The 123,897-nt window shown below is 62.5% G+C and overlaps 7 protein-coding genes and 1 long non-coding RNA gene across 15 annotated transcripts; 2 read left to right on the forward strand and 6 right to left on the reverse strand.

The window, feature by feature from the left end:
- Window positions 1–2,059: 2,059 nt before the first annotated feature.
- On the reverse strand, window positions 2,060–21,831 carry DHX34 (DExH-box helicase 34). Of its 3 annotated transcripts, XM_089769880.1 has the most exons (17): window positions 21,682–21,831; window positions 20,091–20,901; window positions 19,231–19,542; window positions 15,730–15,990; window positions 13,548–13,650; window positions 12,932–13,149; window positions 9,868–10,042; window positions 9,586–9,779; window positions 8,534–8,635; window positions 8,241–8,468; window positions 7,983–8,150; window positions 7,494–7,608; window positions 7,238–7,344; window positions 5,829–6,086; window positions 4,055–4,231; window positions 3,814–3,943; window positions 2,060–3,118 (listed from the first exon to the last, which is right to left on the reverse strand). In XM_089769880.1, exons 2-17 carry the CDS (start codon window positions 20,781–20,783, stop codon window positions 2,985–2,987), a joined length of 3,375 nt encoding a protein of 1,124 aa, XP_089626006.1. In that variant the 5' UTR covers window positions 20,784–20,901; window positions 21,682–21,831; the 3' UTR covers window positions 2,060–2,984. The 3 variants fall into 3 exon arrangements, with proteins under 3 accessions (XP_089626006.1, XP_089626007.1, XP_089626005.1); XM_089769881.1 differs by lacking the exon at window positions 8,534–8,635; XM_089769879.1 differs by having other exon boundaries at window positions 7,983–8,468.
- Window positions 21,832–23,224: 1,393 nt separating this feature from the next.
- LOC142823774 (C5a anaphylatoxin chemotactic receptor 2-like) lies at window positions 23,225–31,329 on the reverse strand. Of its 2 annotated transcripts, none has more exons than XM_075915116.2 (2): window positions 30,929–31,329; window positions 23,225–24,609 (listed from the first exon to the last, which is right to left on the reverse strand). In XM_075915116.2, exons 1-2 carry the CDS (start codon window positions 31,153–31,155, stop codon window positions 23,571–23,573), a joined length of 1,266 nt encoding a protein of 421 aa, XP_075771231.2. In that variant the 5' UTR covers window positions 31,156–31,329; the 3' UTR covers window positions 23,225–23,570. The 2 variants fall into 2 exon arrangements, with proteins under 2 accessions (XP_075771231.2, XP_075771232.2); XM_075915117.2 differs by lacking the exon at window positions 30,929–31,329 and adding an exon at window positions 26,227–26,864.
- A 121-nt stretch (window positions 31,330–31,450) lies between these two features.
- LOC106732070 (C5a anaphylatoxin chemotactic receptor 1-like) lies at window positions 31,451–36,964 on the reverse strand. Of its 3 annotated transcripts, none has more exons than XM_075915119.2 (2): window positions 36,872–36,964; window positions 31,451–32,688 (listed from the first exon to the last, which is right to left on the reverse strand). In XM_075915119.2, the coding sequence occupies exon 2, from the start codon at window positions 32,666–32,668 to the stop codon at window positions 31,589–31,591; it is 1,080 nt and encodes a 359-aa protein (XP_075771234.2). In that variant the 5' UTR covers window positions 32,669–32,688; window positions 36,872–36,964; the 3' UTR covers window positions 31,451–31,588. The 3 variants fall into 3 exon arrangements, with proteins under 3 accessions (XP_075771234.2, XP_075771233.2, XP_014429443.3); XM_075915118.2 differs by lacking the exon at window positions 36,872–36,964 and adding an exon at window positions 36,271–36,362; XM_014573957.4 differs by lacking the exon at window positions 36,872–36,964 and adding an exon at window positions 32,785–33,533.
- Window positions 36,965–43,882: 6,918 nt separating this feature from the next.
- CCDC9 (coiled-coil domain containing 9) lies at window positions 43,883–51,310 on the reverse strand. 2 transcript variants are annotated; one of them, XM_089769883.1, is made up of 14 exons: window positions 51,185–51,310; window positions 50,839–50,868; window positions 50,330–50,434; window positions 49,882–50,031; window positions 49,469–49,714; window positions 48,050–48,133; window positions 47,732–47,866; window positions 47,171–47,358; window positions 47,048–47,088; window positions 46,656–46,767; window positions 46,096–46,174; window positions 45,626–46,010; window positions 45,061–45,134; window positions 43,883–44,484 (listed from the first exon to the last, which is right to left on the reverse strand). In XM_089769883.1, the coding sequence occupies exons 1-14, from the start codon at window positions 51,293–51,295 to the stop codon at window positions 44,467–44,469; spliced, it is 1,758 nt and encodes a 585-aa protein (XP_089626009.1). In that variant the 5' UTR covers window positions 51,296–51,310; the 3' UTR covers window positions 43,883–44,466. The 2 variants fall into 2 exon arrangements, with proteins under 2 accessions (XP_089626009.1, XP_089626008.1); XM_089769882.1 differs by having other exon boundaries at window positions 47,690–47,866.
- Window positions 51,311–54,902: 3,592 nt separating this feature from the next.
- Window positions 54,903–67,202, reverse strand: LOC142823822 (uncharacterized). Its single transcript, XR_012898932.2, has 3 exons — window positions 66,530–67,202; window positions 58,014–58,126; window positions 54,903–56,714 (listed from the first exon to the last, which is right to left on the reverse strand). It is a non-coding gene; the product is annotated as an uncharacterized LOC142823822 (long non-coding RNA).
- A 2,041-nt stretch (window positions 67,203–69,243) lies between these two features.
- BBC3 (BCL2 binding component 3) lies at window positions 69,244–73,143 on the forward strand. Of its 2 annotated transcripts, XM_075915109.2 has the most exons (4): window positions 69,244–69,408; window positions 69,837–70,131; window positions 71,337–71,488; window positions 72,177–73,143. In XM_075915109.2, exons 2-4 carry the CDS (start codon window positions 69,849–69,851, stop codon window positions 72,294–72,296), a joined length of 555 nt encoding a protein of 184 aa, XP_075771224.1. In that variant the 5' UTR covers window positions 69,244–69,408; window positions 69,837–69,848; the 3' UTR covers window positions 72,297–73,143. The 2 variants fall into 2 exon arrangements, with proteins under 2 accessions (XP_075771224.1, XP_075771225.1); XM_075915110.2 differs by lacking the exon at window positions 69,244–69,408 and having other exon boundaries at window positions 69,492–70,131.
- Window positions 73,144–73,644: 501 nt separating this feature from the next.
- Window positions 73,645–84,289, reverse strand: SAE1 (SUMO1 activating enzyme subunit 1). The gene is made up of 9 exons (XM_075915108.2): window positions 84,131–84,289; window positions 82,783–82,894; window positions 81,098–81,271; window positions 79,978–80,120; window positions 79,365–79,464; window positions 77,385–77,490; window positions 75,397–75,541; window positions 74,485–74,554; window positions 73,645–73,848 (listed from the first exon to the last, which is right to left on the reverse strand). Exons 1-9 carry the CDS (start codon window positions 84,226–84,228, stop codon window positions 73,756–73,758), a joined length of 1,041 nt encoding a protein of 346 aa, XP_075771223.2. The 5' UTR covers window positions 84,229–84,289; the 3' UTR covers window positions 73,645–73,755.
- A 1,699-nt stretch (window positions 84,290–85,988) lies between these two features.
- Window positions 85,989–115,613, forward strand: ZC3H4 (zinc finger CCCH-type containing 4). Its single transcript, XM_075915526.2, has 14 exons — window positions 85,989–86,196; window positions 100,819–101,044; window positions 101,764–101,874; window positions 102,589–102,811; window positions 104,120–104,262; window positions 104,909–105,005; window positions 105,153–105,298; window positions 107,696–107,803; window positions 108,526–108,637; window positions 109,465–109,574; window positions 110,138–110,499; window positions 111,253–111,593; window positions 111,892–112,143; window positions 113,329–115,613. Exons 1-14 carry the CDS (start codon window positions 86,045–86,047, stop codon window positions 114,825–114,827), a joined length of 3,882 nt encoding a protein of 1,293 aa, XP_075771641.2. The 5' UTR covers window positions 85,989–86,044; the 3' UTR covers window positions 114,828–115,613.
- The last annotated feature ends 8,284 nt before the right edge of the window (window positions 115,614–123,897 follow it).

Below are 123,897 nucleotides of genomic sequence, written 5' to 3' on the forward strand. Positions count from 1 at the left end.
GGAGCGGGAGGCGACAATTACCAACCGATCGCCGGATTCCCTTGGCTCTCCCTGCCGGAGACGAGCCCCTGACCCCGGACTGGGAGAAGCTGCTGCTTTTCACGAGGGGCACTTGTGCCCCGCCCGTGTAACCACCATTGTTCACAGTAGGGTCTCCTGTGGGCCGTGCGAGGACAGGCTGCGCCGACCGGCCTCAGCGATTCAGTAACACGTGACGGTCAAACCCGTTTGGCGCTGGGAAGAGGAGCTTGCTGGAAGGCGAGGGGAACCCACGAATGCCAAGGGGCACAACCCTGCCCTAGAGAGAGCCCCGCCCCTGATCCTGTGGGGGATGGGGGCTGCGGGAGCCGGTGCTGAGCGGGGGGGGGGGCGGCTAGGGGATGGGGGCACCACACCCTGAACGCAGCACCCAGCTCCACGGGCCATCAGGACGTGTGGGGCAGTTTCGTGGCGCCCCACGGAGCTGGGTGTTTTGCGTATGGGCATGGACAGCCCTGGCCCCACACACCGGGCTGGGCAGAGGCGCGGTAACGCTGCCTAGAAAGCAGGGACTGCCAGCTCCCCCGCCCCACTCTAACCGCTAGGCCCCACTCCCCTTCCAGAGCCGAGACCGGGTGTGACGTAGTGTGGGTACCTCGCTGGGTGCCAGGCGTGGGCTGTGGGTGACCCCCCCCGCCCCCCCGGCTGCTGTCTGTACCACGGCCCAGCAGAGTAGCTGGTGGGTCAGGCAGGTAACCTGTTCGACCGGTTACCTCCCAGGGAGGGGAACAAAGGGAGGAAGGTGAGGGCAGCCCCTGGCTGGGGGGCAGGGCTGGAAGTGGGGCAGTTTCTGTCTGGTATCATGGAGGAAGCAGCCTAAGCAAGGGGCTGGGATTTAGGGGCCCAGGCTCCCCATCTCAAGGGGGGCTGAGGCATCCTAGGCCTGCCCTGGAACCGGATAACATCTGTGCTGGGCTGTATCCGGGAGAGGCAATAAACTCCCCTGTTCTACTGGCTGGCGGAGTCTGTTCGTGCCACGACGGGGGTGCAGGAGTTGGGGGAACCCCGACGCGCCATCACACCTGGCTCCCAGCCCCCCATCCCACCCTACGCTAACCACTACACCCCACTCCCTCTCAGAGCTGAGACCTGGCTCCCACCCCCACCCTGCTCTAACCACTACACCCCACTCCCTCCCAGAGCTGAGACCTGGCTCCCACTCCCACCCCACTCTAACCACTACACCCCACTCTCCTCCCAGAGCTGAGACCTGGCTCCCACCCTGCCCCGCTCTAACCACTACACCCCACTCCCTCCCAGAGCTGAGACCTGGCTCCCACCCCCACCCCACTCTAACCACTACACCCCACTCCCTCCCAGAGCTGAGACCTGGCTCCCACTCCCACCCCACTCTAACCACTACACCCCACTCTCCTCCCAGAGCTGAGACCTGGCTCCCACCCCCACCCCGCTCTAACCTCTAGACCCCACTCTCCTCCCAGAGCTGAGACCTGGCTCCCACCCCACCCCGCTCTAACCACTACACCCCACTCTCCTCCCAGAGTAGAGACACCAGGCGAGAGCTCGGGGAGGGATCCAGCCTCTCACGAGCCCCCCAGCCCCAGGGAGCCGGCCAGCATCCACTGGCTGCTACATTCTGCAGAGCTGTCCGGGAGCTGACTCCGAGCCAGAGCCTGGGGGGCGCCCGGCCCGACGGGGCCGGATCTCGGTCTACACCCTTATGCTCCGTGACACCTCACAGGCGACCCGCAAGTGACGAGGCTCCGGGCAGCCTGGGTGGTCCCCGTCTCGCCATCCCAGGCGGACCCTGCAGAGACGGAGCGCGACTGCCCCCCTGTGGCCACGCACAGCCCGGGCCCCTCCAGCAGCGGTGAGCACGGCCGGAAAACCAGCCCCGGCTCCCGAGGCGCCTCCGGGCCCTGCCGCAGAGAAAGCGGCTGCTGGTGCCAGCCGCCAGCCCCCAAGATGTGGGGGCCAGAGGGGGCCTGTGCCCCTCCCTCCAGCCGGCTGCGTGTCCCAGGCGGTCCCCGGCCCCACAGACACACGGCGGGCTGTGCTCTTCGGCCCAAGGGCGTTTATTGACACACGCGCCCCCCGGCCGTGGCCCCGCCGCGGGGAGACGCGCCTCCGCTCCAGCGGCCAGGCTCCGTCCAACCGGCGGCCCTGCCCGCCCCAGAACGGACCCGCCCGCCCCACGGGCTGGCCGGGGGGGAGGGACGCTGCAGGACCCAACTTGCCCCCCCCCGGCGCCCCCGCCCGCCAGCCCCATCAGAACCTGCTGCCATGTGCCCGGTAGAGTCGGGATGTGTCCTCGCAGAGCCATGGGGAGAACCCAGCCGGCCTGGCTCCCAGCCCCCCGCTCTAACCACTAGCCCCCACTCCCCTCCCAGAGCCATGGGGAGAACCCAGCCGGCCTGGCTCCCAGCCCCCCACTCCAACCACTAGCCCCCACTCCCCTCCCAGAGCCATGGGGAGAACCCAGCCGGCCTGGCTCCCAGCCCCCCACTCTAACCACTAGCCCCCACTCCCCTCGCAGAGCCATGGGGAGAACCCAGCCGGCCTGGCTCCCAGCCCCCCGCTCTAACCACTAGCCCCCACTCCTCTCCCAGAGCCATGGGGAGAACCCAGCCGGCCTGGCTCCCAGCCCCCCACTCCAACCACTAGCCCCCACTCCCCTCGCAGAGCCATGGGGAGAACCCAGCCGGCCTGGCTCCCAGCCCCCCGCTCTAACCACTAGCCCCCACTCCTCTCCCAGAGCCATGGGGAGAACCCAGCCGGCCTGGCTCCCAGCCCCCCGCTCTAACCACTAGCCCCCACTCCTCTCCCAGAGCCATGGGGAGAACCCAGCCGGCCTGGCTCCCAGCCCCCCACTCCAACCACTAGCCCCCACTCCCCTCCCAGAGCCAGTGAGAGAACACGAGACATCCTGTCTCTGATCACGACGGCTCCCTGCCAGGCCTAGGCCTCGCCACACAGCCGGGCCGTCACCGGTGCTGCTTTCTGTGCCGCAGGATCTCCGTGGGGGTGAAGGTGAAGTCCTGCTGGCAGACGTCGCAGCGGTACGGCCTCTGCAGAGCGGAGCCTTTGGTTGAACCCCCAGCTGCTTCCTCCGGGGGAGCTGCAAAACAGGGGACCCGGGGTCACTGGGGATGCCGACCAGCTACCCCAGCAGCTAAGGTCCCCCCGACCCCTGGAGGGACAGGGCGGGAGGCAAGGCTAAGCCAGCTAACCATTAGCCCCCACTCCCCTCCCGGAGCCGGGGAGAAAACCCAGGTGCCCTGGCTCCCAGCTCTAACCACTAGCCCTCACTCCCCTTCCAGAGCCGGGGAGAAAACCCAGGTGCCCTGGCTCTCAGCTCTCCTGCTCTAACCACTAGCCCCCACTCCCCTCCCAGAGCCGGGGAGGAAACCCAGGTGCCCTGGCTCCCGGCTCTCCTGATCTAACCACTAGCCCCCACTCCCCTCCCAGAGCCCGGGAGCAAACCCAGGTGCCCTGGCTCCCAGCTCTCCTGCTCTAACCACTAGCCCCCACTCCCCTCCCAGAGCCGGGGAGAAAACCCAGGTGCCCTGACTCCCAGCCCCTCTGCTCTAACCACTAGCCCCCACTCCCCTCCCAGAGCCCGGGAGCAAACCCAGGTGCCCTGGCTCCCAGCTCTCCTGCTCTAACCACTAGCCCCCACTCCCCTCCCAGAGCCCGGGAGCAAACCCAGGTGCCCTGGCTCCCAATCCCCTGCTCTAACCACTAGCCCCCACTGCCCTCCCAAAGCCGGGGGTACCCCCGCCCGAGAGTCCAGGGGTCCCTGCAGACACTCACCCTCCTGGGGCTGGGGCCGACAGCTGTTCTCGTGGCTCACGCGCTCCAGGGGGGTGCAGGGCGCGTAGAGGCCGCAGTGAGGGCAGGTCCAGAAGCTGCGCAGGCAGTCGCTGTACAGGTCCGTGTCGCTCTGCGGGGGACACGCCGCCGCCCGTCACCTCGGCCAGGCTCCCAGGGGGGGGGTAGCCCCCCGATCCGGGCTGGGGGGGCATGTAGCCCCCGGCCCGCAGGCCGCACTCACCGCCAGGCAGTTGTAGGTCAGGAACTCGGTCACCCGGTAGCCCCCCTTCTCCTCGTCGGGCACCATCGCCATCCCCTGGAACAGGCCGGGCAGCCCGGGCGCGGCCGCCACCGTCTGCGGCCCCACGTACAGGGTCTGCTTCTCCAGAGCCGTGAGCCGCCGCAGGCTGTGCTGCACCTGCGGGGGGCGCCAAGCGCGTCAGCCCTCCTGCCCCGCTGCCCCCGGCACTGCCGGGCACCCCCCCGCCCCACCAACCCCGCCACCTGCACGGGCACCCCCCCGCCACCCCCCCCGCCCCACCAACCCCCCCCCCGCATGGGCACCCTGCCACCTGCCCCCCCGCATGGGCACCCCCCCGCCCCACCAACCTCCCCCCCCGCATGGGCACCCCCCCGCCCCACCAACCCCCCCCCCCCCCGCATGGGCACCCTGCCACCTCCCCCGCCGCATGGGCACCCCCCCGCCCCACCTGCCCCCCCCCCCGCATGGGCACCCCCCCCCCACCAACCTCCCCCCCCGCATGGGCACCCCCCCACCTGCCCCCCCGCCCCACCAACCTCCCCCCCCCCCCCCCGCATGGGCACCCCCCCACCAGTCCCCCCCGCCCCACCAACCCCCCCCCCCCGCATGGGCACCCCCCCACCAGTCCCCCCCGCCCCACCAACCTCCCCCCCCCCGCATGGGCACCCCCCCACCAGCCCCCCCGCCCCACCAACCCCCCCCCCGCATGGGCACCCCCCCACCTGCCCCCCCGCATGGGCACCCCCCCGCCCCACCAACCCCCCCCCCGCATGGGCACCCCCCCCCCACCAACCTCCCCCCCCGCCCCACCACCCTCCCCCCTGCCCCCCCCCCCACCAACCTCCCCCCCCGCATGGGCACCCCCCCACCAGTCCCCCCCGCCCCCCCCCACCAACCTCCCCCCCCGCATGGGCACTCTGCCACCTGCCCCCCCCGCATGGGCACCCCCCCACCAACCTCCCCCCCCGCATGGGCACTCTGCCACCTGCCCCCCCCGCATGGGCACCCCCCCACCTGCCCCCCCCCCGCATGGGCACCCCGCCACCTGCCCCCCCCGCCCCACCACCTCCCCCCCCCGCATGGGCACCCCCCCACCAGTCCCCCCCCGCCCCACCAACCCCCCCCCCGCATGGGCACCCCCCCGCCCCACCAACCTCCCCCCCCGCATGGGCACCCCCCCGCCCCACCAACCCCCCCCCCCGCATGGGCACCCCCCCACCAACCTCCCCCCCCGCATGGGCACCCCCCCACCTGCCCCCCCCCCGCATGGGCACTCTGCCACCTGCCCCCCCCCGCATGGGCACCCCCCCACCCCCCCCCGCATGGGCACCCCCCCACCAGTCCCCCCGCCCCCCCCCACCAACCTCCCCCCCCCGCATGGGCACCCCCCCCCCCCCCCAACCTCCCCCCCCCCCCGCATGGGCACCCCCCCCACCTCCCCCCCCCGCATGGGCACTCTGCCACCTGCCCCCCCCGCATGGGCACCCCCCCACCAACCTCCCCCCCCCGCATGGGCACCCCCCCACCTGCCCCCCCCCGCATGGGCACCCCCCCACCTGCCCCCCCCGCATAGGCACCCCCCCACATGGGCACCCTTCCACCTACCCTCCCCAGCTCAGGCACCCTGACACCTGCAGCACCCTGCATGGGCACCTCGCCCCCACCTGCACCCCCCGGCACTCCCGGGCAGGGGCGCCCCTCCACCTGGGCTGGGCACTCCCGGGGCGGAGGGGGGGTGCGGGGGGGGGGATACCTCGTGCTGCAGGAACTCCAGCAGGTCCTGCTTGAGCGCAGCCACCTCCCGGGGGTCCGGCCCCCGCCCCGGCTCCTCCGGGCCCCGCTCCAGCTGCCGGTGCAGGAGCCCCTCCCAGGCGGTGCGGAGCCGCAGGGCGGCCGCCAGCAGGCCCAGGGCGGCCTCCCCGTCCGGCACCCGCAGCTCCAGCCACGAGTCGGCCACCAGGCGCGTGCAGTCCCCGCTGGTGTCCAGGGCCCGGGCGCAGAGCAGCAGAGCCTGGCGCGAGGAACGGCTGGTTACGGGGGGCAGCGAGGGGCGGCTGTGGGGGGGAGGGGACAGAGGACCGGGGGGGCAGGCCAAGGGGAGTGCCAAGCAGAGCCACGGGGCAGGCAGAGGAGCAGAGCAGCAGGCCGGTAGGGCAGGCCAGGGCATTGGGGCAGGCAGAGGGGCGGGGGGGATGGGGCAGGCAGACGGGCGGGGCAGGCAGAGGGCTGGGGCGGGGCAGGGGGCAGGCGGGGGGGATGGGGCAGGCAGAGGGGCGGGGCAGGCAGAGGGCTGGGCAGGGGGCAGGCAGGGAGCCGGGGGGGATGGGGCAGGCAGAGGGCCTGCGGGGGGCACACACGTACAGGGCGAGGCGGGGGGCAGGGCAGGGGGCCGGAGGGGGCACACCTGCAGAGCGAGGCAGGGGACGGGGCGGAGGCGGGCCAGGTGGCAGGGGACCAGGGACCGGCGGGGAGGGGAGGCTCACACCTGCAGGGCGGGGCAGGGGGCGGGGGGCACACACCTGCAGGGCGGGGGGGCGGGGCAGGGGGGGCACACACCTGCAGGGCGGGGGGCGTGGCGGGGGCGGGGACGCACACCTGCAGGGCGGGGCAGGGGGCGGGGCAGAGGGCGTGGCGGGGGCGGGGACGCACACCTGCAGGGCGGGGCAGGGGGCGGGGCAGGGGGCGTGGCGGGGGAGCACACACCTGCAGGGCGGGGCAGGGGGCGGGGCAGGGGGCGTGGCGGGGGGCGGGGACGCACACCTGCAGGGCGGGGCAGGGGGCGGGGCAGGGGGCGTGGCGGGGGGCGGGGACGCACACCTGCAGGGCGGGGCAGGGGGCGTGGCGGGGGGCACACACCTGCAGGGCGGGGCAGGGGGCGGGGCAGGGGGCGTGGCGGGGGGGCACACACCTGCAGGGCGGGGCAGGGGCGGGGCAGGGGGCGTGGCGGGGGGGGCACACACCTGCAGGGCGGGGCAGGGGCGGGGCAGGGGGCGTGGCGGGGGGGCACACACCTGCAGGGCGGGGCAGGGGGCGGGGCAGGGGGCGTGGCGGGGGGGGGGACGCACACCTGCAGGGCGGGGCAGGGGGCGGGGCAGGGGGCACACACCTGCAGGGCGGGGCAGGGGCGGGGCAGGGGGCGTGGCGGGGGGCGGGGACGCACACCTGCAGGGCGGGGGCCCTCAGGCAGTTCACCAGGTAGGGCTTGTTGGTCTCCAGCAGGGAGACGAAGGCCAGGAGCTGGTGCCGGCTGCTCAGCCCGTCCGGGGAGCCTGCAGGGCAGAGAGGGGCTCAGCTCCCACCCCACAGCCCCTGCCCCACGCCGGGCGAGGGGGGGCCAGAGCCGGCCTGGGCCTCGGGGCCCCTGGCTCCAGCGCCGGCTTCCCCAGAGCCCTGCGGGGCCCAGGCGCCCCCCCCCTACCTCTGCCCTTCCCGGGCTCGGCTCCCTGCGGGGGGCCCTGCAGCTCCTCGGGGCAGCCGGCGAACACGCAGGTCGGGTGCAGGACGACCCCCTGCTTGTTCTGGGTGTGAAAAACCTGCGGGGAGACCAGAGGCAGCCGCAGGGCCCGGGTCAGCGGGGAGACCCCGGCCCTGCCCCGAGCTCCCCCACCCGCCGGCTCGCACCCCGCCCCCTCCCGGGGGGGACAACCCAGGAACTCCACCCCCAGCCTTCCCTGCCCTAACCACTGCACCCCGCTTCCCTCCCAGGGATGGCTCCCGGCGCCCCCCCCCGCTCTAACCACTAGCCCCTACTACTCTCCCAGACCCAGGAATCATGGCTCCCACCCCCCGCCCGCCTCCCGCTCTAACCACTAGGCCCCACTCCCCTCCCAGAGCCAGGGAGAGAGCCCAGACGTCCTGGCTCCGAGCCCCGTCCCTCCCCGGCCCCAGGGGCTGGAGGGGGGGGCACCTGGTCGGAGTCCTTGCGGCAGCTGTTGTACTGGTCGGGCACGGCCAGCTGGGGGTACAGCCCCCGGCACAGCACCAGCTTGAGCAGGGCGAGCTGGGAGGGGGCCAGGGTCACGTCGCAGGCGGCCTGGAGCTCGGTCACGTCGTGCCGCAGCTTGAACCTCACGTCCTGTGGAGAGAAGGGCAGTGGGTGCACGTCGCCCGTGCCTCCGTGCATGCAACAAAATGTATTCCGCACGCTCGGGGAAATCCCCCGCACCTGGATATCCACGGCCTGCGGCCCGGCCCGGCCGGCGCCCTCGCCCTCCTCGCTGGAGGAGCCGGCGTCGTCCTGCAGCCTCAGCACCTTGCGCTTCCGGCCCTCCAGCGCCTCGTGCCGCCGCCGCAGCTGGTGCAGCTCCCGGCGCTCCCGGTGCCGGCTCTGCCGCGCGGCGCCGTCCCTGCGCCCCGGCCCGGCCTCCAGCAGCCCCTTCTCCCGCAGCAGCTCCTGGGCACGAGGGGCGGGTTAGGGGGGCAGGGCACCCGGAGCCCCCCCACCCGCCACGCACTCACCTGGAACTGCCGCCGCAGGTTGGCTGCCTCGTAGAGCCGGTGTTCCTCCAGCCCCCGGCGCCGGCACCACGCCCGGGAGCTGCCGGCCCGCGCCGACTTCACCTGCGGCCACGCCATGGTGAGTGGGGGGCTGGGGAGGGCCCCACTGCAACGCCCAGCCCCCTCCCACCACGCCCCCAGCCCCCGCCCGGGGGCATCTCCTCCCACCGCCTCTCCCAGCCCCCGCCCTGGGGCATCTCCTCCCACCGCCCCCCCAGCCCCCGCCCGGGGGCATCTCCTCCCACTGCCCCCCCAGCCCCCGCCTGGGGGCATCTCCTCCCACCGCCCCCCCGAACCTCCGCCCTGGGGAATCTCCTCCCACCGCCCCCCCAGCCCCCGCCCGGGGGCATCTCCTCCCACCGCCCCCCCAGCCCCCGCCCGGGGGCATCTCCTCCCACCGCCCCCCCAACCCCCGCCCTGGGGCATCTCCTCTCACCACGCCCCCCCGAACCTCCGCCCTGGGGCATCTCCTCCCACCGCCTCTCCCAGCCCCCGCCCTGGGGCATCTCCTCCCACCGCCCCCCCAGCCCCCGCCCGGGGGCATCTCCTCCCACCGCCTCTCCCAGCCCCCGCCCTGGGGCATCTCCTCCTACTGCCCCCCCGAACCTCCGCCCTGGGGCATCTCCTCCCACCGCCCCCCCGATCCTCCGCCCTGGGGCATCTCCTCCCACCGCCCCCCCGATCCTCCGCCCTGGGGCATCTCCTCCCACCGCCTCTCCCAGCTCCCGCCCTGGGGCATCTCCTCCTACTGCCCCCCCGAATCTCCGCCCTGGGGCATCTCCTCCTACTGCCCCCCTGAACCTCCGCCCTGGGGCATCTCCTCCCACCGCCCCCCTCACCCCCCACCCTAGGGCATCTCCTCCCCCCGCCCAGGGGCATCTCCTCCCACTGCCCACCTCAGCCCCCACCCTGGGGCATCTCCTCCCCCCGCCTCTCCCAGCCCCCGCCCTGGGGCATCTCCTCCCACCGACCCAGCTCCCGCCATGGGGGTTCTGCTCCCCCCAGCCCCCCACCTGCAGCCAGGCGTTGAAGGTGTTGAGCAGCGTCAGCGGGTCGCCGTGGGGGCTCTGCAGGGGCCGGCGGGCCGTGGCGCAGTCCGGGTTGGTGTGGGCGGGGCGCAGGAGCGGGGAGGGCACGCTCAGCACGGCCGCCACCGTCAGCACCGGCCCCGCCAGGCCGAAGAGCGCGCCCAGCACCAGCATCTTCCCTGCGGGGGGGGGGGGGGGACGGAGAGCGTTACCGGGGGGGCCCGCCCCACACGCTCCAGTCCCTCACCCAGCCCCCCCGCACCTCACCGACCACCACGTCCACCGGCAGCTGGGCCAGCAGGCTCCCGATGGGCGTCAGGTTCTCGGCCCCGTCCAGCGCCCCCTGCTCCCGCAGGTAGCGCAGGGCCGTCTCCAGGCTGGCCGGGGGGGGCGGCTCCAGGAAGGGGAAGGTCCGGGGGTCGCCCAGCTCCATGCTCTTCATCTGCCGGGGGTGGAGAACGGCCCATTAGCCCGTTGCCCAGTGGGCGCCCCCACGCGGCAGGACGGACGCCGGACACGGGGGCGCCGTGGCCAGTTCTGGGAGCCACGTTTCAGGAGAGGGGGAGAAACCGGAGAGGGTCCAGAGAAGGGCAACAAGAGCGAGGGAAGGTCTAGAGGACGGGAGGCAGGAGGGGGGGCGGGACGAGTTGGGCTTGGGTAGGTGGGGAAGGAGAAGACGGAGAGGGGACATAGAACCATCGAACACCAGGACTGGAAGGGCCCTTGAGAGGCATCGAGTCCAGCCCCTGCCCCCATGGCAGGACCCAGCACTGTCTAGACCATCCCTGCGAGACATTTATCCAACCTGCTCTTCAATATCTCCAGAGACGGGGATTCCACAACCTCCCTGGGCAATTTCTCCCAGGCTGTGTCTACACTGGCATGAATTTCCAGAAATGCTTAAAACAGAATAGTTTTCGTTATAAGTATTTCCGGAAAAAGAGCGTCTACACTGGCAGGATGCTTTTCCGGAAAAGCCCTTTTTCCGGAAAAGCGTCTGTGGCCAATGTAGACTCGCTTTTCCAGAAAAGAGCCCCGATCGTCATTTCCGCAATCGGGGCTTTTTTCCGGAAAAGACTACTGGGCTGTCTACACTGGCCCTTTTCCAGAACAGTGTTCCGGAATAAGGACTTATGCCCGAGCGGGAGCAGCGTAGCTTTTCCGGAATAGTGGCTGATTTTGTACAGTAGAGAGTCGTTGCTTTTCTGGAAATTCAAGGGCCAGTGTAGACAGCTCGCAGCTTATTCCGGAAAAGCGGCTGATTTTCCGGAATAAGTGGCCCAGTGTAGACACAGCCCCAGTGTTTAACTACCCTGATGACAGGTAGGAACTTTTTCCTAATGTCCAACCTAAACCTCCCTTGCTGCAGTTTAAGCCCATTGCTTCTTGTTCTATCCTCAGAGGCCGAGATGAACAAGTTTTCCCCCTTCTCCTTGTGACACCCTTTTAGATACCTGAAAACGGCTCTCATGTCCCCCCTCAGCCTTCTCCTTTCCAAACTAAACAAACCCAATTCCTTCAGCCTCCCCTCCTAGCTCATGTTCTCTCGACCTTTCATCATTGTCGTTGCTCTTCGCTGGACCCTCTCCAATTTCTCCACATCTTTCTTGAAATGCGGTGCCCAGAACTGGACACAATCCTCCAACTGAGGCCTCACCAGCGCGGAGCAGAGCGGAAGAACGACTTCTCCTGTCTTGCTCACCACACTCCTGTTCATGCCGCCCAGAATCATGTTGGGTTTTTTTTGCAACAGCGCCACACTGCTGACTCCTATTCAGCTCGTGGTCCGCTCTGACCCCTAGATCCCTTTCTGCCGGACTCCTTCCTAGACCGTCACTGCCCAGTCTGTGTGTGTGAAACTGATTGTTCCTTCCTAAGCGGAGCACTTTGCATTTGTCTTTATTAAACGTCATCCTGTTTACCTCCGACCATTTCTCCAATTTGTCCAGGTCATTTTGAATTATGACCCATCCTCCAGATTAGTCGCAACCCCTCCCAGCTTGGGATCATCTGCAAACTTAATAAGCGGTTTTCAAGTATCTAAAAGGGTGTCACAGGGAGGAGGGAGAACCGTTGCTCTCCTCGGCCTCTGAGGACGGGACAAGCAGCAAGGGGCTGAAATTGCAGCCAGGGAGGTTGAGGTTGGACATTAGGAAAAACTTCCTGTCTGTCCGGGTGGTGACACACCGGGATACATTGCCGGGGGGGTTGTGGATTGTCCATCCCTGGGGATAGTTAAGAGCAGGTTGGACAGACGCTGCCAGGGATGGTCTAGACCAGGGCAAGGTAGATGTGACCCAGGGCGCTGGATCCGGCCCACAGGCAGCATCCGGTCAATTTCTATTTCTGTCCTGCTGCCCGGGCCACCGAATTTCCAGGCGGCGGCTCAGGCAGCAGGGTCCTATTTAAACGGCTCCTGGCTCCCAGCTGGGGCTCTGCCTTTCCAGGGGCCTCGGCAGCGTGGCAGTGGCGGGGCCGGAGCCACGAGCCCTTTGCTGTGTTTTTGCTTCAAAGCCTCTGGCCCCAGACAACTTCGGGTGGGTGGGGGGGGGGGAGGGCTAGTCCCCAGTCCCGCCCCTTCCACCCCAGGCCCCGCCCCTTCTGGGAGGAGGTGGAGCTAGTCCATTGGCTCCTACCAAAATTCATTACATGCCCCCCCGCTGCGAAAATTATTGCCCAGCCCTGGTCTAGATGATGGGTGGGGGGGGGGGGCCACGAGGGCGGCGTCAGGACTCGATGCCTCTCGCACTCCCTGCCCGTTCTGTGGGTCGGCGCGCGAGTGAGGACTGCGCGGGAGAGACCCGTGAAGGCCCCTTGAACTCGCCGAAGCTCCCTGCCTGGGACCAGAGGGCAGCGTGGCCCCCCCCCCCCCGCGGAGGGACGCGGCCGGCGTCTGCCCAGCGGGACGAGACGCGTCACCCCAGCGCGCGCCGCCTGGCAAGAGGACGCCGCGGCGAGACGCCAGGCCCCGCAGAAAACCAGCCCGACCAGGCCGGGGTTGCCGGATCCCGAGGAGGGGAACCGGCCGTACCCGGCAGCGGCTTTGGCGTTCGTGGGGGGAGACCCACGGCGCCCCCGGCCGAGGTCAATCCAGCAGGCCACGGACCGTGGACTGGGAAATGCACCCTCAGCGTGTCCGTCTGCCCACGCGCACATCCGCCCGCTGCGTTCCTAGTGCGTCCGCGCGACACGCCCGTCCCCCCTCAAACCCCGGCTGCTTCCCGTGAGCGCGCAGCGCGGGGAACGTGGGGTGCGTCGGGGACAGACCCCGCGCGTCTCGCTGGGGGGGGGCCAGGCCGCCGGCTGATGGCAGCCCCCCGGCCCCGCCTACCTGCAGCACCAGGGCGTCAAGCGCCACCCGCTGGATCTCCGGCACGGGGTAGGGGGCGAAGGCGTCGTAGTCCGACTCGGCGTAGAGCCGGTAGCAGAGCCCGGGGCCCGTCCGGCCCGCACGGCCCTTCCGCTGCTCGGCGCTGGCCCGGCTGACCCAGAACTCCTGCAGGCGCTGCAGCTTGGCTTGGGGGTCGTAGCTCAGCTCCTTCACCTTCCCTGCAGGCGGGCCAGGCAGGCGCTCTGGGCACGGCCTCCACCGGCCACGCCCAGCCCGAGGGGGGGGGTCCCCCACCCCCTCCCCCGCCTCCCGGCCCGAGGGGGGGTCCCCCACCTCCTGGCCCGAGGGGGGGGGTCCCCCACCCCCTCCCCCACTCCCTCCCGGCCCGAGGGGGGGTCTCCCACCCCCTCCCCCGCCTCCTGGCCCAAAGGGGGAGTCCCCCACCCCCTCCCCCACTCCTTTCCCTCCGGCCCGAGGGGGGGTCCCCCACCCCCTCCCCCACTCCTTTCCCTCCGGCCCGAGGGGGGGTCCCCCACCCCCTCCCCCACCTCCCGGCCCAAGGGGGGGCTCCCCCACCCCCTCCCCCGCCTCCCGGCCCAAGGGGCGGGCGCCTCACCCGAGTCCAGCACGAAGCGCACCCCGTCGATGGTGACCGAGGTCTCGGCGATGTTGGTGGAGACGATGCACTTCCGGACTCCGGGGGGGGGCAGGTCAAACACCTGGGGGGGCAGAGGGGGAGGTCACAGCCTGGCACGCTCCAGCACCCCCTCTCCTTCCCCACAGGCCTTCGGCCTGACACGTACGGGCACTCCCCGCCCGAGCCCCCCTCAGCCACCGCCCTGGGCCCCCCAACCCCATCCCTGAGCCCAGCTCCCTGCCCGGGGAGGTGGAGAGAGACAGGGCCCTGGAAACCCTCCATTTCCTCTGCCGGCCGGCGTCTCCCCTCCGCAGGGGCTGGGCTGGGAACACAAGCTCTAACCCGGAGCGGGGAACCTAAGGCTAACCCGGATCCAGCCCCCAAGACTCAGGGCTCCCCTCCCAGCACTGGGGGCCTGCTCTGGCACTCCAGACCCCTTAGGGGGCGGAGTGCCCCAAATCTACTATCCCAGACCCCGCCAGGCGCCGGTGTGCGAGGGGGACGTGCGAAGAATCTCTCCCTTCGCTCAGCGGCCACGTCATGAGGGGTTGTGGGGGGGGGGGGTTGCTGCTGTTTTGCTTCTGCTTATGCGCGATCCCCGACTGATTCTTCTGTGGGTCGGTGGCTCCTGACCCCACCCCGGAGATTCAGGACGGGACGGCCCATTCCAGCTGTGCATGCTCCAGAGATTTGGCTTAAGCCAGCGGTTTATTCCCTCTCTGCTCCCAGCCTGTCCTAAGAACTCAGCAATTGGGGTCCGTATCTGATTCCTTCCCCAATTTTAACTCTCAGCCTTTCTTTCTCTCTTTGCTCTTCCTTCCTTCCTGCTTTGGAACGGGTCCCATATGAGGAGAGGTTAAAGCGACTGGGACGTTTCAGTTTGGAAAAGAGGAGACTGAGGGGGGATAGGATAGAGGTCTATAAAATCATGAGTGGTGTGGAGAGGGCAGATAAAGAAAAGTTATTTATTAGTTCCCTAAATAGAAGAACTAGAGGACACCAAATGAAGTGAATGGGTTTAAAACTAATAAAAGAAAGTTCTTCTTCACACAGCGTGTAGTTAACCTGTGGAACTCCTTGCCAGAGGAGGCGGTGAAGGCTAGGACTATAATAGAGTTTAAAGAGAAGCTAGATAATTTCATGGAGGTTAGGTCCATAAAAGGCTATTAGCCAGGGGATAAAATGGTGTCCCTGGCCTCTGTTTGTCAGAGGCTGGAGAGGGATGGCAGGAGACAAATCGCTTGATCATTGTCTTCGGTCCACCCTCTCTGGGGCACCTGGCACTGGCCACTGTCGGTAGACAGGATACTGGGCTAGATGGACCTTTGGTCTGACCCAGTACGGCCGTTCTTATGTTCTTATGCTTGCTTTGCTTTTTCTTCCTTGCTTCCTTGCCTTCTCTCCAGAAACCTTTCGATTTTAGCTTCTGCAGGATTGGCTCCGACAGTGTTTCTCAACCAGGGGGACGAGTCCCCTTAGGGGTACTCGAGAGAAGTCTGGGGGGGGGGGTACGTCACCACCACTGAAATTCGGAGAAAACTGAATTTGTGTGTTAGGTTTGACAGCGCTTTCTTATTTTTGTACGTTTTACACCTAAAAATGTCACCGCCCGCCCGGCTACGATTAAATTGCTTAAACAAATGTGTTGCCATGGTAGAAAAAAACGTGGGTCTGAAAACCGTAGCGACTGGGGGTACTTCTCATTTTTTTTTTTGAAAAAGGGGTACTGTACTTTCTAAAGGTTGAGAAACACGGGGCTACAACACTTCTGGGGTAACCGTCTAAATGATGAATTGAGCTGGGATCGTGGCTGGCCCTTCGGACCGGGAGGACCTGTTCCGAGGGGGGAGACGGGTTTGGAACCGCTCCCCCGGGTACGGGGAAGGGCTGGTCGGGGCCCAGAACTGGGGTGTCTAAGGGGGTCGCTTGTGGGACTCCCGGCTGGCCAGTGTGGGAACAGACGTGCTCGGTGGGCCTGGTTTGGGGCCTTATCATGGGGCGCCCCCAGTCTTGGGCTGGGAGTATCCCCAACTCTCAGCAATTCGCCCTGATTGGACCCTCTCATGAGCGCTCCCCCGCGGCCCCCTTCTCCCGGCTCTGCCCCATGCTCCAGCCCCACGGCGCCCTGCCCCCACCCGCCAAGTCCTTGGCCCGGCCCCACCTTGTCCTGCTCCGCGATGGAGAGGGTGCTGTGCAGGGGCAGCACCACCCAGCGCTGGGTGCGGGCGGCGTAGGCCTGGGCAGCCTCTAGCACGGCCCCGATCTCGGCCACGCCGCTCAGGAAGACCAGCAGGTCGCCACGCTCCTCGGCCGGGTACTTGTGGTCGATGGCCTGCAGCACCTGCAGGTAGGGCCGAGGGTCCAGCCGCTCCGGCTTCCCGCCGCTGCCCGCCTCCTCCTGCGCAATGGGCTGGTACACCACCTGGGCAGGCAAAGAGACCGTGAGGGCGGAGACAGAGAGCCCCTGTGCCCCTCCCCAGAGGTGGCCGCATCTCAGCAGCACCGGAGGGATCCTGGCACACACAGCCCCCCCACACACACACACGCTCCTCCCCAGAAGTGGCCGCATCTCAGCACCGGGAGAGGGATCCCGACACACACAGCCCCTCCCCCACACGCTCCACCCCAGAGGTGGCTGCGTCTCAGCACCAGGCAAAGGATCCTAGCACTCGCAGCCCTCCCTCCTCGTGCTGCGCCCCAGAGGTGGCTGCATCTCACCAGCAGGAGAGGGATCGCGGCACGCACATCTTATGATGTGAGCTGAGAATATTCTCTGGAGAATATTCTCCGAGAACGAGAATATTCTGAGAATATTCTGCATAAGATTATTTCCCGGGCAATTTTTGAGAATTTTCTAATTTTTCATTTCCTCTTGAAATAACATATTGTATTCCACTTTTAGAACACCCTGAACGTTAAAGAGCTTTCAGTTTGAGAACATTCGAGAACGTTCCAGAATGTCGTGGAGCTTTCTAGAACATTCACGAGTCAGGAAATCTGACTGTTCTAGAACTTTCTGGAAGCATCGCAAACAGTATATAAAGAGGCAATAACACATTTATTCTCTTTTGTGAAAGGTGTCATTGTGTTTTCATCCGTATGAAAAGAAGAACTAAGCCTAAAAGTGAGGTGTGCGATTATTTGTTACAGACGAAGTGTTATAGGAATGTAAGTACTGCAAGGCTGAATACATCAGAAACGCGACAAGGCTGAGAACGCATATTTCCTGCTTACATCAAGGAAAAGGCAGATCACCTCAACCATCAACTTCTATGGAACGCTGTGATAGCGCAAGTGAATTTACCTCCCACCTTCCACATCGAGTTCAGCCAAGGTGTTTCACTCTATAAATCGCTACTTTGATTCTATGAATGAAACTGAAAACAAAGGTTCGGATGAATTTTTTAAATGAGCTATATTCTCATCGGGATCGCCTCTTTCACTGGTTGAAAACGAAGACTGGATTACTTTCATGCAAAAATTAAGACCATCTTACAAGGTACACACTTCCTAACAAACTTTTGGAAGCTCACGTGTGATGCTCTTATAAAAACAAAAATTGCTGAAGCCTCTTCTCTTGCACAGCAGTGCGAGGCTTGGAGCACCAAAGAATTGAAACTGTTATAAATTTTATTATATCAACACCCCAACCAGTGTTTTACAAGACAGCGGCAACCGATGTGGAATGCCGTGCTGCTGAGTATATGGCATTCCGTATGGAAGAAATAATGACAGAAATAGGCACTGAAAAATGTGGTGTCATTGTCACTGATAATACTGCACCAATGGTGAAATCCTTAGCAATGCTTAACGAAAAACACAATCACATTGCTAGGTACACTTGTGCTGCCTGTACTCTAAATTTGTTAATTGGTGATATCAGTAACTTAAAATCTGTTCAAGAAACTGAAGCTACCTGTAAAACGACCGTGAAGGAAATTAACAAATTGCAATTTGCAAGTTTTACGAGCTCATTTTACTGCATTTCAAAAAAAGAAAAATCAAACTTGTGCACTTAAATTGCCAGTTAAAACTCGGTGGGGTTCCATTTTATATTGTTTGAAAAGCTTATTGAAATCAAACAATGTCTTAAAATGCCTGGCTGTCCATGAAGATTTACAGACTAAACTGAGCAAACGTACCAGGAATTCAATCCTGGATGAAGATGTATTTTGGGTACAGGTCCAAAACCTGCATGCACTGATAAGTCCTGTTGTTAAATGGATTACGCTGCTTGATTCTGACCAGCCAAAAATGAGCAACGTTCCTGAATGTTTCAGGGAATCAAGCGATCATTTTGATTGGACTTTCGGGAAGTAGCCTCTTACAAAACAAAAAAAGCAGGACGTGACGAACAGTTTTGAAAAAGGAAGAGATATGGCTCTAAAAGACATTCCTTATGCTGTAAATACTCTAGATCCAAAATTCAATGGTGAGTTCCTTACTAGCAATGAACAAATACAAGGAACTGAATTCACCGACAAATTAGTCACAAAAACGTAAGGAACTGATCACGCAGCAAAAGTCATTGCAGAGCTTGCAGACTATCGTGCTAAAGAAGGGGTTTTTTTAAAAAAAATCATATGTAACAAAATCAGCTGGCTCAGTAGATGCAGTAACATGGTGGAAAGGTATTTGCTATGGATCAAAATTAGGGAAAGCAGCAGTCAACATACTGAATATGCCACCAACAACGGCAGCAACTGAAAGAAGTTTCAGTACTTGCAGACTCGGTATCATTCATAATGCAAAAAGAAACAAGTTAACACAAGAAAGGGCAGGCAAGCTGACATTCATAGCCCATAATATAAAGCTTCTTAAAAACCCAAATGATGCTCCGTTGAAATCCCCAAGAGAAAAAAGGAAACAGAACCAGAGAAATTAGAAAGAAGAAATTGATGATGCTGAAGAGGAAGAAGAAGTCAAAGAAGAGGATATGTATGAGAAAGAAGAAAAGATTGAAATATATGGGTCAGATTCGGAAAGTGCAGATTCTGATCAGACTTGTATTCAATCCAGAAAGTTTAAAATATTTGTATCCTGCAACAGAAGATTTGTAATAAAAGTTCTAGTAATTTAAACCTCTGTCTTTTTTTCTTTACTCTCCCGAATTTTCATTTTAACAATTGGAAACTTTCAAGATTCTTGAAGTTTTATTGAAGATAGACATTATTATAAATATTAAAATTCTTTACAAAACTATTTAACACGTATTTAAAAGAAAATTCTCAAAAATTCTCACATTGGAGAATATTCTCAAGAACATTCTCGAGAATAGTCTCCGAAAGTTTATTCCGGAGAATTTCACATCACTACGCACAGCCCTCCCTTTCCCCCTCCGCAGTGCTCCACCCCAGAAATGGCCGCATTTCAGCACCAGGTGAGGGATCCCAGCATACACAGCGACCACCACCCCGTGCTCCACCCAAGAGGTGGCCACATCTCAGCACCCGGTGAGGGATCCCTGTACATAGTCCCCCCCACCCATGCCCCTCCCCAGAGGTGGCCGCATCTCACCAGCAGGAGAGGGATTGCAGCACACACAGCCCCCTCCCCACATGCTCCACCCGTGCTGAGGAACCCCCCGGGGATGCCCTAGGGCTACAGCCAGCGCTCCCCCCCGGCCTTGGTGCCCGTCCACACCTGGCCCCCGGGCTCTCACCGTGATGGGGAAGAGCCGCCCGGGCACTTGCACCACGGGGGCGCCGCCGAAGTAGCCGGCGAAGAGGGGGATGTTGATGGTGGCCGACATGAGCACCAGCTTGAGGTCGGGGCGGGCGGGCAGCAGGCGGCGGAGCACCCCCAGCAGGAAGTCGCTGTGCAAGTGCCGCTCGTGCACCTCGTCGGCGATCAGCACCTGGTACCCGGGCAGCGCCGGCTCCCGCTGCACCTGCCGCAGCAGCAGCCCCTCCGTCAGGAAGACGATCTTGGTGGCCGGGGAGCGGGTGCTCTCGAAGCGGATCTGGTAGCCCACCTGGGGGGGGAGGCAGGGGTCAGCGGGGAGAGCCTGACAGCCCCCAGCCAGGGGCAAAGGCCAGCAAGGAGAGCTATGACCAGCTCCCCCTCCACCAGTGCCCCCGTCCTCCCGCCCTCCCCCAGCACTGCCTGCTAACTCCCCCTCCACCAGCACTCACATCCTCCTGCCCTCCTCCAGCACTGCCTGCTAACTCCCCCTCCACCAGTGCCCCCGTCCTCCCGCCCTCCCCCAGCACTGCCTGCCAGCTCCCCCTCCACCAGCACCCACATCCTCCCGCCCTCCTCCAGCGCTGCCTGCTAACTCCCCCTCCACCAGCACCCACATCCTCCCGCCCTCCTCCAGTGCTGTCTGCTAACTCCCCCTCCACCAGCACCCACGTCCTCCCGCCCTCCTCCAGCGCTGCCTGCCAGCTCCCCCTCCACCAGTGCCCCCGTCCTCCCGCCCTCCTCCAGCACTGCCTGCTAACTCCCCCTCCACCAGCGCCCCCCTCCTCCCGCCCTCCCCGCGCCGGCTGCTGACTCCTCCTCCGGCTCTGCCCCACTCACCTCCGCCCCGTACTGGTGCAGGCTCTCGAAGCCGACGCGCTTGGCCAGCGAGATGCAGGCGATGCGGCGGGGCTGGGTGCAGGCCACGTGGCTGTACCCGGCCGCCAGCAGGTACTGGGGGACCTGTGTGGACTTGCCGCAGCCTGTGTCCCCGGCCACCACCACCACCTGGTGGTTGGCCACGGCCTGCAGCAGCTGCTGGCGGTACTGGGCGATGGGCAGGGCGGCCCGCTCCCGCTGCAGCTTGGCCAGCTTGGCGAAGCTCTGCTTCTGGGCGAAGTCCAGGTAGTGCCGCAGGCCGGCGCGGAACTCGGCGCGCCGCTCGGCCGTCACCTCCGAATCCCGGCGCCGCTCCCCCTCCTCGGCCCCGCCCAGCACCGACAGGTTGATGCGGTAGCGCGGGTCGTAGGCCGGGGGCAGGCCGGCCCGCCCGGGGGGGGCGGGGGGCTGGGCCGGGGGGTCCCGCTGGGCCCGCCGGCTCTGGAACCGCTGCAGCCGCTCAAAGAAGGCCCAGAACTGGGAGCTCTCCTCGGAGCCCGCCCGGAGGCAGCCCCGCTCCCCGAAATACAGCTCCTCCAGCCTGCGCCGCGCCGCCGGGCAGCCCCAGTCCCAGGCGTCTTCCCGCGGCCCCCGGGACGGGGACGGGCCCCGGCGCCGCCGCTCGGCCCCGGGCTCCTTCCCTGAGGCCGGCATCTCGGCCCCCCGGGGTCACCCCGCAGCACCGCGAGGGAGTCTGGGTCCGGGGCCCCCGCAGGGCGGAGGGAGCTGGGAACTCAGGTCCCTTGCGAGGGGGGAGGAGGCGCCGCGGTGCCTGGGGGGCAGAAAGGGAGGGGTCAGGGTGCAAACTCGTTCTAGGTCCAGGCCAGGGGCTCCCCACCCTCCCTGGACGCCCTAAACCCCCGGGCACCTGAGGGCCCGTTCCCTCCCCCGTCCCCTCCAAGCTCATGTTCCAGCTGAGCCTGCGACCCCCCCACACACACCCCCATGGGCCCCCCAAACGCCCCCCGCTCGGAGCTAACGCCCTCACTTAGCAGGCCCCATGCTGCCTCCTGAGCCCCACTCACAGACGCTCTGCACCCCCGTGCACCCCAAAACCCCCGTATCTCCAGGCCCCCTTCCCCTGGAGCTAATACCCCAACACAGGCCCCCCCACAATGTGCCCCCACGGCCCCCCCTCCCCATGTCCGGAGAGCCCGACCCCCTCAGAGCTAACGCCCCACCGCGACCCCTTGGGAGCCCATCCTCCCAGTCTCCCCCTGGGATCCCAGACCCCCCCCCAGGAGCTCACCCCCCAACACGGCATGTCCTTATAGCCTGCGTGTGAGCCTCCCCATCGCTCCCATAGACCCCCCCGCGCCCCCAAAACCTCGACCCCCCCCGAACCCCCGGACCCTCGACCCTCCTGCACCCTCGACCCCCCCGCACCCCCAAAACCTCGACCCCCCCCCGAACCCCCGGACCCTCGACCCCCCCTGCACCCCCAAAACCTCGACCCCCCTGCACCCTCGACCCCCCCTGCACCACCGGACCCTCGACCCCCCTGCGCCCCCTCGGCCGCCCCCACGTGCCCCCCGCCCCGCTCCGCTCTCACCGCTCGGGCCTCGCAGGCCGCATCCGGGAAGCGCCGCCTCCTGCCCGGCCCGGCCCGTGTCCTTCCCGCAGCGGCCGCCGGGGGCCGCCGGGCCCGAGCCTGCAACGTGGGGGGCGGGGGCTCCGTGCAAGGGGAGGGGGCGGTGCACACTCCCCTGGTGCGGGGGGGGCGGGGGCTCCGTGCAAGGGGGGGCGGTGCTCACTCCCCTGGTGCGGGGGGGGCGGGGGCTCCGTGCAAGGGGGGGCGGTGCTCACTCCCCTGGTGCGGGGGGGGGGGCGGGGGCTCCGTGCAAGGGGAGGGAGCGGTGCTCACTCCCCTGGTGCGTGGGGGGGCGGGGGCTCCGTGCAAAGGGAGGGGGCGGTGCTCACTCCCCTGGTGCGTGGGGGGGCGGGGCCTCCGTGCAAAGGGAGGGGGCGGTGCTACACTCCCCTGGTGCGTGGGGGGGCGGGGGCTCCATGCAAGGGGGGGCAGTGCTCACTCCCCTGGTGCGGGGGGGGCGGGGTGTCCGTGCAAGGGGGGGCGGTGCTCACTCCCCTGGTGCGGGGGGGGCGGGGGCTCCGTGCAAGGGGGGGCGGTGCTCACTCCCCTGGTGCGGGGGGGGCGGGGGCTCCGTGCAAGGGGAGGGGCGGTGCTCACTCCCCTGGTGCGTGGGGGGGCGGGGCCTCCGTGCAAAGGGAGGGGGCGGTGCTACACTCCCCTGGTGCGTGGGGGGGCGGGGGCTCCATGCAAGGGGGGGCAGTGCTCACTCCCCTGGTGCGTGGGGGGCGGGGGGTCCGTGCAAGGGGAGGGGCGGTGCTCACTCCCCTGGTGCGTGGGGGGCGGGGGCTCCGTGCAAAGGGAGGGGGCGGTGCTCACTCCCCTGGTGCGTGGGGGGGCGGGGCCTCCGTGCAAGGGGAGGGGGCGGTGCTCACTCCCCTGGTGCGTGGGGGGGCGGGGGCTCCGTGCAAAGGGAGGGGGCGGTGCGCACTCCCCTGGTGCGTGGGGGGGGGGGCGGGGCCTCCGTGCAAGGGGAGGGGGCGGTGCTCACTCCCCTGGTGCGTGGGGGGGCGGGGCCTCCGTGCAAAGGGAGGGGGCGGTGCTCACTCCCCTGGTGCGTGGGGGGGCGGGGGCTCCATGCAAGGGGGGGCAGTGCTCACTCCCCTGGTGCGTGGGGGGCGGGGGGTCCGTGCAAGGGGAGGGGGCGGTGCTCACTCCCCTGGTGCGTGGGGGGGCGGGGGGTCCGTGCAAGGGGAGGGGCGGTGCTCACTCCCCTGGTGCGTGGGGGGGCGGGGGCTCCGTGCAAAGGGAGGGGGCGGTGCGCACTCCCCTGGTGCGTGGGGGGGCGGGGCCTCCGTGCAAGGGGAGGGGGCGGTGCTCACTCCCCTGGTGCGTGGGGGGGCGGGGCCTCCGTGCAAAGGGAGGGGGCGGTGCTCACTCCCCTGGTGCGTGGGGGGGCGGGGGCTCCATGCAAGGGGGGGCAGTGCTCACTCCCCTGGTGCGTGGGGGGGCGGGGGGTCCGTGCAAGGGGAGGGGGCGGTGCTCACTCCCCTGGTGCGTGGGGGGGGGCGGGGCCTCCGTGCAAGGGGAGGGGGCGGTGCTCACTCCCCTGGTGCGTGGGGGGGCGGGGGCTCCGTGCAAGGGGAGGGGGCGGTGCTCACTCCCCTGGTGCGTGGGGGGGCGGGGGCTCCGTGCAAGGGGGGGCGGTGCTCGCTCCCCTGGTGCGTGGGGAGGCGGGGGCTCCCTAGGAATTCAGCGCTGACCCTTCCCTGGGGGGAAGTCTTGGGCTGGGCGCAGATCTTGGGGAGCTCCCTCCTACCAGCTCCCCCCCCACCACAGCCAGGCTCAGCAGCCCACAAGGCCTCGCGGCCGGGCTGCCGGCTTCCCTGCCCCACCCGGGGGTCCCCGTGGCCCTACAGCACAGTCTCGGTGGCCTGCCCGCTGCTGGTGGACGTGGCCTCGCCCCTGAGGTCTGCCCCCTCCTCCTGGAGGACGTAGGCCAGGCGGCGTCGCCCCACGCCCCGGCCCAGCCCCAGATAGATGATGGGGTGGAGGCCGCTGTTGGCGTAGGCCAGGCTGACCACCAGTGGCTCGGTGGCGGCCGCCAGCCGGTAGAGGCCGTCGCTGGGGGTGCGGGCAGCCAGGATCAGCCCCAGCACGTGGTAGGGCAGCCAGCAGGCGAAGAAGCTCACCAGCACCACCAGCACCACCACCGTGGGCCTGTGCCACCGCACCACGCGGCTGCCCCGCAGCCGGGCCAGCACCAGGCCGTAGCAGGCGGCGATGGCCACCAAGGGGACCAGGAAGCCGGCGGCGAAGCGGAAGGCAGCCACGGAGACCTCGGTGCCCAGCCCGGCCACGCGGGCGTAGTCCACGCCGCAGGTCACTTTGTCGGAGAAGGGCTCGGCGCGCACGGTCCGGAAGACGAGGGTCGGGAGCGTCAGGAGCAGGGCCAGCAGCCAGGCCGCCCCGCACACGGCCCAGGCCCGCCGGGGGGTGCGGTGGCGCGGGCCCCACGCGGGCCGGGTCACCAGGGCGCAGCGGTCCACGCTGATGGCCGTCAGGAGCAGCACGCTGGCGAACATGCTGAGGATGGTGAGGGAGGGGAGCAGCTTGCAGGCGGCGGCGCCCAGATCCCAGCGGTGGCCGCGGGCGGCGGGCACGGCCAGGAAGGGCAGCGCCAGGCAGCACAGCAGGTCCGCCCCCGCCAGGTGGAGGAACCAGACGGCGGTCACCGTGCGCTGCGGCCCGCAGCCCGTCACCCAGAGGACCGCCGCGTTGCCCGGCACGCCCAGCAGGAAGACCAGGGCGTAGAGCGCCAGCGCTGCCCACAGGACGGGGCTCGGCGGGGCGGGCGGGGCGCCGAAGTCGGGCGCGGTGAAGTTGGGGAGCAAGGCCCCCCCGTAATCCTCGTACCACTCGGTGACGCTCATTCCGCCCGGGCGCCGTTGCCTGCAAACACAAGTCGGTGTGAGTGACGGTCCCCTTCCGGCGCGGGAACGGCCACCGAGACCTTGGGGCCCAGCCCGGCCCCGGCCACGCGGGGGGGGGGTGGCTGCAGGCACCCGCCGGGCCGGAATGGCGCTTCGGCGTGACGGGGGCCCCCTGCTTGCCCCCCCCACAGTCCCGTTCCGTGCTGGGGTCCTGTAAAATCTTGCAGTGGTTACCGGGGGAAATATCGTTAAGCCATTAACGGCAGGGGGCCAGGCTGGGGGGCCCCCCCGCTGCGGACAGGGGCTGCTCTGCCCCAGGCTCTGTGGGGGGCCCTGTGGAGCCGGAGTTGCTCCAGCCCCCGCCGGTGAACCCGAATCCAGGCTCCAAGCCATCCACTGGCCCAGTTCATCGGCATCTCGGCGCCTCTGGCAGGGGACCCTGACTGGTTTGGCCGGGGAGCTATCAAGTGCCGGCTCCTGCCCTCTGCCTTGCAGCTGCCCCCGGGAGCCTCCTGCTTGCTGGGCAGGGGTGGGAGGGAGAAGGGGGGCTGATATCGGGGCGTCCTTTCTCCCCCCACTTCTGTACCCCATTCACAGGGAGCTTGGCAAACCTGTGTCACACACACACACACAGTTAAACTGTCTCAGTTAAACGATGCCCAGCCAGAGCCTGCTTCCTGAACCCCTGTCCTGCCTTGAACCCCGCCCGCACCCAGCCTCCTGCCCCAGGCCTGTGCCCCCTGCCCCCAGCCTCCTGCCCCAGGCCTGTGCCCCCTGCCCCCAGCCTCCTGCCCCAGGCCTGTGGCCCGCTGCCCCCAGCCTCCTGCCCCAGGCCTGTGCCCCCTGCCCCCAGCCTCCTGCCCCAGGCCTGTGCTCCCTGCCCCCAGCCTCCTGCCCCAGGCCTGTGGCCCCTGCCCCCAGCCTCCTGCCCCAGGCCTGTGGCCCCTGCCCCCAGCCTCCTGCCCCAGGCCTGTGCCCCCTGCCCCCAGCCTCCTGCCCCAGGCCTGTGCCCCCTGCCCCCAGCCTCCTGCCCCAGGCCTGTGGCCCGCTGCCCCCAGCCTCCTGCCCCAGGCCTGTGGCCCGCTGCCCCCAGCCTCCTGCCCCAGGCCTGTGCCCCCTGCCCCCAGCCTCCTGCCCCAGGCCTGTGGCCCCCTGCCCCCAGCCTCCTGCCCCAGGCCTGTGCCCCCTGCCCCCAGCCTCCTGCCCCAGGCCTGTGGCCCCCTGCACTCCAACCCCCTACCCAGCCTAGTGCGAGGGAGGGAGGACGGGGGAGGCAGGGGGTTGGAATGAGCAGGGGAAGGCCTCGGAGAAGGGCGGGGCAGGGGCAGGGCCTCGGAAACGGGGCAGGAAGGATGTGGGGCCAGGGCATTTGGGGCTGATGTTGCCCTTACATTGAGACAGTGACCTCGTGGTTACCAAGCTTGGCGCCCACTGTGCTAGACACAGCCCGGCCTCCGGCCCCCCGGATCCCTCCCCCAGCCCCCGCTGTGTCCGGTGGGGCCCGGGGCCCCACGGCGCGGGGGGGGCTGCGCGCAGAGGGCAGGGCAGGCTCTGCCCCAATGAGCCAGCAATGCCAAGAGAGAAAAGCCGACTCGGGCTCCCTCCTGGCGGGCCCCGCGCGATGGAAACCACTCACCCCAGCCCGCGCCGGCTGTCTGCAGCAGCACCGCAAGCCGGCGCCTTCCCCGCTGGCTGTCCCCACCCCGCCGGGGGCTGGCCGTCGTGGCCGGGCGGGGGTTGAAAGGGGAACAGCCCGGGGAACGGCAGGGTTAACACCCCCTCCCCCCGGCAGCGCCCCCAGAAACCCCGGGCCCGGCGGGTGCTGACACGGCGGTTTCTTGGTGTCACAGCAGCCAGGCGTGGATTGAGCAACGGGGCCTGCCCGCCGGGAGCCGAACACAAAGCCGCAGGCGATGGGGAAGCCGCAGGGCGGAGCAGGGTGCAGCCTGCAGGGGGGGTGACGGAAAATGCCAGGAATCCCCCGCCCACCCTCCGGCCTGGCGCTGCCTCCCCCCCGCACAGGCAGGGAGGACCGGCGCGCCGGCCGCCTGGCACAGCTGTGACCGACGTGCGCTGGGCCCCACGGGGAACGAGAGCCCAGGGCCACCAGAGACCTGGCAAACTCGTCACATCTGGCAGCGTCCCACTGGCCCAGCGCAGGGGAACCTAAGACCCGGGGGGGGGGACGCAGGTGGCCCCCGGCTTGGGGATCCAGCCCCCGAGGTTCCCGGCTTCCCACTCGTGTGCGGCCCCCAACTGATTTTCCGGGGGCTCAGCGCCCCCCCCCCACGACCCAAAAATGGTCCCCAGCCTTGCTCTAGCCCAGCCGGGCAGAGGCAGAGAACATGTGCCCGGGCACAGCCCCCAAAGCAGGCACCCGCCCCGGCCGTGCTGCAGTTCTGACCCCCACCCCTCCCGGGCTCCGGGACAGCCCCAGAGCTGGGCTGGGCTGCAGGGGTGGCTGTGTCAGCAGCTGCTGGGTTTGCTGAGAGCAGCACCATTCCCCACAGCTGTCCTGTGACAGGCCTCCAAATAGCTCCCAAAAGGGGAACTGCACCCCTGCCTTGGGGAGGGGCGAGGCCCGGACACAGCTGCCGAATTGCCCTGCCCTCCCCCCACCCCGAGGGCTGGCCCCAGCGTCAGGGCACGGCTACACTACAGCGCTATTCCCAATTCACTTCATTCCAAATAGTGAATTCGAAGGAAGCGAATTCGAAATAACGCAGCTAGACACAAAATCTATTTCGAAATAGCGCGTCCACGCGGAGTGGACCCTGAACCGGAGTTAAGTCTGGCCGGAGCCAGTGCGGGCAGGGCATCAGGTTAGGACTTAGCGTGTGGGGCTGCTGCCGGAGGCTAACTGAGCTCTGTGCTTAAAGGGACCCGACCCCCACCCGGATAGACAGGTCATAGGGTTCCCCGCTTGCTTGTCTGCCTCGTTGGGGGACAGCAGAGCAGTCCTGGCTTGGAGAGCCCTGAGCGCCCGCACTCGGGACACCACAGCACTCAGCCACATGGAGCCAGAGCTGCCCCTGGGCACGCCGGTGCGTCTCGTGGGGTCACTGCCATCAGCCCGGCTGCATAGCTGCAGGCTGCCATCCGGGGGGGCTGTCAGGATCCAGGAGGCCCTGTGGGAGAGCGTCCACCCCGAGGAGCCCTCAGAGCCTCCCTGGTCCTCCCCACTGGGGGCTCGTGCCCCATTCCTCCCTCACGTCCTTCCACTTACCCCTCCCTAGCCCCCCTTCCTGATGTCAAATAAAACACACGTGTGTTCAAAAATAGAAACTGGGTTTATTGAACAAAACTGGGGGGGGGATGAGTCTGGGGGGGAGACTGGGAAAAGGAGGTGGGAGGGGGGAAAAAAGAGGGTGGGAGAGGGGAGGGGGAAACCTGGGAGGAGGGAGCTGGAAGGGGGAAGATGGGGGAGGGGAAGCTCAGGGTTGGGGGTCTCACTGGACCAACCTGACTTTCATGCGAACCTGCTCCTGGGTTGGCATGTGGCCTTCGGTGGCCAGGCTGGCAGCTACCCTGCCCTAGACGGCCACGTTCCTCCGTCTAGTGCGGAGATCATGGACGTTGGGGGCATCCCCCCCAAACCTGAATAAGGTCCGTGATCTCCACCCTGGACCAGGAAGGCGCCCGCCTTCTCCAGCCCCTGGCAGACTGCTCCTGGGGAGCGGTGGAGGGCTGGCTGCCAGTGGCTCGCTGGCTTATGTTTTGGGGCCACTGGGTCGGGGGCCCCGGTGGCCACTGCTGGCTCTGGGCTGGCAGGCTTGGAGCTGGCACAGGCCCTGTGGCCGGGGTCTACCCCTTTAACGGCTCCGGGGCTGGGGGAGAGGAGAGTAAGTTTTCCTGGTTGTGCCCAAAGTGGCCACCAGGGCTCCCTGGGAAGGGCTGGTGCCCGCCTATTTCGAATGAAGTGTCTACACGGCGCTTATTTCAAATTAGCTCATTCGAATTAGGTGTGACTCCTCGTAGAATGAGGTTTTCCTCATTCGAAATAAGGGCGCCACTATTTCGAATTTATTTCAAAATAGCGGTTTGTAGGTGTAGGCGCTATTACAGTTCATTCGAAATAACGGCGGTTATTTCGAATGAATTCTGTAGCGTAGACAACCCCTTAGGCTGTGTCTAGACAGACTGGCATGATTTTGCACAAATATTTTTAACGGAAAACTTTTTCCGTTAAAAGTATTTGCGCAAGAGAGCGTCTAGACCGGCATGTGCCTTTGCGCAAAAGATTCGCTTGTGCGCAAGAGCATCCGTGCCAGTGTAGACGCTGTCTTGCGCAAGAAAGCTCTGGTGGCCATTTTAGCCATCGGGCTTTCTTGCGCAAGAAAGTAACGTGGCTGTCTACACTGGCCTCTTGAGCAAGAATACATGCGCAAGAGGGCTTAGCCCTGAGCGGGAGCGTCGGAGTATTTGCACAAGAACCACTGATTTTGTACAAAGTCAGTGCTCTTGCGCAAATACTCGCGGCTAGTGTAGACAGGCGGCAAGATTTTGCACAAAAGCGGCCACTTTTGCGCAAAATCATGCCAGTCTAGACGCACCTTAGAGTGTAGCCAAACCTGCCCCTCCACTGGGCTCTGAACTTGTCTGGGGTGTGAGCAGGGGCTGGTCTTTGGGGCAGCAAGGGGGCCGGGCTAGGCTCGGGGCCTGGAGGTTGGCACGCAATACACAGATGCTCTACACCGGGCGGCCGAGCCAGCCAACCCTGGGCTCAGAGTCATGAGGCTACAGCCTCCAGGAACCACCAGGCTGCGTGTCAGGTGCTGGGAAAAGAACAGGCGGTGGCGGGCCCCACCCTCGGCACACCCCTGTCCCAGGCTGCGCCCCACAGCCGGCCAACGGGGCGCCCGCGTTTCCGTTCGTGAGCCAACCTCCGGACACCGGGGCAAACGCAGCGACAGAGGCACGTTTATTCGTGGGACACGGGGGGCGCCCGGGAGCGGCACCACGCACCGACCACCGCCGTGCGAGAACACGCGTGCCGCCCCTGCACATCCCCGCTTTGTGGACAGCTCCAGAGGTAACCATTTAGGGCCAACCTGGCGGTACCCACAGGTGATGGAGAGGCCTCGCCAATGGGGGGGGACCAAGTCTTGGGATCTCCCCTCCCCAAATGTACTAGCCCAGCCCCCTCCGGCGCTGGCGTGTGAGAGGAACGCGAGGTGACTTTTCTGCTCCTCAGTCGGTGCCCACGTCCGTGAGGCGGGCAGGGGAGTCCAAGCCACGAGGCTTGCAGGGGGCCCTCGGCCCAGAGGCGAGGGAGAAAGGGGGAGACCTTTTCCCACCTCTGTATTGTAAGGCCCCGACGGCCTTGGCTTGCAGCCAGACGGAAAGAGCAGCCCGCAGCAGAGAAGGGAACAGCGCCCCAGCTGGGGACAGAAAACGGGCTTTGACGGCGCTCGGCCGGCCAGAAACAAGAGCTGTCATCGGTTTGCCTCTCGGGTCCCCGCTGCGCTCGGGTTGGTCTGCCCGGCTCGGGAATTGTCCCTGTCTGCCGGCTGTTTCATTGGGACAGGCCTAACTCAATCCAGATGGCGTGGAGAGATTGGGGAGGGGAATCCAGGTTATTCGGGGGGTGGGGCGAGTCACATGTCAGTCTCATGACTGCCTCAGCAGGACAGGTTTAAAACAAACCAAAGGACATTTTGCTTCACGCAGCGCACAGCCAACCTGTGGAACTCCTTGCCGGAGGAGACTGGGCTAGCTGCCTAAACTGACAGGTTACATCTGCACCCCAGGAACGGAGGAAGGGAAATTAAGAGGGTTATACTTGGAGCTCCAGGAACTAGGCCAAGGGTGGGCAAGGTACAGCCCGTGGGCCGAATCCAGCCCACCCAGCCATTTGATCCGGCCAGCCCTGCCCCCGGCCGATCCAGACCCGGGACAGGGGAGCATCCCACTAGGGATGCGTGGCATCTTTTCTGTCCGAGGCCCCACCCCTTCTGGGGGCAGAGCCAGTCCGCGACCATGTATCAAAATCTATGATGTGACCCCCCCCTGCAAAAATCATTGCCCACCCCTGAGCGAGGCCGTAGCGTGCGCATGCGACGGGGGATTGTGCGTGGGTCACCGGGCGCGGCAGGGAAAAGGGCAGGCGAACTCCCCGGATCACACCCCGCGCCCTCGCCATTGGGTCCGGGTGGCTGCCCTGGAGGGCGTGAACCCCAGAGAACAGCGTGCGGCTAACGAGGGGCAGCCGCACGATAGGGGGCTGAGAATTGGGCTGCCAATCGCTGAGCCGTCACATGGCGCTGGAGGCACCCAACAGGACCCTCCCCTGGGGGTTCAAGGGTCAGGGCAGGACTTGCGCTGCCTCAGTTTCCCACCTCTGCCCGGCCAGTCCCAGAGGCCGGTGACGGAGCAGGAGCCACGCGCCGACCAGGGATGGCCGCTCTCTAGGAGCCGTGGCGGGATGAAGCCGTGGGATCACTGCAGTCGGCCTCCGGCGGCACAAACAAGCCGGCAGGCAGCTGGACAGCTGAAGATAAGCTGGAATGGTGGCAGGAGATAAGGCCGGGCTGGGGGGCCCCGCTGGGGGGAAACAGGGTGGCATGTGGGAGCCGCTGGGGTGAGTGAAGATGCCTCACACCCCATGGCAGGGTTGGCTCAGGGAAGATAGAAATAGGTGTGGCAGGTAATGCAGGCAAGAGAAGGCGTTGCCTTCTGAAAACCACCTACGCTGGCATTGGGCGGGGCTTGGGCGGGGGAGGAGTTATGAAGGGGCGTGGTCTATGAGGAAGGGGTGTGGCTATGGGCAGAAGGGGCGGGGCCGGGGACGCAGGGAGGGAGGGGAATCAAGACAGGCGCCTGGAGGCGAGTGAGGCACTGAAGGGGAATCAGGATAATGAAGCCACGAATATGCAGATATGCCAATTTAGAAGCGGGCTCGTGAGCAGCAAAGCTCCTCCCACAGCCTGACGGGGCCCCGCGACCGCGCCACCCCCCCCCCCAAAGTAGCCATAGCAAGCGGCGGGGGGCGGCCCGGCTCACAGGCCGGCGCTCAGTTCCTCCGCGGTGGACTTGGTCTCCAGCGTGGCTCTGGTCTTGGTGCGGCTGTCCCCCGTGGAGTGCAGCGAGTCCTCGCTCAGCACGTTGCGCAGGATGGCCTTGAGCGAGCGCTGGAAGCGGGCCTGGAAGTCCTGCCCCATGATGACGTAGATGATGGGGTTGATGCAGCTGTTGACGTAGGCCAGGCCCACGATCAGGGGGTCGGCCGCGGAGGCCCCTATGAACAGCGGGCTGTGGCGGCCGTGGGTCGCCAGGATGAGCCCCAGCACGTGGTAGGGCAGCCAGCACACGAAGAAACCCACCAGCACCACCAGCACCACCTTCATGGTCTTGCGGGAGCGGTTGAAGCGGCTGCGGTGCAGCCGGGCCAGCACCAGGCCGTAGCAGGCGGCGATCACCACCAAGGGGACCAGGAAGCCGGCGGCGAAGCGGAAGGCAGCCACGGAGACCTCGAGGGCTGGCCCGTGACCGGCCACGAGGGCGTAGTCCATGACACACGTCACCTTGTCGGAGAAGGGCTCGGCGCGCACGGTCCGGAAGACGAAGGTCGGGAGCGTCATGAGCAGGGCCAGGAGCCAGGCCGCCCCGCACACGCCCCAGGCCCGCCCAGGGGTGCGATGGTTCTGGCACCACACGGGCCGGGTCACCAGGGCGCAGCGGTCCACGCTGATGGCCGTCAGGAGCAGCACGCTGGCGAACATGTTGAGGATGGTGAGGGAGGGGAGCAGCTTGCAGGCGAAGGCGCCCAGATTCCAGCGGTGGCCGCGGATGGCGGGCACGGCCAGGAAGGGCAGCGCCAGGCAGCACAGCAGGTCCGCCACCGCCAGGTTGAGAAACCAGACCGTGTTCACCGTGCGCTTCATCTTGCAGCCCGTCACCCAGATGACCGCCGCGTTCCCCGGCACGCCCAGCAGGAAGACGAGGATGTAGAGCACCAGCGACACCCACAGGATGGGGGACACCTTGACAGGCTGCGGCGACGGCGTGCCGAAGTCTATGGGCGCGGTGAAGTTCAAATTCTTATAGTCATAGTCATCTGAGTCGTCGTAGGCGTTCATTCTCCACCAGCCTCGGAGTCCTACAAACAAGCAACACAAGACGCACTCTAGTCAGATTGCACCAGAACCGCAGGGGTGCGTTCAGACACAGCTCCCGACTGACCTGCGGAACTCACCGCCACATGATCTCTCTCCAGTGAGGAGTTTAGCGGGACTTTACAGCAAGGACGTTTGTACCCACGGGACCACTTGGCGTCCTGCTGGGAGGGACACGGGACTAGGATCTATACGAACTGACCGGCGCTGGGTGTGGGGGGAGAACCGCTCCCTGGCTCTTTGAGGCCCTGCTGCAGGCGGGATACTCTGCCAGATGGGCTGTGGCTTCATCCATGCTAGGGAAGAGCAATGTTTCCCCCTCGGCATGCCGCCCCTCCAGGAGAGATTCAAATGCCACCCAGCCAATTGGCAGAGTGCCCACCCCCTGCACCACCAGAGTCTCTTGGTGGTGCACACCTGCACATGCCTTGGCGCACAGAACAAAAATGATCCCGCACATGGATGGAAAACATTAGTGGGAACATTGGCGGGCACCCCAGACCTTGGCTGAGTGGCTGTGAAGTCTGAGGGCTCATCCCCATCCCTACCCCCCAAAATCCTGCTCTGGAGAACATTCCTGGTTTGGGGATGGGACTTGAACCCCACAGCCCATCCTGTGCCTGCCCCCTTGCAGCCGCCAGCATTCGCACTGGGCCGGCTGCCTGCAAGCACCCGTGGGTGGGAGGACTGAGGTCTCCAGTCCACGGGGGGCTAAGGGCCTGGCCCGAGCAGCTTCGTGTTCTGCCCCGGAGCGACCCGGTCGCAGGGCGACTGCACATCGGAGCCCGTTGCCCAATGTGGCTTCCTGCCCATGACAAAACCGCAACGCTGCGCAATCCGGGCCGAGAGGAAAAAACAACCCTTAGTTATAAAGCCTCTTTCCGGGCCAGGGCCCTGCTTAGGCCCTGCGCTGCAGCCCCCCTCGGATGGGTGCCGGCTGCTGCACTGCCTCCGGACCAGGCCCTGAGCCAAAGGGCAGCGATCGGGCACCGCTCCGGTTCACGGCTTCTCCCCCAGCTCGGGGAGCGGGAGCGGCCGGCTCCCTAGGGGCTGCAGGGTTCCTGGGCCCTATTCCCAGCTCCGGGAGGGCAGTGAAGCCTAGTGGTCAGTCAGGCACCAGCGTCTCCCCCCGGCACGTCACTTCGCTCCCCTTGGCTCTCGACCTGACCGCCGCGCGGTTGCTGCGGGGTTTCTAGCCAGTTTGCAGAAGGAAGGAAGTTTTGTAACGCTGGAGCCTTGCTGCCGGGGCTTGGAGCAGGCGGGGTGGGGACGCCATTGGGGGGTGGACAGCTCAGGGGGGGTCCCCAGCAGGCCGGCTGTGCACCGCTCCAACCCGGAGGGGTCAAACACACCCCAAGCCCCCCGCTGCCAAAACCCATCGACTAGAAATATTGGAACAGAGCTAGAGACCAGAACTGGGGGGGATCTCCAGCCGGTCCGCAAAGGGCAGTGGGAGCCGCTCCCCCGCCCCCTCCCCGAGCTGGGGTACGGGCTGGGGGGGGCTTTCCAGTCAGCTTGGACCCCTTCCCACGCGACGGTGCCAGAGTAGGAGGGTCTGCATGGGGGCGAGTCCAGTGCAGCCCCCCCTGTGCTCACACTGGAGGCCAGCGGAGCGGGTCCCTGGGCACCGGCAGGCCAAGACTTCCCTTACTGCCATGAAGAATAATGGGGGCCCATTGGAGGGGAGGAGGCACTGGGGGGAGAGGGAACCAGGGAAGTGGGTGGAGGAGGGGAGAGGGTGAGGGAGGCGACAGGGCACGGGAGAGGAGAGGGGGGAGGGGCCGGGGCGTGGGAGAGGAGAGGGTGGGGGAGGGGCCAGGCGCGGGAGAGGAGAGGGTGGGGGCGGGGCCAGGCGCGGGAGAGGAGAGGGTGGGGGCGCCGGAGAGGAGGGGGGAGGGGCCAGGCGCGGGAGAGGGGAGGGTGCGGGAGGGGCCAGGCGCGGGAGAGGGGAGGGTGCGGGAGGGGCCAGGCGCGGGAGAGGAGAGGGTGCGGGAGGGGCCAGGCGCGGGAGAGGAGAGGGTGCGGGAGGGGCCAGGCGCGGGAGAGGGGAGGGTGCGGGAGGGGCCAGGCGCGGGAGAGGAGAGGGTGCGGGAGGGGCCAGGCGCGGGAGAGGAGAGGGTGCGGGAGGGGCCAGGCGCGGGAGAGGAGAGGGTGCGGGAGGGGCCAGGCGCGGGAGAGGAGAGGGTGCGGGAGGGGCCAGGCGCGGGAGAGGGGAGGGTGCGGGAGGGGCCAGGCGCGGGAGAGGGGAGGGTGCGGGAGGGGCCGGGTGCGGGAGAGGGGAGGGTGCGGGAGGGGCCGGGTGCGGGACCGGGAACAGAGCATCATTTCAGCCCGGAAGGACACGGCCCGGCCGCACCGCAAAGCGCCCGGAGCCCGCCCCGAGCCGGCCACAGTCAATCTCGGCTCCCGCTCCCCGAGCGCAGCCCCCGCCGCAGGCAGCCCGGCCCGGCCCGGGAGCCCCGCGTGGCGAACTGGCGCTTTGTGGGCAGCCGCCCGGAGCGAGCCCCGGGGGCAGCAGGCGGCAGGTCCCCCCCCCCCCCCCCCGAGGGGCAGCGTCTCCCCGGGCGGATGGACCCTCCCGTCAGCGAATGCAGCGGAGCAGCGGGCGGGTCCCGCAGGGGCACCGAGTCCAGGACCCGCCCCGACTCCATCGGCCCGGCCAAGCCGGGACCTAGACACCCCCAGGGATGGAGATTCCACCCCCCCCCTCGGGAACCCAGCCCAGCGCTCCCCCCCCCCTCGGGAACCCAGCCCAGCGCTCCCCCCCCCCCCGGGAACCCAGCCCAGCGCTCCCCCCCTCGGGAACCCAGCCCAGCGCCCCCCCCCCCGGGAACCCAGCCCAGCGCTTCCCCCCCCGCGGGAACCCAGCCCAGCGCTCCCCCCCCCCCCGGGAACCCAGCCCAGCGCTCCCCCCCCCTCGGGAACCCAGCCCAGCGCTCCCCCCCCTCGGGAACCCAGCCCAGCGCTCCCCCCCCCGGGAAATCGCTTTTCCTAATCTCCAACCTAGACCCCCCCCCACTGCAAGGTGAACCCATTGCTCCTCGATCCGTCCCCCCCCCCCCCCCGAACAGCCTCTCTCCAGCCTCTCTGGACCCCCCCGCAGGGAGCTGCAGGCTGCTCCCAAATCCCCCCTCGCTCTTCTCCCCTGCAGACGGGACAGGCCCCGATCCCCCGGCCTCCCCTCGTCGGCCACGCGCTCCAGCCCCCGACTCGTTTCCGTCGCCTCCGCTGGCCCCTGTCCAAGCGCCCCCGCCCCCGCCCCCGCCCTTTCCTCACGTCCAGCCTGAACCTCCCTCGCTGCAGTTTAGACCCAGCCCTGGGCTCCCCCAGCTCCCCGGGTGCCCCCCAAATTCCCTTCCCCTGAGCTCCGGGGGCGCCGCAATGTACAGAGGGGAGCCGCGAACCACCGGACCGTCCCCCCAGCCCCTCCGGCTGGCCACTAGCCTAGCCCGGCCCCCAGCGCCCCTCAGGCCCCGCCGGCCCGCAGAGCACGGCCAGGAGGACACTGGCATGCGGCCCCCGGCCCCACGGCAGGCCCCCGGCACGGGGAAGGGGCGAGCACTCACCCGTGTGGCCAGGCGTGGCTAGCGCGGTGCTGCAGCCCGAGGGTGCTTGCGCCTGCAGGCAGCACTGGCGAGGGTTTTATACGGCCAGAAAGAGGAAGCTCTGCGGCTTTGCACGCACGTTGCCTCAGGAGCAGGGAGAGGGGACTGAGGGGGGCTCCTTTTCACCCAGGGGTGGGGGGCCCCGGGCCCTGCCCCCCAGCCACCAGGGTGACTCCCAGCCGGCAGGGAGAACCGAAGGGTTCTTGGTTCCCCAGGACACAGCGTAGCACAGCGTCGGCACAGGGACCAGGAGCGGCCAGGACGGCCCATCTCGGGGAGAGGGGGGCCCAGAGCCAGGGTCTTGCCCCCCTAGCCAGCAAGATCCACTCACACCCCACAGCCCAGTTCCCCCTGCAGCCAGCCCCGCCTCCGGCCCCTGTCCGGCTCCCCCGGAAAAAGGTGTCACCTGGTTACACCCCCTTCTCGGGTTCAGCGTCAGCCGCTGTGTATGGGGGGGGGGGGAGGCTGCTGCATCAAAATTCCCACCAACACCTCGCTATTGGTGCAGTGCCCAGGGAAACTGAGGCACGCACACATAGGGTTAGTACAGGACAGAACTCACCGGCAACATACAGTGAATGGAGAGTGTCCCATCCCCCGCTTCATCGTGTCCCCATTCCGCCCCGAGACCGGACTGAGCCAGTGTCATGTTACCGGAGTTTAAGGGAGCAGCCAGATCACTGCTACACCCATCGGGGGGGGAGTTGCCCCAAAAATTGATACAAAGGGGGCCATGTAAGGTGTCGAACGAAAGCTTTCCTTCTACTGGTTCTGGATATGCTATCCATAGCCTTGTATGGTAGCTGGGTGTGGAATTATGAATACGGGTTCTGTGTCAATACTGGAAACTTCTCCGTTTGTGGCCGAACAACAGACAAGGAATGCCCAGCCCTTGGATGTGCTACTGAGCAAAGCTCCCGGGAACAATGGAGCTCTGAAGGCCAAAGACACACCTGGCCACTGGCCATGTGACCATCTGCAGCTTGGAAGAAGCAGGGGAGGAAATAAAGAGGCCTTGTGGCCGTCTCCATCTTGATGCTCAGCTCAGCTCTTCATCCCAGATGCAGCAGTGCAGGGATGAGCGGGGAAGAACTGTGAACCCATCCTGACACAGGATGTGCACCAAGGACTTGTAAGCCAGCAGCTGTGACATCTCTGCTAGAGCCTGCACCGAGAACTGGCAGATTCGGTGCATGTAACGTACTATCCTTTAACAACCTCACTCTCAGGCTTTTCTTTCTTGTAATAATAAACCTTTAGATGTTAGATGCTAGAGGATTGGCTCAGCGTGATCTTGTGGGTAAGGTCCAGAGGGTAAATTGACCAGGGATCTGTGGCTGGTTTCTTGGAACCGGACAGAACTCGTTTGGGGTAGGTGGGATTGGGTGCTAGGACCCCCCACCTGTGTATAGGCCCGGGGCCATCTGGGGCACGGATATTGCTGGGGTGTCGGAGGGGTTTTGCTCGGGAGGCTTCAGGCAGGCAGCTGGAGCACTCGGTGGGACTGGTTTGTGGCCTGTTTGGGAAGGTCTCCAGTCTGGGGGCTGTAAGGAGCCCCGAATTTGAGCAATTCGCCCTGAGCGGACGCCCTCAGCTGTGCCCAGACCCGGCCTGGTCCATCACAGGCCCCTGTCCAGCACCCCTGGAAAAGGTGTCACCTGGTTACACCCCCTTCCCAGGTTCAGTGTCAGCCACTGTGTATGTGGGGGGGGGGGGGGGGACTGCTGCATCGAAATTCCCACCACCTGGCTATTGGGGCAGTGCCCAGGGAAACTGAGGCACACCCATGGGGTTAGTACAGGACAGAACTCAGCAGCAACATAAAGTGAAGGGAGAACATCCCATCCCCATCGTCACATCTCCCCCGCCCCCCTCCCCCGTGAGACCAGACTGAGCCAGGTCACGTAGCCAGCGGCCTGGGGAAGTTCAGACCCCCCCATTCCAGGACAGTGCCCCCCTTTCCATGCCCCCCCCCCAGGATGTAGTCCGGAGGAAGCCGGCTCCACCTCAGCAGCTCGACACTGGCACCGCGAAGGACTTGGCTCGGTTTGGGTTGCCCCACACCAGGGCTCTGGCCAGGGCCTCCCTCAGTGCAGAGAGCCCTCTGGCCTGGCTCAGGCCAGCCCACCCTGCCCGGCCTCCCCTTCTCACACGGCTCCATGAGCAGGGCGGCGATGGAGCTAACATGGGGCACAAACCTCCGGGTGCACCCACCTTCCCCATGCAGGCCTGGGCCCGCTGCTCCGGCTGGGACCGGCCAGCTCCGGCTTCCACCTTACGGCCCAGGTGAGACCCCTCCGCCATCCCCACCCTCCACTTCCAGCCTGCAGCCGGTCCAGCCCCCGGATAGCCAGGGACACTCGGTGCTCCCAGGTCTGGCTGCAGACGCCAAAATCCTTGCTGTGCGCCAGGGCGAAGCTCTCCATCCCCCGCAGCGGCTGGACCACCAGGTGCTGGAAGGCGGCCGGCGCCCCCTGGAGGCCGAAAGGCAGGAGCAGGCACTCTCGGCGCCCCAGCGGGGTGACGAACACCGAATTCAGCCTGGCCTCGGGGGCCAGCGGCACCTGCCAGTAGCCCTTGGGGAGGTTGTGACGGCGCGGCCGGGACCCCCCAGACCTACACCCCCATCTGCAGCCAATAGAACGGGGGGGGTTAGTGCTTCTCAGAGATACAGCACGGCCCGGGTTCAATGTGGACAGCGGCGTAAGGGGCAGGCAGCCCCAGACCCCTTGGGGCAGGGTACCCAGGCCCCTGAAGCCCCAGGCCCCTTGGGGCAGGGTACCCAGGCCCCTGAAGCCCCAGGCCCCTTGGGGAAGGGTACCCAGGCCCCTGAAGCCCCAGGCCCCTTGGGGCAGGGTACCCAGGCCCCTGAAGCCCCAGGCCCCTTGGGGCAGGGTACCCAGGCCCCTGAAGCCCCAGGCCCCTTGGGGCAGGGGTACCCAGGCCCCTGAAGCCCCAGGCCCCTTGGGGCAGGGGTACCCAGGCCCCTGAAGCCCCAGGCCCCTGAAGCCCCAGGCCCCTTGGGGCAGGGGTACCCAGGCCCCTGAAGCCCCAGGCCCCTGAAGCCCCAGGCCCCTTGGGGCAGGGGTACCCAGGCCCCTGAAGCCCCAGGCCCCTTGGGGCAGGGTACCCAGGCCCCTGAAGCCCCAGGCCCCTTGGGGCAGGGGTACCCAGGCCCCTGAAGCCCCAGGCCCCTTGGGGCAGGGGTACCCAGGCCCCTGAAGCCCCAGGCCCCTTGGGGCAGGGGTACCCAGGCCCCTGAAGCCCCAGGCCCCTTGGGGCAGGGGTACCCAGGCCCCTGAAGCCCCAGGCCCCTTGGGGCAGGGGTACCCAGGCCCCTGAAGCCCCAGGCCCCTTGGGGCAGGGGTACCCAGGCCCCTGAAGCCCCAGGCCCCTTGGGGCAGGGGTACCCAGGCCCCTGAAGCCCCAGGCCCCTTGGGGCAGGGGTACCCAGGCCCCTGAAGCCCCAGGCCCCTTGGGGCGGGGTACCCAGGCCCCTGAAGCCCCAGGCCCCTTGGGGCGGGGTACCCAGGCCCCTGAAGCCCCAGGCCCCTTGGGGCGGGGTACCCAGGCCCCTGAAGCCCCAGACCTCTTGGGGCGGGGTACCCAGGCCCCTGAAGCCCCAGGCCCCTTGGGGCGGGGTACCCAGGCCCCTGAAGCCCCAGGCCCCTTGGGGCGGGGTACCCAGGCCCCTGAAGCCCCAGGCCCCTTGGGGCAGGGGTACCCAGGCCCCTGAAGCCCCAGGCCCCTTGGGGCAGGGGTACCCAGGCCCCTGAAGCCCCAGACCCCTTGGGGCAGGGTACCCAGGCCCCTGAAGCCCCAGACCCCTTGGGGCAGGGGTACCCAGGCCCCTGAAGCCCCAGACCCCTTGGGGCGGGGTACCCAGGCCCCTGAAGGCCCAGGCCCCTTGGGGCAGGGTACCCAGGCCCCTGAAGGCCCAGACCCCTTGGGGCAGGGGTACCCAGGCCCCTGAAGCCCCAGGCCCCTTGGGGCAGGGGTACCCAGGCCCCTGAAGCCCCAGGCCCCTTGGGGCAGGGGTACCCAGGCCCCTGAAGCCCCAGACCCCTTGGGGCAGGGTACCCAGGCCCCTGAAGCCCCAGACCCCTTGGGGCAGGGGTACCCAGGCCCCTGAAGCCCCAGACCCCTTGGGGCAGGGGTATCCAGGCCCCTGAAGCCCCAGGCCCCTTGGGGCAGGGTACCCAGGCCCCTGAAGGCCCAGACCCCTTGGGGCAGGGGTATCCAGGCCCCTGAAGCCCCAGGCCCCTTGGGGCAGGGTACCCAGGCCCCTGAAGCCCCAGACCCCTTGGGGCAGGGGTATCCAGGCCCCTGAAGCCCCAGGCCCCTTGGGGCAGGGTACCCAGGCCCCTGAAGCCCCAGGCCCCTTGGGGCAGGGTACCCAGGCCCCTGAAGCCCCAGGCCCCTTGGGGCAGGGTACCCAGGCCCCTGAAGCCCCAGACCCCTTGGGGCAGGGGTATCCAGGCCCCTGAAGCCCCAGACCCCTTGGGGCAGGGGTATCCAGGCCCCTGAAGCCCCAGGCCCCTTGGGGCAGGGGTACCCAGGCCCCTGAAGCCCCAGGCCCCTTGGGGCGGGGTACCCAGGCCCCTGAAGCCCCAGACCCCTTGGGGCGGGGTACCCAGGCCCCTGAAGCCCCAGACCCCTTGGGGCAGGGGTACCCAGGCCCCTGAAGCCCCAGGCCCCTTGGGGCAGGGGTACCCAGGCCCCTGAAGCCCCAGGCCCCTTGGGGCAGGGTACCCAGGCCCCTGAAGCCCCAGGCCCCTTGGGGCGGGGTACCCAGGCCCCTGAAGCCCCAGACCCCTTGGGGCAGGGGTACCCAGGCCCCTAAAGCCCCAGGCCCCTTGGGGCAGGGTACCCAGGCCCCTAAAGCCCCAGGCCCCTTGGGGCAGGGTACCCAGGCCCCTGAAGCCCCAGCACTCGGCTTAGTCTGTTCTCTTCATGTTTGCCCAGCCAACCTGCCCAACTCCCAGGCCCTGCCCCCAGCCACCTCCCTCCCTTTGTCTCTCCCCCCGGAAGAGCCTTGTTACCTGCCCAGGCCGGGACTGCGTGTCTGGGCCAATCCCCACGTGGGGGAGTCAGTGGGAATCGCACCTCCCAGCACGGGGGACCCCGGGTTCCAGAGCAGACAGCCCCCCACAGCTGTCCAGGGTGGTGAGGTAGCTGGCTCCCCCCAGCTTGTCCAGGAGCTCGTCCAGCCTAGGCAGGGAGGACGCATGAGGTACAGTGATGGCGCTGAGCTTCCACGCAGAACCGGCTCGACCCGTCCTCAGGGCCCAGCACCCCGGGAGAGGCCCAGAGTCTGGAGGGTGGATGGATCACCCCTAGCGCCAGCATGTCCCGGACCTCTCTCTCCAGGTCCTGGGCCACCTTCCCCGGAGCTCTGAACGGGGAGCAGCGTGCAGGGGGGTGGGTGCCCGTCTCCACCCCGACAGCCAGGGAAAACACAACTGGGGAAATGCAACCTAGGTGGGGTTACCAGAAGGGGGGTGCGTCACCGGCTGGATTAACGGTTCTGAGGTTATCAATGGCTCACAGCAATGCAGAGTAAGGGGGAGTCCACAGGGTCTGTTTGGGGACCGGTTCTGTCCACTATCTTCATCAATCATTTTGAATTTGGCACAGAGAGGAGGCTTATGAAGTTTGCGGCTGATCCCAAGCTGGGAGGGGTTGCAGGGCAGGGTCATAACTCAACCTGATCTGGACAAGCTGGAGCAATGGTGTCAGGTAACGAGGACAAAGTGGAAGGCCACATGCAAAGTGCTCCACTGCGGAAGGAACAATCCATGTCACACACACAGAGGCTGTGTCTACACTGGCCCCTTTTTCTGGAAAATCACCCACTTTTCCGGACAAACTTGCCAGCTGTCTGCACTGGCCGCTTGAATTTCCGCAAAAGCACTTTCCTACTGTAAGAAATCAGGGCTTCTTGCGGAAATACTATGCTGCTCTTGTTCAGGCAAAAGTCCCGGCCAGTGTAGAGAGCTGAGATTTGTTTTCTGCAAAAAAGCCCCGATGGCGAAAATGTGCTTTTGCGGAAAAGCGTCCGTGCCAATCTAGACGCTCTTTTCCGAAAATACTTTTAACGGAAAACTTTTCGGAACCGGAAAATCATGCCAATCTAGACACAGCCAGAATGGGAAGCGACTGTCTAGGAAGGAGAAAGAAACGGATCTAGGGGTCAGTGTGGACCACACGCTAAATATGAATCAACTGTGTGACGCTGTTGGGAAAAAAAGCCAACCTGATTCTGGGCGGCATGAACAGGAGTGTGGGGAGCAAGACCCGAGGAGTCGTTCTTCCGCTCTGCTCCGCGCTGATTAGGCCTCAGTCGGAGGAGCGTGTCCAGTTGTGGGCCCCACGTTTCAGGAAAGACGGGAAGAAATTGGAGAGGGGCCAGCGAAGAGCAATACGAAGGATTCAAAGTCTAGAGAACGTGAGCTAGGAGGGGAGAATGCGAGAACTGGGCTTGTTTAGTTTGGAGAGGAGGCGACAGAGGGGACGGGCGAGCGGTTTTCAAGCCCCGGAAAAGGCGTCACAAGGAGGAGGGAGAAAAATAACTTTTCTTAACCTCCGAGGACAGGACAGGAAGCAAGGGCCTGAAACTGCAGCCAGGGAGGTTGAGGTTGGACATCAGGAAAAATTTTCTGTCCGGGAGGTGAAACACTGGAATGAGTTGCCTGGGGAGGTTGTGGAATCTCCATCCCTGGGGATATTTCAGAGCAGGTTGGACAGACGCTGGTCAGGGATGGCCTAGACGGTGCTTGGCCCTGCCGGGGACTGGACTGGACGCCTCTTAAAGTCCCTTCCAGTTCTAGGGTCCCCACGACACCTGTCCATCCCCTTCCCCCCCCTCCTGCTGCCAGGCCTCCGCGCCAAGCCCCCTGCAGCACCGGGGAGGTGGAAGGGGTGACCCCAGACAGAGCGGGGGCAGGAACAGGGGCTGATGGTCTAATAAGGAGACATTCCCCACTCTGGGGGGCCGCCCAGCCCCTTCCTGACCACTCAGCGCCTGCCCCCAGCATCACCCCCTGGCCCTTCCGGCCTGGAATCCCACCCTGGGCCAGCTCCCCCCTCCCAGGGATTCCCACACTGGGGGGGACCCCACCCACCCCAGTAGCAGCGCTGGGTGGAGCCAGGGCTGGGGAGCAGAGGCATCTACACTGGGGCCCGTGGGCCGACACCGGGCTGCTTCCTGGAAGGATGGAAAATCCCGGTTAAAAGGGACAGGGGGCCACTCCGGGCAGGCTGCTCCAGCCCCCCCTCCCCATTAACTGGTCTCATCCCCAGCTCCCAGGGAACCCCCCGTTTTTGGGGGGGGCCGACAGCCCACGGCTGAGCAGGTTTGGCCCGGCGGCCACCTCTGGAGTGGAGGGGGGCAGCCCTACCAGAACTCAGCAAGGGGGGGCCCACGCTGCGGGGGAGCTGGAAGCCAGCCGGGGGCAGGGAGGGGACACAGGAGAGCTGCCCAGAGGCAGGGTCAGCAGCTGGCTGGCCCCACAGGGCGCCCCGGAGACTCGGCGCAGCCCCCGCCCCAGCGGCGCTGGACACCAGACCCAGGCGCTTTGCCATGGCTTTATTGGAAGGAAGGCGCCTGCGGCTGCATTGCAGGGATGTGACCGACAGCGGGGGGGGGGGGGTATCCCTGGTGGGGATGGTTCACAGGGCACACGGAGGGGAGGGGCTGGAAGCACAGACTGAGAACAGCCCGTGCACTGGCTGCAGCCCGGCAGGGCACCAGGCACCAGCCCCCAGCCCGGGAGACGGGGCAGCCACGGGCAGAAAGCTCAGAGGGCTCGTGCCACGGGGATTTCCACGGCAGCCCGGTAGTGCAAAGCACAGGCCCCTCCCGCTGCACCGAGCACGGGCCCCTCCCGCTGTCCCGCGGGGGAGATTCACTTGGGGATTGATGCCTGGCGGAGCCCAGATGTTGCAGGATGGCTACCCCCCCCCAGCTCTTCCCTTCGCTGTGATCCCCGCAAGCCCCCCCAGGAGAAAGCCCCCAGGCCACCCACTCCCCCCAGCCCCAGGGAGGTCAATCCAGCCAGCCCCCGCCAGGCGAGCAGGTCCCGTCCGCACGGCTCCCTCCGAAGGGGCGTCCCCCACGCCGCAGGGAGAGGCGCCCGCCCAGGACTCCGCGGGGCACTAGGGCTCTCCCGGCTCCTGTCCAATGCAGAGAACAGGCCGTGAGTTCGAAACCTGGCCGGGGCGAGAACCCGCGTGAGCCGCCGCGCAGCAGGACAGACCCCTGCGCCCCTGGGCCCCGCTGGCCCCCCAACTCAGCGCCCAGCACAGCAACTGCTGGAGGAGGGGGGCACCCGGGTAGGGGGGCGCCGCAGGGGGTTAAGCTGAACGGAGCCCTGCCAAGCCCCGGCCCCCATCCTGGGAGGTGCTGTCCCACAGCCCCATTGGCCCCCGAGCTCACCGGCTCCCTGGGGCACAGGAGGTGGGGCAAGGAGGCCCAGCCAGACCAGGGCCAGTTTCCCTGCCGGGGACCCGGCCGTCACCCCTTGTGGAGCAAACCCCGAGGGGGCGCTGCGGCGGGGGACAGACGGGGAGGGGGCACCGTGGCGGGGGACAGATGGCCACAGCGGGGGGGGCATCATGGCAGGAAGCCGAGGGACGGAGGCGGGACAGGGAGGGGGCAGTGCAGGGGGGGGGGGGGGGGAGACGCGCAGGAAGCCAGAGGCAGGGGGTGCCCCACTAGCAGCCAGCGGCCGAGCTCTTCCGCCAACGCACCTGCCCGCTGTCCACGGTCTGCACCAGGCCCGGCGCCGGCCCTGCCTCCGGCGGGCTCAGAGCCGCCACGGCCCCTGGGAAGCGAGAGGGGGCGGATCAGTGGCCAGGGCTGGGGCAGCCTGCCCCCCCCAGCAGGAAGGGTCAGTCACTCCCAGGGCCCCGGACAGAAGGGGGATGCCAGCAGCCCCTCTCCCTGGGCCCGGGGGGGGGGGGGGGGGGGGGGGAATCTGGGCCCAGTACAGGGGGCGGGGTCTTGGTGACAGCCCCACCCCACCATGGGCTCCGCCCTGCTGTGCATAGACACCCCCCCCCTCAGCTCTCCGGGGCTCCCAGCCACAGGGGGGTCACCAGCTCCGGCCTCGCCGTGCCACCAGGGGCTTGAAGCCCCATCGATTCCCGCCCCCCCCCGCCCACACCAGCTCCTCCGCCAGACCCCGCCCGCCCGGGCCCTGGACCAGCGCAGCAGCTGGGGGGTGACTGGGAGCCCCTATTTCCCGGGGTTACGCCCCCAGCGCCTCCAGCCCCATGAGCCCTTCCTCCTCTGCCCCCCGCCCCGGCCCCATACCTGCCGTCTCTCCCGGCGCCTGGGGGGGGCTGTCCCCCGCGCTGCCCCGCGGCGAGTTCAGCTCCATCTCCTCGCCCCAGTCAGACACGGGCCGGTAGCCCTCGGCCGGGGAGAAGGGGCTGAGGGGTTTGCCCTGGCTGCCGGGGGGCCCTGGCGGGGGCATGGCCAACTTGGGGGCCGCGCCCCGCCCGGCCTTGGGGCCCCGCGGGGCTTTGGGAGACTCCATGGGGGGCGCCGCTGCCTCTTCCTCCTCCTCCTCCTCCTCGCCCGATGAGCTGAGCTGCCCGTCAGCCTCCTCCTCCTCGCTGACGTCCTCCCACTGGTCCTCGTCCTCGTCGGGGGGCAGCTGGGACTCGGGGGGCAGCTGGGGCCCCGGCTCCTCCGCCTGCAGCGCAGGGACGGTCAGAGAGCGAGGGGCAGCGGGACTAGGGGGGCTCCCTGCATGGACATGCTGGACCCTGCCCCCGTACCTGCGGCTCCTCGCGGTGGGGGCCCGGTTCCTCGGCCGCCGGCTCCTTGTCCTTCTCCTCCCACCGGTTGTCGTGCATGCTGGGCAGGGAAGGAACAGGCGTCAGGAGAGCCCAGCCCCAGGGAGTACCCCCCACAAGCTACGGGGAGCCAAACCCACCAAGGAATGGGGCCAGGAGGGGCTCACACTGGCCCTGGGGAAACTGAGGCACGCTGCAAACTGCCCTCCCTTCCTCCTCCCCCAACACACAGGGACCTAGTGGCTTAGACAGGAAGCGCACCGAGGAGCCCTGGCTCCCAGGCACTCCCCTGCTCTAACCACTAGGCCCTACTCCTGCCCCCCCTCCCAGGCTGGGGAGAGCACGTGGGAACCCCGTCTCCCTGGACGCTGGGCATGTGTGTGATTAGCCGAGCGCCTACCGCTGGGTTTGTGTTTTCCAGGTGGTGCACACTGGCCCAGGCCTCGGCGCGCGGAACAAAGTTTATTCCGCTCACCTCTCAGCCCCCGCCCTGAGCTGGGACTGGGACCGGGACCCAGATTCCGGGGCAAGAGCCGACGCACCTGTAGGGCTTGGCGGGCGCGGGCCGGCCCCGGCCCTTCCTCCTCCGCTCGGCCCGGGACTCCGACACAAACTCCCCGAAGACGGCCGGCCTGGGCGGGCGCTTCTTCTCATCTGTGGAGGAGGGTTAATGGCCCCGGGCACTCACAGCCGGGCTGCCCCGGCCAAGGGTCAGGGAGGGGGGCAAGGCAGGCCGACACCCCCGGGCCCGGCAGCGCTGACGGCTCACGGCTGCCTTAGGTGGGCAGCCTCCAAGCCAGGGGCTCTGCAAACCTGTCCCCCCCCCCTGCTCCCCTATGCTGTCCACCCACCATGAGACACCCCCCTCCCATGGCTGCCCCACAGGAACCAGCCACCCCCCCCGCCTCCCCAAGGCCCTGGAAGAGTCACTTACCACACCAGGCAGCCGGGGCCGGTCCTGAGCCCTCCTTAAACCTGAAAGACGCAGGGTGGGTCAGCGCGGCCGTGGGGCGACGCCCCCTCCCCCCCCCCCACGCCCCGGGAATCCCGCTCCTACATGGTGTCCGTCTTCTCGGCGTCCCACTCCCGGCACCACTGGCCGGTGGGTTTGCGGTGCCGGGCCAGGCGCTCCCGGTCGATCTGCTCCCGCTCCTGCTTCCAGCGCATGTACTCGGTGCGCTCCCGGCCCGTCATGGACAGCGTCATGTCCAGCGCCCCCCCGCTCTTGGGGCCCGGCCGGCGGCCCTGCGGGGCGGGGGAGAGACACGCTCACAGCCAGCCCCCCAAACGCCCCCCTCGCCCCCCCGCTCTTGGGGCCCGGCCGGCGGCCCTGCGGGGCAGGGGAGAGACACTCACAGCCAGCCCCCCAAAGGCCCCCCTCGCCCCCCCCCCCCGCTCTTGGGGCCCGGCCGGCGGCCCTGCGGGGCGGGGGAGAGACACGCTCACAGCCAGCCCCCCAAAGGCCCCCCTCGCCCCCCCCGCTCTTGGGGCCTGGCCGGCGGCCCTGCGGGGCGGGGGAGAGACACGCTCACAGCCAGCCCCCCAAACGCCCCCCTCGCGCCCCCGCGGCACCCACCGGGCTGGGCCACTCCTTCTCCCGCTCCATGCCGGTTTTGACCTTGTCGAAGTCCGGGCCGCCCCAGTTGCGGCCGTGCCGCCGGCTCCCCTCCTTGCGGTCGGCCTCCTGGAAGGGGCCGCTGCGCCGCGGGTCGTCCAGGAAGTTCCGCACCGGGTTCTTCTCGTGCAGCCCGTCCTGCAGGGTTTGGGGGGGGGGGGGGGGGGGGGTCAGCCTGGAGCCGGGGGGGGGGGGGGCGCTCCGGCCACGTCTTCCCCGCTGGGTGCAGACAGCTCAGCACAGGGTTCACCCCGCCCCCCCAGCTGTGACACAGTGTGGGGGGGGGGCCAAGCAGGCCGCCCCTTCCTGCCCCCCACTCACCCGCTGGTTCCGCTCGTACTCCGCGATCTTCTCCATCTCCTCGGTCATCTTCTCGATGTTCTGCCGCCGGCGCTCCTCCCACTCCTGCCGTGGGGAGGGGCAGGGTGAGGCTGGGCAGGGGCCAGGGGACACCAGCACCAACCCGGGGGGAAGGTCCCATTCTCTGCCCCGCCCCCCTCCCACCCGAGCTAGCCCGGCCCTGACCTGGGGCCGGATCGGAGCTAGACCCCCCCCCCCACACAGCAGCAGGGCCCCCTGCCCCATTCCCTGCCCTGGGGCTGGATCGGAGCTAGCCCCCCCCCCCCCCACAGCAGCAGGGCCCCCTGCCCCATTCCCTGCCCCGGGGCCAGAGCGGAGCTAGACCCCCCCCCCCACAGCAGCAGGGCCCCCTGCCCCATTCCCTGCCCCGGGGCCGGATCGGAGCTAGCCCCCCCCCCACAGCAGCAGGGCCCCCTGCCCCATTCCCTGCCCTGGGGCTGGATCGGAGCTAGCCCCCCCCCCCCCCACAGCAGCAGGGCCCCCTGCCCCATTCCCTGCCCTGGGGCTGGATTGGAGCTAGACCCCTCCCCCCCCACAGCAGCAGGGCCCCCTGCCCCATTCCCTGCCCTGGGGCTGGATCGGAGCTAGACCCCTCCCCCCCCACAGCAGCAGGGCCCCCTGCCCCATTCCCTGCCCTGGGGCTGGATCAGAGCTAGACCCCCCCCCCACAGCAGCAGGGCCCCCTGCCCCATTCCCTGCCCTGGGGCTGGATCAGAGCTAGACCCCCCCCCCCCCACAGCAGCAGGGCCCCCTGCCCCATTCCCTGCCCCGGGGCCGGATCGGAGCTAGACCCCCCCCCCCCACAGCAGCAGGGCCCCCTGCCCCATTCCCTGCCCCGGGGCCGGATCGGAGCTAGCCCCCCCCCCACAGCAGCAGGGCCCCCTGCCCCATTCCCTGCCCCGGGGCCGGAGCGGGTGCCCCACAGAGTGGTGCTGATTTCAGGGGGGATTGAGACACGTGTCCCCCCGCCCCCCCCCCGCCGGTCTCATAAGCAAGGCGGCAAAGGAGGCCGGGGGGGGCCTGGCTCGTGGGGTCCCCAAGAGGAGCTCCGAGAGGCTGGGGCTCAGAGGGGCGGGGCGGCTGGAGATCCCTAGGACGCCCCCCCCCCCCCCGGTCGCTATTTGCCGTCAGTTTGCTCAGTGCTGGGGGTGATGGGCCCTTCCGTGCTACGTCCCATCCCCCCGCCCGAGCTGGTGCCGCCCCAGAGACCCCACCTCCCTGTCTCCAACCCCCTCCCCTGCCAGGCCGCCCACTTATCCCTCTGGGCTGTGGCACCTGCCCCCCCCCCCGGCCCCGTGCAAGCCACACACAGCACCGGCACTCGTGCAGCGAGTGTGCACAGACGTGCAACACACGAGGCCCAGCAAAGCCAGGACGCACCTTGGACTTCCTGTCGGGGCCTCCGTCTCCTGCCGCCGCACCAGGCCCTCCTCGGCCCCGCGGCCGGCGCCCTCGCCCGCCCCGCTCGCTCGGGGACAGGCCATCCCCCGCGCCACCGGGCCCTTCCCACGCGGGCAGGTCGGGCTGCTCCGCCCGGGGGGAGCGGCTGGAGGGGTACGGGCGAGCGGGGGCACGGCCGGCCTTCGGCAGCCCGGGGGGCTTCCTGCCACTCACCACGCGCTTCTCCTGGGGTGGGGGAGGAGAGAGGGTGAGACGCCGCGTGGGCGGGCAACAGCGGAGCTAAGCCCCCCCCTCCCCTGCAGCACCCCAATTTAGTGCCCTCCCCCACGTTGATCACTGTACCCCCCGCTCGCCAGCTGGCTTCCCCCCACCCCCGTCAGCCCAGCGCTCACCCCGGGGGCCAGCGAGACCTGGACGGTGATGGAGAGGTCCCGGTCCGCCCGCTTCCTCTCGGGCTCGCCCTGGGAGTGGTGGCGCGGCCGGCGCGCGCCCGTCACCGCGATGCCCTCCTGCTCGGCCTTCTTCCGGTCCTCTTCGATCTCCTGCGCGGGAGCCAGGAGTCCCCAATGCACCGCCACTCTCCCGCCCCCTCCCCGAGCAGCACCCACCGCCCGGCGCAGCAGAGAGAAAACCCCACCCCCGTCTAGGGCGCACGGGGGGGCCCCCCAGCGGCTCTAGCACCACCCCCACCAGATAAGCCGGCCCGGCACTAAGCCGCTGCGTCCCGCACGCCGGATTACACGGCTCCCCCGTGCCGAGGGGCACGTCCGCCACAGGGCCGGAGCCGCTGCAGGCCTGTGCCCCCGGGCACCCGCCCAGACCCCCCCAGGCCGGCCCCACCTGGTAGCGCTTGATCAGCGCCTCGTTCTTCTTGCGCAGCGCCTCGATGCGCTTGTCCAGCTCCGCGTCCTTCTCCTCCTTCGACTTCAGGTCCAGCACGGCCGCCTGGGGAGAGCGGGCAGCGCTGGGGGAGCCACGCACGGAAAGGGGAGGGCCCCCCCGGGTCCCCCCCCGGTCCCCCCCCAGGTCCCCCCCATCCGGAAAGGGAGCCCCCCCCGCCCATGCTCGGGCGCAGGGGGGCAGATGGCAACCCCCCCCCCCCCACATGGCTCCTGGAGCCCGGGGGCCAGCTGCTTCCAGGGGAGGGGGCCATCGCAGGCTGGAAGGGGGGGGGAGGTCTCCCAGGTCTGGGTCACAGCAGCTGGAGGGGGGGGCCAAAGGGGGGGGCCCTGGGGCTGGCAGGGCGGGGACCCCCCCCCCCGCTTTGCCAGGAGTCCCCGATCCCAGGGGGCGGCCTGGGGCCACAGCTACGAATACAGCCCCCCCCGGACCCCCCCCGCCAGACTCACCATCTCCGGGCGGGGCCGGGCCAAGCGGTTCTGGTTTGAAAAACACCGAGTCAGTCCCGGGCGGGGCGGCCAGGAGCCCGGGACACGCAAAGCCCCCCCCGCGGCCCCCGCCGCCCCCCCGGGCCTGCCGGCCCCCCCCCCGCGGCCCTGCCCCCCCCCGGGCCTGCCGGCCCCCCCCCGCGGCCCCCCCCCGCTCCTCCCCCGCGGCCCCCCCGGCCCTGCCGGCCCCCCCCCCGCGGCCCCCCCGCCTGGACCCCCAGATCCCCCTGCCGCCCCCCCGGCCCTGCCGCCCCCCAAGACCCCTCCGCCGCCTGGCGCCCCCCCCCCTTGACACTCCCCGCCCTACCTGTCCCCGCTGCTCCCCCTCCGCGCGCCGCCCCCTCCACCACGTGGGCCGCACATCCGCTTCCTTGGCCGTTGAGGGGGGGGCCTTAAAAGGGCCACGACACCCGCCCATCGGTGGGCCCCCCGATGGGCGGGTCTGAGTCCCTCCCCCGCGGGGCCACGCCCCTCAAGCAGGTTGCGGGGGGAGGGTCCCACGTCCCGAGGGTGACACCCCCCCCCCCGGCCGGGGCGGTTGGGGAGCTGAGCCAGCAGCCCCCCAGCAGTCATGGGGCAGAGCCACCCAGTGCCCCAAACAGCAGCCCGGGTTCCCCAGCACCCCCAGGCAGACACAGAGCCCCCCCCGTCTGCCCGTCTGTCCATGCCCCCCCCCGTCTGCCCGTCTGTCCATGCGCCCCCCGTCCGTCCGTCCGTGCGCCCCGTCCGTCCGTCCATGCGCCCCCCCCGTCCGTCCGTCCATGCGCCCCCCGTCCGTCCGTCCGTCCATGCGCCCCCCGTCCGTCCGTCCGTGCGCCCCGTCCGTCCGTCCATGCGCCCCCCCGTCCGTCCGTCCATGCGCCCCCCCGTCCGTCCATGCACCCCCCCGTCTGCCCGTCCGTCCATGCGCCCCCCGTCCGTCCATGCGCCCCCCGTCCGTCCGTCCGTCCATGCACCCCCCGTCTACCCGTCCGTCCATGCGCCCCCCCCGTCCGTCCGTCCATGCACCCCCCCGTCTGCCCGTCCGTCCATGCGCCCCCCCCGTCCGTCCGTCTGTCCGTCCATGCGCCCCCCGTCTGTCCACGTGCTCCCCCGTCCGTCCGTCCATGTGCCCCCCGTCCGTCCATGCGACCCCCGTCCGTCCGTCCATGCACCCCCCCGTCCGTCCGTCCGTCCATGCGCCCCCCGTCTGTCCACGTGCTCCCCTGTCCGTCCGTCCATGTGCCCCCCGTCCGTCCATGCGCCCCCCCGTCCGTCCGTCCATGTGCCCCCATCCGTCCATGCGCCTCCCCGTCCGTCCGTCTATGCGCCCCCCATCCGTCCGTCCATGTGCCCCCATCCGTCCATGCGCCCCCCCCGTCCGTCCGTCCATGCGTCATCCCCCCGTCTGTCCCACCATCCGTCCATTGTGCATCTGTCCCTCCATCAATTCCTCCCTCTGTCTCTCCCTCCAACCCTAGGTCAGTCTGTCCCTCCGTCCCTCTGTCCACCTGCCCCTTGGTGCATCCCTCCCTCCGTCTGTCTGTCCGTCCCTCCTTCCTTCTGTCCAGCCATCCAGCCTTTGTCTGTCCGGTCCCTCTATAACCACAGAACTGGAGGAGACCTCGAGAGGCCACTAAGTCCCGTCCCCTCGGCTCCTGGCAGGGCCAAGCACTGTCCAGTCCATCCCCGACAGGCGTCCGTCCAACCTGCTCTTCCATATCTCCAGGGATGGGGATTCCACAACCCCCCTGGGCAATTTATTCCAGCGTTTGACCACCCTGACAGTTAGGAACTTTTTCCTAATGTCCAACCTGAACCTCCCTGGCTGCAGTTTAAGCCCATCGCTTCTTGTCCTGTCCTCAGAGGCCGAGGAGAACAATTTTACTCTCTCCTTAGGGACTTGAAAGCTGCTCTCATGTCCCCTCTCAGGCGTCTCTTTTCTAAACGAAACAAGCCCAGTTTGTTCCGTCTGCCCTTGTAACTCATGTTCTCTAGACCTTGAATCATTTTTGTGGCTCTTCTCTGGCCCCTCTCCAATTTCTCCCCATCTTTCCTGAACTGTGGGGCCCAGAACGGGACACGACCCTGGGCCTGAGGCCTGACCAGCGCAGAGCAGAGCGGCAGAATGTCTCTTGCTCACAACTCTCCTGTTCACGCAGCCCAGTGCTGTCAGCCGCCCTGCGTCCCTGAGCCCGCTAGATGGAGCCCGTGGGCCGTGGGCCAGGGCTAAGAGGGAGGGAAATGCAGCCACCGGGCCTCCAGAGCCCTACTGAGCATTCAGCGTGGGAACCTGGGAGTCACACGCTCTGCCCCAGCTGGGATGCATGGTGCAAAGGAGCCAGAGAAGGAAAAGGGCTGGATTTTACCCCACCCCATACAGCCCTGCCAGTGGCCCTTAATCCTGCCCCACAGCCCCCTGCCCCAGCCCCAGGCTTTACCCCAACAGGTGTCTGTCCAACCTGCTCCTTACAGTCTCCAGTGAGGGAGACCCCACAGCCTCCCCAGGCAACTTAGTCCAGTGTTTACCCACCCGGACAGGCAGGAAGTTTTTCCTAAACCTAGAATCCCAGGGTGGGCAGAGACCCAGGGCCGGTCGGAGGCCTGGGCGAGCTGGGCAGCTGCCCAGGGCACCAACAGATGAAGGACGCCTGATGGCAGCTGTAAGGGGCGCGCGGCATCCCTTCCAGATGCCATCAGGAGCCGCGTGCCCAGCTCCCGCAGCAACAGCCCCACGGCGCCAGCCAGCAGCACCCTACCCCCATAGCTGCGGGGCCCTGCCCGGCCCACACATGCGCCCTGCGCCCAGGGCACCAAAAGGGCTCGGCCCAGCCCTGCAGAGACCTCAGGAGGCACCGAGACCAGCCCCCGGCCAAAGCAGGACCCACCCCGACTCCATCAGCCCAGCCAGGGCTTAGTCAAGCCGGGACTGAAACACCTCTAGGGATGGAGATTCCACCCCCTCCCTCGGGAACCCAGCCCAGCGCTTCCCCACCCGCCTGGGGAAATCGTTTCTCCTAATTGCCAACCTAGACCCCCCCCCCACATGCTGCAAGGTGAACCCACTGCTCCTCGTTCTGCCCCCCCCCCCGAGAACAGCCTCTCTCCAGCCTCTTTGAACCCCCCCGCAGGGAGCTGCAGGCTGCTCTCAAATCCCCCCTCGCTCTTCTCTCCTGCAGACTGAACAAGCCCCAATCCCTCGGCCTCCCCTCATCGGCCACGCGCTCCAGCCCCCGAATCGTTTTCCTCGCCCTCCGCAGGCCCCTCCCCAACGCGCCCCCGGCGTTTCCTAACATCCAACCTAAACCTCCCTCGCTGCAATTTAACCCCCACGTCCCAGGCCTGGGCTCCCCCCAGCTCCGTTGGTGCCCCTCACCTCCACCCTGCAGCCCCTGCACCCTCCCTGCACGGGGGGCTCCGGCCCCCCCAAGAGGGAGTGTTCCTTGGGGACCCTTTTGTCCCTTGTGACACCCCAGCGGGCGGGGAGCTGCCTGGGGCAGCCTGGCAGGTCTCCGGCTGCAGCGAGCCGCCTGCTCTGCCAGCCCCATCAAGGTGTCCCCGGCTTGCCTCTGCCGAGCATCCCGCCTTGTTTCCATGGCAGCTGCTCTTCCTGCTGGGCTGGTGGCTGCTGATTGGCTGCGGCAGCCTGGGCAGCGCAGATGGAGGAGAGGGCTGGACCGGTGGGGGGGGGGGGGGCAGGATATTCAATTATTCATAGTGGGAAAAACACATCCAAGGTGGAAGGGCAGGAGCACGGCCCCAGAGCATCATCCCTCGTGGGGGGGGGGGGGAGGTTGAAGCTAGACACCCCCACTGCAGCAGGCCCGCAAAGGGAGGGCTGGCTACACCCCAGCTAAGCAGGGGAGGGTTCCCTGTGCACACAGCTCCCTCAGCCCCACCCCAGAGGTGGCCGCATCTCAGCACCTAGGAGGGCTCTCTGTGCACACATCCCCCTCAGCCCCACCCCAGAGGTGGCCGCATCTCAGCACCTAGGAGGGCTCTCTGTGCACACATCCCCCTCAGCCCCACCCCAGAGGTGGCCGCATCTCAGCACCCAGGAGGGCTCTCTGTGCACACAGCCCCCTCAGCCCCAGCCCAGAGGTGGCCGCATCTCAGGACCAGGGGCAGGCTCCCTGGGAAGCTGTTAAAGCACAGGGGTGCTTCACCCCAGAGGCAGCAGTGTCTAAAGCAAGAACAGACCCTTATGCTCCCCATTCTGTTTTAGGCTTACAACAAACATCATGAAGTAAGTAAAAAGGTATAATAATGAGGGGGGTCGTTAATTGCAATGTAATGTTCTTCTTCAAATGCGCCGGCTGCTTCTCTGTAACAAAGGAATCAACCGTAAAAAAGTAAAAAATGCATAAAAAATAAGTGTGAAAGCCGCCGGAACAAAGGTTCTAACAAAAATAAAAGCCTAAAACAAACACAAAGCCGCCCAAAATTGCTTCATATCCCCATCAAAATGTACACAGCGGGCAAATCGACGGCTCTTAAAAAGCAAGCATTTATCAGTCCAAATAAATATCTGTAATCAAAACCGGGCAAATTAGTTGAAACAATCTATATGGCCCCTTCGTCTCGAGAGACGGCGGGAAGCAGCGTCGGTGACAGTATATGAGTTGTGCCTGGATCTGCAACTTCTTTCATGGCTTATGCGTCCAATATTGGATTTGCACAGTCGATTACAATAGCTACATGCCAATCTACTTCCGTATTCATGAGTCTGAGACTTTTCCCTTCCGAGGCAGAGTTCTTTTGCAAGTCTTGCACAGGTCCAATCGCAAAATGATGTGCCCTGTTGTAATAATTGTCGCCAGGTGTTGCGATCTGATGTCGTAGATTCCCAAGAGCTCGGATTGATGTTAAACCTTTTCATAGTGTTTTTGCATATATCTTGAATCTTAACTTTGGCCTTCCTCTTGCCCTTGCTCCACTTGTTAGTTCACCAAAGAGGATCTCTTTGGGAAGGTGTTTATCACTCATTCTCCTCACATGGCCAAGCCACCGGAGTCTTCTGTTGTTAAGGTTCGCTATGAGACTGGGTACGCCAGCTCTTGATAGGACATCTACATTTGAAACTTTGTCTTGCCACTTAATATTCATGATTCTGCGAAGGCAGCGAAGGTGGAAATTGATCAATTGTTTCTCTTGGCAGGGGTAGGTAGTCCAGGTCTCAGATCCATAAAGCAAGACACTTAATATGCACCCTTGGTATATCAGTACAGGCAGTCCCCGGGTTACGTACAAGACAGGGACTGTAGGTTTGTTCTTAAGTTGAATTTGTATGTAAGTCGGAACTGGTACATATTGTAGGGGAAACTCTAGCCAAACATTTCTCCAGAGCTCAGTTTTATTCTCCCACACCTCACTTCCCTCAGGCCTTTATTCTCAAGCTGAGGTGTCTGCTGAGAAAAGCCGCTCCGCGTCTCCCTGGTCTGCTGGGGGGGGGCTCTAGCTCCACGTCTCCCTGGTCTGCTGGGGGGGGCTCTAGCTTCACGTCTCCCTGGTCTGCTGGGGGGGGGGCTCTAGCTCCGTGTCTCCCTGGTCTGCTGGGGGGGGGGGCTCTAGCTTCGCGTCTCCCTGGTCTGCTGGGGGGAAGCAGCTAGTGCGGGGTTGCCTCACCCCGTTTGTAAGTAGGGATCCGATGTAAGTCGGATCCATGTAACCCGGGGACTGCCTGTATCTTTGTTTTCAATGTCATTTTGGGATTGTTCCATGCTTGTTTCATAAGTCTGCCAAAGGTTGTGGCTGCCTTCTCAATTCTGATGTTCAGTTCCTCAGCCATGGAGAGATTTATGGTGACAGTAGACCCAAGGTATCGACTGTAGTAGCTGAGTAGAGCTGTGTGAGGGCAGCTGAAACAAAAGTAAAGAATAAAATTGTCAGACACATAGAAGAACATAATTTGTTGGGCAAAAGTCAACATGGTTTCTGTAAAGGGAAATCCTGTCTTACTAATCTATTAGAGTTCTTTGAAGGGGTCAAAAACATATGGACAAGGGGGATCCAGTAGATCTAGTGTACGTAGATTTCCAGAAAGCCTTTGAAAAGGTCCCTCCCTAAAGGCTCTTACGTAAATTAAGTCGTCATGGGATAAGAGGGAAGGTCCTTTCATGGACTGAGAACTGGTTAAAAGACAGGAAACAAAGGGTAGGAATAGATGGTAAATTTTCAGACTGGAGAGGGGTTAGTAGTGGTGTTCCTATTCAACAGATTCATAAATGATCTGGAGAAAGGGGTAAACAGTGAGATGGCAAAGTTTGCAGATGACACTAAACTGCTCAAGGTTTAGACCAAAGCAGACTGTGAAGAACTTCAAAAAGATCTCCCCAAACTAAGTGATTGGGCAACAAAATGGCAAATGACATTGAATGTGGATAAATGTAAAGTAATGCCCATGGGAAAAAATAACCCCAACTATACGTAGAATACGATGGGGGCTAATGTAGCTACAGCTAATCAGGAAAGAGATCTTGGAGTCATTGTGGATAGTTCTCTGAAGACGTCCATGCAGTGGGCAGCGACAGTCAAAAAAGCAAACAGGATGTTAGGAATCATTAAAAAAGGGATAGAGAATAAGATGGAGATTAGCTTATTGCCCTTATATAAATCCATGGTACACCCACATCTGCAATACTGCGTACAGATGTGGTCTCCTCATCTCAAAAAAGATACACTGGCATTAGAAAAGGTTCAGAGAAGGGCAATTAAAATGATGAGGGGTTTGGAACGGATCCCATATGAGGAGAGATTAAAGCGACTGGGACTTTTCATCTTAGAAAAGAGGAGACTGAGGGGGGATAGGAGAGAGGTCTATAAAGTCATGAGTGGTGTGGAGAAAGTGAATAAGAAAAAGTTATTTACTTGTTCCCATAATATAAGAACTAGGGGTCACCAAATTAAACTAATGGGCAGCAGGTTTAAAACTAATAAAAGGAAGTTCTTCACACAGCACATAGTCAATCTGTGGAACTCCTTGCCTCAGGAGGTTGTGAAGGCTAGGACTATAACAGGGTTTAAAAGAGAACTAGATAAATTCATGGAGGTTAGGTCCATGAATGGCTATTAGCCAGGATGGGTAAGGAATGGTGTCCCTACCTCTGTTTGTCAGAGGGTGGAGATGGATGGCAGGAGAGAGGTCGCTTGATCATTACCTGTTTGATTCACTCCCTCTGGGACACCTGGCCACTGTTGGCAGACGGGGTACTGGGCTGGAGGGACCTTTGGTCTGACCCTGTGTGCCGGTTCTTATGTTAACCAGCTTAGCCTAACAAAAAAACAAAAAAACCCTCCGTCAGAAAACCCCCCCAACAGCATCATAATGCAAAATGGACTAATCCTGAGTGTTAAAAAACTGTTCTAAAAGAAAAACTGTTTTGCCTTCAGAGTGAAGACATCCTGCCACGAGGCCAGCCCCCCTTCTGCCCCCCGTGAGCAATCTGATTGGCCATGGACCCCGAACACCAATTGATGGGACCGTGTGTTGCTGTGTCTGTCTGTGCTCATGCTAACTTGGTTGCCCAGGCATTCGCGATACATCCTGCCTCCCCCCCCGACAAAGATCCCGGGCGCTTCTTATAAGCAGAACTTTTTCTGGAGGCGCATTACAAGACTCCCTGCTGGGGATTAGCCCGTGAACGCAGCTTGCCCTGCGGCCAGGTGGCCTCCTTTCCGGACAGCAGGGCAGCCAGATGTGCGGGACAAGCAGCTGCTGTCCCCAGCTGGGCCTGGCTCAGAGAGGCTGGGATGTGCCGGGTAACCGGTCTCAGACCTGCCAGCCCCAGCCCTTCCGGCAGCGACCCGGGCCCCGCTGTATCAGCCAGCTGGCCCGACAGCTTCAATGCCGGCTCCCCCCAGCCCTGGCATGGGCCACAGCTCAGAGCTGCCACCAGAGATCAGCAAGGGGAGCCAGGCTCTGCCCCCCATTGCATGGGGAAGGGGGCAGCTTGGTCACATGGAGCAGGAGGTCTGGTGAGTGCAGGAGGCCAGGCTGGGTTCAGTCCGGGCTGGCCTCCTGCAGCCACCAGGGCAAGCCGAGGGGCCGGGGAGTTGGGGGGATTCCTGCTCCAGGGCTAAGGATGCCCAGGACAGATGGGGAGGTGGGGACGAGGGGGGGCCTGAGAGAATGGACAAGGGGGCAGCGTGTGACCGAGACAGAGCAGCTCCTAATGTCTGGGGCAGCTCAAGGGGGGAGTCAGGGGGCTGCAGGAGGGCACAGGGAGGTGCAGGGGATGGGAATGCATAGAGGAGGGGGGTGTAGGGAGGTGGGGGTGCAGTCGGGAAAGGAGGATGCAATGGGGGGATGGAAGAGGGAGGGGGAAGCAGCCCCCCCATGCTAAGGCTGCCTGAGGAGGTGCAGGGGAGTGCAGGGAGGTGAGAGGAGCAGTGGGGTACAGAGCGGGAAGGGGTGCAGGGAGGTGAGAGGAGCAGTGGGGTGCAGAGCGGGAAGGGGTGCAGGGAGGTGAGAGGAGCAGTGGGGTACAGAGCGGGAAGGGGTGCAGGGAGGTGAGAGGAGCAGTGGGGTACAGAGCGGGAAGGGGTGCAGGGAGGTGAGAGGAGCAGTGGGGTGCAGAGCGGGAAGGGTGCAGGGAGGTGAGAGGAGCAGTGGGGTACAGAGCAGGAAGGGGTGCAGGGAGGTGAGAGGAGCAGTGGGGTACAGAGGGAAAAGAAAGGGGTGGCAGTGCAGGGGGTGGAAGGATGGGAGACGTGGGAGGGGTGCAGGGAGGTGGGGGTGGAAAAGGGAGGGGTGCAGCAGGAGAAAGGTGCAGGGAGGTGAGGGGAGGGGAGGGTGCAGAAGGGGATGGGGAAGGGGAGGGGTGCAGGGTGGGAAGAGGAGGGGAACGGGTGCAAAGGGAAGGGGGAGGAGGGGGAGGAGTGTAGTGGGGAGATGGGAGCAGCAGGAGAGGTGCAGGAAGGTAGAGGAGGGGAGGGGTGCAAGGCAGTGGGGGGGATGGGAGGAAGCAGGAGGGGTGCAGTGGGGGGGATGGGAGGAGCAAGAGGGGTGCAGGGAGGTAGAAGAGGGGGAGGGGTGCAGTGGGGGGATGGGAACAGTAGGAGGGGTGTAGTGGGGAGGGGGAGAAGGGGTGCACGAAGGTAGAAGAGGGGGAGGGGTACAAGGCAGTAGGAGGTGAGAAGGGGAGGGGTGCAGTGGGGGGATGGGAGGAAGAAGGAGGGGTGCAGTGGGGGGATGGGAGGAGCAGGAGGGGTGCAGGGAGGTAGAAGAGGGGGAGGGGTGCAGAGGGGGGATGGGAGCAGTAGGAGGGTTGTAGTGGGGAGGGGGAGGAGGGGTGCAGGGAGGCAGAAGAAGGGGAGGGGTACAAGGCAGTGGGAGGTGGGAAGGGGAGGGGTGCAGTAGGGGGATGGGAGGAAGCAGGAGGGGTGGAGGGAGGTTGGTGGGAGAGGGGTGCATTGGGGAGGGGGAGGAGCAGGAGGGGTGCAGGGAGGTAGAGGTGGGGGAGGGGTGCAGTGATGGGGGAGGGGTGCACTGGGGAGGGGGAGGAGCGGGAAGGGTGCAGGGAGGTAGAAGGGGGGAGGGGTGCAGTGATGAGGGGGGAGGGGTGCAGTGGGGGGGGGAGGAGCGGGAGGGCTGCGGGGAGGCGCCCTGGCCCGGCAACAGCACGTGGTCCTTGTTCCTTTGGTGACAGGCTGGCGGCTGCCAGATGATTGGCTGCGCCGGGTCTAGCTTGGACCAATGAGAGCGCCAGGCTGGGGGAGGCAGCCACGTGCAACCAGCAGCGTCAATCACAGAACGGGGGGGAGGGGTCAGAGCAGGGTTCGGGGCAGGGGGTCGGAGGAGGGGGGGCAGAGAGGGGTTCGGGGCAGGGGGTCAGAGGAGGGGGGCAGAGCGGGGTTCGGGGCAGGGGGTCAGAGGAGGGGGGGCAGAGCGGGGTTCGGGGCAGGGGGTCAGAGGAGGGGGGCAGAGCGGGGTTCGGGGCAGGGGGCAGAGGAGGGGGCAGAGAGGGGTTCGGGGCAGGGGGGCAGAGGAGGGGGCAGAGAGGGGTTCGGGGCAGGGGGTCAGAGGAGGGGGGCAGAGCGGGGTTCGGGGCAGGGGGTCAGAGGAGGGGGGCAGAGCGGGGTTCGGGGCAGGGGGCAGAGGAGGGGGCAGAGAGGGGTTCGGGGCAGGGGGTCAGAGGAGGGGGGCAGAGCGGGGTTCGGGGCAGGGGGGCAGAGGAGGGGGGCAGAGCGGGGTTCGGGGCAGGGGGCAGAGGAGGGGGCAGAGAGGGGTTCGGGGCAGGGGGGCAGAGGAGGGGGCAGAGAGGGGTTCGGGGCAGGGGGTCAGAGGAGGGGGGCAGAGCGGGGTTCGGGGCAGGGGGTCAGAGGAGGGGGGCAGAGCGGGGTTCGGGGCAGGGGGCAGAGGAGGGGGCAGAGAGGGGTTCGGGGCAGGGGGTCAGAGGAGGGGGGCAGAGCGGGGTTCGGGGCAGGGGGGCAGAGGAGGGGGGCAGAGCGGGGTTCGGGGCAGGGGGGCAGAGGAGGGGGTCAGAGCGGGGTTCGGGGCAGGGGGTCAGAGGAGGGGGTCAGAGCGGGGTTCGGGGCAGGGGGTCAGAGGAGGGGGGGCAGAGCGGGGTTCGGGGCAGGGGGACAGAGGAGGGAGGGCAGAGCAGGGTTCGGGGCAGGGGGTCAGAGGAGGGGGGGCAGAGCGGGGTTCGGGGCAGGGGGTCAGAGGAGGGGGGGCAGAGCGGGGTTCGGGGCAGGGGGTCAGAGGAGGGGGGGCAGAGCGGGGTTCGGTGCAGGGGGTCAGAGGAGGGGGTCAGAGCGGGGTTCGGGGCAGGGGGTCAGAGGAGGGGGGGCAGAGCGGGGTTCGGGGCAGGGGGTCAGAGGAGGGGGGGCAGAGCGGGGTTCGGGGCAGGGGGTCAGAGGAGGGGGGCAGAGCGGGGTTCGGGGCAGGGAGTCAGAGGGGGGGCAGAGCGGGGTTCGGGGCAGGGGGTCAGAGGGGGGGGTCAGAGCGGGGTTCGGGGCAGGGGGTCAGAGGAGGGGGGCAGAGCGGGGTTCGGGGCAGGGGGTCAGAGGAGGGGAGGGGCATGGCGGGGTTTAGGCAGGAAGGAGGGGGCAGAGCGGGGGCAGATGGGGAAGGGGCAGAGGGGGAGGACGTGGCGGGGTCAGGTGGGGTCAGAGCTGTGAACGGGGCTGTGGTGGTTGGGGGGGGACCAGGACGCCTGGGTTCCGTCCCAGCTGTGGGAGGGGCCTCGTAGCTAGGGGGTGGAGTGGGGGGGCCGGGTGTCCATGGGGGATCCAGGCGGGGGGGGGGGCTGTGCCTGTTGAGATCTGCAAGGCTGGGCTGGGCCCTGGGCCTGTTTGCTCCAGGGGATTTCCCGTGAGCTCATTTTCGGGGCTTTCTGTCCGGCCGAGGTGACGACAGACGGGCCGGGCGGGGGGGGGGGGAGGGGAATGTCCTGACGGTGACATCAGGACCCAGGCAACAGGACGGTTTCAGGCTCCAGGACGTGAGCCAAGAGGGCAGCGCCCGGGCCACAGCAGAGGGCTGCGCCGCTGGGAGACCTTGTTACTGCTCTGTGCCTCAGTTTCCCCTCCCACACTTAGACTGAAAATTCTTTCATGTAGGGGCTGGGGCTCAGCAGCCCGGATCTCACCTAGGGTCTGGGTGGCGCCTGGCCCGGCGGGGCCCTGATCTGGTTTGAAGACCCCCCGCTGGAGTGGGGAATGTTTCCTTTTCAGAGAGCCCCCCGACTCTTGCACACACCAAGCTCAGATTCTCCCTCTCCGGGCGCAGAGGAGGGGAGGGGGCATGGCGGGGTTCAGGCAGGAAGGAGGGGAGCAGAGCGGGGTCAGATGGGGCAGTTCGGGGGAGGGGGCAGAGGGGGGAGGACGTGGCCCTACGCCGTGGGGCTGGGTGGCAGGGGAGGAGCTGGCTCCCTGACACCTGCTGGAGCCATATGCAGCCCCTGGTGTGTTTTACACGAGCCCTTTGCAGGTGCATTAGCCCCCCTTGCTTCCCCCCCCCCCCGTTGCTTTTTAGGGGAAAGCTTTAAGGGGGGGGTCTGACCTCAGCAGCTCCCTGATCCCATCATCTGAGTGAGACTTGCCCCCCCCCCCCCAGCTAAGCCTGTGAGTGTCTGAATGAAAGGGGGGGGCTGTGCGTTGCATCACGAGCCAGTTCTGAATGGTCGGTGCTGTCGCTGGGTAACACACACGCGGACACACACACACAGCCCACATGTGCAGTGCATCATGTGAGCCAGGCAGTTCTGAATGGTCGGTGCTGTCGCTGGGTAACGCACGCACCGAGACAAACACACACACTCCCCGTGTGTGCCTGGCATCACGTGAGCTGCGCAGTTCTGAATGGCCAGTGCTGTCGCTGGGTAACACACACATACAGACACACACACACACTCTGTGTGTGCATTGCTTCATGTGCGCTGGGCAGTTGCTGGATGGGCAGTGCTGTCGCTGGGTAACACACACACACGCCCCTTGTGTGCGTTGCATCATGTGAGCCAAGCAGTCGCTGACTGGCCGGGGCTGTCACTGGGTAACACACAGAGAGACAAACACACACAGAAACACACACACACCACACACACACGTTGCATCATGAGCCATGCAGCTGCTGACTGGCCAGGACTGTCTCTGGGTAACACACCCAGGCTAGGTCTACACTGCAGAGTTTTTGGGCAAAAATGGCTGTTTTTGCGCAAAAACTCACAGAGCGTCCACACTACAAACGTGTTTTTGCGGAAGAAAAAGTACAGTCGGTCGCCAGAAGACAGGGCTTTTTGCGCAAGAGTTAGTCCTCTTTCTACGAGGAATACTTGCGCAAAAAGGCGTGTGTGGATGCACAACAGAGATTTCTTGTGCAAAAAAACCCCTACTGGAAAAAGCACAGGTGCTCGGATGGCCGTTCTGTGACTGGCAATCAGAGCTTTCTTGCACAAGAGCATCCATAGCAGTGCAGACGCACTCGTGCGCAAAACCACAGGGCAGTGCGGACGCACTCGTGCGCAAAACCACAGGGCAGTGCGGACGCACTCTTGCGCTAAACCACAGGGCATTGCGGACACGCTCTTGCACAAGAAGCCTGCAGTGTAGATGTAGCCCACACACACACACACACACACACACTGCTTCATGCACCAGGCAGTGCTGACTGGCCAGGCTGTCTCCAGGTAACACACACACACACACAAGACGCACACGCATGTTGCGTCAGGCCCGTGCTGTCTCTGGGTAACACAGACACATGCACAGAGATGCACACAGAGACAAACACACAGACACTCATGCACACGCACAGACACACAAATGAACAGACACACACAGATATGCACAGACGCGCACACACACAAACACGCAGACACGCACACAGATGCGCAGACACGCATACACACAGAGAAGCAGACACACACACACACAAAAAATGCACACACGGACATGCACACACACACACACACGGGCGCACACACGCACACGTGCGCACACACACGCGCGCGTACACACACACACACACACACACACACGGGCGCGCGCGCGCACACACACACACACACACACACACACACGGGCGCGCGCGCGCACACACACACACACACACACACACACACACACGTGTTGCATCAGGCTGGGTTGTCTCCGGGTGAGCTGCCCTTGGCAGCCGCATGACTCACTGACGGGGGGGGGGGGGGGGGGGGCGGCGCATGCGCGGCCCCGGGTGCCTGACGTCAGCGCCGCGCTGGGGCGAGTGACTCACGCGGCTCCCGGGGGCCCGGCCGGCGCGCGCGGCTCCCATTGGCCGGGCCCGGCGCGCGCCGCGCTCCCTGCCTGCCCTGGCCTCGCAACCCGCCTCTGGTTGGCTCGGCCGCCCAGCCTGGCCCCGCCCCTCCGTGCCTGGCCCCGCCCCTCGGGTCGCGTGAGGCTAGCGAAGCGCTCCCCCCCCTGCATCTGGAGCTGGCACTGCAGGGGGGGCTGTCTAGCCAGGAGGAGAGCGGGGGGGGGAGACACCGGCCGAGCCGCGCGTGGGGCTCCCCCCCCCACCAGCTCGCCAGGGTCTGCACGGAAAGGGCCAAGAGGTGACAGGACGGGGGACCCCCCCAGCTGATCCGGGGTGTCGCTGTCCCCCGTGTCCTGCACTGTCCCCGGGCAGCCCGAGAACACTCCCCCCAGCTGATGCAACCCAGCCTGCTGCCCCGGGGGTGGGGGGGGAAGGCTGGCGCCCCCCCCACAAGTGTGCAATACTAGTGTGCAGTGCAGCGAGGGAAGTGCTCACGTGCCATGAGTTTGCTGGGTCTCTGTTCCCAGGGGCCAGAGGGCCCGTTTCAGGAGCATCCTTTGGCTGCATCCGCAGACCTGGGGTCCGAGGGATCAGCTCCCCAGTGGAGAGGGGTCCCGCAGGACGGGGCACCTTGTGGAGCGTTCCCCAACTCTCACCCTGTTGTAGGCACACGGTGGGGGGAGGGGACGAGACGCAGCGCCCAGCAGCTGCGAGGCCCCCTCATCACCAGAGTGGGAATTTCCCGACTTCAGTCCCATGGTGGGAAATCCCCAGCCCTGACAATGCCCAAGCTGCAGCCCTGCACAAACTCAGAGGGGCGCCAGCAGAGCTGGGGGGATGCTGTGCAGGGGGGCAGGGGCTGTGGGTCAGGAGTGAGGGGACAGGGCGGGAGTGAGGGGCACTGGCAGAGCTGGGGGGAGTCCAGGGCTGGGCTGGCAGGGGCTGCAGGTCAGGAGTGAGGGGCACTGGTAGAGCTGGGGGGCTGCGTTGCAGGGGCCTCTGAGCTGGGCCAGCACAGGATCTCAGGACCCCAGGAGATGAAGGTGGCTCCTGGAAGCAGCTTAGTGCCAGGCCGTGGGGAGGGGGGTGCAGCTTGAGGAGCCCAGCTGGGTGGAGGACACAATCCCCCTCTGTTCCAGGGTCAGGCGGGGGCTGTGTCTCATGTGTGCACCACGTGTGCAACAGGTCAGGTGCTGCAAAGGGGGGGGGGGTGCTGGGAGTCCAGGGCTCGGCTGGGCTTTGCCTGCCTTGCCTGGGGAGAGCCAGGAGCCTGAGCGTGGCTCTGTGCATGAGCTAGAGCACTAGTGTGTGTTCATGTGCATGCCCGTGTGTGCACGTGCACTAGTGTGTGTTCACATGTACACCCATCTATGCCAGTGCACTAGTGTGTTTTCACCTACACAGCTATGTGCCCATTAGTGTATGTGTGTGTTCACATCTACACCTGTCTGTGCCTTGTGCACGTGCAGGCCTGCTCTGCTCCCCAGGCAGCGTCTGCTTCCCCACGGTGCCTGGCTACAGGCACGAGACTGCTTAGCCTGGCATCCCCACGTGGCCTTGCCCGCTCCCGCCTGGGGTGGCCACGTGCCCCCCTCCCAACACTGCCCCTCGCTGTCCATGGGGTCCTGAGCTGGGGAGCTGCCTACCCCCACCCCACTCATTCCGAGGTGCAGAAGGCAGGAGCGGGGAGAGGGCTGGAACCCCATGCCCCCAGCCCAGCGCTGGGCAGGTGCATTCTGGGAGGGAGCGGCTTGTTCTTTGGGGCATCAGCAGAAGGGCCAGTGGGCTGGGCCGTGCCCCTCCCCCACCAAGCGAGCAACCGGATTATGGGGGGAGAGGCTGCGGGAGGCTCTGGGCCTACAAACCTGTCACAACCCCGGGGCTGAATACCTGGGCAGAGGGTGGGGGTTCAGCCCCCCCCCCCCCCCGCAAGGTGCAACTCACCTCCTGGAACCCAGCAGAGTCACAGCCGTAGTGTGAAGTCAGGATATGTAGCCCCAGTGCAATGCACAGTCCCTGGTGCAACGCACGGCCCCCCGTGCAATGCAAAGCCAGGCACATGGCAGGGATGGGAGGCGAGGGCCAGAGTCAGGGACGTGCGTGGTCCCTCGGGGAGGCCGTGGCAGAGCCAAGCCCACGTCTAGGCGAGCTCCATCGCCAGGGGTCCGTGCTGCCGCCCCGTTGTGGCCCCCCAGCGATGCCTGGTGCTGTGGGCCGGCCACCACATCCTGAGCCGAGAGGCTTTGCTGTGCAGCCAGCAGCACGGGACGGAAACACCAAGCTGATGAAAGTCCCCTCTGAGTCACACCCTGAGCGGCTTTGGGAACCGCTGCTTCCTGCACACCCTGGGCCCTGGAGTCCATGGAGTCTGCTTGTCACCGGCGAGGGCGCGTCAGAGACCACGGGGGCGGGGACGGCTCAGGGCCTGTATCAGCCCATCTTCCCTCTCGCCTTTAGGGGTCATGCCCCGAACACCTGAACATGGCACTGAAATCACGCACAATTCACGTGTATTTGTAAGTTGGGATCTGGGGGGCGCCCGGCCCGATGGGCCCTGATCTTGGCCAGGGTCTGGGGGCGCCCGGCCCGACGGGCCCTGATCTCAGCCGGAGTCTGGGGGGGCCCCCGGACGGACGGGCCCTGATCTCGGCCGGGGTCTGGGCAGCGTCTGACACAACAGGCATTCTGTCCTTTTGGCCCTACTCAGCACAGCTGATAACAGGACAGGAGGTGCTGCAGGACTGTGACAGAGACACAGTTTGGGTGTGTGGGGCTGCGTGAAGTGTTACTTGCCTGAGGGAGACGCTGGGGGTCAGAGTTAAGGTTGTTATTGTATGAATTACAGGGATGGGGGGGTCTCAGAATGGCCTGTAACTGCGTTCCCCTTGGTGTTGCATGTAACCTGCGACAGCGTGATGGAATCCATGTAGCTGCCCCCCCCCACCCCCCCCCTGCCAGGCCTGGGCCCTGCCCAGGTGCCATTTACCCACCTTTCCCATCACACAGGTGCAAATTCTGCTCTACCCAGTGGGGGGGGGGGGTCAGGTCCCATGGCACCAGGGAAATGGGGAGGGGGCCTTGTGTGCATGTTACAGCTGCATGGGGGGGTCTTTCAACACCCTCTCAGTGCACTGCTGACCGAGGCGTCGGCAGCACCATGCGCGGGGGAGCGGGATAAGGCCTAGGGCCAACAGGCCGTCCTGACAGGTGGGCAGGCGCTGGTCAATTGCAGCTCCTCCGCCCACCCCATTCCTTCCTCTCCCTTGGAAGGGGACCCGTGGGATGTGACCCCTTAGCCCCAGGACTCCAGAGCACACTGCCTGCTCCGCTCACTTCCCCCACCCCCACCCCTGCACAGCCCTGAGTCCTGGCCCCTGCGCCCCTTTTCCCAGCAGGTTCCCGGCCCACGCGGTGGCCTATCGCTGCCCAGTCCTCGCCCACGGCGTCCCATTCCCCTGGCACAGACGCACCCTAGTGCATGCAGCCTGCCCCTCCCGCCTTCTCCCCAGGTCGGCACCCCTGGGCTCAGGTACCTGCTGCACCCCACCACTATGCAAATGCCCCCTCCACCTCCTGCTACTTTCATCTCCCAGCTCCCCATAGACCCCTCCACCTCCCTCCCATACCCCGCCCCCCATTTCCCATGCACCCCATCTCCATGCATGGACCCCCACCTCCCATACCCTGCCCCCCATTTCCCATGCACCCCATCTCCATGCATGGACCCCCCACCTCCCATACCCTGCCCCCCATTTCCCATGCACCCCATCTCCATGCATGGACCCCCCTCCCATACCCTGCCCCCCATTTCCCATGCACCCCATCTCCATGCATGGACCCCCTACCTCCCATACCCCGCCCCCCATTTCCCATGCACCCCATCTCCACGCATGGACCCCCCACATCCCATACCCACCCCCCATTTCCCATGCACCCCATCTCCACGCATGGACCCCTCCCATACTCCGCCCCCATTTCCCATGCACCCCATCTCCACGCATGGACCCCTCCCATACTCCGCCCCCATTTCCCATGCACCCCATCTCCACGCATGGACCCCTCCCATACTCCGCCCCCATTTCCCATGCACCCCATCTCCACGCATGGACCCCTCCCATACCCCGCCCCCCATTTCCCATGCACCCCATCTCCATGCATGGACCCCCCACCTCCCATACCCTGCCCCCCATTTCCCATGCACCCCATCTCCATGCATGGACCCCCCACCTCCCATACCCCGCCCCTCATTTCCCATGCACCCCATCTCCACGCATGGACCCCCCCTCCCATACCCCGCCCCCCATTTCCCATGCACCCCATCTCCATGCATGGACCCCCCACCTCCCATACCCTGCCCCCCATTTCCCATGCACCCCATCTCCATGCATGGACCCCCCACCTCCCATACCCCGCCCCTCATTTCCCATGCACCCCATCTCCACGCATGGACCCCCTACCTCCCATACCCCGCCCCCCATTTCCCATGCACCCCATCTCCACGCATGGACCCCTCCCATACTCCGCCCCCCATTTCCCAGCCCCCCCCATCTCCCACGCACCCCTCCCTCCGGGGGATCCCCGCTCGCCACAGGCGCTCGCACAAGCCCGAACTTGTCCGCGCGGGCAGGAGTGGGGGCGGGCCGGGGCTGACGTCACGGCCCGGGGGGCGGCGCGAGCCCCGGGCCCCGGGAGCGGCTGGAGTCCGCGAGACGCGCTCGGCTTTGCCTGTGCTGCTGCTGCTGAGCTCGCCGCGCCCGCCGCCCATCCGAGCCTCCGCGGGACCCAGCGAGCCCGAGCCGCCCGGGAGGGTTCATGCAGCTGCCGTGAGTGCGGGGCAGGGCAGGGGGCAAGTGCCCGGGGGAGGGGGCAGGGGGCAGTGCCCGGGGGAGGGGGCAGTGCCCGGGGCAGGGCAGGGGGCAGTGCCCGGGGGAGGGGGCAGGGGGCAGTGCCCGGAGGGAGGGGGCAGAGCAGGGCAGACAGTGCCCACGGGGAGGGGGCAGTGCCCGAGGGAGGGGGCAGAGCCCGGGGGAGAGACTTGGGGCGCCCGGGGTTCGTGCAGGGAGGGGCGGGCCGGTGCCCTTGGCCGGGGGGCAGGGTCGCGCCGGGGAGGCGGATGTCGCGGCTGCCGGTCCCGTCGGGGCTGCCGGCCCTGCCGGGGTTTGTTTACAAACATTGCTCCCCGCCGGCTCTGCGGCGACCCCTGGCGGGGCTGGCGGGTGCCTGCGGCTGAGCGCCCGGCGTCGCCCCGCAGAGCCCACCGACCATGGCCAGACCACTGCAGGAGAGGAGCCGCGCTGAGCCCACAGCCGCCCTGCCCGGGGACCCAGCCTTCCTGCTGGGGGGGGCGGTGGCCGTGCCGCCCGCCGTCTGCCCGGGCAGCCTCGCCCTCGCACCCCGGCTGAGCTGCAGCCTCTGCCCCGCCGGCCCCCCGCCCTGCTCGCTCTACCGCTGCATCCGGGGACCCGAGCCCCCCAGGACCCGTGGCGCTGGCACCAGGCGCTGGGAGGCCCCCGGAGCTGGCAGGACCAGGGGCAGCGTGGCACACGGTGAGTCTCCCCTGGGGAAAGGGGCAGGAGACCCTGCTGCTAGGGGCCCCTGGGATTCCCCTTCCCCCTCCCCTGGGGGGCAGCTGGAGCCGCAGCCTAGGGTCCCATCCTCCTGCCCTCATCCAGCCGGGGTTGTAGGCAGCGGGTCCGGGAGGGGTGTCTGTCCCTGGTGCAGCGAGCCGTGCCACGGCTGCCTGTCCCCCTCCGAGCCCTGCAGGGTCCCAGGCCCCCAGGACTGCGGCAGCCAGGGGAGAATGGGCCAGGCCACCTTCTCAGCACCCCAGTGCGATTGCACGAGCGCCAGGTCCACTGTTGCCCAGTGCCGGCCCCGGGACCAGCCGTGCTCCCTTGCGCTGCACGGTCCCCGGGTCTCCTGTGGGGCAGTTCCGCCTGCGCCCCCGCGAGCCGGGGCCCTGCCAGCCTCCCCCAGCCTAGCGGGTGCCAGGTCGCTGGCCGGCTGGGGCTCCCCACCCTGCCTGGAGCGGAGACACCGCGTGTCTGAGTAAACAGAGCGCGCCCCAGAGCGCCCTGCTGACTCATGGCTCTCCGCTGCCAGCGTGCTGCTCCGCTAACCAGGGGCTGCTGGTGAGCAGGCGGGAAGCCAGGAGCCGGGCGGGCGGATGGCAGAGCGCGACTGCCGGGGCAGGGAGGGTGACCCGGGCAGCTCCGCGGGGCTGACAAGCTCGGGCATGTCCCGGCTGGGCAGACTGCGTCCCTGCAGGGCTGCCTCGGGTGCCAGGCCTGGGGGGGGAGTCTCCCCAGGCAGTGCAGTGTCTAGGCTGGGGCAGGGCAGGGCTGTACTCCTCCCCCGGCAGGGGGCACGAGGCTGCGGGTGCCAGGGCCCCGGGGCACGTGGCCAGAGCAGCCACAGGCTGGCTGCGGAGCACAACCGGGTGTCCCACAGATCAGCTGGGAGCCGGGCTGCCCCCGCCCCCGTGCATGGGAATTGTTCTGGGCTTTCCTGTTGACCAGGGCTGGGGCCTGTGTCGGGAGCCGTATCCTGGCCTGGCCCAACGCCAGCAGCCAGGCCTCGAACCATGGACCGGCTGGCTCCGTGCCAAGCCCCGCTGTCCTGGTGGGACAAGGGTCCGAGCCCCCCCTCCGCTGGGGAAGGTCCCGGGACTGGGGGCATGCAGGCCTCGTCCCTTCCTGGGGGGAGGTCGCTGGAGCACGTGCCCTGACCCCTTGGCTCTGCTCGCCCCCAGATCTGCAGCCCACGCAGGACGAGGGCCCCAACAGGGAGCTGGCCCCGGGGCCCAACGGCCGCCTCCCCGGGGGGCCCCTGGACTCAGAGCGGGTGCTGGGAGCGCGGCTGCGGCGCATGGGCGATGCCTTCCAGCAGGCTCACGAGAGGCAGGTGAGTCCCGGCAGACGGGCGTGTGTGTGGGGAGGTGCCGGGCTCGGCACCCAAAGAAGGGAGCCTGGGGGGGGGGGGGGCTTTGCAGGGGCCTTGGCCTTACGCCACCTGCCCTGAACCTGCTGTTTATAGAGCTGAGCCCCCTGTGGAGCTGGGGGCACTGCCCGAGCCATGGGGGAGGGGGGTTAGTGGCTCTCCCGGGGTGGAGATGGGGCAGTCGAATCCAGGAGCCCCAGTTCCCCAGCTCTAACCAGTACCCCCCACTCCCCTCCCGGAGCTGGGGAGAACCCGAGTCCTAGCGTCCAGCCCCTCCCCCCGTTCCAAAGGCTAGACGCATTAGCCCCCCCCCCCCCGTGCAGAAGGGGAGGCTGGGCCAGCCTGCGCCCGGGGCGGTTGGGCAAGACGGCCGCTGAGTCACGGGCTATAAATAGCGCCGGGTATATAAGGCTGCGAGCGCGCGGCTGGCAGGTCCGTGGGAGAGCTGGCTGGCTGGCTCCCGCACGCTGCCGGCCGGCTCGGCGCCCCCCCCCCCCCCCCCCGCTGCCCTCCCCCGGGGCAGAGCCGGACCGGGGGCTGCGCAGGCAGGCAGAGCCGGGAGGCTGCCTGGGGGATTTGCAGAGCAGGCAGCCGGGGCCTAGTGGTTAGCGCAGCGCGGGGGCAGGGCGCTAACTGGCCTCTCTGTCCCCAGTGGCGAGAGCGGCAGCGCCAGCGGGCACGCTGGGCCCGGTTCTACCACTTCATCGCCCAGCTGCTGGGCGCCTTCTACAACATGCCTGTGGACGGGATGCCGGAGCTGCCGCCCAACTAGCCAGGCCAGGGCGTGCCGGGGGGACCAGCCCCCCCCCACTGACCAGAGCCTCCTCTGGGCAAAACGTAGCAACCCCCCCCCCCCGGGGGCTCCAGCTACTGCCCCCCACCATGGCCACTTTATTTATTTATTTATTTGAGCACTGACTGGGAGGGAGAGGGGGCGGGCCTGCAGGGCCACGGCCTTGGCCAGATGATGGGGAGCAGCCCCCCCCCCCGGGACTCCCCCCTCCCCCCCCCCCGGTCTCAATAGCACCGCAGAGACCAGGCGTAATTCTGGGGAGGGGGACGGCTTCTCCCGGACTCCTCGGCGGGCAGCTGCACAGCGACCCCAGCCACAGAAGAGGGGAACCGTGCAGGGGACCCGGCCGTGCTGCGGGGGACTGTCACAGCAGGGCCACTGCCTGGCATGTGGAGAAATCCAGGGTGGTCCACGTTCCCTCTCTGCTGCTGCACAGTCGCTCAGGTGAAGGGAGAGGCCTCCTCCCAAGAGCCTGCCCCCCTGCCCTCAGCCCCAGCTCCTCCCCGTGCCCCACCCCTCTCCTGCCCCACGGCATCTGTGTGGAATGTATTGTGTGATGTGCACCAGGATGGGGCGCACGTAACAAAGTTCATTCTGCACAGAAGTGAGGGGGGGACACTGCCAGGGACCCCACTGGGCATGGGGGGGAAGCCCGGCCAGCTCCGGGCTTGGGGGCACACTGTAAATGCTGTACATACACGGGCTGGGTTGTACATAGGGACGCTGTACATAGGGGACACTGTACATACCGGGACACTCGCTGTACATGGCCAGTTGCTTTTTTTTTTTCTACGTTTCCTTTTCAATAAAACTGGATTTAAGCAAAGCGGCAGCTGCGTCCGTCACTCCCAGCGCGGGGGCCGGGGCGGGGCCGGCCGCTCGCGGGGGCCATTTCGAAGCCGGGGCCCAGCTAAGTTTAGAACAGGAAGCGGCAGCTGCCCACGCTGGGAAGGACACGGCTGCCAGGGGCCTCTGGCTTCACCCCCACGCTGGACTCCAGCCCTGCCCACGAGCTGAGGGGCAACCCCCCTTCTTCCAGAGCCTGGGGGCGACCGGCTCAGGTCAGCAGAGCCCCCCCCCGCTCTGGGCGCACAGGCTCTCCCCCCTCCCCCCCCAGCACACTGGCTGCCCCCCACAGCTACAGGCTGTGTTGGCCCAGCTATTTCAGTCCTGCTGGGCGCTGTGGGCTGCTCCCCTGGCCAAGGCCTGCTGGGGGGAGGGGGAAGGCCTCGTCCTGGGGGCCCAGAGCCAGCCCCGTTAGCACCCAGGGCAGAGCGTGGGGGAGAGGAGTTCGTGGGGCAGCCGCACTGGAGAGCAAGCGCACAAGCCAGACTGGGAGGAGTTTATTGGGGAGCGGGTGGGGCGGGGGACTGCCACGGGGGCGAGCGCGGCCCCTGCCTGGGCCAGCTGGAAGGAGACGCTGCGGGCGCCGGCCGGCTCAGCGGGCCCCCAGGCGCTCCACGACCCCGCTCCCTTTCATGCCGTCGAAGAAGAAGAAGTTGTTGTGGGGTGGATCCCGCTGGGACAGGGCCTGGAGGGGGAGGGGCGCAGTTACAGCCTGGCCGCAGGGGAAATCCCAGCCCCCCCCCCCATTCCGTCGGCCAGCAGGTGTGGGGGGGAGTCCGGGAGGGGGGGCGTTCCCTAGGACACCACAGCAGCAGCAAGCTGTGCCCACGCCAGGGCCATGCGGCGCTCGAGAGCTGAGCCACAGGGGCAGAGCGTGGGGCGAGCGCAGCAGGGGCAGGAGCCAGGCCCGGGGCAGTCCGGAGTGGGGCACAGCTCCCTCCTGGCTGCAGGACCTGAGGGAGCCACCCCCAGGACCTGCACGCCAGGGACAGGTCTGGGGAGTCGCCCGCGCCCCTCCCAGAGGGGTCCGCTGGGGCCAGCTGCCGGTGGGGAGCAGAGGGGGCAGGCAGGGCGGGCCGGTAACTGGCCGTGCTGTGCCGAGGGCCTGGCGCTTCCCTGCCAAGCCAGGCTGGGATTCCTGACACACCCAGCCCGGGGAATGCGCAGGGCTCCCGGCTGGAGGAGCGCCACGGGCTGCTGTCCAGCAGCTGTGCCGAGACCCCGGGGCATGGAGCAGTGCAGCCGGGGGGTGGGACAGGCCCCCCCCGCAGGGAGCCGGGGGACATTCTGCCCCCTCCAGGGCTAGCCCCACACTCGTTACCTTGACGACCTCCTGTCCCAAGACCCCTCCGAGCACAGCGCAGACGGGAGCCATTTCGGAGAAGCAGTAGCTAGAAGGGAGACACGCACCGGGTCAGCGCCCACGAGAAGCGACCGACAGCCCCGCCGAGGGCCATGGGGTGGGCGACCCTCGCCAAGCCGGCCCTGGCAGGGGGAGCCCCTGGGAGGGCAGGGAACCCCCGCAAGGCCTTGGGACCGGTTCCCAGCGGTACGTGAGGATCAACCCAACGCAGCGAGGCCCGGGGGGCGCGCTCCGAGCAGCCACACGCCTGGGCCCGGCCCCTCGGATGCTGCATGCGACCCTGCTAAAAATAGGGCCAGAAATCTCTGCCCTGTGCCCGGGCGCATTCCCTCCATTCCTGCTGGCGCACAGTGGCCCCCGGCCCCCAGGGCAGCGTGTGGCAACATGCACGCGGGCGGGCGGGGGAGATTTTTCGGCTGAAATGGATCTGCGGGCACAGGGAAGCTCCTTGCAGCCCCCACGTGGAGAGACGGCGGGGGGGGTACCCCTCTTCCTGGAGATGCCACACCCCACTTCCTGGGCGGGAGGGGGACCTGCTGCCTCCGCGCCCTCGCTGCCCCGGGTTCGCCCATGTGCTCAGGGCTGCAGCCCCGCCCGGAAGCCCCTCCACCAACGTGGGTTCCCAGCGGGACACAAGGATCAACCCAACGCGAGGCCCCGGGGGCGCGCTCCGAGCAGCCACACACCTGGGCCCGGCCCCTCGGATGCCACATGCAACCCTGCTAAAAACAGGGCCAGAAATCTCTCCCCCGCAGCAGCCTGGAGCTGCAGGGCCAGGGAGGGGAACGCAGCCAGGCCCCCGTTAACCGCGGCAGCGTGGACGGGCCCCCAGCGCGGGATTCTCCAGGCACAGCCCCCGGCGCCGCGCACCTGACGAAGTCCTCGGGCAGCAGGTCGGTGCCGACGCCCAGGGAGGCCAGCACCTCTCTTCGGATCTGCAGCAGCCGCTCCGAGTCCTCGGCACAGCTCTCGGGCAACGGGTCTCGGCCCTTCTCCGTCCGGAACGTCAGCAGCACTGGGGGGAGGGCGAGGGAGGTCACAACCCTGATTCCGCGGGCGCCTCGTTACCCTGGCTGTTAACGAGTTTCCTGCCTGGCCTCGAGGGGGGAGGAGCGGGCGAAGCCAGAGGTCAGCCACTCTGTGCCTGGGCCAGACACTGGGCCGGGGCCTGCACCTAGCTCCCAGGGAGGGTTACGTGCCTGCCCGGCGCCAGGCAGAGCCGTGATCTCGGGCGGCCCTGCCACTGTACACACAGCAAACAAGAACTCGGGGAGCCCCGGCCACAGGCCCTGCCCGGGGACCCAGCCCCGGCTCTGCAAAACAGGCCCGGGCCCCCGCGCAGGAAGTGCCCCGGGAGGCAGCTGGCCAGGGCAACGCCGCTGCTCCAAAGCTGCCCCGGAATAAAGCCCCACGGCAACCGTGCGCCCCACCTGGCCGTTCCCGGAGGCCGAGGCTGCCGCGGCGCCGAACCGCTTCCTGTCAGGCTCCCCCACGAGCGGGGGAGGTTCCCAGCCCTGCCCCCCCAGCCCAGTGGGCAGTAGAGCGGAGGGGTCCGTCCCGGCCCCGCCTGCAGGGGAGTGGCTCTCAGCACAGCCACTGAGCCTCGTGTGTGGGGGCCGGCTGTACCCTCTGCGCTCCCGGCCCCGGCTCGCAGGCAGACGCCGGGCAGGCGAGTCACGCGGGGCCGGGTGGCTCTGAGATAGCAGCCCAGGCGGGCGCCAGCACCCGAGAGCAGCGGGCAAAGCACCCGGCGGGGCCCGGTCAGCCCCTCCCCACTGGCAGGGCGCTTCCGCTCCAGGGCGCGAGGCCGGCTCCACGCCCGCCCGGGTATTTTTAGCTCCCTGCAGTGATGGGAAACGTGCGGCAACCTCAAAGCCAACAAATCAAAGCCAGCTCCTGCCACAGGAAGTGCCGCCTGCTCGCTCGGCTGCGTGGGGCCCAGCGCCGCCTCGGGCTCACTCGCCGGGCAGACGCACCCCCAGGCAGATCCCGGGCCAGATCCGCAGGACGAGCGCGGCTTTCAGAGCGCCAGGCTGCGCAGGGCCTCTCACCAGCCCGGCCCGCGCCGGGGCTGAACGCTGCGGGCTGACGTGATCGCCGACCTCAATACAGACACGCTGGCGCTGGGAAAAGTTCAGAAAAGGGCAGCGGAGGAGGAGATGGGGGAGGGGGAGATGGGGGCCTTTGGCACGGCACCGTCTGAGGATCGCTCATAAACACGGGACTGTTCAGCTTAGAGAAGAGCCAACCCGGGGGAGGTCTTAAACTCATGGCTGGCGTGGAGAAAGCCAAAAGATTTACTCCTTCTCAGAACACACAAACCAGGGGTCCCCCAATGAAATGAAGAGGCAGCAGGTTTGACACAAACCTAAGGAAGTTTTCCTTCACTCAGCGCACAGTCAACCTGTGGAACTCCTCGCCAGAGGATGTGGCGAGGACCAGGGCTTTAACAGGGTTCAAAAGAGCTAGACAGATTCCTGGAGGATCAGTCCATCACTGGCGATTAGCCAGGCTGCGCAGGGATGGGTCCCTGGCCTCTGTGTGTCAGGGCTGGGAATGGGCGACGGGAGGGATCACGGAACGGTTCCCGGTTCTGTTCCCTCCCTCCGGGGACCCGGCATTGGCCGTGGTCGGCCGACAGGACACTGGGCTGGATGGGCCTTTGGCCCGACCCCGTCCGGCCGTTCTCCTGTGGGAGAAAGCCTCACAGCCTGCCTCCCCCCGCCGCTCGCCAGAGGAACTGAATTATGGCTGCCTCACTGCAAGGCAGGGAAACGGAGGCACGGGGGGAACTGGCCTGTCCCCACCCCTGGGCCCCTGGGCGGGCTGCGATCCTGAGGCTACCGGGCGCCCCTTACCCTGGTGCAGGAAGTAGTCCGGGGCGGTGCGCTTCAGAGCTGCCTTTCCCTTCTCGCTGCTCCAGTCGACCGCCAGGGCCTCCTTCAGCTGGCAAAACGCCACCCGCTGCAACGGGAGAGCCAGTGAGAGGGGGGCGGGGGCCACGCGCAGAGCCGGCGAGGGGGGGCGGGCGGGGGCCACGCGCAGAGCCGGCGAGGGGGGGCGGGCGGGGGCCACGCGCAGAGCCGGCGAGAGGGGGGCGGGCGGGGGCCACGCGCAGAGCCGGCGAGGGGGGGCGGGCGGGGGCCACGCGCAGAGCCGGCGAGGGGGGGCGGGCGGGGGCCACGCGCAGAGCCGGCGAGGGGGGGGGGGGCGGGGGCCACGCGCAGAGCCGGCGAGGGGGGGCGGGCGGGGGCCACGCGCAGAGCCGGCGAGGGGGGGCGGGCGGGGGCCACGCGCAGAGCCGGCGAGGGGGGGCGGGCGGGGGCCACGCGCAGAGCCGGCGAGGGGGGGCGGGCGGGGGCCACGCGCAGAGCCGGCGAGGGGGGGCGGGCGGGGGCCACGCGCAGAGCCGGCGAGGGGGGGCGGGCGGGGGCCACGCGCAGAGCCGGCGAGGGGGGGGCAGGCGTAGTCTGCCCTGTCCCCAGACTGCACAGGGCTTCTCCCTGCCGCCGGCCCTGGGTGGGCGCGAGCAGCACGTGGCGCCCTGCGGCAGGACGCCAAGCTGGGCCGGGCTGCGGCACTCACGGAGACGAGCCCGCAAACCGAACCCTGGCGAAGGGCAGGGGGCCGGGGCAGGAGGCCTGTTCCCTGGGAGGGGCTGCTGCTGGCTGTGGGGGGCTCCGCCGGCCTGGCCAGCAGGACCCCCGGCTCCACGCCGCAGCTCAGAGGCCAGAGTGCAGGCCCAGCCCCGCGCCGGAGGGGGCCGGGGCCAAACGCAGCGCTGAGCGGCACTACCACGGCGGGACTGAAGCCACGGCCCAGCGTGGGAAGCCCAGGAGCCACTTGCAGGGTGGCCTCTCTCCGTGGCTGGCGAGCCGAGCTCAGGGCCCGGGGCAGGCGGGCGGCTGACACTCTCCCGTGCTTGGCAGAGGGCTGGGGGCCGAACTCCAGGGCCAACCCCGGGAGAGAGATGGAGAGGGCGGGGGGGGCCAGCCCCATCTCAGAGCCCAGGGGTGTCGGTGTCACTGCGGAACGGTACCACCCAGAGTCCCCGTGTCCTGCCCCCGGCCGAGCCGGGCAGCTCCCAGAAAGGGACGCCCAGCCCGGCTGCCGATTCCCCCTGCACAGGTACCCCCGCCCCGGCTGCTCTCCCAGGCCCTGCTGCAAGACGCAGCCGGCACCGGACTCCGCCTGGCCTCCCCGGGCCCTGTCCCAGGCATTGGCATGCTGCGAACTCCCGCTAGGAATCCCAGCGCTGGCGGGATCGGCATCCCAGCCCCTGCACGGGGGAGGAGGACAGATGGCTGGCAGCTGGGGAGAACTGAGTGCGCCCAGTGCGGGGCCAAGCTGAGCCATGGGCGGCACGAGAGGCCAGGAAGCGGCTCCCGTTCTCCACTTCCTGCCTGCAAAGCCTCCCGCTGAGACCCGACCACGGCCCGCCCCCCGTGCGCACTGGCCACTCGTACGGCTCCCAGCGCCCCCAAGGGTCTAGGCTCCGGCTGGAAAGAAAGGACCAGGGTCCCGCACGCCGGGGGAGACCCGGGACACGACAACCAGCGGGAGGGCCGAGGCGCTGGCCCATGGGATACCACAGCCCCACGCTGCAGGCCTTGTGGCCTGACGTGGGGCTCAGGCCACAGACCTAGGCCCCGTGGCCGACGAGCGGCAGAGGGAAGCCAAGCGGGGGGCTACGCTGGGCGGTGGGGAGAGGGGCGCACCCTCGCCTGGCTCGCCGGGCCCTACCCCGCACCTCTGCTGGGGGTCCACCTGGACACAGGCCGGAGGGTCCCCTGTAACGCGGGTGTTCAGCGGTGGGCAGCAGGGACCCCGCCACGCACCTTCTTCACCATGGTGGTCTCTGTGGAATCCAGCTTGGCTTTCTTGGTGTCGGGCCCGTCTTCCACCCCCTGGCTGCTTTTGGCGACCTTGGTTTTCTCTCTGCAGAGAGAGGGAGGGAGATGTGCCACGGCAGCCCCTGGCAGGGGGAGGCCAGACTCAGGCCGGCATCACGAGGAAGGCCAGCAGCTCCGTGTCTCTCACACGGGATGCCTGGACCCCCGCTGAGCCCGGCCGCAGGGGGCTTGCGTGCCTGGCAGCGAGCGGAGGAGAAGACAGGCTGCCACTGCGGAAACCCACCCGTAACTGCACCCAACTGCAGCACGTGGCCCCCAACACGCAGCCCCCGGCCTGGTCTGGCTTCCCTGCACACACAGGGCGGGGTGTGTGTGTGTGCGTGTGTCTGTGTCCGTCCCACAAGCGAGTTGCCGACATCACACCCCATCCTGTAGTTTCCTGGGCTGCTCCCTTCCGTCCACACCAGGTGCTGCCTGGCACGTTAACAACGGCGCCTCCGGCAGCTGCCTGGCCCCTCCTGCTAGCACGGCAGCTGGCAGAAGCGCAGCGCCCAAGCGCGGGGGCAGGCCGGCTCCCCTCCCCCAACGCCAGACTCACTCCACAAACTCGTGCGCCCCCAGATCGGCGAACATGTAGCCGTAGTAGCCGAAGACGTCCCCGGCGAAGAACTTGATGCCGTTCTGGTGGCAGATCTGATCGACCTTCACCATGACGCAGCGGGAGCAACACGTCAGGCAGACCTGGGAGGAAGCGGGAGGGCCAGAGTCATCCTCGGCCCCATGGACCAAGCCGCCGGGAGGGCGGGGACCTCTCGGCCTATGGCGGCACACGGGCAGAGACCAGCCAAAGAGCAGCTTGTATCGCTTGACCCGCCTGGCAGCGTCACCCGGAGCTGCCCATTCCAACCGTCCTGGCTCCGGGCGGCTCGAGGGCCCAGCTTCCACCGAGCTTTTCATCTTGCTGCAGGGGGCCTGTCCGCACAGGGCGACGGAGCCGCGTTCCAGACCACAGCGCACCCTGCGCAGGACGGAATAGCTGCTCCCGTCTCCTGGATAAATCAGGCCTTATTCCCTCCTCCAGCTTTGCCGACCAGAGGCAGGCCAGGCCAGGCCGCCGCTTACGAACAGATACCCAGCTGGCCAAAGCAGAGATGCAGTGCCAATCCCTCCGCAAAGCGCCCGCAGACCAACCCAGTGGCTCTGCAGAAGCCAGGGGACCTAGCGTTCAAAGGGACGCTCTCTGCTAGCTGATGTCCCAACAGTAAATTGTGCAGGAATTCACTGCATTGGTTTGGGGGCGGGGGCTGGAAGGAAACACTAGAAAATCAGAGAAGTGGACAACGCTTACTTGCGTGACGGTAACAGGTTTGCAATGTCGCCGGAAGAGATTTTAGCTGGAAATTTGCCTCTGAGTTGCCAGCCCTGCAGCCACGCTCCACGCACACAGGTGCGTCAGGCTACTACAGCCGCTCTTTTAATCCGGTTTAGTTGCACAGGTGGGACTCCCTGCAGGGCTGTGCTTCAACGGGTTTAAACCCGGCTCAGGGGTGGAGCGTCCCTCTGGAAACGCACTGGTGCGAGCGACACGGACGTGGCCGGTTTTAGCACCTGCGGCGAGATTCGCACCCGTCTCCTTCCGCCCCTTTTTCAAGCCACTTGAATTCCCTGCCCAAGAGCTCGCGGGCCCAGCCCCCGCCCCACGCCCCGCTGCCACGTACAGCATCGAACTGAGCGAAGAACTCCTCAGCTTTGTCTTCGATGTTCCCGGGGTCGGCTTTCACGTCCACCATGGGGTTGAGGTTCTGAGCCCGCTCCAAAGAGGCTTCCGCTCTGTTGCGGCCCAGGGAGCCCACAGGAACGAGAAACTGAGCTCTCGTGTCCTCCTGCGACACCTGGGGGCGGAGGAAATCCAATCAATTTGACCTGCTGGGGCTGCCGAAATCAAAGCCCCGAGAGGCAGGGACACAGGCCTGCAAAGGGGCCGGCGTCCCAGCCGGCAGGGCACTGGTTTTGTCACGTAGCTCAAAGCCAGCAGGGAGAAGAGGAAAGTTACGGGCCAGGAAGGAAAGGGCTGGTCTGGGGGCTGAACGGTACGATCCTTAAGCAGCCAGAGCCGGGGTGACGTCCTAGAGGTCACTTTTCCCTCCCCGGAGCCCCGGCTGTGCTCAGGGCAGCACGGCCCCCCCAGACGGCCCCACGGGGCACAGGCAGCAGGCGCTTTCCCTCCACTGGCCTTCCTGCTCCAGCCTTAGCCAGCCGGCAGTTCCACAGCCAAGAGCTCCACCTTGTGCCGGATGCTAGCACCTGCACTCGGCATCACAACTGGGACAGCGGATCCGACCAGGAGCCCCACACTGGCAGGGGCCTCCTTACGCACACGCCGTGGGGCAGACTGCATTGCTGGGGGCGGGCGCGAACGTGTTCGTGCTCTCCACCCGCCACGCAAGGCGTCCTGGTCTCTTCAGGCCAGGCTGCTGGCAACAGCAGTCGTCCCCCCCCCCCCCCCCCCCCGGGCCTGTCCCCTCCACAAGAGCAAGGAGAGCTGGTGGTGCTGAGCACAGGCCCAGAAAGAACAGCAGCTCCTCAAGATGCGACAGGCCAGGACTGGTGGGCACCCGCCCCACCTCCCACGTAGCATGACCCCCCTTCCATCCCAGCTCCAGCCCCGTGGCTAGTGGCCCTCCACAGCTACCCTGTTCCATGGGCCAGGCCCCTCAGCCCACGCAATAAGGACTCGGGGAGCCGGCGAGACAGAAGGGGTTGGGGGAAGAGCCTTCTGGACAAAGGCCGGGCCCCGCGCGGTAAGAAACGGGGCGATGCGAGTGTGACGTGGTGCCCCAGAGGGACGTCAAATCCCATTTCAAGCCATTAATCGGTTAAACGTAACGGGGAATTAATTAACCGATTAAACAGGGTGGGCAGGGGCTGTGCTAGCCCCCGCTGGTTAACTGTAACCGCTGAGTCTCTCCCCTTAAGGATGAGGCTTCTCCGTTAACCAGTCACCTCCCTAGAGACCCAGCTGAGCAAGCAACAGGCTGTCCACAGGCGGGTTGGGGACTCGGGGGCTGGGCAGAGGAGACCTTGGTTGAGTTCCAGGCCTGCCACACACTTCCTATGTCCGCCCGGTGACTCCTCGAACAGAGATCCAGGCCTGGGGGTAGCAGAATCCGTTTGTGTCTGGGAGGCGTGTCTAAAAGGCTCCGCAATGGGGACCAGAGAAGCGCTCGGAGAGGTACTTCTTGCCCCAGCCTGCAGCGAGCCAGCCCTAATGGGTCCCCCGAGAACGGAGCTCCCTCCCTCCGCTCGCTCCGTCGCGGCTGTGCCTCCACGACACATCTGCAAGGGTGCATGCGCTCCGAAATCCTCCCAGGCACGAGAGTGGAGACAAGCCTGGAGCGCCCACCTGCTGATGATCTAGCATGGTCAAGCCTTTGACCCCCGCCAAGATGAGGTTCTTCGCTACCTCTGCTCCTAGCCCCTTCATGCCGACCAGCAGCACCCGGGACGCTCGCAGCCTGCAAGGAGACACATGAGCAGGCTTCACGGATGGACTGCAGCGGCTGAGGGTGGCCAGCGCGAGGCACAGCTCTGTGCCCGCAGCCACACAACGGCCGGGCGAGAATACACCCCAGCCAACCAACTTCCCTCAGAGCCAACTCTGCCCCCTTCTGCCAGGGGCGCCCCCCAGACCTGCCACCCTCTAAACCAGCTATGGGAAGTGGGTCCTACTGCCACACCTATGTTAAGCACGAGGAGCAGCATTAGCTACAGTAGAACCTGTTGCCAACGCCTCGGGAAGGGAGGGAGTTAGTAACGCTGAACAAAACGTCACAGCGCGTCTTTCCAAAGTCTGCAACTGAGCCCAGACCTACAGCGTTAAAACCGTTATTATGCAAAAGAAAAACGCCGCTTTCCCCTTTCTTGTGGGAGTTCACGTTTGACCCAGAAGTGCAGGGTCTCGGCTTTTCTTTTCGGTCTCTGGTGCTGCCCAATTGCTGGCTTCCAGTGCCACGGAGGTGTGTGGGTGACCGGTCAGGCGGTAGCTGTGAGGTTCTCCTGCCTTAGCCAGCACACGCGCTGCAGGCGAGAGGGCTGGGAAGGCGGGAAATGAAGTGAGGGCGTTGCGGCTGGGGGGGGTGTGGCCCAATACAGCCGCATGGTTAGGGCCCAACTGCACTGCAGAGCTGGGTGGTTCCAGGACAATTAAGGGGGAAGCACTTAACCTGAGGCGGCTGCAGGGGGTACAAAAGTGAGGGGGTGGCCAGAATTTCTGGGGTGACACCTTAGCACAGCAGACGAGCCCCCAACACTGGGTCCAGAGGGCTCCGTGGCTCTTGGGCCTCACTAGCTCAGACTGCGCAGATAAACTGGGGGAGGGGGCGCTGTAAGGCAGCAGCTTGACCCGGGCCATCGCCTCCGTCCCCCCAAGTTCCCCCAGCCCCATACAGCCTGTCCCCACGCACCTCAACCCCTCCGCCTCCCTCCCCGCAGCGCTTCTGTCCCCAGCCCACCTCCCCCCACCTGCTCCCGCTGCCCTGTGCCCCCTATTGCCCCTCCCCCATCCCTGTGCCCCCCGTCCCCTCCCCCCCCTCGCCCCTCCCCATCCCTGCGCCCCCCCCCCCCGTCCCCTCCCCCCCCTCGCCCCTCCCCCATCCCTGCGCCCCCCGCCCCCTCCCTTCGCCCCTCCCCATCCCTGCGCCCCCCGCCCCCTCCCTCACCCCCCCCTCGCCCCTCCCCCCCCTCCATCGCACCGGCGCTGCGCCTCCAGCCCCCACAGGCGGATCTGCCGGTCATACTGCGCCGCCTCCTCCTCGCTGATGCCGCCCGCGCCGCCCGCCTGCTCCACCATCGCGCCGCGCGCCGCCACGTGACCGGCACCGGCCCGCCGCGCGCAGCCTCCGCCCCCTGCTGCGCATGCGCCAGCCGCCGGCCCCGCCCCCAGCCGTGAGAACGGCCCCGCCCCCCGGCTCTGAGCGCCCAGCGCAGCCCCGCCCCCAGCCCTGAGCGCGGCCCCGCCCCCCGGCACTGAGCGCCCAGCGCAGCCCCGCCCCCCCCCGGTACTGAGAACGGCCCCGCCCCCCGGCTCTGTGCGCCCAGCGCAGCCCCGCCCCCAGCACTGAGCGAGGCCCCGCCCCCGGCTCTGAGCGCCTAGCGCAGCCCCGCCCCCAGCCCTGAGCGCGGCCCCGCCCCCGGCACTAAGCACAGCCCCGCCCCCCGGTACTGAGCGCCCAGCGCAGCCCCGCCCCCAGCACTGAGCGAGGCCCCGCCCCCGGCACTGATCGCCCCGCCCCGTCCCGCCCCCTCAGGCTCTGTACCCGCCCCCTCCAGCTGCCGGCAGCTCTGGACCTCGGGCCTGAGCAGGCTGCACCGCCCCCGGCTGCTCTGTGGAAGTTACCCCAGAGACTGAGTACGTGCCTTGCTCCTCCTGGGAGTCCCATGCACATGGCAGGGCCTAGGGGCATCCTTTCCCCCAAGCCGGGGGTTACCCCGGGCATGGAGCCCCCTTCACATATGGGGATCAGGGCAGGGCTATTCGGGCATTTCAGGGGCTGTGGGATGGAAACAGCCCTGTGGCCCGGAGCACAGGTCAGTGGACCTGCAAAGATGCATCTGACAGGGCTTTACAAATTGCTGCCCCTCTGCTGAACAAGCAGGCTTAACTGGTTAACACACCACTCCCATGCTATGAGACGCATGCACCCGCACTATATTCGCTTCCTTTACAGGGGTCCTGCAATTGACAGGTCACTTCTTTTGCTGTTATATAGACCCTGGGTTCTGTCATTTCCACTCCAACTCATTGGATGAAGTGGGTTTTACTCCTGAAAGCTCATGACCTAATAAAGTTACTAGTCTCTAAAATGCCACAGGACTGCTCAGTATGCTCAATGGGAAGGGGAACCAGGATGGGCTATGAGGGGCAGTGACCCGGAAATGAAGGGCAAAGAAGGGAGCTCTGCAGGGGTCAGTGACCCACGGATGAAGGGCAGATGTGGGGCAGAGTTCTGCAGGGGTCAGTGACCCAGAGATGTGGGGCAGAGTTCTGCAGGGGGCAGTGACTGGGAGACAGGGGGCACTGTGGGGAGCTCTGCAGGGGCCAGTGACTGAGACACAGAGGCTGGGGCTGCACAGGCCACCCCACATCCACCTTGCAACTGCTGGGCTGCACTTCGCTTAGCGTAATCTTCGGCGCCCCGCCTCCCTCCTTCGGCAATGTCCGCCTCTGCTCGGCTCCACGTCGGCCATTTCCGTGCGCGCCCGCTGGGGCTCGGCTCCCTCCGCCTCGCTTCGGCCATCTCCGTCCCCCGCTCGGCTCCCCTTCGGCAATGTCCGCCTCCGCTCGGCTCCACGTCGGCCATTTCCGTGCGCGCCCGCTGGGGCTCGGCTCCCTCCGCCTCCCTTCGGCCGTCTCCGTCCCCCGCTCGGCTCCCCTTCGGCTCTTTCCGTGCGCTCCCGCCGGGGTTCGGCTCCCTCCGCCTCCCTTCGGCCGTCTCCGCCGCCGCTCGGCTCCCCTTCGGCCATTTCCGGCCGTTTCCGCCGCCCGCGCGGGGCGCTGGCTCGGCGCGGCTGCGTGCCCGGCGGGCGCCATTTTGTGTGCCTGGCCGCGGAGCGCGGGGCCGCGCCGTGCGCCCCCCCGTACAGTGACTGTGCCCCGTGTGCCCCCCATGGCCGTGGAGAGCCCGAGTGCCCCCCCCGCCGCCTCCCCCCCCAGCCCGCACTCCGCCCCCCCTTCTCCGTCCGGCCACCGCCACGACAGCGGCAGCCGCGGCCCGCCCCGCCCGCCGCCGCAGCTCCTCCGCCACGGCCCGGACGAAAGGTCCAGTAACCGCCTCTCCCGAGCGCCTGGCTGTCCGTGTGTCCGTCCGGCCCGCGGACCAGGTTTGGGGGGGGCGGGGGGCACGGAGCCGGGGCCCCGGGCAGCCAGACGGGACGGGCCTGAGGCAGGGGGCGGGGGGGCCGGGGCCTATAGGGAACGCAGGGGCAAGGGGGGTATGAGACAGGGGCCTATAGGGAATGAGGGGGTTATGGGGCAGGGACCTCTATGGGGCAGGGACGGGGGGGTATGGGACAGGAGCCTATAGGGAATAAGGGGGTTATGGGGCAGGGGCCTCTATGGGGCAGAGGGGCTATGGGGCAGGGGAGTAATGAGACAGGGGCCTCTATGGGGCAGGGGAGTAATGAGACAGGGGCCTCTATGGGGCAGGGACGGGGGGGGGGTATGGGACAGGAGCCTATAGGGAATGAGGGGGCTATGGGGCAGGGGCCTCTATGGGGCAGGGACGGGGGGGTATGGGACAGGAGCCTATAGGGAATGAGGGGGTTATGGGGCAGGGTCCTCTATGGGGCAGAGGGGCTATGGGGCAGGGGAGTAATGAGACAGGGGCCTCTATGGGGCAGGGACGGGGGGGTATGGGACAGGAGCCTATAGGGAATGAGGGGGTTATGGGGCAGGGGCCTCTATGGGGCAGAGGGGCTATGGGGCAGGGACGGGGGGGTATGGATAGGGGCATATAGGGAACGCAGGGGCAAGGGGGTTATGGGGCAGAGGGCCTATGGGGCAGGGGGTTGAGACTGGCCTATGGGGCAGGGACGGGGGGGTATGGATAGGGGCATATAGGGAACGCAGGGGCAAGGGGGTTATGGGGCAGGGGGTTGAGACTGGCCTATGGGGTAGGGACAGGGGGTATGGGATAGGGGCATATAGGGAACGCAGGGGCAAGGGGGTTATGGGGCAGAGGCCTATATGGGACAGGGGGGCTATGGGACAGGGGCCTGTGGGGTAGGGGCAGGGGAGTAATGGGAAAGGAGTTTATATGGGATGCAGGGGCAAGGGGGTTATGGGGTGGGGGCCTGTGGGGTAGGTGCAGCGGGGTTATGGGATAGGAGCCTATAGGGAACGTGGGGGCAGAGGCCTATATGGGACAGGGGCTTGTGGGGTAGGGGCAGAGGAGTTATGGGATAGGAGCCTATATGGGACGCAGGGGCAAGGGGGTTGTGGGGTGAGGGCCTGAATGGGACAAGGACAGGGAGGTACAGGACGGGGAGATATAGGACAGGGCCTGGCCGGGCTTGAGATGGGGCTGAGGGCAGGGTTCTGGGATGGATCTGGGGCAGGGCAGGGGAGGGGGAGCCTAGAGTAGTTTGGGGGCAGGATCCCGTGGGGTGGAATGCCTGGGGCAGGGCCATGGGGGAGGGGAACATTAGGGAGAGAGGGTAACCTGCGGGACAGGTCTAAGCTCAGTCAGGGGCAGGACCCTGGAAAAGGTTTGTATATTGGGCGTCCCTGGGGGAGGGGTTATCATAGGTCACAGGGGAAGGGGGAACTTGAGGAGCAGGGCTTGAGATCTGTCTGGGAGCAGGATCCTGTGGGAGGAACATCAAGGGTTTGGGGTGGGGAATCACAGAGGAAGAAAGGAACAAACAAGAAGTGGGGGTAGGGCAGACAGTAGCTGAGGGGGGCAGACGTAGGGGCTCTGGGAGAAGGAAGGGAGCAGTGGGGAAGGAGTTATGTTCCTAAGGATAGGGTAGGTAGCTGCCAAGACTTGGTGAGGAGTGAAGCTGGTGGCACCGGGGGCAATGAAAGGCTCCGAAGGGGGGGTGTGGGCCATTTGTGGTCTCCCAACTTTTGGAGGGGTTAAGAAAATGCTTTGTGGACTCCTTAGTGAGGCCTTGGACGCCATAGACCAGCTGGGCCGTTCTGGCCTCATTAATGTCCCCTTTGTTCTCAGCTTCTTCATAGACCCCTGCAGGTTTCTTGGGGGCTTTGAGGAGTGTTAAGTGTGGGCAGGAAGATATCTGTGATGTAATGAGAGGTGTGTAGTAACATGGGACGTGTTGGGCAGTAATAGCCCTTGTCTCCCCACTCCCTACCCATTTTTATAGAGAGACTTCCTCCCACAGTGGGAATCCCCCAGTCTACCTAGGTACTGAAAGGTGGATAGTTCCTTAGAAAAACCCTCTCTCCTCTTGTCCCCAGAGATGTTTGTGAAACACCTTTCCCTTGCCAAAGAAACATAAGTGCAACTGTTCCCTTTGTTAGGATGAGCACTTGCTATCATTTGAAAAAGTAGAGCCAGAGAGCATTGTACAGTGCACAAAAATAAACAGCTTAATTATGTATGTTTGAGAGAGAGTGTTGCTCCCCTTCCCCTTCCCCTTCCCCTTCCCCTAAGGAGGCAGTTGTGTATTTCAGAGAGCTGCTTGTATGTATTAGTGTGCCTTCCTCTTTAAGGAGTTCTGTATTTCATGTGATGCAGGGGTTGGGGTGGTAAGTATTCTCTTTTATTGAATAATTCAATTATACGTTTTCCTTTCTTTTCCCCACCACTAAAAAAAAAAAGTCCCGAGACCATGGTTTTAGACATGTAAGAAATGAGTTAATACAGTATGTTTACAAACCAAGCAGAATTCTTCCCATTTGTGTTGACTTTTAGATTCATGCATCCCACAGATGTGAACTACAAAAAGTCACAAAAGCACACAGTTTTCTCCCAGAATATGTCTGCTGTGACGTTTAAATGGCATGGGTACCTGAGCAAAAGGTCATCTGGCTCAAATCCCTTGATTCTGTCTAGACCTAGGATGCGGATCCCTTTCTTTGTTTGCAAACTCCATCCTCATTCCATTATGTGGAAAGCAGGCAGATTGCCCCTCAGCACAAGTCTGTTCATAAAGCAGAAAGTATGTTAAAAATATTTGGTAACCAACTCACAAGTGTGCAAAAAAAAATTGTGGCAAAAGAAATCACTGTTTCCCAAATGTCATCACACATTTCCCCAACCCCTATCCACAACGTATGTTACAATTGCTACCAGAGAAGTTTGTGCAGGACAAATAGTGATGTACAGTATAAGCACACCCTTTATAGGAATCTGTTTGACAGTGTCCTAGTTTCTCGTCTGTGTTTCCATGAGCCCTTTGTTTGTCCAGCATATTATAATGAAAAATTCATATGAGTTTGTTTCTCACAACATGAAATAAATTAGCTCATGTATCCACTTCCCTCCCCCCTCCCACCCCCCAAAAAAAGAATCTTAGTCATTCCTTTTGTCCTTCATATTGAACAAAAACACACATAATGTCCTGGAGTATTCCATCCAGTTTACATTTTTCTTACATGGAAAAGACAACATTAGTTTCTTAAAAGCACACACAAGTATATTTATGTGGAGTTGTGTTGCTCAGTTCCCTCTTGTTTACTCTTCTGCTGCAAAAAAATTGGAAATTTGTATACATTTGTTAGAAGGCGTCAGCTATAAAACATCATGAACACGCGTAATCCATTGTCAAAGACTAGTGGAGGATGTTTTTTAATTACAAATGTTGGTGCATTATAAAGGGACTTCCACGACTGAGTGAAATTGGAGGGGGGGAGTGTGTCCAAAACTGCAGTTCTACTTGTGTTATTCCTTTTGGTTTTTATTTTAGATGTGTTTTATAATGGGACCTTTCCCCCTCATATCCTACCTCTGACAGCTTACTTTTGCCATGAAGTCATAGGGATTGAAATGTCTCTTTGGTCAATGGGCCAGGGCCAGAGCTGGAAAAGGTTTACATATCTGGCTAAGCTGTTTCTAGCCCTGACAGTTCACGAGATGTGGGACCTGACAGTATGGATTTCTCCTTATTTGTTAAAGCCATATTTTTTGTTACAACATATTCATATTGTTAAACCTCTCAGTTGTTTCACAAACTGTAAGTACAAATCTTTATGCTTTCATAATAGATCCCTTTCCAAGCAAAATCTGAAAGACTTTTTGAGTCTTAGAAACTGCTGATGTCATCAGTCAGTAGTAGACTGTGTCTACTGTCAGTAGGAGCTAGAATGGCCAAAGGCAGTCAAGAAACTAGATATTTGGTGGGGGAGAATCTTATACCAATTTTCCCTTTATTTGGGCTAATGTAGTGCCACTTCTTCATAGAAATAGGAATTATTCTAGAATCAGAAGCAGTAGGATCCTAAACTGCCAAGTTTTGTGCAATTGTTGAGAGATTTCACAAATTGAATGTTCAGGGTTTGGCATTTTTAAATGTTGGTAAAGGAAGTGACAGTCTTTTAAAGTTTTCTTCTGATTATAGTCCTGCATTTTCAGTTCTGCCATGACCATAATCCAGCATTCAAGACCCTGACTCCAGTCATGCAAACGTATAGACATGGGTTTAACGTCTCTTCCATAAGCAGGCTCATGGAAATCAATGGAATTGCTTATTGTAGTAAGTTCAGCACATGTCTAAATGTTTGTTAATATTTTTGGTTACTTCCAGTTGATTTAAGGCAAAGATTTCTAGTTTTAGTAGTCCTTGAAATAGCCACTAATATGTCAGGTGAGAATTGGAGTGAAGGTAGATGAAGCGAGATGGTATTTGGAATGATTTAGTCTCATCTAGTATCTTGTAACCTGCCAGGACTAGAAGTGAAGAGCATGCCCCTTAGGAAATACAACAGCATATATTCCAAACCTCTGCTTCACAAAATACCAGCCTTGCAAACTAGTGTTGAGCCTTAGGTCTAGCAGTAATTTATGGCCTTGGTTGAGAAGTGACTAAACCAAATCCCAGACCCCAGATCAGTAGTCCTTTTCAATAGCGTTGTTATGCTTCTGGGTTTGTGACATCAGTCTAGTGCTGTGGCAGTGCCTGGACTGTCAAACGGTGTTATGACTTCACAGGGAGGGAAGGAGCCAACTCTCTAAACACAAATGACTTCAGTAGTTAGTAATCAGGGCAAATACATGCTGAGAGAGAGCTGGGTTACATTTTAAAGCCGTGTTTAAACATTTCCCTGGTATAAAAGTCCCTTCAAAATAGAAAAGAAAAGCAGTACAGGAAGTCCCCGGGTTACGTACAAGATAGGGACCGTAGGTTTGTTCTTAAGTTGAATTTGTATGTAAGTCGGAACTGGTACATATTGTAGGGGAAACTCTAGCCAAACATTTCTCCAGAGCTCAGTTTTATTCTCCCACACCTCACTTCCCTCAGTCCTGCAGACCAGGGAGACGCGGAGCGGCTTTTCTCGCCGCGGAGGACGCAGGCGGCGGGACCGTGGCGCATCTCTGCGGTCTGCTGGGGGGGGGGGGGGCGCAGCTAGTGCGTGGTTGCCTCACCCCGTTTGTAAGTAAGGATCCGATGTAAGTCGGATCCATTTAACCCGGGGACTGCCTGTAGTTTGTAACTTGGTTACAAATTGAGAGTCAGTGAGTGAGACCCCAGTTAACGAATGACCGCAGTTGATGTTCCAGATTGAAAACAAGACCTTGAATGGAAGGTAGCTTGCCAAAAAGGCTGAGACATTTAGAATGGAATTTCTGCCCCAACCTGAATGGTTCTGTATGTAACACAGTACCCTGTATTCTTGAGACCACATCAGTTTGCACAGCAAATATTCTCTTGGTTTCTCAGTTGACCTTTTCACACGGTTGCCATCTTGAGATAAAATCCAAGATGGCAACATTGTGAAGGAGGAGAGAAGAGGCAGGCTTTTACCCAGTTCCATTTTTGGCCTCAGGTTTGTACTGTGTCTCTCCAGGTTTTAAGTGCTCTAAAAGTATTTTTATTGAGAGACATAGGAGTCCGAATCCTGTTGAGAGAGAGAGACATACCGGTAATTCTCTGTGGATTCTGTTGAAAATCCCATCTTTAATGTATAGATGTCCCATCCATCCAGGCCTTTAATGGCCTTTATGGAAATCAGGCAATAACCTAAGCCAGTGTGCAGTAAAATGAGCTACAGAGCATCATAAACCAGCAAAGGATCCTGACACTGTTCCACATTCTGCCAAACCAGAAAGCAACCTTTTGAACTTTGTTCAGAAAGATTCTATGGCTGCACCATGGCATGATTGAAAACTTGTTCTCTCTTCCCACTCCCTCAGGTCAGCTCTTTATCAACTTTCTTGCCAGTTTTCAGTTTTCATTCTTCTTTTCGCTGATTTTGTTGTGAACTTTTTCTCCCCTATGGAATGTGCTGTAAAAATATCAGATTATTAATAGAAAACAAAATTCAGCTGGAAGCCTCCTGATCCTACGTTTTTTTGAGGGAGAAGAAAGATGTTTATCCCAAGGCAGTGTGCTGTACTTCTAGCTAGGGTTTCATATATTAGAAGTTAATATTTCATGATTGTGTGATGAGATCTCGCAGACTTGTCAGTCCAGTACACTTCTTGTTAAGCTGTGTTGGTGGTTCATTTTCAAATAGAGCACCCCCTCTATTACTTTGAAAAGATGCATTTTCTCCACATTTTGTGCATTCCATTATGCTGACCTCAGTTACCTTGCAGCCATTTTTCTTCGTTCATTAACTCTCAGGTTTTGTAGTCTGTGGATCTGCAGCACTAAAACAGATAGTGCTGTACATCAGATTTCATGCTTAACTGCACCTGTTGTGCAAATAACTGTTGTACAAAGGAAGGTTTTCTGCAGTTGTCTGACACTTACATATTGGTCACCATCCTAACTCTCCTCCCCCGTAACAAATACTTTGGATAAAGCTGTTTTTATAACTATAAATAAAATACTCCCAAGTGCATGTTTTGTAGCAGATAGGTTTATAGAGCAATTTTTTTCCCCTTTGGTCATACAGACTTCCTTCTCTTCCCTTTCCAGCTCCCACAGATAATAAAACCACTTGTTTCCATATGAAGCCAGTAGATGACGGCGTGTTTTTCTGGACCAACTTTCCTGGCTGTGATGAGCAAAATAATTATAAAATCTTTAGCATAACTAGTAAATTATTTCAGTTGTAGCTGTCAGGTATTTTCACTGTGCAAAATGTTCTCATCATTTGTCCATTTCACATGAGTTTTTCCAAGTTCAGACAAGTCTTTTTAGTTAAGTTAAATGGTGCTTTGTAAATATTTAGCCCTTAATTTTTCTTAGCCATTTTGATTTATTTTTAAAAATCTTGTTTTGTTTTTAGTAGACACGTTTGCATAGTAGAAATGCAATTGTTGCATAAAACCTTGTTGATTCCTATAGTCACGTGAAACAGAAGTTATTGTTAAAACAGAGTAAAAATTAATATACGGGGCAGGGGATTTAGTAAGCTCACAAGCGCAAGATTATTCTGATCATTTTCTAAATAGCAACAATTTCTCCCATTATTTGGAGATGGGTATGAATAACATTTTTGTTCTCTCTGCTGTCACATGAGAGAGTTCACCTTTATGACACAGCGTGTGCTTGAGGTGGCAGCTGGTTCATAGTACCGTGTTTAGGTCATTATTATGATTGTGATGTCATAAATATAGTACGATAGATAAAATTCAGCATTCTGCTAAGATAGCAGCATACACTGTACCGGAGACAGCCCTTGATAGAAAAAAGTGTGAAGTGACTATAGGAAGGCCACAAGATGGGTACACACTTAGTAAAGGATTTTCCCACAGTCAGCGTTCTCTGCAAATATGTTAGCCACTTAACCAACGTGGCTTCTTTATTGTATAACCACAGTGAATGTAAATGGTGAGCTAGCTTCTGAAATTGGCACAGCCTTGTCACTTGTAATAATTTTTATTCACACTTTTTAATTCATAACTTTAATCACCCTCTCTTTCAGATGCCCCTTTGCTATCATACACCAGATTTCAGAGTCTGGCGTTAGTTTCTATTTCATTTGTGTGGAAACCCAAAATCAAAGTAAATGGTGAAATCTTATTAGGCTCTCAAGAGTCCTTCTGTCCAAAGAGCTCAAAGCATTTTCCAGACACTAACGAATTAACCCACATACTTTCTCTCGGCGGTAGGCATTATAATTCCCATGTTATAGACCAGGAAATCCAAGTTAAGAGATCAAATGATGGGACCAAAGCAATTAAAATAAGTCACCGCCAGAGCCAGAGTTAAGGAATCCAGGAATGTATGGCTCCCTGCCCCCCCCCCCCCCCCATGATGGGCACTAGGATGTGTCACCTTTCCCAAGATTTTGCTTGATGTCTAAACATTTGTGGATAAGTGATTTTTATAGGCTGTCATATTCTTTTGAAGAATTGTATAATGACGAGGTAACTTGTATCATCAGAATTATGGCTGTTTAGAGTCCCAGCAAACTGTTTTACAAATTGCCTACCAGTAGCCCCAAGCTTTTACACGTACAGGTTGTCCTCTTGTTTTTCTAGAACAGGCTGACAGCTTCTTTCCTCCAAACTTCGCCTAGATCAGAGTGATTCAAGCAGAGCTGAAGATCTGTGTACTTTACTCGAAAAAAATGACGGCTGCGGCTGGGCATTGCAGTTAGGGGGATTGCCACATGATGTTGATAGGAGCACTTGTTCTTGTTTAAAGCCAACAGGGAAGGTAGGAAATTAAGAGCAACCTTGCAAAGCCCAGTTGTCAGGAGCAATTGAAGCAGAGCGACGCTCATGGGAATAATCTTTTCTCCCTTGGACAATAGCATGCATTCCAAACCATCTGTTGAGTGAATTTACCGTACCACAACAGGCCTGTAAAACGGTGGGTCAGCAGCAGTTGCCATAGGAGAATATTGATCTAAGTAGCCTGCTCAGTTTGTTTGTTTTTCCCACAACATAGTTTGAGCTAATTTTTTGTACTATATCCAGCTACGCACTGGACACTGCTAGGCTGCTGTTAATTCTGCTACCAACCTACCTACTGGCAAGATGGGGTGCGCGTTGGCTTATGTCAGCATTACAGTGGTGCAGCTATGCCACAGTACATTTCTAGTGTAGACGTACTCCAAGTGTCTTGAAGCCCAGTGCTGTGTGGTCAGTGCAGGATTATTCCTTTTAGTACTTTTTTCCTGCATCATTCTCCCATCTGATTGTAAATGTCTCAAATAATGAGTTTCCATTGCTTTGGAGAGGCGAGTGTAAAAGTTTAAATATGGGTTCCTTCCTTTGTGAAGCTACCGTTTTCAGTTGGTTCCAACCCCATGAAAACATGGCTCTTCTAGTCCAGGGTCAATTTTTCTGTTTCCTAGAAGGGCTGAGATTCACTAGTGTCCTAAGTCCCTTGTGATAGCAGGGAATCAGTTATGGAGGATTCTAACAAATAGTGCCTTCTCAGTGCTACAGAGAAAGATGAAAACCAACTAGCCACTCGCCAAATATAATGTGAGAACTCAGGGGTTCTTGCCTTCTCTCAGCCTGCTCTAAAGGGAGGAAAATCTTTCATGTTCTTTGTTTTGCATTTTATTGGTTGTCAGGCGTGTGTGTTAGATTTTGGAAGTGTTTAATTGGAAATCATAACTGGGTTAGATATGGTAGAAATGTAGCCGTGTTAGTCTGGTGCAGCTGAAACAAAAAACAGGACTGCGTAGCACTTTAAAGACTAAAAAGATGGTTTAATAGGTGATGAGATTTCGTGGGCCAGACCCACGTGAAAGCTCATCACCTATTAAACCATCTTGTTAGTCTTTAAAGTGCTACACAGTCCTGTTTTTTGGGTTAGATATGGTGACCTTAGAGGGCTTTTGTTTTAAACTACAGGTTGAACCTCTCTAGTCTGGTACCCTCAGGACCTGTGTGGTGAGAATTTGCCGAACCACAGGAGATCAGTAGTATCTAGCAGCATTACCAGCCCTGTCACTGCTTCCTGGGCTCTGAGAAAATATTTAGGGGTAAATCAGAGCTAAATAATAGCACAGAACACTGAGAACCAGGACTGATGGCTGTAAACAAACTTTATGGGACCATGGGAAACTTGGTAAGTGGTCTCAGAGGGGTAGCCATGTTATTTGTAACTTTAGAAACAATGAGTGGTCCTATGGCACCTTAGAGACTAACAAAAATATATAGTATCATAAGCTTTTGTGGGTAAACCCTACTTCATCAGATGGTTTTACCCACGAAAGATGATATTATATATTTTTGTTAGTCTTTTAGGTGCTACAGGACTGCCCACAGTAAGTAGACATGCAGCTAACTAAAATCGTGCCGGACTAGAGAGGTTGAACCTGTAGTAGCAAATCACAGTTTGTTGGGGGCTGGAGAAAGGGCTGTTGGACACCCGGTATTGTGCTGAAGCCTTATTTTAGATTCCGAGTAGGGATGCAATCGTGTAGTCAATTCACCAGTTATCTGATAAGCAAAAGCTTATAGGTTAATGCTATAGACTGCATAAATTTCCTTCCCCTGCTACCCCAAGGGGAGCTGGTTTTTAAAGTGGCTCTCCTCGTGGACCAGCTCCCGCCTGGCACCCCGCGCAGAGTGGCAGGGGGCTCCTCGGGAGCGGGTCCAGAGCGCACTGGCTGTCAGCCCCGCCTCTGGGGACCTTAGAATAGTCAACTAACCAATAAGAATTCATGAGGTTACTTGACTATTCAACCTCCCTAATATTTATCCTCCCTAATTCCGAAGTGGCAGAGGTAATTGCAGAGATGAAGGGAAATGGCCACTGGAAGGGGAAATTACAGTTATTTTACTTGTTTTCTTATCAACTTAATACATTTATCATTTGACTGGTTGACGTTTAGTCTGCTGGTGCTTACCTTTCAAATTGGACATGCTTGCAGGGATTGTGGTTGTGGTGCAGTAGAGAGATAGTACAGCAGCAAGCCTGAAAATAACCAGCCCGCTGTTAACACCTCGCAAATGCAAACCGAAACGGGCTGGAACTTTGGAGCCGAGTAGGATCCAGAGTGTTTGATCTCTGAGGGATTGGAGCTGGTTTCCATCCAGTCCAGGCGGATGATGACCAAACGTTCTCTTAACTGTTCTGAGTTTGCAGGGTTTTAGTCCGTTCAAAATAACTTCAGATGTGTTAACTGCATTACTCACTGTCTGGGAGACACTGGATTGTGGATGGGGGCTACCTGGCTGAGACTCAGCTTAGACAAGGCTGGGATGTTGTTGGTCAGATTTCTGAATTTACCAGAGGAGACGGAAAGGATTATTTCTGTCCCTTCAAGATGTGTGTGCGCCTTTGGTTGCTCTGCTGTGTCACCAGTCTGGGGGTGAGACACCCCCACTTGCTGTTAGAAGATCAAGTAGCAGCTAGAACCGTTTGGGCCTTTTTCCATCAACTGGTCACGAGGAAGTGGTGCGGGTTCCTTTCAGATGCAGACTGCCGCTGTTTTGTCTGCCTTCGAAATTTGTCTGCCGCCGTGGTGCGGATGCTTCTTAAATCTGTTGGGAAACCACAGCTGCTGTGGAATTGGCTGGCTTGCTTGTTAATCAGTGTTTATTTCTGGGAGCACGCAAGAGCTGTGCTGCGTGACCTACCCTAGCTGCATGCTGAATTTTGGGTTGATTTTAAGACTTTAGTTTTGACGTATAGGGCTGTAACTAGTCTAAGATCTCCCTGTCTACGAGATGCATCTGCCCCATGACTCTGTCACAGGCCAAGAGAGGCATCTGAGCTGGAGTTCCATCAGTACAGACTACAGGGGGTTTTTATTAAGGCCTTGGGAACTCGCATTTTCCCCAGTCCATATTAACCTAGGGATGTATTACAGTTCCTTTCTGTGGGTCCCCTTCTCTCCCCTCCCCCCCAGCCTTGCAGGGAGGCTGGTGTTGAGCAGGGCTTGTGGTGATGGGGCATGCTAGCATGGGGATCAATTGCTATTCACATAATGACCGGGTTACTTGATATAATCTGGGGGTATTGATTAGTCTGTTCACTTATGTAATGTAGAGATTTCCAAGGGCATCCAGAGTCGGCCAGGCCAGGCCTGTGTGTGACAGGTCAGATGCCCTTTTACCCTTTGTGAAATCCAGATAAAGCAATCCCCGAGCTACAAACAGACCTGGCTCCATGCTTGCAGTCTCAGCAAGGGAGGTTGAATGACTGGTCTCATCTCTAGGTGGAAAGGCTGAAGCACATTAGCAGGGAACAGTGGGGAGAGAGGAGTTTTGCACAGTTGCTGCTGATCCTAACCTGCAACTAAAGGCATGGTTTTGGTTTCAGTTTCCAGGGCTGTCAATCTTAGCATCTTTCAACAGCAGTGCAGTTAATGGGAGACGCTCCTGTAGAGACCAAAGATTAATGTTCTAAATGCTCCTTCCGTTTGAATTCTTTTGTTAGTCTATAAAGTGCTACCGGACCATTTGTTGTTTTTTTCTGTAACAGACTAACTCGGCTACCCCCTGAAGCTCCTAAGCAATGCCACTGTTATTGTTGTGCTTTGCCTTTATCAAAGAGGGAGGAGGAGAGCTTGTAACGGGTTTTAGACTGTACTCTCATCAGGTAGGGACAGTGCCTTCCCAGATGTCTACAGGGACGGCTTTGCCGCCAGGTCCTGTAGCCCATACAGAGTTGCCAGGAAGGGAGGCGTTAGAAGGAAAGTTTCGCTTCATTGCAGTACCCCCGTTACTAAGACATTTGAGGGAAGGGTTGCCCTTAAATTGGTGGCATATGTACCCTGTTCTCCAGACTCAGAGATAATACTCCGTCCATTCGTCTTACTCAGAACCATTTTAAATACAGAATTGAACAGTATAATTATCTATTGCTTGTGTCAGAGCATAGAAAAAATGGAAGATCAGAGCAGGATTAAGAACATGAGAATTCGTAGGATTTGGGAAGGGGTGAGCGATACTAAAAGACAATTCGGGAACTACTTGCCCCTGTACTTGCTTTGTAAATTTGATCTGTTGTGAACTTGGAGAAAGCTTTGCTTACCCAAACCCCAGTAATTCTTAACTGAATGTGACTAGAAAATCCTCTCAGAAAATTTCAGGCCTGAGTTTGTTTTATCTCCTGATGACTGTAGTTATGTGTGAACCTTGATAAGTAAATCCAAAATTAAGAGATCAATTACATTTTCTTCAGGCAGCATTCTTACTTGAAAATGAGTGCTCAAACAGCTATTCTTTCCAAGCCAAAGTCAAGCTAATTATAGATTAAGTTTTTTGATTGATTTTTTTAATTTACACACAAACATTTTTTTAGATCGTAAGAAGTCGCCTGTTTACATCTCCCTGAAGAAGAGCTAGATGCTTCTACAGTATGTGATTTGCTGGATCGAATGTAATAATTAGGAAGGAAAACAGGAACAATGGGGATTCAGTTATCATTTGTTTTATTTTTATCTTCAGGAGGACCAAATAGCTTGCATATTGCATATGGCCCTTTAACTCTAAGACTGCTATTGAATTTGTGATAATGCTCTCTAATATTTGAAGCGGTAATTTTGCAATCTCTGCTACCATGTGCTCAGTAGATTTATAGGCGTCCACTTTTTAAAAATCAGCATCGATGTAATCAGTTAAATAGCAGCGGTCTCTCTTCTCTGTATTTAACTGGGGACTGTGGTTTGAGGCGTAGTTGTGTGTATAGAGCAAGGTGGGCAATAATTTTTGACGGGGGCCACTCCAAGATTTGGGAAAGTGGTTGAGGGCTGCACTCTTCCATGATATTAATGGAGGAGGTGCAGGGTCTGGGGTGGTGGTTGGGTGCAGAAGGGAGCTTGGGGTAAGGGATTGTGGTGCAGGAGGGAGAGTGGGGTCTGGGAGGAAGTTTGGGTGAAGGAAACAGTTGTGATCTAGGGCAGGGGACTAGGGTGCAGGAGTTTGGGTTGTAACCCAGGGTAGGAGGGGATTATGATCTGGGGCAGGGGGTTGGGGTGCCAGATCTGGGAGGGGGCATGGGGTCAGAGGTTTTGGATATTTTGAGTGGTTGGGGAAGGGAGGAGCTGGGATGCCAGAGGCTGGCTCTGGCCAGGAGACTTACCAGCCTGCAGCCCAACCTGCCTGCCTGCAGAGCTAAATGCTTGCAGAGCTTAACCCGTTTCTCAGCCTGCCTGCCCCACACCTGCACAGGCTGCAGGGCCGTGTGCTTATGTGAATAACTGAGCCGGAGGGGAGGGGGGCATGGTGCTTTGTGTGCTGCCTATTGTTCAAACAGGCAGCTCCCATTGGCCAGTTTCTGGCCAGAAGCCGGCCAATGGGATTGTGCTGGGGCCGGGGGCAGTGCCTGAAGCCTTCCCCCCTTCCCTCCGGGCTCACAGTTTTGATAGAGAAACGGCCCCGCAGCTGCTTTTCTGAGCAGTGTGTGGTGCAGGTAGGGGCCTGGTGAGGGGAGAGAGTGTGAGTGAGTGAGATTTGAATTAGGGATGAAACTGGTTAACCATCTACCCGGTGGGGGCTGGAGCAGCAAGGGCTGCTCCAGCCCCCCAGGGCCCGCCACGGACAGAGGGAGCTCCAGCCTGGCTGGGCTGGAGCGGTCTCCCCACCCCCGCCCCCGTTTAATCAGGTAGCTGGTTAAACATTCCAGTTAACCAGTTAACTAATTACATGGGATTTTCCATCCCTCATTGGAACAGGCTCTGCTTGTATGTTTCTTTCTACTGAAAGGGGTTTTTCCAAAATGCCTGTGTTTTGTAACGCGACACAGATTGATAACAAAGTCAGTTGTCACAGATGTCTCGGACCATTTGGGGCTAGTGTCACCTTTTAGGTTAGAAAACCCCAAGACGTCCAGCTGGCTTGAGTGCCAGGTGTGATTTCGTCAGAGTGAAATGCCAATGTGGGTGTTTGCTTTGCAGGGAGGATGGGGAGCTGGAAGAAGGAGAGCTGGAGGACGATGGGGGAGAGGAGCCCCAAAATGCCTCTGAATCGCACGAGAGGGGCCGGAAAGAGAAGGGAGAGAAGCACCACAGTGACTCGGATGAAGAAAAAGCTCATCGGCGGATGAAACGCAAGAGGAGGAAAGAGAGGGAGAGGGAGAAAGAGAAAAGAAGAGCGAAAAAGAAAAGGAAATCCAAGCACAAAGTAAGTAAACAAACCTCCGGGTCCTTCTAGTCCTGCCGGGAGTGGTAGCACGGCTCACCTGTCACTATCCTACATGTCCAGTGAGTGCAATGGCTGTGTTTACATACCTTGTAGAGAACATGTGAGCTGTAGTCTCCCTGCATTGGGCCTTGCCAGAAGGATGGAGTTTATCGTTATGGCACTGTGTGGTGCCTTGAACCACATCTGTAATGGAATACGTGCTTCCCGTCAGGGGGGTAACAGTAAACAAATGGTGGGGAGGCAAAAGGTACCCTAGTAAGGCTTCTCTCTCCTTTTTCTGTTGGCATAGATCAGTGGGTGCAATGGAAAGGAAAAACGGTTTCATTTGGGAAACTAAGTCTCTGCACCTGAGACTAGTATGTGGCCAATTAAAATATCTGGCTTGTGCAGTCAAAGCTGTTTGAGAGCTCTCAGCGAACACAGGGTGCAATATGATCTGCTTTCATTAGAAACAGACGAAACAAACTGGTAACGTTCCCAGCTTGGGTAGAATCTACATTGAAGTTTTGAAATACACTCGAAGCCTCTCGCATTATCAGTCGTCAATTCAAGGGATGCTGTCAAGCCGGAATCTGAGTTACCTTAGGAAAGACTCGTTTCTATTGTGTGTGACAGGCCAGATGCCTGGCCACAAAGTTGGAATTCAAGCTTAGCGTGTAAGAGCCCCTGTACTAAAATGTGTTTGCCTTGCCGTGCAGCGCCATGCGTCTTCCAGTGACGACTTCTCTGACTACAGCGATGACTCAGACTTCAGCCCCAGTGAGAAGGGGCACCGGAAGTACAGGGACTACAGCCCTCCTTACCCTCCTGTAAGTATGTGCGATCAGACGCTTGTAGAAAAGCTGCTCTCTCCTGCACTGAGTTGTGGGCTTTGCACCCTGAGACCTGTCTGGCTCCATGCAGGGGCTGAAGTCTCTTCTGTGTCTCAGTTGTTTTTTCCATGACTTCAAAAAATTCAGTCCTTGCGTCACATGTCCCCTTTGCCCTTCCCTTGTCAACATGACACAAGCGCTTCCCAGCACAGAGCAGGTGAAAAGGAGCAAATCAATGCATTGCCGCATGCAGCTGTTAAACTAGTTATTAGGAACTCAGCATGAAGCAGGTTTGGTTTTCTTTCAGGACCAAGGGCCACTGAAGCCTCCTGGCGATGCCTTCTTCAGGGGGGCCTCCCTGTTCCGAGGCTTTCACCCTGTAGAGTAGAAGCTGTAAGGAGAGAGGTGGCTTGAGTGTAGCTTTCCGTGTGTCCTGGCTCCATTACACCCCCTCCAGCAGCACGTTGTATATACAGTCTCCATGAGGAGCTTGTCTGGAGGCCCTGGGAAAAGGCTGCCAGGGACCAGATGCATGGTGGATAGAAAATGAAATCACAAGGGGGATGGAGCATTGAGGCTCAGGGATAAAGATTGTTCTACTTCCTCCCTTCCTTGGCGAGTCTGGAAAGGGGGCCACACCGGGCTTCAGCACCACCATGCGTGTCCAACCTGATCCCTCCTTACAGACCCTTTGTCCATCTGCTTTCTCAGCCTCACCAGCAGTATCAGTCCTCTCACAGCGCCCCCATGCCAAAGAAGAGCTACTCCAAGATGGAGAGCAAGAATTACAACATGTACGAAGATTATGAGAACGAGGCTTATGGCGAATACGAGGGGGAGGAAGAGGAAGACATGGGGAAAGAAGAGTATGACGACTTCGCAAAAGAGCTGAACCAGTACCGGAGAGCCAAGGAGGGCTCACACCGGGGACGAGGTATGGCTGCCATTGTCAACCTGCTTCCCAGGCCACACTGCTTTTCTGTTCAGCACCTCAGAACACCTTCGCTTATTACGGTTGACGGTCAGTCCCCGTGCCGTTGGATGTTGTGCCCACTCTGAGCCTTTGGGAGAGCAGAGGTCTCTTACGAGGCTCCAGTTGCAAGGGCAGGGCCTAAATAACCCCTTAGTGCCGCAGAGTGAGTCCCAAAGAGCCATTTCTTCACATTTTACTCTGCGGGCAAAGGTCAGACCCCTTTTTTGTTGCTTTAAGGTACATTCGTTCTCATGTCTAGATAGATTTAAAAGAACAAGTGAGGTCTAGAATAGTGTGTCCTTAATGTGCAGAGAAAACAAAGTCAGGATGATACGACAAGTCCGATTTCATCCTGCTAAAGTATATGGCGAGTAGATGCTGAAGCATAGCACGTCCAGCATGAAGGAGGAAACTCTGCGTGCCGGACTTGCGCTGCATTCACACAGCTACTTTACAACATTTACATCTTAGCCGCTTTACCGGAAGTTGCTTTAGGATATTAAAAAGCACTGACCCACTTCAAGCCAAATTGCACTAAGACTTGCTCGATACACAGAATGTGCTCCTGCAAAGAGGGGATGAGAGTCCTCGTGTCTGTACTAACCGGGCATGTGATAGAGCAACCACATGTATTATACTGTTTGAGGGAGCGTGGTAGAGGGGATAACCTGGAGCTCAGAGGGTCTGAGTTCAGTTCCTTACTGACCTCTTGTATGACCTTGGTCAGGTTCCTGTGTCTCTCTAGCTCTGATTCTCTGTCTGTAAAGTGGACAGGGAACTACTAGCCTCCCTGGTGAGGATAAACACATGTGAGATTGTGATGCGTTCACATACTGTGGTTACGGGGGCGAGGGGCTAAGTGCCACAGATGACTGGATTCTGGTTACAGGTTGATAAAGCCTGAAGCAGAACCATAGCCCAGATATTGTATCCAGTGTGTATTGTCTTCTCCATATTCTTCATTACCTGAATGTAACAGGGGCCCTTACTGGAATGTCGTTGACTGTGCTGTCGGTTAGGCCTGCACTTCTGTTTGTGGTCCTTAGGAGAATGCCCTAAGTTGTGTGAGTCGGCTTAGAAAGCCCCAGCTGGCTCTCCCATGAACGCAGTAACATAGAGATCGTTTGCCATCATAAGCTGAGCTGATTGTCCCCTGGAAGTGAAAGACGGCCATGTTCCTCCCGCCTCCAAAGACAGCCAGACGTTGGATGTCGTGCCACCTGGCTGTCATGAGTGTTTAAGTACGATGCTCGTTGGCTTGCTCTACAGGCAGTCGAGGACGAGGACGAGGATACCGAGGGCGTGGAGGCAGAGGTGGAATGAGAGGGCGAGGGATGGGCAGAGGTGGCCGTGGGAGAGGAAGAGGCGAGCACCCGGAAGAGGAAGAGGAAATGTACGAGGAAGAAATGGAAGTAAGGCTTGTTACTGAACTAGATCTCATAGAAGCAAGGAAGATTAGGGTTGGAGGAGGCCTCAGGAGGTCATTCTGCCCAACCCTCCACTAAAAGCTTGACCTGCCCCAACTAAATCAACCCAGCCAGGGCTGTGTCAAGCCGGGACTTAAGGATGGAGACTCCCAGCACCTCCCTAGACAGCCCATTCCAGTGCTTCCCCACCTGCTTTTCCTAAGATCCAACCTAGACCTGCCCCCCCCCCCCCCCCCCCCCAACGTGAGACCCTGGTTCCTCGTTCTGCCATCTGCCCCACTGAGAACAGCCTCTCGGGAGCCCCCCTTCAGGGAGATGAAGGCTGCTCTCAAATCCCCCCTCCCTCTTCTCTTCTGCAGACTGAACAAACCCCAATCCCTCAGCCTCTCCTCATCAGTCACATGCTCCAGCCCCCTCTCCCCCCGACTCTCCAGTTTGTCCACATTCTTTCTGTAGCGGAGGTCCCAAAACTGGACGCAGCTCTCCGGGCGGAGCCTCACCAGTTCTCATCTGAGACGTCCAGAAATGGGGGTTGTTAAGGGAGAGAACATCCCTTTCTGGAAGTGGAAGAGTTGGGCCCTCTCGTGAGAGGCAGGCACCCTGATGCTGTGCTGCTCTTTCTGAATTGCAGTATGGGGACAACGAAGAGCCGATGGGGGAGGAGGACTACGACGACTATTCCAAGGAGCTGAACCAGTACCGGAGGAGCAAAGAGGGGAGAGGGCGAGGTACGGGGCTGAGCCCAGAGCAGCGGGACTAGGATGGCGCCATGGGGCTCTGCGCAGCCTGGAGAGTGGAGCCAGCCGGGGCTGGCGTGAGGGTCAGGTTTTGTTCGGAAGAAGAAGTGTCAACGTTGCTGTTTTGCTCTGTTTCAGGTGGAAATCGGGGGCGGGGGCGTGGCCCCAGAGGGAGAGGAAGCAAGGGGATGGGCAGGGGAAGAGGACGAGGTGGGAGCCGAAGCGGAATGGGGAAAGGTGGTGGCGCGAACGAGGACGACGATTACTACGATGAGGACATGGGGGTAAGCAGCCCTGCCTTGGGGGGTCTTGCTGCAGCCCAGGGGGCTTCTCTCTGACGCGCCAGCCAGGTTTCCCCAGGAATCATTTCACGTGCACCTGTTGAGTTCTGAAACGTGGGCGCTCTATGCCCCAAACAAACGTGATGGCTTCCGCCTGCCAGCACCGCATGCTGCCCAGGGCTCTGAGCCACAAGCGGGTCCTGTCTCGCCCTCCATCACGGGAGTAAAGATCCAGCCGTGAGGGCGAGCCGAGAGCAGGCACGCCCCAGCTCCTGCTCTCCCTCCCAGAGCAAAGCCAGTGACGCTGCACCAGCGCAGAGAGCCGGCCTGCCGAAAGGACAGGGCTCCTCTTGCCTTGCCGCTTCCCATCCGCCATCCTCACGGCACTTCCTGGGCAGGCGGCTGGTGACCAGACATTCCCGATCTCTGACCCTCGGGCATTGATTTTCTCCCTGCTGCCAGGAGGCAGCGCTGCCTGCTTCTGTCTGAGATGAGACGCGCTCTCAGCCGCTGTCTGACTGGCACCAAGTCATGCTAAAAAGAGGGAGGCACATGAGGGGGACATTAGGGCATGTCTCCAGGCAGGGGCACTGACCTGTTACCAGATTTGCCCAATACTCTGGGGTATGCTCATTTATCAGGCTCACTCTTATGGGGCTGGGGGGAGGTTAATTCTATCCGTGTGCTGCTTGTGCTACTGTGCTTTCATATGGAGCTGAATTCTCCCTGTTGCCAATTCCCCCTCCCGCTGGAGCTCTCCTGCAGGAACTAGGTTCCTCAGGACGGGGTTCTTCCCACCTTAGCAGCACACCCAGACACTCACCCCCACTAACAGAGCACGCCTGAGAGGACTGGGGAATCAGCACTCGCAAGCTGACCCCTCCTTTGTCCCTGGATTCAGCTGGCTGGGTTAACAGCCGTGCCACACGGCACCCTCATGAGCCTTTGGACTCCGTGGGCTGGATTAAACAGCACTTCAAGCTGCCATCCTCATAAGCCCCCAGGTTCAGCACCCCCTATCCCCACTCTCACCCCACAATCATTCACTGGTAAACCACACGATGAGCAAACCCCACTGGATTTTGGGCACTCCAGGGATCTGTAGCTTGGATACAAGAAGCGTTGTTAGAGCGAATGGGGAAGCCAAAACAACACCCCTTGTGGAAAAGTGAGCGAAAGAGAGAGAAGCCACCAGCTTAACAATGAAAGTGATTTATTTCTGAGTAGTGAAAACAGTTACAATATTAAATGTAAATTGAAACTGATTACAAACGTTAGAACTGTTTACAGAGGGCAGGGTCAGGTGGCTCTGCTTAGAGAGGTAGTTGGGGGCACGGGGGAAGAGAGAGAAGGAGAGAGAGATCTTACCACTCCGTGGAGCTTGCACTGATCGGGGTTCCCAGATGGTGATGGGAGCTGGGGGTGCAGAGGGCAGGAGACAAGCAGAGCAGAGCCCGCAGCACGATCAGACAGGAGATGTTGACGTCTCAATAGAACCGATGCAGTTTAAATCCAGGGATCAGAACAGTTTTTCTTGGGCAAGGAGAGGAGTGTTTATAGGGATAGGACAAAAGTTCAAAGAGAAGCAGAGGCGAGACAATAGAGACTGGTCACCCCTGGTTATGGGGATGTTCCTTGAAGGAGCTCACAGTGCAACCGGGCAGTTTCAGTATTTTGGATGTCAGTAGGATCGTTACTAGAATTGGTCTGATAACGACTCATTTGGGTGTGAGCAGACCTGGGTTCGTTAGCCTCTGGAGCAGAGATTTCCCATCAGGCCGTGCTTCTCTGCTTTCGGTATCCCAGAGTTCACTCTGGTTCCTGCCTTGGAAGAGCTGCTCTCCATTCTGTATGCTAATGAGATGTCCCTCTGTTCTGTCTTCAGTGCAGATGAGGCTGGGGTATTTCCTTAATTAGTTTAGATGTGTCTTCCCTGGCCTTTTCATTGCTTTGTCTGATTCTAGCAGAGGCCATGGGGAAGGGGGGGGGGGAAGGAGATGGTTTTCCCTGAATGTCACTCCCTGGCTCCCCAAGAGCACAGGGCTAGTAGATCACAGACCTAGCAGTCAGATGATGGCCGCCCATCAAAAATAGGATCTCCGAGGTATCTTGAAAGAAGCCTAAAGTCGAGACTTCATCTTTGCATATTACCCAGCGGTGTGAAAACGGGCCTGTCCCGGGCTTCATGTCCCTTCAGTAGTCAGGGTGGATTTTTCCGGTTCTGATGAAATCTCTCTCCCTCTCTAGCTGTAGTCGGTCAGGCAGAGAGGTTGGTGCTCCCTTCATGCAAGACCTCCCCATGCACTCTGAAATGCATATTGTAGGGAGGTGGTTCATTTATTTCTGTGGCTAAGATTTGCCTCTTCATGCTTGTTAACGGTACCTTTGCAATTCCCACAGGACGGAGGTGGGAATTACCGGCGCGGCGACCATGATAAACCCCACCAGCAGTCGGATAAGAAAGGAAAAGTTATCTGCAAATACTTTGTGGAGGGCAGGTGCACCTGGGTAAGGAGCTATTTATGGCTGGTCTTGGCTTTCCTGTTAAGTGTTTCTGGAGCCCCTAAAATGCATTCAGGGTGTACGAGACTGAGACATGTCTGGTCCCTACCCCAAAGAACATAGAGTCTAGAATAGGGATGTTAAATATCAGTTAATTGAGCAGTCGAGTAACCTCGTGAATTCTTAGCGGTTAGTCAGCTATTCTATCGTCCCTGGGTAGCCCCTCTCTGGGGGGAAGGGGGTCTGAGTTCCTGGACTGGCACAAGCTGGAACTGAGCCATCCTGCCTACCTGCCTGGCTCCTAATACAGTTTAAATGCAGAGCCGCAGCGAGGGTAGGTCCAGGACCCAGTGCAGGCCTGCTTAGACATTTACTGGCAAGGGTGGGTGTGTAGTCTGTAGCATTAACCTGTAAGCTTTTGCTAATCAGTTAATTGACTGTGCTATTACATCCCTAGTCTAGAATCATAGGATGAGTGCTAGGAGAGTTATACCGCATGTAAGGAAAATCGAGCATGCAAACACCCATCTGAGCCGCACGCTTGCTTTATTTTCTACTTCCTGATTCTCCGATTTTAACCACACAAGATCTAGCTGTGGGACTCAGAGACCCGTTTTCAAGGCTTTCAGGGCCAGAACCCCAGCAGAGAATCACTTCCATAGCCCTCCATCAGCACGTATGCTCTATTGTTTCTACAACATTGGGGATGTTGTGCTGTTTCTGTGCAGGGAGAACATTGCAACTTCAGCCACGACATCGAGCTACCAAAGAAACGGGAACTCTGCAAGTTTTACATCACCGGTTACTGTGCAAGGGCTGAAAACTGCCCTTACATGCATGATATCCTTTCCTGATGGCCACTGTGTCGCAGGTCGGTGGCTTTACCTCCGTCACGAGCAGCCCTGTGCAACTGGGGAAAATGGGCCCCTGCACCAGGCGGCTAATGACCGACCGGCAGTACCTGTAAGATACCGGTTCTCAGAATGCGGGGTGCCCTCGCTTGGCTAACCGGGGTGTCGACAGACCTCTCCTGTTCTTCAGTCTCAGTCTCCATTTGCAAAAAGTCAGTTGCTAGCTGTGAGAGTCGCAGACAAGCCCTTCGCATTGTGAGCAGAGTTAGCAGGTGCACGGACATCGGCCGGAGTTTGCGAAGAGCCTGACTCTGCCTCGGCGGGAGGGGATGGGGCTACCTGAGTGTAACCCGTGCTTACCTGAGCCTGTGCTGAGATCTGAACTGCCCAGTCATTGTGTGGGTGCTGGCTCTGATGCCAGAGGTGGTATGTTGTTAATGATTGCGCTGCTCAGTCGGAAAGGAAGGGAAGGGCCCAGCATGGAGGGAGGCTAGGAGTAGGCCTGGGAGTGGAAGGCATGTCCCTTAAGGTGTGTAGGCTTTTAGCAGCACATGACAGCTGCAGGGACGTGAGTGGCCGCATGGCCGCGGACCGGCACAGTGTAGGTGGCTTTGCAGGAGTGTTTGCAAAGGAAAATACAGGCGGTGGAGAAGTTGTTTTATTTTCTGTTGGGACAGCAGAGATTTTACGCGCTGAGTAAGAATGTGCCACGCCAGAGCCCTTGGGGCAGCGTGGTTGAAAAAGATAACCTGACTGCCCGTTGACGGATTTTTGTAATGACTCAAAGGAGTCGTATGTTCCTTAACGCTTCGTTACGTGACTTTCCCTGTAAGCTGTTCCACACCACTGGGAACTGTATCAATGGGGATGAGTGCATGTTTTCTCACGAGCCGCTCACAGACGAGACCCGGGAGCTGCTGGACAAGGTAAGCGGGAATGCCGGTTCCGAGCGGCGCTTTGGCTGCCCATGTGGGACTTTCGCCAGCGGGAGGGAGAGGTTTTCAGGATGGGGTCCCAGAGGTGAAGTCAGGAACAGGGACGCAGGAGCCTGGCCTGCCATTGCAGAGCGAAAAGCCCATCGTTTGGGGCACTTCCAGTTTGCTAACGCATTAGTTGAAGGTCCAGTAGGAGACAGCCCGTGTGGGCAGAGCTCTGCCCCGCTGGGTCTGAGCCTGCTCAGCACCGTGGCTCTGCAGTGTAACGCTGAAAACCCCCGCCGCGTGTCAGACCCTCGGGGACACCGTAACCAGTAGCCGTGGCTGTGGGTGCGAGTGTGTCAGAACGTGCAAACCCACGGACTCCAGCCGGACCCTGGTTGTTTGACTCAGCGCCGTGCGCTTGGCTGCTCCCATGTCGAGCCAGCAGAGAGGGCTCGGTGCAACTGTCCCTTTTCCAGCCCCCCGACGCTGCGCTGTTGTCCCAGAGGTGTACTCGTCCCCCAGGGCGCCCCACTCGCCGGGCTGGGCTCTCATTTCTCTCTCTCCCTCAGATGCTGGCTGATGACGCAGAAGCAGGCGCAGAGGATGAGAAGGAGGTGGAAGAGCTAAAGAAGCAGGGCATCAATCCGCTACCGAAACCTCCACCCGGCGTGGGCCTGCTGCCCACCCCCCCGCGCCCCCCTGGACCGCCGGCTCCAACGTCTCCCAACGGCAGGCCGATTCCTGGCGGCCCGCCCCCTCCTCCGCCACCCCCCCTTCCCCCACCAGGGCCACCACAGATGCCACCTCCGCTCCATGAGCCGCTGTCACCGCAGCAGCTGCAGCAGCAGCAGGACATGTATAAGAAGATCCCCTCGCTCTTTGAGATTGTGGTCCGGCCCACGGGGCAGCTGGCGGAGAAACTAGGAGTGCGGTAAGCACGCCCCTCCCTTCCCGCTGCTCACGGCCGGACAAGGGGGCAGTGCTCCACAGGGGGCCACCCATTGACCGTTATCCAGCCCCTTCTCTCCGAGGACCTTACAGGAATGTTGCAGCCCAAATCACCCACAGCCTCGCAGAACCTCCCCGCTTGTCGCCTAGTTAGTATGTGGAATTCCGTGGTGCTGTTGGCATAGTAGTGAAACTCTCCCTACAAGCATCGTGGAAGCTCTGTGGGCCCTTACGTGGTCCAGGGTGACGAGGAACCTGTATGTGGTTCACTGCAAGTGGGGGGGTTGCTGACCCCTTACTGTAGTCACGGAAACGGTGTGAGCAGCACATCACGCATGTCCTGTTCTTTTAAGGTGGGGTAAGATCGGAAATAGGCCAGCCAAGGCCCTGCTCCCAACGTTGGCTTGCTGCGAGGTTAGCCTGTCTCCCTCGCCCAGGAAGAGCGCTGGGATGGTGCGGCCGTCTGTGTGAATGCAGCACCCTGCTGCCGTTCCACGCCGGCCCGCCGCAGGGCAGGGGATGGTTCTGCCGAGCTTCAGGGCCAGCAGGAAAGAGCTGGCTGTTGACGTGGCGAGATGGGCAGTCGCAGGGAGGTTTCTCTGGCCGCTCCTGCAGCGGGTGCACTGCGAGGGCAGGGCCAGTCCTGCGGTTCTGGTGAGGGCGCTGCTGTGAGCCCCCTTGTTCGCAGGGCAATGGGTCTCCTTTCAAAGTGACATTTCTTTGTGTTCTCTTCCAGGCATCCAGGTCCACCACCTCCCCGCTTCCCTGGGCCAGGGGGACCACCTGGGCCTATGCCAGGACCCATGCATCCCGACATGCACCCAGATATGCACCCCGACATGTGTCTGGACATGCACCCGGACATGCACCCGGACATGCTCCCGGACATGCCTATGGGCCCGGGGATGAATCCTGGGCCTCCCATGGGTCCTGGGCTTCCCATGATGCCCTACGGCCCCGACGATTCGCCACACTCAGGGATGCTGCCCCCCATCCCACCTGCACAAGGCTTCTACGAGGATTTCTACCAGCATCAGGAGGGGCTGGACATGGACCCTGGCCTGCCGGGCAACCCAGGTACGTTCCTCCTCGAGCCGTCCCCAGCAGTGGCAGGCGCCGGCTGTGTGCGGGGGGGCGGCGATGCCACGCTGGCTCGGCCGCGTTTGGCGCCGCGTGTTCCGGTAACGCCTTGATCCCTGAGCAGTTGGCGCGCTGCGGCGGGGCTGGGCTGCGCCAGACAGCACGGAGACGGGCTGGTTTCATGGGCGCACGTCCCTCCCCGCTGCTTTCTTGAGCCGCGTTGTGATAGGCGGCTGTGTGAGAAGTAGGGGCCGCGTGCTGCGTGTGACTGCTTTCCCTGTCCCTTCCCTGGCAGAGGACTACGGGAACGACGCGGAGATGGACGAGCCTCTCGGAGAGCACCTTTTCCCCGACCAGTCCTTGGAGCCGGACTTCCTGTGTGAAGGTGGCGCACCGGGGTCACACAAGCCGTCCGCCAACATCCCTGACTTCCTGCCCTCTGCCCAGAGAGCCCTGTACCTGAGGATCCAGCAGAAGCAGCAGGAAGAGGAGGAGAGGGCTCGGAGACTGGCTGAGAGCAGTAGGCAGGAGCGGGAGAACGAGGAAGGCAAGTGGCGGAGCTCCGAGTCCTCCGTTCAGAGTCATGGCCCTTAGCCCCTGCAGTCCTGGCTTAGGAGGGCCTGACCTAGAATCCTAGAACCCCAGGGTGGGCAGAGACCTCAGGAGTCACCGAGTCCAGCCCCCTGCCCTAGGCAGGACCAGCCCCAACCTGTTTCCTCCCAGAGTCCAACTGCTGGAGTTGGCTGCTGCCTTCCCTCGCCATGTGGGCTTGGTCCCACGTTTCCATGCTGGGTGCCACATTCCTGTGCTGGCAGCGACCGGAGGGTGCGGTCCCACAGCTGGTTTGCCCAGCCCCTCGCGCTGAGGGTGAAGATGTGCGGGGGGCGGGGGCAACCTCCCTGTTTTCCAAATGGCAGCGCTGTGGGATTGTCCTGCCCCCTCCCTCCCGCCCCCCAGCTCCTCACCGACCATATTCGCTAGCTCCGGCCGGCCGCGGGTCGGGCTTTAGATGACAAAGCTTCACCCCAAAGAGGGAGCTAGAGAGCTGATGAGCTCAGCCTGGTGCCTGGTGCCAGCCTGGGCCCCATGTGGCGCTGGGGAGATGGCTGCTGCAGGGATGTTAAATCCTGCTTGAGCGTTAGCTTTGCCTCGTTCACCAGTGAGCCGACGAGACCGGGATTCTGGGCTGGGGGCCATCGCCGCCCCCTGGAGCAGCTCTGCTCCCGGCTCCCAGCCCCCGCCGGAGCTGCCCCTGTCTGCAGCAGGCCCAGGCTCCCTGTAGAGAGAGGCCCCTGCCCCACCTCCCCGCTAACTGGAACGGGCCCCTTTCACATCCCCACTCGGTAGCTCATCAGACTCGTGGTTTGGTAGCAGAGGGCACTCCAGTCCCTTGGGCCTTTGGACAGTCGCCCTCCCACCCCTGTTCGGACGCTCCCTTCCTGCGGAGGGAGGGCTGGGAAGGCACCGGAAGCGGTGGAAGAAGAAACGGGTGAGAGGAAGCGTGGCAGGAGCCTGCTACAGGGATGATGCAGGTGCCTGAAAGTCCCAGGAAAGGGCAAAGCCAAGGGGGGGACGGACGGACACAGCTCAGTGTTTGGGGAGCCTCCTTCCTAGCCCTGCATCCCTGAGCTGCTAGTCAGTGTGGGGCCGCTCGCCGCAGAGCCGGTTCCCCGGTGGCTCGCTCGAGTTGCACACGCTGCTGTCTTTGCTCACCGTCTTCCCCTGTCCCCAGGTGATACAGGCAACTGGTATTCCAGTGACGAAGATGACGGTGGAAATAGCGTCACGTCCATCCTGAAAACGCTCCGGCAGCAGAGTTCCAGCAGGCCCCATGCCCCGCCGTCCCATGGAGAAATGGGCGGCCCCGTCGGCCCGTCCCCCGGGGTGACTGACCCTCGCCTGCAGAAGGCCCAGCCGGCGGGGAGCAGCCGGCCCGCCGATCCTCGTGTGCTCCGGGATCCGAGGCTGTCTCGAAATGCTGACGCTGGTGGCCCAGCTAGCGCTGGGGATGCAGGACCCACTGACCCGCGACTGGCCCGGCACGTTCCCGCGCCCTCCCTGAAGCCAGAGGCGCCTCATTCCAGCACGGCTGCCAGCCAGAAGGCCATCTTGGTGCCGGAGGAGGAGGAAGGAGAAAGGACACTGAGGGACAAACCGGTCAATATCCCCTTAGAGCCACTGCCAGCCCACGCCCTGCGAGACCCCCGGTCTCAGCTGCAGCAGTTCAGCCACATAAAGAAAGACGTGATCCTGAACAAGCCAAACTTTGCCCGCCTGGTCCTGTGGAGCCCAGAGGATCTGATCCCTCTGCCTGTCCCAAAGCAAGAGTTTGTTCCGGTCCCGGCGGCTCTCCAGGCCCTCCCTGCCCTAGACCCGCGACTTAACAGACCCCAAACTACGGGCCTGTCTGACCCCAGGCAGCGAGGGGCAGCAGCCCAGGCGGAGCCCGCCACCGGTTCTGGCACCAACGTCCCTGACTTTGAGCTGCTGTCAAGAATATTGAAGACTGTGAATGCCTCTGGCAGCACAGGGCCGGGCCCGAGCGATAAGCCGAGCGACCCTCGCATGCGCAAAGCCCCAGCCGATCCCAGGCTCCAGAAACCAGCAGAGCCAGCGGCGGCCAGAGCCGCCAAACCTGCGGAGCCGGCTCAGCCCACGGCTGCGCCCACATCCACCAGCGAGACGGCTCCCGCCATCGCTCCCTACGACCCCCGGCTGCTGACGGCGGGGGGCCTGAGCAAAGGCAGCGGCCAAAGCAGCGTGCTCAGCGGGATTAGCCTGTACGACCCCAGGACTCCGAGTTCAGGTGGCAAAGCCACGGAGCCTCCCAGCGAGGGGAGCGCGGCGTCGAAAAGCCCGGAGGCCAGCAAGGGCGCTGGCAAGGCCAAGGAGCCTCTGTTTGTGCGCAGGTCTGCTTTGGATCAGCCCGAGGGTGAGAAGGCGAGCGCCGAGCTTGCCACGGACAGATACAACAGCTACAACCGGCCGCGCCCCAAGGCGGCCGCCGCCGCCGCCGCCTCCGCTCCGGCCCAAGAGACTGCCCCCCAGCCCGGGGTCCATAACCTCCCTGTGCCCCCCGTCTATGGCATGGTGAAGCAGACCGCAAAGTCTGGCTCGGGCAGCCCCTTCGCAGGAAACAGCCCTGCCCAGGACAGCGAGCAGCAGGACGCCGGGTCTCTGAAAGATGTTTTTAAGGGCTTTGACCCCACAGCTTCGCCGTTCTGCCAGTAGTATTAAAGAACTGACCTCGCGTCCCTGTATTAAATAGCAGCGCAGTGTTGGTAACTTTTTTTTATTCCATTAGTGCTCACTCTAGCCATATAACGTGTACATACATTGTTTGGGGTCTGGTCCGTGCTGTAAGATATAGTCTCTGAGATGCATTTTAAATGAATAATCAAAGTATCCTTGTGCAGTAATAACCAGCCTTTTGTCTGACTCCTCCAATCGTTTGTTAGAGCTTTCTTTCCAATGCAATTGAAATCATTCTTGGAAAATAATGAATTGTCCGAAATCTCCTTGGGGAGCTGCGGCAGACCTGTCGCACCCCCACCCCCCAATCCGCAGTAGGCTGTGTCCGCAGCCGGACGTCTCCCCTTTACTCCATTCAGGCTGGGTGGCAGAGAAATGAGGTTCAGACGTGTTGCCTAGCCGATGAAAGCTGTGAGCCATGCGGATTAGGAGAATTTGTGTTTACTTCTCAAATGTAACTAACTAAAGTATTTGTATCATAGTCTTTTTTAAAAATTCCTTTAGTACAGTGAACAGAATTACCATGGAAACATAACTATGTGGGAATATTTTTGTAATTGTGGGGGCTTGTTTACTTTGGTGTTAAGTAAATATTTTATGCCATTTCCTGGAGGTTGTTTCGTTGTAAGACCTAGCTGGGCTGTAACAGGACTTGGATTCTCAAGATCTCCCAAGGATGGCTGTGGAATATTTGCATCCCAAAAAATTGTGCAGTCTACCAAAAAAAAAAAGGTTGTATTATTGAAATTAAATTATTAATCTCAATCAGATTTTGCTTGTATGTATTTTGCGGACGGAGGGTTTTTCCATAAACACAAACCCGTATTCTGTGATTTTCTGCATCATCACCCCGGGGTAAAACTCCATCTCCATCCAGCTGGGACGGGAATTCTGCCTGCCGTGTGTTTCCAGATGCAGTTTTGTGGTATAGTGCCAAAGCAAAGCTGTTCTTCAGCAAAGCGATGTTAGCTGCAGAATACTGGTTTCGGAGTCGCTCGGCGGTGGAAGAGCGGAGTAAGATGAACTGTGCTTTCAGGGCGTGCAGGGAAAAGCAGGCCCGGGGGAAGGAACCTGAGTGGTGGATAATCGAGAGTATCCTAATAGGAACGGGATACTGTAGAGTCGGTGGTTGTGAATGTGGATGGCGAGGGAAGGACGACCCGGGGTGACTCCTTTCTATGGCTCGGGTCTTGCTACAAGCTGATGTGGAGGAGGAAGGGGGTGTAAGCATCAGGTTTATAAACCTTCCGACAGATGAGACAAGGTCTCACATTTTCCCGACCGTCTCTCAGCCCCTCACTCGTCTCAAGGGTGCGTTGCTAGATCCTTGCGGGGCTGTTGTCACAGGCCCAGATTGTTTTAGATCTGGAATGCACTGTGCACCGACCGGAAAGGCAAAAATCCTTTTGCCTTAGATGATGAAAATGTCGTCATATCATTTTCTCCTTCCCGTTTTCTGGGCAGTCTCTGGTTACTCAGAATCAAGGTGCGTCCTGCCCTAGTTCTTGGTATTTCACTCACGGTATCACTGTGGAACAAAGTGGATTCCTCCGTTTGTCACATGCATGTGGCTAGTTTCTCCCACTCACGGGTATTTGGCTGACGAAGTCCGTAGCCGACATACTCGCAAGTATTAAAAGAGAGAGACGTTTTATGCAAAGTGTCTTTAAAGCCTAAATGCACCAGGGAAACATTAAAATGTTTTCATCTTTTTAGCCAGAGATGAAGGCATGGATCTGTACGATGTACAGGGCCAACTTGCAGTATCAACTCCTGTGAAATAATGGAAACTCAGTTCAATATGTCAAACTCGGTTTTAAAAACATGCTTGAGCCAGAGGTGGTGGTGTCCTTTAACCTTCTTAGCAGATCAGGGCCTGGGGTGCTCTGTTAGGGAACGTCTATGAATTGTGAGTGGACGGTAGCACTTTCTTCTCACGGTGGCACAAGCCAGAACTTTGGTCAGAGAGGCCAAACTGCGGTGATGGGGAGCGTTTTAGAGGTGCGTGCATGTTGTAACTCCGAAAGAGGCAGGCTCGGTACCGGGTGCTGAATATTTTGCACAGGAAAGTTGCCCCTTTGGCAGTGCATGTGATTTCCAGTTGGATCGCATAATATTGCCTGCACACCCGTACCTCTCTGGCGTGAGGGTTCATCCTCTTTACCGTGGCGTGTCTCTGCCTGGTGCCTGTACAAGGAGTCGTGGGTGAGGAAAAGCTTTTATCAGCTGCTTGCATGGCTGGGTGAGGAGGAATTGCCCCCACAGTGGCACAGCAGCTTAAAAACTCCCCGAAAATATGTTTTGAAAGAGTTCTTCAGAGAATTGGTGTGCTTTGGGTTGGCGTGTCTGAGAGGACCCACTTGAATAATGCCCAAAATAATGCTTCCATGTAAAACAAAGTAAGTCTGGACTCCAGTTCTGTTACATTGATGGCGTGGTGTTCATTTAATTATCTTCTCTGTGGAGGCGATGGGGTTTACTTCTTCCTGCCCCCCACTTTAATGGGAGGCGAAAAGTTGTACCAAACTTAGCCTAAGCAATGTCACCCAACCCAACTGGTTTCCAGAGCTGTTCTGTGCATGTCCAATGGAGATGGGAATTTCCCATTTCACTTTCTGCTTGCATCTCTCCCTGGCTGTGTTGCCAGTGAATCAGTGTGGCATCAGTGTGTGAAGGGTAGCGCACTGTTGAAGTTTGTCATGCTTTCTCCTGGGTCAGCCTCAGCTCTTCACGTGCAAACGCATGGCTTTGGAGTTTGGCTGGTATCACTGTAACAAAAAAGAGAGAAGTGAAATAAATCATTTGTGTCGCTTTTTGCCCTGTGAGGTTGCTTTTCGCGAGAGGGATGTAAATTCAGTGGCATTTGTACCAGAACCCTAAACATTTGTAACATACAAGAAGAAATGTTTGCACCCTGTCCAGAATATGAAACATGACGATGCTCTACTTTGGAATATATTCCCCCTAATGTAAAACATCATCTGTCTAATCCAGTAATATTTTTCCATCTGCCAGAGCTTTAAGAGAAAAAAAATAATGCTCTAAATTGAGATTGTAATAAACTGTAAATACTATTTCAGAATTGAAGGTGTTGATGCAAATATGTATATATTGGTATTTTTACAATGTTTTGTTGCATGGCTTTGTGTTTTTTCCCCTTTTTTAATTGTACATTTGTCTTCCAAAAATGTCATCTATATTTCTCCTGTGAGCTCTTTATCCCTCTACGATTGTATTACTGCCATTAAAGGATGCAGTTATTTTAAAGGTTTCTGGTTCTTTCGGTTCATGCGGGGGTTCACTTAGGTTGTGTTGGCTTAGCAGCTCGCCCTGGTAGCTCTTCATAAATTAGAACAGCCTTTGTTTTCGTAGAGTTAAAAAATCCCCTTTCTTCTTCTTGCCACACCTTTTGGGGCAGGAACGGTAGCAGCGACTTTAAGCCCACCCGGCTGTTTCTGTGTCCAGCGGGTTGCGTGGGAGGCGGCGGGGGACTCAGGTTACAGATGTGTTTCCCGTCTATTTTGAATCCAATCTTATTCAGGCACGTAACGTTCGGCGAAGAGCCCTAATCCTTTATGCTGGCGGCACAGAGAGCCAGGAGGTTAACTGGGTTGATCGTGCGCTCGGGAAAGAGCTGCCGAGAGATGGCGGCTTTCCTGTCTGCCCGGAGACACGCACAACCCGGCCCGGTGTCTTCACGCACCCAGTCCAGCACCCTGGCCCGTCCTTAAGCCGAGCTGTCGGTCTGTGGCCACCGAGAGCGGCCAAGCCCACCAGTGGTGAGAAACGTGGGGGGAAGCAGGAAGCCGAGCAGAGCCGTGCCCAGTGCCACTGTGGGAAGCCCCGCTCCTTAGAGAAGCGGAGAGCGGCCCTGCAGCCTGGCGCAGGGAATTGGGGTTTGTCCTGAGCGGCCGGGCACTGTGGTATCAGTGTGGCACAGTGGAGCAGGTGCCTCGCCCCTCTGCCCCCACGGGGCCCTGCGGCGTCCAGCTGCTGTGGCCACACGGCGCCGGGGGGTCGGATCCTGCTCCTGGGGACATCGGCCTGGGCCAAGCGCCCGTCTGTGCTAGGCCGCCAGGGCAAGAAGCCACACACCCAAGAGGAAGGGACAGGACAGGCGGGTGTGACGCAGACCGCGAAGCAGCCGGACACGCGCACTGTGCCCGCCACCTTGCCGCAAAGCGGGAGGAGAACCCTTCTGCGGTCTGATTTCCTATTCGCTGTGGGGCCCGGCGGCACCGCCCCGAGCGTGAGACCATGACTTAGCGGCTTGTCTACGCTTGGAACGCTTGAGTGCGCACAGCGCCTAGGCCGGCAGGAGGGCATTAACCGGAGAGTGGTGAGCAAGACACCAGAAGTCGTTCTCCCGCTCTACCCTGCGCCGACTCAGCCTCAGGCGGAGGATCGTGTCCCGTTCTGGGCACCACATTTCAATAAAGGTGGAGAAATTGGAGAGGGTCCAGAGAAGAGCAAGAAAAATGGTGAAAGGTCGAGAGAACACGAGCTAGGAGGGCCGACTGAACGAATTGGGCTTGTTTAGTTGGCAAAGGAGAAGACAGAGAGGGGTCATGACAGTTTTCAAGGACCTAAAAGGGTGTCACGAGGAGGGAGGAAAATTGTTCTCCTTGGCCTCCGAGGATAGGACAAGCAGCAATGAACTTGAACTGCAGCCAGGGAGGTTTAGGTTGGACATGAGGAAAACTTCCTGCCTGCCAGGGGGGTGAAACACTGGAATCAGTTGTCTGGGGGGGTTGTGGAATCCCCATCCCTGGCGATATTGAAGAGCAGGTTGGACTGACGCCTGTCAGGGATGGTCTAGACCAGCGGTTCCCAAACTTTTCGGCATCACGCCCCCTTTTTGATTTTTGAGAAACTCTCACGTCCCCGCCCCAACAGCAGCAAAACTTGAGCAAAAAAAAACAAAAAAACTGACCGGGTCCAAAAAATAAAAGTAGCAGCAAAACAGGGGAGTAGTACCCCTCCTGGAATTTTTTCATGCCCCCCGGGGGGGCACAGCCCCCAGTTTGGGAACCCATAGTCTAGACCATGGGTTCCCAAACTGGGGGGCATGAAGAAATTCTGGAGGGGGGCGCAAGATGACCCCCCCTTCAATCCCCCCCAAAGTTTTGCTATTTTTGTTTTTCGGCCACGGTCAGTTCCTTTTTTTTTTTTTTTTTTTTTTTGCGCTCAAGTTTCTCAAAAATCAAAAAGGGGACGTGATACGGAAAAGTCTGGGACCCGCTGGTCTAGACGGTGCTCGGTCCTGCCAGGAGGGCCGGGGACCAGACTGGATGCCTCGCACGGTCCCTTCCGATTCTAGGGTTCTGTGATTCCAGCCCGGTGCCCCTCGCCCTGCCTGCACTGCACGGCTCAGTGTACTGCTCCGGGGGGGGGGCTTTTCGTACCCCAAATGCCTCGTTCCCTAGCATGCCCCTGACCCAACTCACCTGCCTTGGATGCAACCTGGGGGCGTGTGCGAGGGGGCCCCGTGAGCACGCCCCAGCTGGCTGGGGGCAGTGCCCTGCACGGGGGCCATAGTGCACAAGGGTGCAGGGCACGCACGGGTTCCAGCCCAGGCGGCTTGCAGTGCCGTGGCAAAGGCTCGCCCGAGGACAGGGAGGCCGCGGCTGTCTCCTCGCGTGGCTGGTCCTGCCTCGTTCCCGTGTTCCGCGCCCGCAGAGGGAGGGCGGTTAGGTAACAGACCAGCGCACACGGGGGCCCGGAGCTGCCTCGTCCTCTGCCCCACCCCCACCCCGAACATCCCAGCTCAGTCGCCCCCCCCGGGAGAGGGTTTGCGCCCCCCCCCCACAGCTGGGAAATTCAGCTCTGTGTCCTGGCCCCCAGGGAACCGTGTGCTGGGATCAGGGGCTTTGTGGGCGATCTCATTAGACTAATTGAGCCACGGGGGAGCGGTGCAGCCCCACCCGGGGGGGCCGCTATATATAGACGCTCATCCTCTTACAGGGAAAAGGGGTCAGGGACCTGGCGAGGCTCAAACCCTTGGGCGGATTAGCGCAGGGCCGCGAGCCCCGAGTAATCTCCCAGCGCCCTCTGTCCTGGGCGCAGCCGCGGGGGGGGGGGGGGGGACTGGGCAGAGGCTGCCGGGAGCCATGGGTCTACCTACAGGCTGGACTGGGGTCGTGCCACTTGGCCAGGGAGTGCTGGGGGCCCGGGCCCCCCGGCCCCTCTGAATTGGCCCGCCACGCGGATCGGGTCCGGCCTGGCGCCAGGGTAGCAGCGCCCATGCCCAAGGCAGCGAGACGCTGGGGCAGACGGGGGCTGGGGGCAGCGCTGCAGTGGGGGTGCAGGGAGGGGGCACCCTGGGGGCCCAGGAGGACACAGATTCACAGGCTGTCTGTTCCATCCCAGGAGTAGCTCCCAGTGCTGCCCCCCATGTCCTGCCCTGTGCCAGGACCTGCCCCCCTCTTGCCTGACCCCAGGACCTGCCCCCCATGTCTTGCCCTGTGCCAGGACCTGCCCCCCTCTTGCCTGACCCCCGGACCTGCCCCCCATACCCTGCCCTGTGCCAGGACCTGCCCCCCTCTTGCCTGACCCCCGGACCTGCCCCCCATACCCTGCCCTGTGCCAGGACCTGCCCCCCTCTTGCCTGACCCCAGGACCTGCCCCCCATGTCCTGCCCTGTGCCAGGACCTGCCCCCCTCTTGCCTGACCCCAGGACCTGCCCCCCATGTCTTGCCCTGTGCCAGGACCTGCCCCCCTCTTGCCTGACCCCCGGACCTGCCCCCCATACCCTGCCCTGTGCCAGGACCTGCCCCCCTCTTGCCTGACCCCCGGACCTGCCCCCCATACCCTGCCCTGTGCCAGGACCTGCCCCCCTCTTGCCTGACCCCAGGACCTGCCCCCCATGTCCTGCCCTGTGCCAGGACCTGCCCCCCTCTTGCCTGACCCCAGGACCTGCCCCCCATGTCTTGCCCTGTGCCAGGACCTGCCCCCCTCTTGCCTGACTCCCGGACCTGCCCCCCATACCCTGCCCTGTGCCAGGATCTGCCCCCCCATGCCCTGCCCTGCCCCCCATGTCTTACCCTGTGCCAGGACCTGCCCCCCTCTTGCCTGACCCCAGGACCTGCCCCCCATGTCTTGCCCTGTGCCAGGACCTGCCCCCCTCTTGCCTGACTCCCGGACCTGCCCCCCATACCCTGCCCTGTGCCAGGATCTGCCCCCCCATGCCCTGCCCTGCCCCCATGTCTTACCCTGTGCCAGGACCTGCCCCCCTCTTGCCTGACTCCCGGACCTGCCCCCCATACCCTGCCCTGTGCCAGGATCTGCCCCCCCATGCCCTGCCCTGCCCCCCATGTCTTACCCTGTGCCAGGACCCGCCCCCCGTCTTGCCCTGCCCGCTGGCTGGGAGCAGGATGCCATACAACAGCTGCGGGGATGCCGGGCTGGTCCTCAGCGGCTGCCCACTTCCCAGGCGGGGGTTGTGAGAGCCCCCCCGTTCCCGGAGTCCCAGGGCGAGCCGAGACTCTCGGATCCCGCAGGACAGGACAAGCTTCCGTGCCCGGGGGTCAGGGGGAGACGCCGGAGGACACCCCCCCTCCCCCCTCCGGGCTGCTGGTTTGAATCGGGGTTTCCAAGCCCGCCCGGTGATTCTGGGGGCCCGGAGCGTTGCGTCGCCGGGCGGAGCTGGGCTTCCGCGGCCTGGGCCTGGCTGGAGGAAGGGGCTCGAGCCAGCGGCCGTGGGGCTCCGGGGGCCGTGGGGAGGCGCCCGCCTTGGCCAGGCGTCAGGCACCACATGTGGCCCCCCGCACCCTGGGCAGGAGGCAGCAGGGGGCGCTGGGAATGGGACACACGCCTGGCAGCCGGGATGGGCTGCAGAGACAGACCTCCCGGCGGGGGGGGGGGAGTTTCAAGGGGGCAGGGAGGGGGGTTCCCAAGGGCTGGGAGCAGGAGCTGGGATTTTCTTGGGTTGTAATTTCATTTCCTGTCGACTTTCCCGTTGGATGTTGGCAGGAAGCCCTCTCCTGCCCCGCCCCCTCCAGTCCCCATGGCCCTGACGTGTGGGGGGGGGGCACTTCCCATCCCTGGAGCAGGAGGCCGAGTAGGGAAATTCCTGCAGTTCCCAGAACAAATGTATTCCGCTCCGTCCACTGAACCCCCCCTGCACCCAGACCAGACCCCCCCAGGTAACTGCCCGTCGGACCTCCCAGGAGCCTAGCCAGTGCTAAGACCCACACAACCCGGCCCCCCGCCCACGGCAGGGCCTCACGCCGTCCCACCGCTGCTGGGCAGGGGGGCTCTTCAACAGGATTGGAGAGTGCCACGGGGGCCACGAAGCCCCCACCCAGCCAGGTCTCTGCAACGTGCCCCACACCTCTGCCCCAGCCCATGGGGGCGGGCGACTCCGCTTCAGAGAGGGGCGCACACAGCAGGGCATAGAACCCAGGAGTCCTGGCTCCCCCCCATAGACCATGCACCCTTCCTTCCTAGCCCATCATTATAGCATCATAGACCCCTAGAACGGGAAGGGTTCTACCTCCCCGGCCCTCCCGGCAGGACCAAGCCCCATCTAGACCATCCCTGACCGGCGTCTGTCCAACCTGCTCGCCAATATCCCCAGGGATGGAGATTCCACAACCCCCCCAGGCAACTTATTCCAGTGTTTCACCTCCCGGACGGGTAGTTTTGTCTAATGTCCAACTGTGACATAGTGGGGGGGGTCTGCTCTAACCTGGGGTCCCCCCATGCTGTGAGATTCCCACTGACTCCCCCACCTGTGGATTGGCCCAGACACCTACTCCCAGCCTGGGCAGGTAACAAGGCTCTTCCTGGGGGAGAGACAAAGGGAGGGAGGTGGAGACGGACACCTGGCTGGGGGGCAGGGTCTGGGAGCTGGGCAGTTCCTGGCTGGGAAACATGAAGGGAACAGACTAAGCTGGGTGCTGAGGGGGCGATGGACCCCTAACCCAAGGGGTCTGAGGCATCCTGGCCCCGACGCCTGTAGCCACATCCCTTCTGCTGGGCTGTATCCCGGAGAAGCACTAACCCCTCCCTGTTCTACTGGCCGGCGGAGTCTGTTCTGGCTGCTACA

The sequence above is a fragment of the Pelodiscus sinensis genome, chromosome 18 (assembly GCF_052426305.1).
Source record: "Pelodiscus sinensis isolate ZL-2025 chromosome 18, ASM5242630v1, whole genome shotgun sequence".
In the NCBI taxonomy this organism is placed as follows: domain Eukaryota; kingdom Metazoa; phylum Chordata; order Testudines; family Trionychidae; genus Pelodiscus; species Pelodiscus sinensis.

What these genes read in the sequence shown, in the direction of transcription:
- DHX34 (XM_089769879.1), bottom strand. Translation starts at nt 20,783, where the DNA reads ATGCCGGCCTCAGGGAAGGAGCCCGGGGCCGAGCGGCGGCGCCGGGGC. An exon ending in CGAGCCCGGGAAGGGCAGAG is followed by an intron (nt 7,345 to 7,493) that starts GTAGGGGGGGGG and finishes TCTGCCCTGCAG; the next exon opens with GCTCCCCGGACGGGCTGAGC. An exon ending in TGACCTACAACTGCCTGGCG is followed by an intron (nt 3,944 to 4,054) that starts GTGAGTGCGGCC and finishes TGTCCCCCGCAG; the next exon opens with AGCGACACGGACCTGTACAG.
- LOC142823774 (XM_075915116.2), bottom strand. Translation starts at nt 31,155, where the DNA reads ATGCCACCCTGTTTCCCCCCAGCGGGGCCCCCCAGCCCGGCCTTATCT. An exon ending in CTGGGACTGGCCGGGCAGAG is followed by an intron (nt 24,610 to 30,928) that starts GTGGGAAACTGA and finishes TTGTGTTTGCAG; the next exon opens with GCAACGGCGCCCGGGCGGAA.
- LOC106732070 (XM_075915119.2), bottom strand. Translation starts at nt 32,668, where the DNA reads ATGAACGCCTACGACGACTCAGATGACTATGACTATAAGAATTTGAAC.
- CCDC9 (XM_089769882.1), bottom strand. Translation starts at nt 51,295, where the DNA reads ATGGGCGGGTGTCGTGGCCCTTTTAAGGCCCCCCCCTCAACGGCCAAG. An exon ending in AGGTCTCGCTGGCCCCCGGG is followed by an intron (nt 49,715 to 49,881) that starts GTGAGCGCTGGG and finishes CCCCCACCCCAG; the next exon opens with GAGAAGCGCGTGGTGAGTGG. An exon ending in GGCCCCGGCTGCCTGGTGTG is followed by an intron (nt 46,768 to 47,047) that starts GTAAGTGACTCT and finishes CCTCCTCCACAG; the next exon opens with ATGAGAAGAAGCGCCCGCCC.
- BBC3 (XM_075915109.2), top strand. Translation starts at nt 69,849, where the DNA reads ATGGCCAGACCACTGCAGGAGAGGAGCCGCGCTGAGCCCACAGCCGCC. An exon ending in CAGGGGCAGCGTGGCACACG is followed by an intron (nt 70,132 to 71,336) that starts GTGAGTCTCCCC and finishes GCTCGCCCCCAG; the next exon opens with ATCTGCAGCCCACGCAGGAC. An exon ending in AGCAGGCTCACGAGAGGCAG is followed by an intron (nt 71,489 to 72,176) that starts GTGAGTCCCGGC and finishes CTCTGTCCCCAG; the next exon opens with TGGCGAGAGCGGCAGCGCCA.
- SAE1 (XM_075915108.2), bottom strand. Translation starts at nt 84,228, where the DNA reads ATGGTGGAGCAGGCGGGCGGCGCGGGCGGCATCAGCGAGGAGGAGGCG. An exon ending in GGGCTGGAGGCGCAGCGCCG is followed by an intron (nt 82,895 to 84,130) that starts GTGCGATGGAGG and finishes GTCTCCTTGCAG; the next exon opens with GCTGCGAGCGTCCCGGGTGC. An exon ending in TCTTCGCTCAGTTCGATGCT is followed by an intron (nt 80,121 to 81,097) that starts GTACGTGGCAGC and finishes GCTTCCTCCCAG; the next exon opens with GTCTGCCTGACGTGTTGCTC.
- ZC3H4 (XM_075915526.2), top strand. Translation starts at nt 86,045, where the DNA reads ATGGCCGTGGAGAGCCCGAGTGCCCCCCCCGCCGCCTCCCCCCCCAGC. An exon ending in ACTACGATGAGGACATGGGG is followed by an intron (nt 105,299 to 107,695) that starts GTAAGCAGCCCT and finishes CAATTCCCACAG; the next exon opens with GACGGAGGTGGGAATTACCG. An exon ending in AAACTGCCCTTACATGCATG is followed by an intron (nt 108,638 to 109,464) that starts ATATCCTTTCCT and finishes ACGCTTCGTTAC; the next exon opens with GTGACTTTCCCTGTAAGCTG.